This window comes from Leguminivora glycinivorella, chromosome 26 (assembly GCF_023078275.1).
Source record: "Leguminivora glycinivorella isolate SPB_JAAS2020 chromosome 26, LegGlyc_1.1, whole genome shotgun sequence".
NCBI lineage: Eukaryota > Metazoa > Arthropoda > Insecta > Lepidoptera > Tortricidae > Leguminivora > Leguminivora glycinivorella.
In genome coordinates, this window is record NC_062996.1 from 4,609,908 (window position 1) to 4,724,315 (window position 114,408).

The 114,408-nt window shown below is 40.1% G+C and overlaps 4 protein-coding genes and 1 non-coding gene across 7 annotated transcripts in view; 2 read left to right on the forward strand and 3 right to left on the reverse strand.

Moving 5' to 3' along the window:
* Window positions 1-16,542, forward strand: part of LOC125239824 (cysteine-rich with EGF-like domain protein 2) — a 25,173-nt gene extending 8,631 nt beyond the window's left edge. For 2 of the 3 annotated variants that reach the window (XM_048147536.1, XM_048147537.1), the window contains exons 4-8: window positions 3,197-3,371; window positions 4,745-4,850; window positions 7,032-7,170; window positions 8,847-8,965; window positions 16,353-16,542. In XM_048147536.1, coding sequence (XP_048003493.1) covers window positions 3,197-3,371; window positions 4,745-4,850; window positions 7,032-7,170; window positions 8,847-8,965; window positions 16,353-16,524 — 711 coding nt within the window. In that variant the 3' untranslated portion in view covers window positions 16,525-16,542. Of the gene's footprint in view, window positions 1-3,196; window positions 3,372-4,744; window positions 4,851-7,031; window positions 7,171-8,846; window positions 8,966-11,272; window positions 11,313-16,352 lie in introns of all 3 variants that reach the window. The other variant, XM_048147538.1, reaches the window with a different exon arrangement.
* Window positions 16,543-35,580: 19,038 nt separating this feature from the next.
* LOC125240106 lies at window positions 35,581-39,428 on the forward strand. The gene is made up of 3 exons (XM_048147952.1): window positions 35,581-36,300; window positions 36,985-38,759; window positions 39,362-39,428. Exons 1-3 carry the CDS (start codon window positions 35,581-35,583, stop codon window positions 39,426-39,428), a joined length of 2,562 nt encoding a protein of 853 aa, XP_048003909.1.
* Window positions 39,429-52,762: 13,334 nt separating this feature from the next.
* LOC125240107 (serine/arginine repetitive matrix protein 2-like) lies at window positions 52,763-84,870 on the reverse strand. Its single transcript, XM_048147953.1, has 10 exons — window positions 84,735-84,870; window positions 80,514-80,681; window positions 79,439-79,543; window positions 78,177-78,313; window positions 72,678-72,793; window positions 69,830-69,979; window positions 63,075-63,147; window positions 61,968-62,109; window positions 58,154-58,277; window positions 52,763-53,392 (listed from the first exon to the last, which is right to left on the reverse strand). The coding sequence occupies exons 1-9, from the start codon at window positions 84,868-84,870 to the stop codon at window positions 58,195-58,197; spliced, it is 1,110 nt and encodes a 369-aa protein (XP_048003910.1). The 3' UTR covers window positions 52,763-53,392; window positions 58,154-58,194.
* LOC125240109 (PH-interacting protein-like) lies at window positions 80,525-106,406 on the reverse strand. Its single transcript, XM_048147954.1, has 16 exons — window positions 106,278-106,406; window positions 105,108-105,268; window positions 103,546-103,572; window positions 102,659-102,748; window positions 100,633-100,828; window positions 99,816-99,905; window positions 98,416-98,642; window positions 95,828-96,046; window positions 95,318-95,459; window positions 94,640-94,765; window positions 93,299-93,432; window positions 92,069-92,165; window positions 90,522-90,651; window positions 88,989-89,139; window positions 84,735-85,048; window positions 80,525-80,681 (listed from the first exon to the last, which is right to left on the reverse strand). Exons 1-15 carry the CDS (start codon window positions 106,404-106,406, stop codon window positions 85,036-85,038), a joined length of 1,932 nt encoding a protein of 643 aa, XP_048003911.1. The 3' UTR covers window positions 80,525-80,681; window positions 84,735-85,035.
* On the reverse strand, window positions 94,823-94,894 carry Trnat-agu. The gene has a single exon. It is a non-coding gene; the product is annotated as a tRNA-Thr (tRNA).
* Window positions 106,407-114,408: the final 8,002 nt, after the last annotated feature.

A 114,408-nucleotide genomic window follows, 5' to 3' on the forward strand; every position in this document is an offset into this window, starting at 1 on the left:
ACTTATCATAACTAGTGAGCATTTGAAATTATTGCATAAAGGTCCTACACTGGTGCTTACCAATTTGAGTCAGCGATACTGGATCATAAATGGATTGAATGAAGTGAAAAAGATCACTCAAAAATGTATAACCTGTTTTAAGCAAAAGGCTATAGCTGCCAAACAACTGATGGGTTCCTTGCCGGCCGAGAGGGTAACTGCAACCACTCGTGCATTTATTAAGGTAGGAATGGATTTTGCAGGACCAATCAATGTTAAATTATCACGTATACGAAGATCTGTTGTTGGTAAAGGCTACATATGTGTTTTTGTATGTATGACAACTAAAGCGCTACATCTTGAGCTAGCCTCTGACCTCACAACAGATACATTTCTAGCATGCTTGAAACGCTTTATATCAAGGCGTGGTATACCAAGCGATATCTATTCTGACAATGCCAGTACGTTTAAATCTGCAAGGAACCATCTAATTGAACTGTATAAACTGCATTCTGACAAAGCCCATCAAGAGTTGGTACATAATTATACTGCCTCTAAAGGTATAAATTTCCATAACATTCCGTGTTACTCCCCAAACTACGGGGGCCTTTGGGAATCAAGTGTATCTCTTACCAAATACCATTTAAAAAGAGTATTACAAAAAAATGTATTAACCTATGAACAATTGAATAGCTTGATAGTGGAAATAGAAGCTATCTGTAATTCTAGGCCACTTATACCTATATCATCAGATATTAATGACTATTGTTATTTGACACCTGGACATTTCATTATAGGAACTGCCTTAACAATGTATCCTGAAACAGATGTACTTAATATACCACAAAATAGAATAAAATTTTGGCAACAATGTATTCAGTTAAAACAATCTTTTTGGAAAATGTGGTACAAACAGTATCTTAACACCTTACAAAACAGACCTAAATGGTATCAAACTAATAAAAATATTGATATAGGAGATCTTGTAATCTTAAGAGAAGATAATTGTCCGCCTATGTCATGGCCCATGGCCAGAGTTACTAAAACCTTTCCAGGGCATGATGGTTTAGTGAGAGCAGTTGAAGTTCGTATGGTTAATGGTAAAACACATACTCGCTCTATCACTAAAGTAAGCCTGCTCCCTTTAAATGATAATTAACTAATTATAATATTCTATAAGGTAATTTGCAATACTACTGTATTCATTAATGTATCATACTATGCCTTGTTGTATTAAATAATTATTGTCATTGACTTTGTTCAATACTTACTTATACTTAAGCAATAAAATTGGGATAAATACTCCAAATGATGATTGTTTTCAAAATAATTGTTTAAGTTATTATTAATAAGTGTAATTTCAACATTCGCCTGGCCGCGGAACATGTTGACGGCATTGCCAACATAAAAGTGTTATTCTGATTTGTTATCTGTATTATAAATGTAGCCAAGGATTGGTTACTTATTTTTATTATCTGTGTCTCTCTCTTCTCCAACTATGGCCGCCATGAGCGGGTGCTATTTTATATTGTAATTGTGAAAGTACAATAAACCAGTGAAAATAACCAGCCTCCTTTTTAATGATACAGTCCAACTAAGTAATAAACTCAACACTAACATTTAGTAAAAAATATGCCAACCTACCTCTAAATTTTAGATCACCTAGTTACGTATTTAATTTTTTACAAATAGTTTCTTATGCTCACTCAATCCTCACACTTTTGAAAAGCCGAATTTTGATGAAAAACATAAGATTTAGACCGCTATTATATGTGTATAGTTTAGTAAAAGTGAAATGGGAATTTGTAAAATACAAAACGAACCACTAACGTGTCAGGTTTTTTTATAATAAATTTTTGTAAGTGCTCACTCAGTCCACACGTTTTGAGAAAGTTGAAAATGTAAATATCTTAAGATTTGTAGCACCACAGACACTCGAAAGTACTTCAACATTTAGTAAATTTTTTTACTAAATATCCACCATCTAATATTTTATATTCGTTGTCTGGTTGTAAAGATATTCAGACATAACTTTTCTCATACAAATGTATCACGTAGGGTGACCACACTATGTCGGCTCCTGATTTTCCCCGCCTTCTCATTGTCATATTGAGATTGGGGAGTTTCGTTCAATTTTGATAATAGTTTATATTAAACTATTACCATATTAATTCTCCATCTGCAAACTGTTTTTAGGTTATGTTTTTGGCCTAGTGATGATGTGTATTGTGTAAATTTTATCGACGTCAGGATAATAACCATATCGACATTCATGCATTAAAAAGGACATGAATGATAATTGGTAAGAAACAAAGAATATAATACTTCACTAGTAAGAAACCAGAAATCAGGAGCCGACATAGTGTGGTCACCCTACATGATACATTTGTATGAGAAAAGTTATGTCTGAATATCTTTAAAACCAGACAACGAATATAAAATATTAGATGGTGGATATTTAGTAAAAATTTTTACTAAATGTTGAAGTACTTTCGAGTGTCTGTGGTGCTACAAATCTTTAGATATTTACATTTTTAACTTTCTCAAAACGTGTGGACTGAGTGAGCACTTGCAAAAATTTATTATAAAAAAACCTGACACGTTAGTGGTTCATTTTGTATTTTACAAATTTCCATTTCACTTTTACTAAACTATACACATATAATAGCGGTCTAAATCTTATGTTTTTCATCAAAATTCGGCTTTTCAAAAGTGTGAGGATTGAGTGAGCATAAGAAACTATTTGTAAAAAATTAAATACGCACCTAGGTGATCTAAAATTTATAGAGGTAGGTTGGCATATTTTTTACTAAATGTTAGTATATAAATATTATATGTTAAATGAATACATTCACTGTTTTCGTTGGTAGTTTGTGAGAACTGAGTGAGCACACGTTAATGACTGTATCTTTTGATTTATCTTTTTACAAATTCAGAGATCGTTTTACAATTGTTTTAGAACTTTTACTAAATGATCAGCATATTTTATTTTATTTTCGGAAGGTGCTCACTCAATCCACACGCACACTTCCCCGTTACAATTATTGCCACTTCTGGACATTTTCTCATATTTTGTTAGACCAACTAGAAAAAGTCCTATAATATGTTATATAAACTACTCGGAGAGCTCTTTAATATGATACCACACACGGTATGATTAAGCGCTCGGTTGCGATTATGAAAGCCCTCTTAACTCGATGAATCATTTCCTGGCCAGGTATGTTGTCCAAAGCACCACTATGGGCGGGCTTGCCAGCCGTGCTTGCGCGACGCTGGGGGTGCGGTGTGCGGAGCGCATGGACGCTGCCGGGGCGACGGCACGAGACTAGGCAACGGGACTTGCCACTGCGACGCTGGTTACAAGGGCGAGCTGTGTGAGGACTGTGTTACTGGTGAGTTTATAGCGTTCCGTACCAAAAAAGAACCCTATTTATTTCTTTTTATTTACATATTTACCCCCTTGGCCCTTATCCATAAACGTACTCTAGAGTTAGAAAGGAGCCGATAAAGTTCGTTTGTCCTTTTCTATCACACCAATACGTCGGAAAGGGACAAACGAACTTTATCGGCTTGATAACTTTAGACTAGAGTATGTTTTTATAGAGATGTGACAAGAAACACAAATCAAATTACCTATGTATCCAATAAAAGAAAATGTATTATTGTTTAAGGTAGGTAAATTTTACGTTTTTCCTACTTAGCCCTAAACCCTTTCGATCTAAGATAAAAAACAGGAGGCAAAAAATGGTCCTAAAATTTTCTATTATTTTGCATACTTTCCACTTTGTAATGGAACCGCTGTAAAAAGTGTTAAAAAAATGGTAACGGAGTGGAAAAATTATGGTCGCTTTTTTTTACCTACTGGGATCGTAAGGGCTCGTGATTCTGAGGAGGAAAAACGTAAAATTTACCTATTTTAGAAAAAAAAAAAACGTTTTTGAATCTTTTTTCGCGAAAATGCCCATCTCCTTTTTAACCCCCGACGCAAAAACGACGGGGTGTTATAAGTTTGACGTGTCTGTCTGTCTGTCTGTGTGTGTGTGTCTGTCTGTGGCATCGTAGCTCCCGAACAGATGAACCGATTTGATTCAGTTTTTTTTTGTCTGAAAGTTGAATAAGTCGGGAGTGTTCTTAGCCATGTTTCATGAAAATCGGTCTACTATGTCGCGGTCGGGGGTTTTTTCAAAATTTTAATTGGTCTGCTCGGCGTGCCCTGTCTATGGTGTTTTCGGGTCCCAGTCTGTAATCATATTGGCACACCTTTCCGAGTGCATGCGACACACACGCACGGCCGGTCTCCATCCTTACTTGGTAGATATTCCACGAATTCGCACGAAGCGCTTTGCTTTTTCTTTTCTTATGCGCACTGCCAAGGAGTGGAATTCCTTGCCGGCGGCTATATTTCCGAGCTTGTATAACCCGGCAACCTTCAAATCAAGAGTGAACAGGCATCTTCTGGGCGAGCTCACTCCATCGTAGGCCACGTCTTTGCCTTTGGCTAGTCTAGAGTAAACCCATTTATAATAATAATAATAAAAAAAAACATGTCCAGCCCAGTCCCACTTTCGCTTATGTATTACTATCTTTTGCCCGCGGCATCGCTCGCGTTAGAAAGAGACAAAGAGTAGCCTATGTCACACTCCATCCCTTCAACTATCTCCATTTAAAAAATCACGTCAATTCGTCGCTCCGTTTTGCCGTGAAAGATGGACAAACAAACAGACACACACAATTACCCATTTCTAATATTAGTATGGATTTGCAGGGTACTACAAGTCGTCAGAAGATTCTGGTCCGGAGTGCAAGCGCTGCCATTACTCGTGTACGGGCGGCTGCCGCGGCGGGGCGCCACTGGACTGCGTCGCTTGCCGGTAAGCCATCCAAAGAAGTGAAGGGTGTCGAAGTAAACTGTGTAATCACAGTGCAGACTGCCATCTCTTGACACAGGCTTAAAACTTTTGAACCTCAGTTTCGACAATTTGGCCCTTACTCTTAGCTTGATATGTGTTTAAATGTCAAATATTAATATTAGCGCCATCTAGCTGAGCGTATCCCAAAGGTGTAATGCCATTTAGGCCACCGTACCTTTTTCTGTATGGTACTGAGGTACGTTTTTAGGATTCCGTAGTCAACTAGGAACCCTTATAGTTTCGCCATGTCTGTCTGTCCGTCCGTCCGACCGCGGATAATCTCAGTAACTGTAAGCACTAGAAAGCTGAAATTTGGTACCAATATGTATATCAATCACGCCAACAAAGTGCAAAAATAAAAAATGGAAAAAAATGTTTTATTAAGGTAGCCCCCCTACATGTAAAGTGGGGGCTGATTTTTTTTTTCATTCCAGACCTAACGTGTGATATCTTGTTGGATAGGTATTTAAAAATGAATAAGGGTTTACTAAGATCGTTTTTTGATAATACTAATATTTTCGGAAATAATCGCTCCTAAAGGAAAAAAAAGTGCGTCCCCCCCTCTAACTTTTGAACCATATGTTTAAAAAATATGAAAAAAATCACAAAAGTAGAACTTTATAAAGACTTTCTAGGAAAATTGTTTTGAACTTGATAAGTTCAGTAGTTTTTGAGAAAAATACGGAAAACTACGTAACCCTACACTGAGCGTGGCCCGACACGCTCTTGGCCGGTTTTTTATCTTTAGACTTTATCTGTCTATAAGAAGTTATATATTGTCTTTACGTCCACTTACCCGATCACCAAGAAATTTTGAAGGTTCTTTGATATTGTTTACCATGACTATCGGTTTGTAGTGACCCTGCCTGCTGAGCAGTAGTCCTGGGTTCGAATCCCGGTAAGGGCATTTATTTGTGTGATGAGCACAGATATTTGTTCCTGAGTCATTGATGTTTTCTATGCATATAAGTATGTATTTTTCTATCTAAGTATGTATATCGTCACTTAGCACCCATAGTACAAGCTTTGCTTAGTTTGGGGCTAAGTTGATCTGTGTAAGGTGTCCCCAATATTAATACTAACCCACACTCAGGCGACGCATGTCTTAAGACGCGGATCGGACGTTACGTTACGGAATTAAACTCGGGCGGCGTGGCGCTGACGTCTGTTCCGCGTCCTAAGACATGCGTCGCCTCTGTGTGGATAGTCCCTAAAGGGAAATAAGCGTGACTATTGTCCCAGAGCTGTAAGAATCTCTTTTTGACACATGACAGCGTCCAGAAAACGTAAACTCGCGCAACCTAATGAAATTTTAAATAAAATCCTGTAATAATAAAAAAATCAAGTAGGTACTTAAAAACAATATTTCGCTTACTTTAAACATAATCTAACACATGTTACATTTTTGCGGATCTTCGTTAGTGAGTATTTTACGATATTAATTTATCACGCAGGATTTACTTATCATGTCATTTATCATTCATTTTTATTTTTAAACTAGTGCTGTGGCAGGGTCTGTCATTTCGATTCAAATTACATTTCAGTAAGTTGATAGAAATCGTATATTTGTTTTCAGTACAGATGGTCGTTTTTTTACGCACTAGTTCGAGAAGTGGTTCATTATATGCCAGGTCGAAACTTCGGAGGCTCATCTGTACTGAAAAACGTCGTACGATACACGTGCGAAAGGGAAATTCGTAACTCGTGTCGATTTAAAACACTCCCTTCGATCGTGTTTTAATTTATCGCCACTCGTTTCGAACTTCCTTTTTTACGCACTTGTATCGTAATGTACTATTAAACACCTCCTTGTACATAGGGCCTAATCGATTCAACCAATTCGAAATTAATCGTTAGATTTGGCAAACGATACGTCTTAGCCACATCGCTAACATACTTCAAAACAAATGTGTCAAAAATTTGAACTTACAGTTCCGGGACAATCCATACTAATATAATAAAGTGGAAAGTGTGTGCCTGTTTGTTTGTCCGTCTTTCACGGCAAAACGGAGCGACGAATTGACGTGATTTTTTAAGTGGAGATAGTTGAACGGATGGAGAGTGACATAGGCTACTTTTCGTCTTTTTCTAACGCGAGCGAAGCCGCGGCCAAAAGCTAGTAGGTATTTGTATGTATTTCAGACCGGGCTTCACGTTCGAGCCTGACGTCGGTTGCCATGACAACAATGAGTGCAACGACATCAATATTTGTGCCAAAAACGAGTTCTGTCTCAACTCGGCCGGATCCTACAAGTGTATGGCGTGCGACCGCGCGTGCAAGGTAAGTTAAAGAAACATTGCACAATTGAATAAAAAGTACAAATGGCGAACTTAATGCCTTAAGGTATTCTCTACCAGTCAACCATAACCAGGGGCGGCTCACTCCGCGATCCTTTCACCGCGCTACAAGTACATGCCGGCGGCCGCGAGTTCGCGGCCCATTCACTGGCGACGACCTTCGCGCGGCGAATTAGAATTCAATGTCGTCTGCACGCGTGCGGTCCGTTTGTTAATGTAGGTAAGAATTTAGAATGGCGGCGTTTTGTGAACATCAAAGGAGTGAGCCTTCTGTACTTGTACTATTATATATTCTGTGCCATAACCTCGTAAGGCCCACACATAGTCAGTTTTCTCATTTCGAATTTGAACCTTATTCTATAAATAACATGGTAAGATTTTCGTTTGGTTCAAAAATCAATGTAACAATGGCAATTCTACTTTATTCAGTTCATGGAAGGTTCAAATTAGATTACAACACTATGTACATTGTAATGTACATTGGGCCTTACGAGGATAGGGCAAGATAGAAATTCGCGAATGTGGGTGCAGTGATAAAAATAATTTGAAAGCATGACAACTATAAGCAACAGGGAACTTGACTGTACTTAAAATAATAGTACATTACGATACAAGTGCGTAAAAAAGGAAGTTCGAAACGAGTGGCGATACATTAAAACACGACCGAAGGGAGTGTTTTAAATCGACACGAGTTAAGAGTTCCCTTTGCGCACGTGTATCGAACGACGTTTTTCAGTACAGATGGACCTCCGAAGTTTCGACCTGACATATAATGAACCACTTCTCGCACTAGTGCCGTAAAAAAACATCATCTGTACTGAAAAATGTCGTACGATACACGTGCGAAAAGGAAATTCGTAACTCGTGTCGATTTAAAACACTCCATTCGGATTTTTCAAAATTCGCCTCCTAAGGGGCTCAAATGGGGGTTCAAAGTTTGTATGGGGGAAACAAGATTAGTTTGACTATTTATACGAAACTTCACAGGGAGGATTCCTAAAGACATATGACTATACATGTTTCAGGTTTTTGAAAATTTCGTCAATATGGGTATCGGTTTTAATTTATTCGTTTCGAACTTCCTTTTTTACGCACTTGTATCGTAATGTACTATTATACATACATACATACAATCACGCCTGTATCCCATAAAGGGGTAGGCAGAGCACATGAAACTACTAAAGCTTCAGGGCCGCTCTTGGCAAATAAGGGGTTAAAAGAAAACGAAACTGTGGCATTGCAGTGACAGGTTGCCAGCCTCTCGCCTACACCACAATTTAACCCATATCCCATAGTCGCCTTCTACGACACCCACGGGAAGAAAGGGGGTGGTGAAATTCTTAACCCGTCACCACACAGGCATGTACTATTATACCATGCACAAAATAAAGCATCAGATAAATATAAGAAAAACATGGATAGAAGTTATTTTTAAATTGAATTTCTATTTAATAAGTCAGGTACAAATATATAAAGTACCTAACTGAGTTGACCGTGACGTCACTCAATTCGATTTCATATTAATTCCATGTTAGTGCGATTTCACATTATCCGATCCGATATCGGACGTCGGACCGATATCCCATACATTTGTGAAAACGGTCTTAGAAAGACGTTGGAATTCGTTCTGACAGTTCCTAAAACGTTCGTTTGTTTCAGGGTTGCTATGGTGACAGCCCGGACATGTGTCGAAAATGCGCAAAAGGGTACTCTAAAAAGGGCGACATGTGCGTTCGCGAGCGAGAGGACGAGGAATTTGACCAGATGACCACCACCAGGTGAGGCTAGGGGCAAAATTGACCCACCATGTCAGATAAACTAAAGTGGCAATTACATAGCGTCACTACTTTTAAAAAAACTTGTATCTTCGTCTGTCAATGAAAAGAAAACTGTAGTAAGTATGTATGGAATGCATATAGACTTACTGCGTTTTAACTTTGAGAAGCAGCGTGAGATACGAGAATTTTTCAAAGTAGTGACGATAGGGGTCATACTTTCCATTAGATGACTGCATTAGCACAGTATAATAAAAGTAGTACTATCGTACAGTATGGCCACTCCCTGCTGCCCGCTGAAAGCGCTGCCCATCCGCTCTCGGTTACCGCACAGTCACCGCCTGTCAATAACGCGACCAGACGACCTGTCATATCTCACTCACACAAGCATGGTACGCGTTCACCTACACGAGCTTAGACTGTATGCGTTGGAACGCGCCTCTTTCATATATTTGATCGCCAGTGTCCGAGGTGTGGCATTAGGTACACGACGCAATGTTAAATAATAATAAATAAATATTGGGGACACCTTACACAGATAAACTTACCCCAAACTAAGCAAAGCTTGTACTATGGGTGCTAAGTGACGATATACATACTTAGAGAGATAAATACATACGTATATACATAGAAAACATCCATGACTCAGGAACAAATATCTGTGCTCATCACACAAATGAATGCCCTTACCGGGATTGAACCCAGGACCGCGGCTTAGCAGGCAGGGTCACTACCGACTGCGCCAGACCGGTCGGCTAATTGATACTTTAATGTTACATTTGTTCCTCTAGGTTAAAATATTGGGTTGGCACAAAAGTAATGACACACTCTACAAAACTCTATACATTTCCTTTCTTAAGTTAATTGTTTTCGATAATATTCTAGTATGTTGTAGAACATTCTAGGTACTTTTAATGTGAGGGTATATAAAGCCGGCCTCGTGATTGGTTTAGTTAGATTGAAATAAAATGGACGAGCGACAAGTTCGAACACTTATACGAGTACTTGTTAGGCCACAGTGCGCGGGCTGCGGCTGACAATATCAACACAGCATTGGGCGCTGGAAGTACAAGCCATGCCACGGTGTCCAGATGGTTTGACCGTTTTAAATCAGGAGACAGGAGCCTTGAAAGTCAGTCACGCTCAGGGCGACCACCTGCATTCAATGATGACGATTTACGCCGCGAACTACAGTCGAATCCTGATGCTACTACTCGTGAATTAGCGAAGTTACGGGAGATGAATCATGGATTTATTATGAGAACGATACACGTCGTGCTTTTTGGCTGCCTCGAGAAGAAACGCCACCAACTCAACCGAAGCTGAGTCAAAAGAACCGCTTAAAAGTTTAGCTTTGTCGTTTCTGGGACTCGCAAGGCATGCTGTTTCATGAACTATTACACAATGAAACTGTAAACGCTAACAAATATTCAACACAGCTCACCGAACTATCTTCTGCTATCGAAAGCTATCAAAAACGACGAAGACGAGCCACTGTAATTTTACTACATGATAATGCTCGACCTCATGTCGCATCTACCGTTCGCCAACAGCTGCAGAACTTGGGCTGGGAGACGATACCCCACCCACCTTATTCTCCAGACCTCGCACCATCAGACTTTCATTTGTTTAGAGCCCTGAAACGACATTTGCGGGGTAAACAATTCAATGATTTCCATGATGTACAGGTGGAGTTGAACAACTTTTTCGAGGCACAGTCATCAGAGTTCTGGGCGAAAGGCATCCAAACTTAGCCGGATCGTTGGCAAGAAGTCATAGATGCTAATGGTGATTACATCATCGACTAAGCTTTTTGTATTGTAATAATAATAAAAAATATAAAACGTAAACCAAGTGTCTCATTACTTTTGTGCCAACCCAATAATTAGGGGTAAAAATTTGACCCTTCAATTCAAATAGATTAAGGGCAAATAATAATGTCCTTATTTTCATTAAACCTGCATTGTAAAACTTGTTTTCTGCTTTTTAACCCCCGACGCAAAAACGACGGGGTGTTATAAGTTTGACGTGTCTGTCTGTTTGTCTGTCTGTCTGTGTGTCTGTCTGTGGCATAGTAGCTCCTGAACGGATGAACCGATTTAGATTTAGTTTTTTTTTTGTCTGAAAGCCGAGTTAGTCGGGAGTGTTTATAGGCATGTTTCATGAAAATCGGTCTACTATGTCGCGGTCGGGGCTTTTATTCCAAATTTTAATTTTGTGGTTAGGTAATTATATTCCAGTTTTATTTCTACAGAACAAAAATGTCAGTTCTTTATTTTTTTTTTGCATATATTTCGTTTTTATTTTCAGAGTAGATGATGTGAAACGTCTTGATAACGGATGAACTGCGGTAAATTAATTTATTATTATTGGTGATGGGATATTTTATTGGAATAACGATAATATTTATATGTTTACACAATTTACTCATGTATGTACTATATATATTGCAGTATGGGCAACTTTGTACGAGGTGCAGTCCAAATGTCTCCGGCTCGACAAATATGGCGGAAGAATTTAAAAAAAGTATGGATATCATTGTGTTCGTCATTTATTCCACTTTTTTGGTGTATAGTTTCTTTAGGTGTCTGTTGGCTGTAGGCTTTTTTTACGGTGTTTAGTTCTAGGTTAGTGCCCAAACTTTTACTCTTTTTGAGTGAAAAACCGTGAGTTCATGAAACTTGAGACCAGCATAGACACCGCGTAGCGAGTTTTATGAATGCAATTGCTACTGTAGATGAAACCATGGTTATGTAAGACGATACTCTATACAAAAGAAAATTAATGGAGTGACAACGTCATGGTGAAAAGGCGCCTAGAACAACCTCGGTCACAAAATGCACGAAAAAAGATAAAGGCTACGGTATTCTAGGGTTGTCAACTTGTCACGAAATTCTAACGATTTAAATAAAAGAAGGGTAGACTACGGTAAATAGCAGGTACTACGCAATATTTATTGTCCAGTTACGATAGCAGATTATGCAGAATAGTCTTTAAAAACTTAGCAGAGGCACAAAGGCATCTGCGCAACAATTTCCCCGTTCACGCTGCTTCATTTTACAAGGTTGCTATGACAAAATGTGTCTTCAAAAAAATTCGGCACCTACCTTATATTCGAAACGTGACCCCAAGTGATTATTATTTTTATATTAAAGGAAAAAATGGAAAAATGTACGCTTCCGGCGGGACTTGAACCCGCATCATTTGCAATCCGTGCAAGGCTCTTAACCAATTGAGCTACGGAAGCCGCGCCGGACATCGCAAATCTTTCCATGCCTTTCCTTATGTACACACGTCTTGGGGTGACGTCTAGCGCCATCTACCGACAGACTATTACATCTTGTAACGGCACTGGAGTCTCAAGTTATATTGAGAATTCACCAGTAACAATGTGCTAACCCATACTAAATTTATCTTTAACAAGCAGAAACGTCTGCTAACGATTGTCGTTGAAACGTTTTTATATTAAAGGAAAAAATGGAAAAATTTACGCTTCCGGCGGGACTTGAACCCGCATCATTTGCAATCCGTGCAAGGCTCTTAACCAATTGAGCTACGGAAGCCGCGCCGTTTTTCCATTTTTTCCTTTAATATAAAAATGTTTAGAATCGTTAACAGACGTTTCTGCTTGTTAAAGATAAATTTGATTATTATTTGTTCTAAAAACTTTAGGTAGACTGAAGTAGAAAAAAAAAATCTTCGGTTGACGAAGTGACCCGTGCGGTTTAGGCCGATTTTGAGGATAAAAATCTTTATTATTTTTTTTAGGTGATGGAGAAGCTTTTAAAGAGATTTGAAAAGTGCTTTGTGACAGAGGAAGACTATATTAAAAAATAAAAATAAAATTGTAAAGATATGTAAGCCCTTTCTTTGTTAGGCCGGAAACTTTTGGACCGCACCTCGTATGAACCCTTTGAGAGATATTTTATGTAAGAACATTTAACCCCTCGTATGCTTAGACACGGATCAAGTCACTATGTCAAGGTCACTATTTCGATAATCAAAATTGACAGGGCGCATACGAAGGGTTAATTCTATGGGTACCGTCATAAATTAAATATAACAAGATCATACCATCCCATACATTAAAATGGGACCGCCTACGAACGCGCCTTACACTCCACCACACATAGATGGCACCACGAAAAAAATGTCTTGTAGCTTTCGATTATACTTGTAGATGGCGTTAAGTGTCACTTTTGAATTAACACTTAATGCCAATCTACAAATAATCGGTGGCAACAAGGCATTTTTTGTGGCGCCATCTACATATGTGTGGTGGAGTGTAAGCGCGTTCGTAGGCGGTCGCATTTTAATGTATGGGATGGTATGATCTTGTTATATTTAATTTATGGTACCGTGCAGAACTTAGTCACAGTATAAAACCAGTAATAATTCTTCTAACAAATTTTGCGCCGCGCTGTTTGTCCTTGAGTAGTGCTCGCACGCAGCGAGGTGCAGCGAGTACATGCGGAACCGGAGGATGCCGGTCTAGGGTTGCAAAAAAACGGTTTTTTTCTGGCTTGAAAAAAAAAACGTTTTTTTTTCTGGCTTGAAAAAAAAAACATGAAAAAAAACCGTGAAAAAAAACAGTTTTTTTTCTGGAGTATGTTTTTTTTTCTAAAGTACGAAATTTCAAAATTTGCAAAGTAGTTAATACTTTTATACGGTTTTTTAGACTTAATGTTAACTATTAAACGAATTTAATCAAATAACTTTAATTTCTGGTCTTATAAAAGTAACATTTACGAAATCTGTAGTTGGTAGTTATCACTATTTACTGTTGGCAACACCACCGCCTCTCCACGCTACATGCAGCACCGGGGATTCCCCAATAAACGTTTGTATACTGAATGTTAATTAAATTAAAATGTACGTTATTGTTATTGAAACACGTTACAACTCACGAAAAACCGTATTGTCGTATTATTTGTTCACCTGAAAAAAAAAACATATTTAGAAAAAAACCATGGTGCTCGGTTTTTTCCTGTTTTTTTTTTCATAATTCTGAAAAAAAAACCATTTGGTTTTTTTGGCTATTTACAACCCTATGCCGGTCGGGTCAGTACAGTACGGGTCGCGAGAGAGCCAAGTACCGATCGCTTCGCCGCTGCCGGAGATTAACTACTGAGTCGTCTTTATACTGTGACTGAAATATAAACTTATAAATATTGAAGTCGAAATTTTATCATCCTTATTTATTAGTTTTCATTACACTTGCTCAGTTAGTGAACAATTGCACGCAGGAGTAGTGGAAGTTATGAAAAGTGTCTCGTTTTCCTCCTAATAAAAGTAAAATGTCTCCCTAGGAAGTTACGAAATTTCAATTTGTATTTTTTTTTCTCCTAAACATTTTTTTTTGCAAGTGTGATGAAACAATTGTACTAGGGGCGTAAAAGTATTGCAAACTCGAGTATTCGTATATCGCTCCGCTCAGCTTAACTTCCGAGCCATATTAAATAGAATATACTTTATTTAACATCAAATTGTACACTCCTTTTTGCTGTGTACTTAACATAGCAAAAGGGAGTATACAAGTTTCCCTTTATTCGGTTAAGGACAGATTCTGGTTTGGGCAGATTCTTTTTAGGACAGATTCGTGTTTGGGCAGAAATTGGGCAGTCGCGACCAAAAACTTTAAGTCGATCAGAACAATCACATTATGCAATTTTATTTTTCATTTTCGTACAAATTGTAAGGGGAAAGTTTTCTTCAATTTGTGGATTTTCTAACCGGAAATTTTTTTTGGTTCCATACTAGCTTTTGATCCTGGATGGAAATAGGATCGAATGGCATAAAAAAAGTTTGTCACAAATTATGTTTTTCTCGCACCCTGTATGTTTTTTCCAAAATCTGTTAGGCACTGGTCCCACCGCGAGCTAGTAAACTATGAGCTATCGGCTATTTCAAGGGACAAAAGATATATATAATACGTCAATTTAATTTTTTTTATTAATTATGTGCCAGAATCATAAGTTGTAGAAATTGTTGGTATACTCTGACCAGCCAAAGCTGCAGTAGATTTTTTTTTAATTTATGTGCGTCCCAGTTTTTCATTAAAAAAATCTCGATTCCGAGCTCTCGCTGATTTATTTATACCTATGTGTGCTTACCATGACTTGTATTCGATTGCGACTCTGGCACACACTGGTGGGAGCAAGACGAGCATACTTTCGATTGCCAGAGTCGTAATCGAATACAACTCATGGTAAGCTCCTTTTTTTTGGGCAGTCCTGTAAAAAGTTCTATTAGGGTTCTAGACACTTTTTTCGATGATTGTATTTCTGCCCAAACAAGAATCTGCCATAAAAAGAATCTGCCGTAACCAGAATCTGCCCAAACCAGAATCTGTCCTTAACCGAATAAAGGCAAGTTTCTAATGGGTTGACAACACGCATGTGACACTCCTTGAGTTGCAGGCGTCCATATGTTACGGTGACCTTCCATCAGGCGGACCGTATGCTTGTTTGCCACCGACGTAGTATAAAAAAATGGACATATACATTTATACAAGATAGATAGATACATATAACACAAACTAGAAGCTAAATGGGAGAAAATTGCGGGTCACAACTGGATGAGACTAGCTCAGGACCGGGACAAGTGTCGTATGATGATGATGAAAAATCAAAATGTAACATAATATATCATTAAACTGAAATAGATGTCATACACGAAAGAAAAAACTACAAGGCCCACTGGTGGCCGAGCCGGGAATCGAACCCGGGTCTTCAGCTTACGTGGCTAACCACCACCAGTGCCTTGTCGTTGTCGTTTTTTCTTTTGTGTATTATATTTATTTCAGTTTATAATTTATATATGTATATTATAGTAGTGTGACTACTTGAAAAACAACAAATCAAAAAAATATTTAATAAAATAATTTGATTTGTTCCCTAGTTGTATAATGTGTCATTGTTATTTAGGTATCATTATGATCGATCTCGGTAAGAGCGTTTTCTCATTATCCGATCTGAAATCAGATGTAAGAAGGATGTCAAAGATGGCGCCTCTAATATGTACCTATAGGACATCCGTCCTACATCAGGTATCGGATCGGTTAATGTGAAATTCACTAAGAATGTCTAATAAATAAATAAATATTATAGGACATTCTTACACAGATTGACTGAGGCCCACGGTAAGCTCAAGAAGCCTTGTGTTGTGGGTACTCAGACAACGATATATATAATATATAAATACTTATATACATAGGAAACATCCATGACTCGGGAACAAATATCTGTGCTCATCACACAAATAAATGCCCTTACCGGGATTCGAACCCAGGACCACGGCGTAGCAGGCAGGGTCACTACCGACTGCGCCAGACCGAAAAATAATAATTATAATAATTTCGATTTATTACAGCATCGCCATTTTTTTCCAGATACATGACATACTTAGGCTTGCTGGTAGCAGGCGGGGTCCTATGGGGCCGCGCGCCTGCGCTCGCGGCCGGAGTTGGAGCCCTAACGCTATCCTACATCGCGCTCGCTGAATATTACTGCAGGATCAGCGGACATGCCTCATTATTAGACTACCCGCTTTTTACTATTTAAATAAACTTAACACAACTAGTAATTGTTTTATTGACTGCCGCGACAGCGTAGGTCTGCAGTTTAAGTCGAGGCCGCAATTCAAATTGATTTAGTAATAGTGCGATTTAGCCGTTAATACCGATATTCCACTATCATATGTTTATCATAGAAATATGATCATAGGTGTGTATGCCACCCTTTTTCTCCAACGCGAAGAAAAAGGACGGCATGTTGCCTAGAGGTATGATCATATTTCTATGATAAACATATGATAGTGGACTATCACAGGGACTAGTATAGTATCAAACTAAACATCGTGCACACTCAGCGTTCTAAGAAGGCGCATCCAACGAGAATGAATCAGTTTAAATTATATGAATGCTATCTCTACTTTCAAATATTTGCAGGAAAAGCCTAATTTATTCATCAAGAAATAGGTTCACCAAATAATCAAAACAACCATTAGAGACATATATTTCAATGGCCATACATAAATGTTACAAAAAAAATCCGTACTGATACATAAAGCGAATTTGACACAGCTTATGTCTGCCACTAAAAGCTAGCTCCCTGTACGCAATACAATAAGCATGGCAAAAACGACGACGACGGACGATTGACGACCGGTCTGGCTCAGTCGGTAGTGACCCTGCCTGCTAAGCCGCGGTCCTGGGTTCGAATCCCGGTAAGGGCATTTATTTGTGTGATGAGCACAGATATTTGTTCCTGAGTCATGGATGTTTTCTATGTATATAAGTATGTATTTATCTATTTAAGTATGTATATCGTCGCCTAGCACCCATAGTACAAGCTTTGCTTAGTTTGGGGCTAAGTTAATCTGTGTAAGGTGTCCCCAATATATTTATTTATATTTATTTTTAAAACAATAAATAGTGAATATATCATGGCTCCTGGCAGCCTGAGCTTGATCTTTAGTTACCTTTCAGCATATCCAGAGCTTCTGAATATCTGAAAGAGTAAACAGTTGCGGCCGTGAGCTCAAACTCACGGTGTCTGACCTCTACAAGCCCCCCTCCCCCCATCAATATTACCATCTTCAAACGTTCATTGTCTAGTCTGCTGTACATATGAGCTTCCACATATATGTTTTCTCGAATACTTATTAAAATCGTCAACGGTTTTCATCATGAAGTCCTTCTTTTCTGCAGGACGTGCGAGTTTGACACACATTTCTAAATTTCTATGCCCCCTTGTATAACAAATAACAATTTCTATCTTTCTCTTTGACTTATTAAATAGAAAATACGTTTATAAATAACTACTGTGCATATTTTTCTATTAATTATGTGGAAGTATAGGAAACTAGCCAATTGTAAATGCTTCAAAATTATTAATTGATCACACTAATTATGTGAATTCTATCCCCGCTATCCCTACTTTTCAAATATATGCGTAAAAGGGTTATTATAATTATGTAATCAAGAAATAGGTTCACCAAATAATCAAAACAACCATCTAGTTATAGAAACGTGTATTTCAATGATTATACATAAATGTTACAAATAAAGTGATTTTGACATAGCTTGTCTGCCACCAAAAGTAATATGTTGAACATAAAAAAAATAAAAATTAGCTCGCTCTAAAGGCTCATGAGACGATACAAAAGCGTGATCAAAACTAAAGAAAAAGTCAATGTATCGTGGCACCGTGCAATTAAGTCTTTATTTACCATTCAGCTTCTCGAGAGCCTCTGAATATTTTAAAGAGTAGACAGCTTTTATAAGCTCAAGTTTATTCACAAGAGCGACGGACGCAGTCGTGAGCTCAAACTCACGGTTTCTGACCTCTACAAGCCCCCCCTTGATCAATATTTCCATCTTCAAACGCTCATCATCTAGTCTGCTGTACATATGAGCTTCCACATGTTTTCTCGAATACTTAATAAAATCGCCAACGGTTTTCATCATGAAGTCCTTCTTTTCTGCAGGCCGCGCGAGTTTGACACACATTTCCATGTTTAAAACCTCTGCCACTTCTCTCAACTTATAGATTTCGAAACGGGGAAGTAAGCCCGGGAAAACGTTGTGTTGCATCAACAGCGGAAGATCTTGTTGGAAAAAAGATGAATGTGGCAAAATACCCTGGAACTGTTCTTTCAATATCACTTTAGCAGCATGCGCGGGGAACGCTCGGGCAATCCTGGGTAACGACAAACCTTGGGCACCGGTTGTATCAGTGACGTCATATAAAGCGCACTTGTTTCTAATAATCTGAGCGGCAGTGGCGTCGACATCCATCAGCGCCTTCCCTATTTTACCATATTTATGGAATACGTGAATGAAGAATTCCAAATCTTGTTCCTGATTACACTTTTCATACAACTGCACAGTTTGGAATATAGTTACGGGCGTGTCTGATTTCGCTGCGGGCTGCAAGGATGCCTTCTCAAGAAACTTTGCTCTGATAGCCTCGAAATTACATCCCGGCTTTTCCATTGGTGGAAGATCGAAAATAATCCGCCGACCCGTAGCAATGCGGACCGTCATGGTTATTTCGATTTAATTATTTTTGGTATTCAATAACGAAACACAAGCACAAACAGGGTACTTGAACAGCGTCCACGTTTTTTAAGGCCGGCGTTCTTCAGCTTTGTTAAGCAGTTACTGGCGTCAGTGCAGAACAGTAGCAAAACAATAGCTGTTATTATAATTTCCGAGAAGATACTCCATAGACTTGGCGACGACCTTTCCAATAAGCAGCGTGTCTCTCTCTCTCTCGTTGTAAGTCATATGCATTTATTGCCTAACCTGTGAAACGCAAATACACATTGGACCATGATACATAGGATTTCTAGGAAATTACCGGAAGTATTACATAAGTGTTGCCAGCGTGTATACGCAACAAATAAAAAAGTAATCGATTTGTACAAATACTATGTAAACTCTACGAGTTAATACGTGCAGCTTAGACAGTGCGCACACGGGCGACAAAGTTGCTCGGCGACTTTCGTATTTGTATGAAAAGTTGCGTCGCCTCGTGTGCGCACCTTCATACTAGCCCATAGACCGAGTGACGGAGACAAAACAGTTTTGTCGCCCGTGTGCGCGGAGCCTTAGTGCCAAAGTTGGCAACATGCGATACTAGCGCCCCTAGCGGCATGAGTTGATCAAAATAGTTTCCGTTCATACAGTATAAAATTAAAAAAAGTCACATATTCTTATTTTTTTGTTTTATTCCGTCTAAAAATGTTAAAGTAGATCAAGTAATTGCATTTTCTATTTTAATTTACTAAAATAAAAGGCTGACAAACTACTTTGAACAACTCGTACCGCTAGATGGCGCTAGTAAAATTGTCGCCGCTCCATTGTATGGGAAACGTCAGAAGCTGCACGTATTAACTCTAGAGTTTATATAGTATTTGATTTGTATGTAAAGCCAAGGTACGTAGCCGAATGGCACAAACGCTCACGAAACGCAACGCTCGTAGATATCTATCTCTATCGCTCGTGCGGATTGGAGCGTCAGAGCCAGACTACCTTTCGCGGCGTTTCATTTTCGTTTCGCGTCGCTGAAATGCCATTCGGCTACCAACATAGTAATTATATTCTCTTTGCGGCTACCAGTCAGGCCTAACCAGAAATATATGACGTTACTATTGACAGGAGGGCGCTGTTCTCAGACGAAGGATACTATAGACTTGACGCAAGCGTACACCCGTAAGGGACAGATATAGAATAATGGAGCGAATTTAAGAATCACTTTAAAAATGGCTGACAGTTTACCATAAACAACCTACGTAATTTGGGCGGATAATAAGCTTGACAAGTCACGTCCTTATTGTTTGCCACAAACTCGTTTGTGGCAACGGCGGAAAAGTTAAACTATGACAAAGACAAAAAATAACATTTTGCTCTCTGTCACTCTTATTATAATTTGTATGTGACCATCTCGTTCGGTAGTGGTATTATTATTTGGCTGTCTAGTCTATAGTATCCTTTGTTTAAGGCGCTGTTATTCTGATGTTCTGATAATGGGGTGACAGTTAGTTTAGTAAGTAAGTACCTGTGATGAAAATAGTTCTTATGAAATTCCGCAAAATGATGCGTAGTCATATATTTCTGATCAGGTTTTATTGGTCCAGTCAAATCGATTCATTTATAAATCGCCATCAATCTCATTTACCTAGACACAGTACCCAACGTGTTAGTAGAAATAGGATGTTATGTGGGAAACCTAATCTTCACGCCCACATTTTTATAGTCAATCGACTGAGTCGCAGAATACGTAGTAAGTTTACAACTTCGCTTCTAGTTCCACGCTTTTGGTCGGTTTTTGGGCCCGCGTCAAAGAAGGAGCGAAGCGCGAAATTGCAAGGCACCACATTACGAGTACACACTATCATTGCTCATGTGTGCCTGTGTCATAAAAGTTTTCATTTGTATTCCGTTAGATGGCTATATTTTACAATTTCACAGTAAAATCAAATGTAATGATAGCAAAATCCAGTATCGTAACATAGAATTTACGTTGGTGCGGTGCGATAGTCTGTTAGCGCTTTATACGTACGCGGGCAACACTGTCACCGTTTTGGGGTAAATACCAATTAATTATCGCTAATTATGAGCTAACGTGAAGCTTACACCACTGACACATCAAAACAATTCTTAGAACATTCTTAGAAGTGCTTTTGTACGGTACGGTTGTAACAGAACAAGCGTCCATGACGAGGAAATGGACTCGTTATTACATATAAAACTTACGGCGAATCAACTTTTCCTTGACCAACTTTTTGGTGCATGTTTACTTTGGGATTTCATTGAATATTTTAACAAATATAATATCTGTGATGGTTTATCACATGTTTAGTCACGTCTTCACTCATAAAATTCACTATTATTTGGTGCAAAACAGGTTGGAAAAACGTATTTATCAACAAACTACATTCACATGGACGGAATACTGACACTGACAGTTGTCAGCTGCGTAACGTTCCGATATTATGTCTGGGTTTCATTTACAAGTCAAAGAAATAATAATGACTAATATTGGTTATTATGCTTCCTGAGTATATCATTCAATGTAACATTTAGTAACAGATAAAATATTTCATTGCGAAATTACTTACAAAATAAATAAGAATGTTCCACAAAATAATATTTACGTAAAAATATTTGCGAATCGCTCCACTATTGGACTCACAGACCAACCCCTATAGACATCTATTACAAGACGACTCGCGGTGGCCAGCCTTCCTAGTATTTGCACTGATATAAGCGCGGGCGCTCGCCGTGCCCGATCAGTATCGACCAAGTAACAGACCCGAAAGCAGCGCGTGTTTTTCGCACAAAAAAATTGGAAAAGGGTATTTTGATGCCTTAAAGATGTCCACCTGTAGTGTGAAATGATGTGGAAAGGTAACAAGAAGCTCAAATTTAAAAACAGACGGCATTACATTCCACAAATAAGTCATATTTATAATTTATTCAGAGCCGGCATAGGTCAACTTACATTGGCCACTTACGCGTCAGTAGAGGGACAGTCATACTTCTGTCCCTTTTCATCTGGCGCGACTGCCCGCCGTCCTTGAAACGGCCAATCACAGCGCGCTTAACACATTCCCCGCCCGCTCCTCGCACCCCAAACACTGGTGACTCGTATCGCGAACCAAATATACAAGACTGCCACTCTATAGGAGGTTCTCTGTGATTGGACTACATAGGTATCAATATCAATAGCTCTGTCTCTCTCTAAAACACGTGCACTCGGCACGTGTTGGTAAGCGAACGTCCGCGTGATGATCGTGAACTTTATTACGTAGGGCGTATGACTTAGTAAACAAAGCATTTATGATCTTTTTCTTATGTGCGCAATTTAATAGCCGCCTAGTCGGAGATAGGTCGGATGTCGGAGATACGTCGGAGATAGGTCGGATGTCGGAGATAGGTCGGAGATATGTCGGATGTCGGAGATAGGTCGGATTTAGGTCGGAGATATGTCGGATGTCGGAGATATGTCGGATTTAGGTCGGAGATATGTCGGATGTCGGATGTCGGATTTAAGTCGGAGATAGAGGCTATAAAAAGGTCGGAGCGAGCCGACGCGAGTCATTCTTAAAATATCTATAAGACTAACAGTGTCTCTGGCTTTCGTGTGTTATACTGGTGAGTGAAGTTGTTCTGCTATTATTTCTCTGTTTGTTTTTACTTGTAAATTATTCTAAGTGATTGTAAACTTTGAAATTGTGTCTCTGTTTGATTGTGCGGGGACAATATCGTCGTACAGTTGAACTTAGACCTATGGTGGAATTGCTTTACTGTCAGTTGTGGGGTTATTTTAGTGTTCTATTTATAGTGTAGTGTTACATTTAAATTGATGTGTATAGTGAAGTTTTCTGTGCTTTGTTTCATGAGTGCCGTTAAGCAATACAAAGACTGGGTCGATGTATGGCTGGTGCTTGAAGATAAGTCTGTGTTTGGTTTTGTAGGGAGTAATTCTTGCAAAACTAAGCTTAGATTATAGCACGTAAAGGAAACTTCACTCGTTTGTTTAGTTGGTCAGTAAAATTGAATTTAATAATTTTCTATGGGGTTATTTTGTGAAAAATATAAGCCAGATCATTGTTTGTGACAGACTGTTGTCCGGCTAGGCGCTTCTTCCCTTACGGTGTCAAATAAGAGGCGTTTAGGGGTCTTTTTGTTCCAAGTGGAGGGCTTGGGCGTCTTTATTTACTTACAAAAGGCGTACTTTCTCACCGGTCTCAAAGAGTCCAACTGTTAGATGGAAGTGAGGACTTTCACGATTGACGAAAGACATTAGGAGTAATCCTTGCTCACTGAAGTCGGCAGTATTTGAGGCTGGGGTCCTATATATATATATATATTTATTTACTCGGTGCTCTAGTCCATGCTGGCGTTGGTCGCTGGGGGTTTCGGTTGTGATCGATCCACATCTAAGTAAAGTTTGATCGCAGCTGGGTCTCCCATGTGGCTGGTACTGGTGTGTCCTGGAATACTGGATATATACACGGATAGGGCGATCTACTCTCTGCTACCCTAGCCTGCGGGCAAAAGCAGAGGGGGGGATCAGAACTCAAGCCTATAGGTTGCCTATCTCAGCTTCGCTGGCTGAATTGTCAGCTTATGGTAGGGATACACTTGTGCATATTTTGAACATTAGATCTATGGTAAGTGACGGTCTGTGTTTCAGATATGCTAGAGTAGGGAAAACGATAGGACTAGGGTAAAGTCACACACTATTTCTATGAAAGTAGAGTTCTTTTATGATTGGTCTTGGAATATAATTGGTCAACGTGTATTGTGGAGAAATAATTTAACTACTACTATTTATATGGTTTAAATGGTCTTTAAATGTAGTGTTTACTATCTTAAAATATGTGGTAAAACTGGTAATTATAAAAACTCTTATTACTTAATTTATCTGAGTGAAATAAATAATTGTGGTAGCAATTTCTGATTCTTCATGTAGCATCGAGCCAGTGAGTGTTGCTAACTAGTTTTCAAGGTAAATTCTATCAAGTTGGTTAGGGAAACAAACTATTCTTTGGAATAAAAAGCATAGGTTTGTTATAGGGCCCAGTGGCATGCGAGCGCCGTCCACTGATGACAAGTCAAAAGCTTCAAGGAGTTACTAGACTTACTTACTTCGTTCTCAGTGGTAGCAACTACTCGGAGCCTTGATGATACATTAGAAGGATCGAGAAGTTATGGTCTATTAGCAGTATTGGGGAACGGGGGGTTTAGCTAGGGAAAAAGGAACAAAACAAAAAAGGGTTTAGTTCGTAGATAGATAGCCCTTCAGGCTTACTTGCTTAGGATCCTGATAAAGTGGTTTGATCAGGTCAGGGGTCCCATACCGTATCGCAAGCCCTTGCCCAAGCCGGGACCACTAATAAGGCGTAGCGGATGATTACTAAAATATTTTTTAATATTTATTTCATGTATGTTTCACTCACTAACTTTTATTCTAAAATTTCTTCATCATGTCATTAATTTTCTCACATATAACTTTCTAGGCCTAAATCTGATAAAATACTCTTCTATAACACTATATTATTATGCTACAATAACCTTTATTCTTCTCCAAAATATAAATAAATAAAATTTTAAATATTAGTCAAAAATACAGCTGATACTCATTAAAGGATCTAAGTTATCGCGGTTCACATCGAAGGGTTCTACATACTCACACTGGACGATCACAAGGCCAAATTTACGGGGTATATTTAAAGGGGGGTTAGCTATACTGTTGATTAGTCAAGTAAGCAAGTAAGTAAGTAAGGTGAGCGGAGGTTTAGTTACACGGTACAAATTTCATCCACCTTTATTCAGTGAGTGCTCTGTTGATTCTCGCCATAATCATTTCTAACTTGATAAGAAAATTATCCAAGTTGTTAAAAAGGCGAAGGCATAGACCGCATGTGTGCGAGAAGGTAATATTGTATTTAAATTCCTGCATAGAATAATTATATAATAAAAATACACTATAGAATAGAAGAGCTAGTAGCAAGTTAGAAATACTAGTGAACATGGCTTCACTAAATGAGCTTACTGAAATGATTAAAAACTTTTAAAGCAAAGAACATGATATGATGTTAAACACTAGAATGCGGATGGGCCCTACAGGATTTAATGCGAAGCGTATAAGGAAACGATTTATTCATATGACTAAAACCCACCCTATAACTGAAAATGACAGACCAATAGCCTCTTCAATATTTCATATGAATACTGACTTTAAAGAAGATATGTGCTTCTTTGTATATTTATTCATCACACAAGGCGATAATATCCCACAGATGTGCAGAGAACTCGGCCCGTTTACGTCAGATATCATTATACTGAAATGTTATCTATATGGTATAGCAACTGAGTTTACAAATAGAAGAAGACTCAAGCGTGACCAGCTGAGTTTATCTAGAATAGCTCTTGCTTTCCCAGTGCATACAGCTATAGGAATATTAGAGTTAAAGTCACCAGGAATATTGCCATCTTCAAAATTATTTAATCAGGAGTTGCCGCTGATAATGCAGCATACCATATTTCCTAATTTAATACCTACTACATGGTTCACTGATGAACTAAAGGGAATAGCGTTGGTTTTGAATGTAGAAAAGTGTGTGACACTTACAAAATTTAACGACATCGGCTCAATAAACAAAACTCTGGGAGAAATGATTGAATCTATGGTTTAAGAAATTTATTCTCAATAAGAATTTACATAAATTCGCTTACTTGAGAACACAATAATTGTTTTAATATATCTTACAACTAACGTGCAGGCAGTGATAAATAAATGATCATAACAAAATATTAACAAAGTGGGTAGAAGTATGTTACTAGTCGGCTTGAGTAACTAAACTCTTGCAAGTAACTGTGGTGCATTCCCAACGCTTACCTAGCGCATACGAGTTTACGCTACCAATTATAATTAGGTCTTTCGGTTTAGCTCGGTCATTAAGAGTGAGGAGTCGCGTTATACTGGTGAGCTGAACATGCGTCCGTCAGCGGGTCTATGGGAACCCGTTGCCGTGCGAGTGTCGGCGAGCTACGAAGCGGTTAGCATGGATAAGTCAATTGGTTATATATTACAATGATGCTACTAAGTATATTAGAGATTATAAACATGCTGGGTAAGTATAGTTATTAATGTTAATGTTGTTTGTTTACTTATAAATAAATAAATATATATATATATAATCAAATAATAATAATTTGGTAATAATCAAATGAGTGGTATAGTTTTGTATTTATTTATTAATATTTATAATGGTATTTTCATATTTTGCTTATAGGTGGTATTTTGATTAAATTTGAGTACTTAGGAGATATAAGATAATTATTAATTAAAACATAAAATATTAATATTCATTTTCATGCGTACAATTTTTAGGATAGGTACCTACAAAAATATAATTAGTATTTTATAATTAGTATATAGTATTTGCCTAACAAATATATATGCAGATCATTTAGTAATTACATTATTTATTATATGAAATTTTAAATGCTTTTTAAACCTAGCCAAGGATTTAGATTCCTTGATATCTTTTGGCAACCTGTTATAAAGTTGTGCACCTTCGTAGATTATACTGCGCTTACCATATTTTGTTCTTGCTGGCCGTAAGATTAAGTGATCGGCATTTCGTAGTTTAATTCTTTGTACGTGATGTTTTTGTGTAAAGCTTATATGTGAGTGTATATTCTTATGAAGGATTTTACGTACCAAAAGACAAGTATAATATATATACGTTTGTGTAACATTCATAATCTTTAATTCTTTATAGATTTTCTGAGTTGGTGTTAAGAAATTATAGTTAAATAAACTTTTTAGTAGCTTGTTTTGTGCTCTTTGGAGGCCAGTAAGATTAGTGATAGCAGCTGTTCCCCATATTTCTACTAGGTAATCTATGTGTGGTTTTATCAACGAGTTATATATTAGATATCTCACTTTTTGCGGTAGGCATCGGGAGATGTTGCGAATAGCGCCCGCGAGAGAGGTGAGTTTTGATTTTATTTTTTCTATGTGGGGTTTCCAGGATAGGTGACTGTCCATGGTTAAGCCCAGATATTTTTCATTAGTTTTCAAGTTTATATTTTTATTGTTTATTGATGGTGGCGTGTGATTTTCAATTTTTTTATTTATTGCCGAAAATATTACGTAATTAGTTTTATCGATATTTATTGTTAACAAGTTTACTCGAAACCATGCGTTTAGAAGACTTAGGTCTTTTTGAATGTCTACGAGAATATGTTCCATTTTACGGCCGTAATAGAAGAGGCATGTATCGTCGGCATAAAGTGTGAGTTCGCCCTTGAGCCCTAAGTCATTAATATCGTTAATGTAAACGAGGAAAAGAAGCGGCCCAAGAATCGAACCTTGTGGTACGCCATAAGTGATCATTCTTTCATTACTCTGGAATTTATCAATTTTTACTACTTGGTGGCGGTTGCATAAGTAGGATTTTATCACTTCATGCGCTTTTCCCGTTATCCCTATATGTTGTAATTTACTTAGTAATTTCTCATGGCTGACAGTGTCGAACGCCTTTTTGAGATCAATAAAGAAAGAAAGAAGAATCTTCTGTAAAATATATAGATGCTGCTATTCACGATGACATAAAAGATGAACGAAAGCTGATGATATTGGAAAAGGCAGAGATTCTTGTTCAAATTGATGGAGAGTTTGAACTTGCAGAAGCAACTACAGTACTCGTGAATAAACTTGAAGCTATAAGGAGTCTCTACTCTTTGAAGTATTCAGTTGCAGTGTGTAAAGCAACAGAGATCAACACTAATGAAGCTGTAAATTCACAAAATTCAAATTCAGACTAATAGCAAGAGTTATTTACTTATATAGGATTTACAATCTTCATACTAATCATACCTCCATTTTTAGCGCCATCTATTAAATACTATCATGACGCCTACAATTTTTTTTTTCAAAATGTGTATTGACGTGTTATCATGATATTAAAATAAAGAAGCATGTCATTTGTTCATAAAAAAAAACTAAAAGGGAAAATATGCTTTTGGGCACGTACAGGCTGCGAAACAGCGCCATCTAGTTTTAAGCCTAAAAGGCCCATACATTTCAGGGGTACGCTTTTTTGTATCGGCTTTGTCTGTCCCGGTATTATATGGTTCTTGCTAATGGGTTCTTTAAAAAGTCATAGTTAAATATATCATGATTTTGTTAATGATGTCATGAGTCAAATGTATAATTTATGTAAATATTTGTAAATTAATTTTTAAGATATGCGTAAAAACTAGACTGCTGTATAGATAGGTACTATATAGTTATAGATGTATTATAGGATTTATAGGTAGAATAAGCATTTGTACGCCGAGAGGCATATCATGAAGGACTGTTACCCTGTATACAACATCTTAATTTTAATTTAAGTACTCATGTTAACAAATAAAGCATCTTATCTTATCGCAACTTACACTTTGCACTCAGTGCAGTTACAGTTACCTAATTGTTTCTTAATGAATCTACCGACCGACATGTCATTTTATTATAATCAAATTGTAGTTTTATATTATAGTAAATTAAAAACCTACGTGCCATAAACGCGAGTTTTTTTTTCTAAGCAAGCATATTAAATAGGTAATCATTAGTGATCGGATTCAGGGGTGGCATTTTGCGGGATCTCGGTGCGTAAGCTTAGTATGGATATAGCTCTTAGCCTCGGGATTCCATATGAAATGTTTAAGTTAATGTTGAGTTCAGAAATGTCATAAATGTATAATTTAACAATTTTCTAGCACAGAATATGGCATTGACGAAATATGAACAATGAATATGAAAAAGGTACACTAGTTTTGGCATTTATGCAAACAAAGACAACAAACATGTCGTATCTTTTATTATTATTATTTGTATCTCCGTTTAAAACTCTCGGGCCTTTCGAGCCCGGCCGTGTATAAGATAAGATAATCATTTATTGCGAACCATGGTTACAAAGTTGTTTGCATATAAGTACATAGGATCACATGGCACCCTGGTAGAGTATGGCAATTCATACTACGGCGTGCGTGGGTACGGTGGGTATATAGATCCAACACGTAGAGGCCGTTTGGAGATATTATTTGTCCACTTAAGCATTAATGTTACCGTTAAAATACTCAAACAAGGATTATCAAATAAGCATATTTTGAGAGAAATTTTACGAATCCTAGTATATATAACTTTGTAAATAACCTTGAAGTATTTATTTATTTAAACTTTATTGCACAGTAAAAATATACAGTTACAAAAGGCGGACTTAATGCTACATGGCATTCTCTACCAGTCAACCTTTAGGCCAAACAGAGGAGACCAAAAAAAGGTGCGGGATATGTAAAGCACACCAAGGACTTGATTTTATTGGACTACGTTATAGAAAAAAATAGGGACATATATATTTACCTATTTAAGACATTAATAAAGTAACTATAATAAATACATATATTATTAATAAATACATATAAATTACATATTATAGATTTACATAAATATAACATATATACATACATATACATTTATATATAGGTACCTATATGTCCTAGCAAAAAAATAGAACTAGTTATTAACGTATTAAAACATTACTTTAATAAATATAAATTGCTATGAAAAAAAAATGCTCTAAAAAAAATTTCTAAGTATATTATTGACATGTAAAATATTGTATTTTATGAATAAAGATCTGAATCTGAATCTGTCATGTAGAACGCCTGTTAGAACTGAGCCTGTGAATCGGTTTCAACACGCTTTGGAAACTATTGTAAATAATATGAATAGAATACCTACTGGGTGCGTAGCCGAATGGCACAAACGCTCACGAAACGAAACGCTCGTAGATATCTGTCTCTATCGCTCGTGCGTATTGGCGCGACAGAGCCAGACTGACATCTAGCGAACAACTTGGACTACGGCATATATTTGTTTTTCACGCCCTCTATCGTTAACATCCCTAAACATACATACATACATACAATCACGCCTGTATCCCATAAAAGGGTAGGCAGAGCACATGAAACTACCAAAGCTTCAGTGCCACTCTTCGCAAATAAAGGGGTCGAAAGGAAACGAAACTGTGACATTGTAGTGATAGGTTGCCAGCCTCTCGCCTACGCCACAATTTAACCCATATCCCACAGTGGCCTTCTACGACACCCACGGGAAGAAAGGGGGTGGTGAAATTCTTAACCCGTCACCACGCAAGTTAACATATCCTAAGTAAATAGGATTTACTATTTCCTTTGACTGAAAACACTGCTAATACTGCTATTCAAGATACTCTATGGGCACATCAATACCCTGGACCAAACTGTAGACGGTATATCCTCGTAATTAAATGAATTACTAATTCGTTACAAGGTGTATACCCTTGCCTCGATATAGTACAAAAATAATTTAAGAAGTTTATAAACTTAGTTATCATACAGGTAAAAATACTACTACTATAGTAATCTTTTAACACTGGTCACACGTGCGAGAGGGACACCAGCCCCAACTTTGACCCTCTCATGTGGACACACTTTTACTAGTCTGATAAGAACGCCTTTCTGCACCGGTGATAAAGTTCAATTTAGTATGGCAAAAAAAGTGTGAGCTCAGTCCTATTGAAAGTCCATGGAGTTGTGTGACCGAAGGTCTAGGACGTCCGTCTGTTACAGCGTATGATTTATAAAAATACGATGGCAACACTGCCACGGTTTTGTGGTAAATTCCAGCTGAAATGTCAAATATTGTTTTGTCTCTGTTCATTCGCTTCTCATAATTTTATATAACCAATCTCTTCCGTAGCTTAATTTTATTGTTTGTGGTTCGTGGTATTGTTGAGTGCTGTGTTGGGTTTCGCCATAAGTATTTTTTAATTAGACAACATAAAAGAAAAGCGCCTCGTTTTAGTTTAAACTAGTGAAAATGTCTGGTAACTTTAAAAATTTTTACCAAATAGTACAAGACGTCTTACGTTCTGGAAGTTCTCGATGGGATGAGGAGTTAAACCCCGCGGTTCGAATTCGAATGGGCCCTAAAGCATTTAATGCTAAGCTTATTAGGGAACATTTCCTTAAAAAGGCCCATTATTTTGCAGAGGGTCAGCCTATGCGAGACTTGACCATGTTTATTACTTTATTCATCAAATATGGCAATAACATACGGAAGGCATTGGCAGAAATCAACAGTGAAACTTCACTCAGAATTGATATAAAACGTATGCAGTATGATTTAAATCCTACTAGACGTGGACTCAAGCAGGACCAACTGAGTCTATCTAGGATTGCTCACGCTTTTCCAACAATCACAGCAAAAGCGATATTGGTGAATAAAACACGAGGGATATTGCATTATTCAACATTTTTTGGTCAAGAGTTGCCGTTGGTGATGCAACACACAATCTTCAATGGTTTGATACCTGCTGAACCATTTACTGATGAACTAAAGGGAATAGCTTTGGTTTTGAATGTAGAAAAGTCAGTGATACTTTCAGGATTGACAGCCATCGGCACAATAAAGGAGACTTTTGGAGAGATGATAGAATCTTCAATTGAACATGTAGATGCTGCTATTAATAATGGTATAAATGATGAACAAAAGGTGAACATATTGGAAGAGGCGGGGATTCTCGTTAAAGCCGATGGAGAATTGAAACTTGCAGAGGCAACTGAAGCTCTTGTAAATAAACTTGAAGCCATAAAGAGTCTCTACGCACTGAAGTATGCAGCCGCAGTGCGCAAGGCTAGAAGGATTTACAACGCTGAAGAGGTGAATGATTCTGATTCAGACTAAAATGATTCTTTAAATGAGTTTTGAATGATCTTTAGACTTATATTGACCGGGATATAGTTAGACCGTGATTGTGATTACCTTTTTGATTTTTGTCGAGCTCCCGATATTTCGACGCAGTTGCATGCATCAAGCTAGGAACATACTACGCGGACGTCTATATAAGTCGGATTCTTTAAATGTTATTTTATAAACCAAAAATATTATTATATACATCTATACCTACCTAAAGAAATATTTGTAGGTACTAGTGTTTCTTAGTAGTGATAAATTGATCTTGTTTTAATCCTAGTTATTAATAATACATATATTGAAGAGATTCTTGAAGTTAATATTGTTGTTATATTTACATTTTGTCACTGCCGAGGATACTCGTGGCGCCCAATGTACTTTCTAAAGTACATAATGGTTTCAATGGAATTTTAACTTTCATGTAAACAAATAAAATATAATTTCTTTTGTTTCTAAAATTTTTCGAACAAATGAAATTGATTCAATCTCAAGTACAATAAGAATCAAAATTCCCTAGCAAAAAAATTCTATGGTGGGCGCTACGAGAATATACATATATGAAACAGGGACAAACAAGAAAGTTTCATATAATCCTTTTCCCTTTTGTGTCCGGTAGAGATAAATGGGAATAACACTTTAATGTTTGCAATTGTATTCCATTGTACAGTCAGCAGCAGAAGTTGCGTAGCGGGCAAGGTCTTCACAATGACCCTAACACGCTCTTATTGTCTTAAAAATAAGATCGTGTCAAGTTCATTTTGAACACCTTGCCCGTTACGTAACTCATGCTGCTGACTGTACCTACTTAATATTTCTTCAACTGAATTTATTGCATTAGGTACATTCATCATCAATTCATCATGGAGATTGTAATTATAATTATAATTCATTACCAATAAGTAAAATTCCATTCCACTTAGTAATTATATAGGCAATTATGGATCCAAATAACATGTTCATTGGAGTGATTAAGATAGTTAAGTAAATAACTTAGTATATTAGACCACTAATTATATCTAAAGGTCAAGTACATTACTGACTGATTGATTTGTTTGTTTTATAAATAGATTATGGCAATATGTAAGATTTTTATATAAAAACTTTAGGTTATAAACATGGTTGCTATGTTGTTTCGTGTATTGAGGTGTGCAATAAAGAGTATTTGTATTGTACTGTATTGTATTGTTATAAACACAAGCATCAGTTAAATAGTCACCATGGAAGTCATAATCATGGTTTATCCCTTGTAAGTAATACCAGGGGCGGCTCACTCCGCGAAATATCGCCGCGCTACAGGCACATGCCGGGGGCCGCGAGTTCGCGGCCCATTCAGTTGTGACGACCTTCGCGCGGCGCAATAGAATTCGATGTCAGCTGCTCGCGTGCGGTCCGTTTGTTAATATAGGTAAGAATTTAGAATGGCGGCATTTTGTGAATATCAAAGGAGTGAGCCTTCTGTACTTGTACTATTATATATTCTGTGGTAATACACACGGCACCGTCGGTAACTAAAGGCAAATACGAAGTGCCAAGCCAAGAGTAACTAACTACTATGTTTAATGTCTGCTATTTGTAATCTGTTATCCTTGTGGTGAAATAAAAAATATTTACTTACTTACTATGGAGATATTGGAGATAGGTGTTTGACGAAACGTCTACCCTACATATTAAACTGTTTTCCTGCATATAACAGGACGGAGCGCTTTAGCAATGCTGAACCGAGCCTTTGAAGCTTTAATGGTCAAAAGGTATAAAATAACACGAAAGATGGTACAAAATAATCAATTTATTCGATTTGGTTTCAACATCAACACAACCACATCTTTGTCCAACTATTTACAAACATACAACACCACATTGCCCACAAGATATTCCAAGAATCAAAAACCTAATTATTAAGTAAGAATCGTAGAACACTAGACCACACATAGATGGCGCCACAAAAAAATGTCTTGTAGCTTTCGATTATACTTGCAGATGGCGTTATGTGTCACTTTTGACATAGATTTATGGCTCGAAAGTGTCACTTAACGCCGATCTACAAATAACTGTGGTGTAGTGTATGCGCGTTCTTAGGCGGTCGCTTTTTAATGTAAGGGATGGTATGATCTTATATTCGATCTATGACAGAGATGACAATAATAAAGCTGATAAAATAAAATTGAACAAAAATCGTTTTTTACCTCCAAATTGACATTAATGATATTATATACAGAATGACACCTCTGTATATTTTTACAAAACTATCAGTTCATAAACGTGAAAGACCAATAGGCTAGTTTCCTACTAGTCAAATCAGCTTCTTTTTATGAACTGTCAAAACGATTTGCTAATATGGAATTACTATGAAATACTGCGGAGTGACGTCACAGTCAATATTTTTCTCTTTGACTTATTAAATAGAAATTATGTTTAAACATAAATACTGTCCATGTTTTTCTGCTAATTATGTGGTGCTTTATTTCGTGCACTGCATAAAATATTTTATTTTAAGTATAGGAAACTAGCCTTTTGATCGTTTTCATTCTTAGGGTTCCGTACCAAAAAGGTACAAAAGGAACCGTTATGGTGCGACTCTGTCCGTCTGTCACATTATTCATTTATTTCAAAACTTATTTCTAAGGGCTTGTGCACATCCGATGCGAAGTCTCCTCACATCCTTATAGTCAGACCAAGGTAAGTTAGCAGCGATTTTGGCATTAACCGTTTGAGATATAACACAATGTATGGCGAAATTCTCTGTAATGTACAAAGACATGGATATGATGTGTATACTGCGCAATAGGAGCGTCCGTCTACAAGTGTGTGTGGGTTCATGAACTTGCGATAAATGTGGACCATTTTTTTCAAAGCTGTCCTCCGACTTTTTTTTGGATTTGGAATTTTTTATGTGGTTTCCACTCAGAATCGCGAGCTCTTTCTATCCTAATAGGAGAAAAAAAGTGTCCCAGGTTTTTATCCCATTCCATTACCAACTTACCATTTTTTCATACATTTTGTATGGCGGCAACGGAATATATGGTTTGAAAAATGTATGGAAATCTTAGGACATTTTTGTTCTTCTATCAGGGTCGATTCTAAGTATGAATCGCCTAAAAATATCCATGTTACAAAAAAAGTGGGGTGGACAATTTAAAAAAAAAATGGCCCATGTGTGTGTATTACCTCTACAAATTCAAAAACTTCGTACATTCCATTCGTGCCAGCTTCAGTAAATGTGCACCAGCCTTTACAGTATCGTTAACAGATGTCTTTTCAATATAAAATTATTACATTACACTCATACAAAATATTACACCTAATTTATACTAGACAAGCACACCGCTCAGTATCTATGTACATCTTCAAAAATACAATTGTGCTTATAAGGAAGCAATTACAAAACAAAACTATAGTTTTATTATTAGCTACTTAGCTTACTGTACATCATCAGATATATCTAAGGGGCCAAAGTCGTCATAAATACGTAGACACGCCTATATTTTCATAGTGATCAGACATATTGAGGACCTTGGCCGTTTCGATATATGATAGCTGTTGCCGACAAGTACCGATCGCCGCTCGGGGTGAGGGCGCGCGGGGCGGGATGACCCCACCAAACAGAGATCCGATTGCGAGTCATACCGACCGGACGCAATTTGCTTTTTTAATTATCTTTTTCGCTAATTTCCTATATATGTACTTACCATTGTGCTGTATAAGTTAAATAAATATTATAGTGCATAATTTGGCCATTTTCATTAAAAAGAACCACATTAAACTATAACAAAGTGGTCTTCGAAGCCGGATTCTATGATTCGTACACCAAAGATGGTCAACACACGTAGTACTACAAGACGTGAAAGGGAAAGAAAAGAAGAAGAATTGAAGCAAGCTACAGTGCAGCAGCCGCAAACACCTGTAAAAGATGAAGATTCGAAGAAATTGGTAGATAAGACTATTATTTTAGAAACGGGTAGTCAGATAAAACCAGAACATTCCGGACAAACAAAGGACGCGAAACCGTTAAGTCATTGTTCGCGTAAAACTAGCTACCACGGTTCGAAAAAGTCATCTTCGTCGTCTATTGTGGCACAAAGGAAGAAGCTGGAACTGGAAGCTGCTGAAGCAAAGGCTCGCATACAAATGGACTTGATAGAAAAAAAACTACAAGTAGATCTCGCCAACCTTGAAGAAGAATACAGTCCATCTGAAGAATCTGTACCGTCAGAACAAGACCATCAGTCAGTTAAAAGTGATGTCGCCAGGTGGGTCGAGCGCAGCCAGCTGGAACTGGAGTCACAGCACGTCCCCAAGACTGGAAATAACCCGGACGCGCTGTGTTCGTCGGCAGCAGTGGTCGCCGGCACCGAGTTGCCAGTTCAGCAGTTAGCCAGCGCACTAAAGGAATTGGCCACCGTATCTGCATCCAACAATACCCAAAACGCCAGGCTGCTGAGCCGCATCAGCACCCCGAAGGAACTGCCCTTGTTCTACGGTGAACCAATGGAGTGGTTGCAATTCAAACAAGCTTTCGAAGAATCGACCAGAGTGTGTAATTTCAGCGATATTGAAAATATGTGGCGTTTAAGAAAGTGCCTACGTGGGCCCGCCAAGGAATCCGTAAACGCGCTGCTTATTAGTGGTACGTCGACTGAAACCGTTATGTCAACACTTGAGTTACAATTCGGAAATCCGGAATTAATAATATCGCGCATGTTGATGGAGATTAAAAAACTACACACTCTGCCACCGGAATACCACAAAGAAATAGTTACGTTTTCCGTGAAGATTAAAAATTACGTCACAGCTGTTCGCGCCCTAGGTCGTGGAGAGTACCTGCAAGAAATTAGCATCGTCGGCGCTATTTTATCGAAGTTACCTACGGTGTTGCTACCCAAGTGGAATGACTACAGTTACGCGCTGATTAAAGAAGGAAATAAATCTAAACTCGATATTCTCTCCGAATTTCTCCACGAAGAAGCTATGAAAGTGTCAACCTGCAGTGCTTCTCTTATGCAAGTGCGATCAGACTTTAAACGTAAAAACTATAGTGAAAATAGTGACTATAAACCGCAGACTATTTTAGTTCAAAGTGCGCACACGAACAGTACCGATAATAAGTGCCGCCTTTGTCGCGTAGGTAAACACGATTTACCGGACTGCAAAAAGTTTAAAAAATCACTACGCAAGGATCGTTGGCAGTACGTAAAACGATTCGGTTTGTGTTATAAGTGTTTATTATCGCACCATGATAGACAATCGTGCACGGCCGCCGCGTGTGACGTGGAGGGGTGTGGGCAGGCCCATCACGGGCTCCTGCATTACGTACCGGGTCAAAGTTCGCGCTCGAACCATTATAACGTTGTGGAAGTGTCGGACACTAGTGCTCAGACTGAAACTGTGACGCATATAGACGTTGACCAGCGCGAATCGTTATTAAAAGTTGTGCCGATATACCTACATGGACCTAACGGTAAAATAAAAACGACTTGTATGCTTGACGATGGCAGTGGTGTGTCGTTCATAAGTACGGAACTCGCGGAGCGCGCGGGACTGCGCGGGCGCAAACAGTGCGTTAATGTGCGCGGCGCATGGCTCAATTCAGAACAACAGTGCGAAACACAGCTGATCGACTGCTCGATATCTAATAATGACGGGACAAAGTTCAATTTAACCGCGCGTATTGCACCCCATCTGGACTTACCTGTGCAAAACCCCGGACTTGTTAAGTGCGGTAAATATAAGTACCTAGACCGTATAATGAACTATGTGTGTGCTGAAAATCAGAAACCTGAAATTCTCATCGGACAAGATAACTATCATTTGCATGTACCACGCGAGATCATAGAGGGCAGCGAAAATGAGCCCTACGCGACGCGTACTCCGCTGGGCTGGTGCGTGCACGGCCCGTGCCAACGTGCAGCTGTAATGAAACAACGGAAGATACACACTTCATTACATCTCAGTTATACCTATGAGCAAGATATGGCAATTGAAAACAATGAAATACTACGTGAACTGCAAGAAGATATGCGTCGATCTTTCTCCATCGATTCTATGGGCGTATCTGCTAAACCTCGGCAGAACTCGGAGGACGTACTGGACCAGGAGCACCTGGAACAAACCTCTGAACTTATCGATGGCCAGTGGCAAGTCGGCTTACCTTGGAAGGATCCTCACTGTGTCACCGTCGACTCGTATCCAAATGCACTGTCACGACTGAAAGGAGTTGAGCTGAAAATGAAAAGGAGTGAAGAGTATGCACGAAGGTATAAAGAACGCATACAACATTTGTTAGAAAATAAATATGCTGAGAAGTTAGAAAATCAAGTCACATCTGCTAGAACATGGTACTTACCTACTCATGGCGTCGACAATCCAAATAAGAAGAGCCTTCGTCTGGTTTTCGATGGGTCAGCTAAAACAAAAGGGTTCAGTTTAAATAGCTACCTATATAAAGGCCCCGACCTACTGGTACCGTTAATAGGAATCATGTGGCGATTCCGCGAAAACAAAGTTGCGATCTCTGGCGATATCAAAGACATGTTTCTCAGAGTTAAAATAAAACCCGAGGATCAGCAAGCCCTACGATTTCTATACCGAGATAACCCCGAAGAACCTATAGATACCTACCTGATGACGTCACTCATATTTGGAGCGAATTGCGCGCCGTTCATAGCGCAATTCATTAAAAATAAAAATGTGAGACGTTTCGAGTCTACATATCCAGAGGCGGCTAACGCTATATACACGCAACACTACGTCGACGACTACATTGACAGCTTACCTGATGACCAATCTGCAATTAAGCTGGTTCGTGACGTCACATATGTTCATGCGCAAGGCGATTTTCATATACGCAATTGGAATAGCAACAGTCAAGCCGTCATCAACAGCATTCCAAAAGAGACTTTGGGAAGCAGCGCTGTAAGGTTCAAAGTCGGACAACAGTACGCGGGCGAGCGAACACTTGGTTTGCTGTGGAATCCAAGTGAAGACACGCTGGGGTTCGATGTATCGCTAAAAAAGTTATCTGAAAATATTATCAACGGAAAAGAAAGGCCTACGAAAAGAGATATTCTGCGAGTTGTAATGTCAATTTTTGACGTGTATGGATATTTGTCGCCTTTCACTATAAATGGAAGATTAATTGTTCAGTTAACGTGGCAATTGGCTGTAACTTGGGATGAACAAATACCTGATGTCATCTTCGAAAAATGGCTAAAATGGATTAATCAATTAGAATTGATGAGAGAGATACGTCTACCTAGACACTACCGTCGTCATGCTGCTACGAGTGAGAGCGAGACAGTCACAACGTCTACGAGCGCAAGCGAGATAGACACCGCGCCTACAAGTGTGAGCGACACAGCCACGGATACCGCGAGTGCAAGCGAGACGCGGCTAGTACCTGTTATCAGTGCGGCGGCCGGCGGTGATGCGCCCGCACAACAACAAGGCTCAGTAACTGTAAACAACTATAATGATCTACAACTTCACGTGTTTTGCGACTCATCAGTGCAAGTTATGTGCGCGGTGGCATATTGGCGTTGGCAAGAAAACAACGTAGTCCGCACGGCGTTCATATCTAGTAAATGTCGTGTTGCAGGACTGAAGAAAACGAGTGTTCCACGCTTAGAATTGAATTCGGCAGTTATGGCAGCTCGATTAGCTGACACGATAATTAAGGAACACAGAATAAAACCAAATAGTCGTATATTTTGGTGTGACGCCACAGTGGTCCTGTATTGGGTACGAAACAACGCGCGTACCTACAAACCTTATATCGCGAACCGGCTCGGTGAAATAGATGAGCTAACAAATGCGAGCGAGTGGAGATATGTACCTACGCACCTAAACGTCGCCGATATACCTACCAGGGAGTCATTCGACCGTTGTGTGTTACCTACCGAATGGATTCAAGGACCTGCATTTCTACAAAAAAGTGAGAACGAGTGGCCACAGAATATTTTGGACGCCGACGTAAACAATGACGATTTAGAATGTGTTGTGATGATGACGTCATGCAATAGGGTAAATGTGCCTATACCTGAACCGACAAAGTTTTCATCGTGGTTGCGATTACTCAGGGCCACTTTTATAATGCTAACGTTTATAAATAAATGTAGACACATAAATGAAGACGACGGCGCCGTAATGCAGAAAGCTGAAAACTTACTTATGAAATATTCTCAAGCACAGACGTTCTCTGAAGACATACTGAAACTGAAAAATGGATCATACTTACCTAAAACAAGTAGATTACTTACCTTATCGCCGTACCTCGACGAACACGGGGTCCTACGCCTCGGGGGCCGCATCGACGCCGCTGCTGAAGTTGGACCTGAAACAAAACGACCTTCGATCTTGGACGGACGAGACTACATAGCACGGCTGCTAGTGAAGCATCATCACGTTCGCGCAGCCCACGGGAACCAGGAAACTGTCGTGAATAACCTGAAACAAAGGCATTGGATATTAAGATTACGACCGACGGTTAAAAATGTTGCAAAAAAGTGCATGCTATGTAGAATAAGAAAATGTAAACAAGAAATCCCAAGAATGGGAGACTTACCGCCTGCCCGCGTAGCTCATCATCAGCGCGCCTTTACCTACACTGGCGTTGACCTCTTCGGCCCTCTAGAAGTAACTGTGGGAAGAGGAAGACAGAAAAGGTACGGAGTGTTGTTTACATGTATGACAGTGAGGGCAGTGCACATAGAGGTAGTTAACTCACTTACCTCCGACTCTTTGATTATGGCTCTCAGACGAATGGGGGCACGACGCGGCTGGCCGCAGTATCTATATTCTGACAACGGTACTAACCTTCGAGGAGCGGATGCAGAGCTGCGAAAGTCAATCCAGGAGTTGGACCAGGAGTATCTAAAGCGTGAATCGTTAAACTATGGGACTAAATGGACATTTATCCCACCTGGAAGTCCACATTGGGCTGGAGCTTGGGAGAGGCAAATAAGGACCGTAAAAGACTGCATGAAAGTCGTGCTGAAAGAGAGAGCCCCCCGCGAGGAGACTTTGTGTACATTTTTGGCAGAGGTCGAGAGCATAGTGAACAGCCGGCCGCTCACACACGTCTCCGTCGAACCTGGAAGCATAGAAACGTTAACTCCAAATCACTTTCTTCTTGGTTCCTCTTCCGTCTTACCTCACCTCGGCGCTTATAATGACTCCAAATATTTTTTGAAAAAACAGTGGAGAATAGCCCAACGACTGGCTGACCTATATTGGCGAAGATGGGTTAAGGAAATCCTCCCAGACCTGCTACCACGTAAAAAATGGACACAAGAAGTGAGGCCCTTACAAGTGGGAGACCTCGTCCTAATTGTAGACCCAGATGGCCCTCGCTGCGCCTGGCCAAAAGGCTTGATAGAACAGCTGTTTCCAGGCAAAGATGGCCGAATAAGGGCAGTCAAGGTTAAAACCAAGAGTGGTGTGTTTACCCGATCCGCTGCACGCGTCGCCCGCATACCAGTAGATGGTGAGTGCTGCTAAGCAGTACTGGGCTGGAGGATGTTGCCGACAAGTACCGATCGCCGCTCGGGGTGAGGGCGCGCGGGGCGGGATGACCCCACCAAACAGAGATCCGATTGCGAGTCATACCGACCGGACGCAATTTGCTTTTTTAATTATCTTTTTCGCTAATTTCCTATATATGTACTTACCATTGTGCTGTATAAGTTAAATAAATATTATAGTGCATAATTTGGCCATTTTCATTAAAAAGAACCACATTAAACTATAACAATAGCTTTACAATTAGTATCAAATCGATAATAATATAGCGATCAAACGGCTCAAATATAATAACATTTTTATTTCTGTGGTAAAAAAAAATGTTTTACAGCCTCACCATAAATATGACTATACTAGCCTTTGCCCGCGGTTTCGCTCGCGACAAGTTCGAAAATTGCGGAATGCTACAAACTTCCACCCCCCCTTTTAGGGAAGTGGGGGGGGGGGGGGGGGGGGGGGTCAGAAAGAGACCAAAAGTAGCCCATGTCACTCTCCATCCCTTCAACTATTTCCACATAAAAAATGACCAATGACCAATTCGTGGAAGGAGTGGAATTCCGAGCTCATATAACCCGTCAACCTTCAAATCAAGAGTGAACAGGCATCTTCTGGGCGAGCTCACTCCATCGTAGGCCACGTCTTTGCCTTTGGCTAGTCTGTGGCCAAGAGTAAGCCCATTTATAATTAAAAAAAAAAAAAAAGTCGCTCCGTTTTGCCGTGAAAGACGGACAAACAAACAGACACACACACTTTCCCATTTATAATATTAGTATGGATGGAGGGCGCTGATATACTGATGTATGGGGGTGCCAGCGACAATTCAGATTAGTCTGAAAAAAAAATAGTTGTAATGAAATTCCGAAACATGTTGCATACTCATATATTTCTGGTTAGGTTTTACCATATATTTGGCGATTTTGACCGTCTCTATCTATTCAATGCTGATTGTAGAGTCTCGTTCAATTACATCTACACAGTTACGGGATCAAAATTATCTGAACAGGTTTTTATACACGTAATATTAGGCACTGGTCCCTATAAAAGCGAGAGCTATGAACTATCGGCGATAGAATAGTTATTTTCCCCTCACTAGCTCGGAAACACGTGTTTTGTCCTTTAATACCAGCGGGAAAAAACGCATTTTATCCACTAGTAGGTAAAGTAATTTGACCTTGAATAAAGTCAAATTAACTGCTTTAAAATTGATAAAAGTAGGTGAATCTAGTAATAAAGATGATTTACCACCTATGGAACTACTGGAAGCAGTGATAAACGCATTTTTTGCTTTGTAGTTTCCTCGCTATAGTGAGGGGAAAAGTTTTGTGTTACACTCGGGTGCAAAATTCTATTTTAACGCCGAGTGTGGAAATGAAAGACTATGTAACTCCGTATAGACAGATAAAGTCTAAAAAAAACGTACCTCAAAACCATACAGAAAAAGGTACGATGAGCTAGATGACGATACACCTTTGGGGTACGCTCGGCTAGATGGCGCTAAAATTAATATTTGACATTTTAACACATATCAAGCTAAGAATATGGGCTAAATTGTCAAAACGGAGGTTCAAAAGTTTTAAGCCTGTGTCGAGAGATGGCAGTCTATGCACTGTGATTACACATTTTATTTTGACAGTAATTCTCTATAATACTCGATCCTCTTTGTCATAGCTCACTCGCTTTGGTGGTACCAGTGCCTTAGACTCTTGTTCAGATATATTTGTTTGCGTAACTGTATACTATTACATATTGCATAAATTTACTCAATTTCAATCTTATTTCATTAAAAATAAGTATAATAGCATAAACCAGATGCTGATAATGGTTACTTATTAATTGACTCATTATATTAAATAAATAAGTACTAATTCAGGCATTACTTAAGCTACGAAATTTCGCTAAATAAAATTACTTATTAAAATTATCGATACAAAAAAAAATAAGTCTATTGCATAAAACCTTAAACTTAAAAATAAAGATGTCCGTATTGACTAAAGAAAACTGTGCAGTTGCAATGTTTTATGAAGGGCGGAACATACGTAATGGGAATAAATGAAAAATTGATACAATTTTGATACTATTAAGCAATTTGATGTATACCATATGGCACTGGTCCCACCGCGAGCTAGTAGTCTATGAGCTATCGGCTATAAAAACGAACAAAAGATAAGCACTCCCGTGCAAATAAAAGAGACACGGCGATATTAATAGCTGAACGCTGAGCGAGTAACTATAAACATCGCCGTGTCTCTTTTATTTACACGGGCACTCCTCGGACACTGGCGATCAAATATAAGAAAGAGGCGCGTTCCTAGCACACAGTCTAAGCTCGTGTAGGTGAACGCGTACCATGCTTGTATGAGTGAGATATGACAGGTCGACTGTTCGCGTTTTTGACAGGCGGCAACTGTGAGCTAACCGAGAGGGGGCGGGCGGCACTTTCAGTGGGGAGAGGGAGTGCCCATACCGTACGATAGTACTTAAGGCTGCTTTCAAAAAAAACGTCAAAAGAATGTAAAATTGATAGTTTTAGTCGGTGAAATACTACACTTTCCGTTATCCAATAGATTTATTTAATTCAAGTTCCAGTTAGAGCATCTTATTATCTTGATTTTTATAAGACTGGATTTTTGAAAACTAACTCACTAAATTAATTATGAATTTTTCTCTAATGCACGTTTAGAAAAACGCACGTATAGAGCTGAATCAGTCGATCTTATTTGTAAAATTTGGACAATTTTGAATATTAAAACGGGTAAATTTATAATTCGTATATCCTGTACCACAATCATTTCAGACTAGATTTTTATTTTAAGTTTTTGAAAAAGAGTAAACTAGCCTAAGGCGAATTCAATTTTTTTCAGAAATTACCTAAAATTAAGTGACAATTTCTTTAAAAATCTACATCACATCGAAGTAAGTTTTGTACTAAATGAATCTGCAACGTTTAGTTAAATTGCTGTTATGCCTTAGTGATTATAAATTGCTATTATTTGTGCCGTTTGTATATCCGAGGTCTTTATAGAGAGAGAGTACGTCGTAGACGTCGCATCGGACCGATAGATGGCGCCATCGTTCGTTGTAAGTCGCTCCGGCGTCTCACCGCCGCGATGTTGGTAGTCCCGTTTTTCCCCACCTGCAACACAAGGCCCCCCGCGCCCCGACTCGCCACCAGCCACCCACATTGTTTCGTCGAACGCCGAAGTGACCGGTTGTCGCGTATTCCGTTCGAACATTTTTACAGCATGGTGTCTCGAAATTAATCTTTTAGTTTCTATTTCCTTGTTATTTCTGGTCAAACCAGAGTTATTCGTGTTTTTATTTAAAAAGTGGCTTATAACGTTTCGGAATTATGAAATTTTTCAATTTCATCCGTCAATTCTTTCTTCCCTTTTAATTTGCGCTCGTTCGTCTTGAATAATGAGATATATTATGCCTCGCTAGCGATCATTATTCGTCTTTCGGGGTTCTCACTATAGAAATGAACGAGCGGTGCTTTATGATTCTACCCACTTTTTTGTAAGAAAGTTCCATGCTGCAAAAATCGTTACCGTTAATCAGTTTTCTTTTTAAACTATTCGCATTTCCGAGACTAAAGTAGGAAGTGTTATCCGCGTATTAAAAGTTTCGCGCGAGAATATAAGCGGTAACGTAGGTAAGTTGCTCCGCCGGGGACCACGTGCTCCGGGGACCACGTGCTTCGCGACCGCGTGCTGCGCGACCTGCGGGCTGCGGCGGCGGCGGCGGGCGCGGTGGAGGAATACCGCGCTTCAAGGAGGTTTGAATTTCTCCGACGAATGGGTGAGCAGATTCATATTATTTTAGAAAGAATATGTTCGGTTTCCGATTCGGTGCGGAGGCCCCAAGCCACGTGTCGGCGCCGAAACTTACTGTAGCGCTGCGATAGCGCCGCTGACCGCGGCAGTGTTGTCCGCCGCGTCGGCGCCGCCGAGGTTGCGTAGAAGTTGCCTCCTCGGTAACGATGGCCATCTCTGCGGTGCCGCCGAACAACGTTGTGGCCGCCGCATAGGCGTCGCGTGCGACGCTGTAAGTATGTCTGCTGCTGCCCCGACGCGAGCGCCGTGCCGTTAGTGATCAGTCGTCAATACGCAGGCTACCAGCGCGGCCACCTTCTGCCCCCGCCACAACGCCGCGAGCCTGCTGAAGCTGTCCACCAGTATCGCTGGCCGCCACGCTTATGCTGGCGCCTCGATGGTGATGCAGAGCGTTCGTCTGCCGTGACAACGCCGCGATCCTGCTGAAGCTGTCCACCAGTATCGCTGGCCGCCACGCTTATGCTGGCGCCTCGATGGTGATGCAGAGCGTTCGTCTGCCGTGACAACGCCGCGATCCTGCTGAAGCTGTCCACCAGTATCGCTGGCCGCCACGCTTATGCTGGCGCCTCGATGGTGATGCAGAGCGTTCGTCTGCCGTGACAACGCCGCGATCCTGCTGAAGCTGTCCACCAGTATCGCTGGCCGCCACGCTTATGCTGGCGCCTCGATGGTGACGATGCAGAGCGTTCGTCTGCCGTGACAACGCCGCGATCCTGCTGAAGCTGTCCACCAGTATCGCTGGCCGCCACGCTTATGCTGGCGCCTCGATGGTGATGCAGAGCGTGCGTCTGCCTTGACAACGCCGCGAGCCTGCTGAAGCTGTCCACCAATATCGCTGGCCGCCACGCTTATGCTGGCGCCTCGATGGTGATGCAGAGCGTTCGTCTGCCGTGACAACGCCGCGATCCTGCTGACTGTCCACCTGCTGTAGCTGTCCACCAGTATCGCTGGCCGCCACGCTTATGCTGGCGCCTCGATGGTGATGCAGCGAGCTCATCTGCCGTGACAACGCCGCGATCCTGCTGAAGCTGTCCACCAGTATCGCTGGCCGCCACGCTTATGCTGGCGCCTCGATGGTGATGTAGAGCGTTCATATGCCGTGACAACGACGCGAGACGCGACCCTGCCGAAGCTGTCCACCAGTATTGCTGGCCGCCACGCTTATGCTGGCGCCTCAGTGGTGATGCGGAGCGTAATACTGTTAACCGCTGCACAGGCGTCGCAATCCTTCTGCTGCGTCTGCCGTGACAACGCCGCAAGCTACTTGAAGTTTTCCACCGGTGTCGTCGGCCGACACGCTCATGCTGGCGCCTTGATGTCGCCTCGATCGCACGAGGTAAGATTGCAGACGCGGCGACCTTCATCGCGCCACCGAGCGCAATACTGCGGCTGCCGCGAAGGCGTCGCTAATTTTCCTGCCGCGTTTGCCGTGACGACGCCGCGAACTCTGTTGATGCTGTTCACCGATGTAGCTGACTGCCACGCTGGCGCCGGTGCCTCCCGCGCTGACGGCGGCGACCTCGAGAGGGCCACCGAGCACGATACTGCGCGACGCGACAGGGCATCGAGACGCCTTTCGAGCTGACGACGGCCGTCTCAATCTCACCGCCGAACATAACAGCGTCTGCTGCAGTGACAAGCTGGTAAGATTGCTGATGTGGGCCCTTGGTGCTGCTAGCCGCCACGCTGATAACGCCCGTCGCGCCTAAGATGTCACGCTCACCGCGAACACTGTCTTCCCCTACAATGGTGCCACGACCACGACTATCCAGGCTCCGTCTGCTACGGTATCGTTGCAGACTCTGTTGCTGACCAGGCTGATACTACCCTCCAATGTGACGCCGGGCGCCGCTATCAGCTGACATCCCGTACACTATGGTATCCACTCTTCTCTTTCCAGTTCCCGTGAAGTACGACTGTATTTACACTCTATTTTGACCAAGGACTCCTCCGTCGCCGAAGTGAGAACAGATAAATTCTTAAGATGCTACGTCCTAACGTGGTTTGGAGACCCATAGTTGAACGAGGTAAGACGTCAATAACCGGACGAGGAGCCGCACTGCTGCGAGGGTGTCCTGACGATGTTCGCGAGCTATCTAATCGGAGAGGCGCCTCGCGAGAAGACCCTGTGATTCCTGTACATCGCTCATTGTGTAGGTCAAAGACATCGTAAAGGTTTGCGGAATTAAAAAAAAAAAAAATCCCTTTCAGAATGTCCAGATCTGAATTCGAGCCAGCGTCCTGCATCCTGAGCGTGCGTCTGTTTACCGGGCGGACACCAAAACCGATCGGCAATCTGGCCGCGGGGGTTCCAAGTACACGACGATTTCCCGGAGGCTTGTGGCGCCCCCTGTCCATTCGAGAGATTAACTTATTCGCCGAGCCTCTAATAAACAAATTGGGAAAAATAAACCTGCTTCGCCTTAGTGAACTTCAGATTCCAGCTCAAAGCGAAAGGGGCCAGGAACTCAGGAGTACTTCAGTAGTTATCATCTGGCTCGACTATACTCAATTAATATAGTGCTTGATTCGATCGTAGAACCTGATTTCATAAATTTCACAACTTTCGTGGTCTACAGAGGAAGGTTGCACCGCTGCAGTTTCCAGCATTACCTCGTACAGCTGCCGATAGCTGTAGGCCAATCGCCCCTGTTTTGCTTGCATCTGCAGCCCGATAAGACCTTCAATAATCGGAACATTGTACGAAGTAAAGCTCTTCCGATGGAGAATAATCTTCAACAGGCGGTGGCGCTGGCGACTGAAGTGACATACAGCCGGCTTAAGGTTCGCATAGCACTATATGCTATGCACAGTTCAGTTGTATGTTATGTTATGCTGTACGATGGCAGGACTACATCTCTTCTGTTACGAGTAACTACGACAGTAACTGCTGACTCCAACAGACTGTCGTACGAGGTCAGTATGCACCCCCTGGGAGCCAAGTAAGTGACCTTCGGTGACCTCGCCTTCTTCTGCTTCGCCCGTCATCGTACCTCTTCGTCTGCGAGAGCCCTGCATTACGCCGTACAACGGTACGTATTAAGCCTCCGCCACACATAAAGCGCATTCCGCTTCGCTATCAGCGCGCTGAATGCGCGTGCATTCCGCTCGCGTCCCGCGCGCGTTGCGCTCGCTATCAGCGCTCGTTCGTTCCCGCTAGCGCCCACTGGGCGCAACGCCAGCGTTAGTGCGGTGCACCGCCATTATTGCGCTCCGCCTACGCTCTTAAAGCGCGCATGTGTGGCGGTGTTAAATTCACCCCTTGACCTGCTACCACGACGTGTTCAGCAACCACCAGCGATGCGACACTGACGTCTCCACCTCTCAGTCTACTCTGTCGACCTTCATTGCACGAAGTAGAAATCCGTCGCATTGGGTTTTGGATTAGGTAATGGATTACCCTAAGAGTCAATGACTGACTTAAAGAAATCGACTGATACCTCCGTCCAGTGTAGTAGCAATCGACAGCGCTCGTACTTTTCATCTTCTAGGCTAGTCTTACCGAGCGATCGGTATCCTCAAATGCCCTCACTAAAAAGAGTTCAGAGTTCAGGAGTCTCGCTTGCAACCGCGCTCGCTTGACGCGAAATAGTCTGATCGAAAATACCAGTATTGTAACAAATAGCCCTTGGGCACGTGAGTGATGACCTTTTTCTGTGTTTGATATGGACGTAAGACGTTGGACTTTAAATAGTCATATCAAAGCTAATATTGATTTAGATAATTTTTACGAAGGGTTGACAAAAGCAGTATCAATTACGTTACCCTGCTACAGTACAGATAGTTACACTACTTTTACAGTTAATTTCCACACTTTGTGTCTGAAATTGGGTTTATAACCTGATAAAATAACGTGTCTGTTAATAATAATAGTGTATCTAAGGTTTTTGTATCTTGTTCAAGTCAGCCTCGCCTACATCTTTTTTTTTTGGTTTTGATCTGCGATGTATAATAATGTCATTTCTCTAACTATTCGCTGACTAAAGCTAAACGTCATCACGAAAATCTCTTTATGCGTTTCTGGCACCGAGATATTCGCGGATCGAAGGCTATTTCGACTGATACATCTAATCAAATCGGTTCAACTGATTCACTTATTCTTCTATGCTATGCCATGCCAATAGGGCTACCAAAGGCTTGCGCGCCAGCTGACTCGCCACCAGGAGATAATAAACAGGTCTCTATAAAGACCTCGGATATACAAACGGCACAAATAATATAAAAATTTTACCTTCCAATAAAATTTGTATTATTTTGCCTGGTATATCCGAGGTCTGAGTGATGCCTTCCTGGTAGGCTTAATATACCGTCGGCACTTCTCCTCAACAATGAGGGTGGCTGGTGGCGAGTCGGGGCGCGGGGGGGCCTTGTGTTGCAGGTGGGGAAAAACGGGACTACCAACATCGCGGCGGTGAGACGCCGGAGCGACTTACAACGAACGATGGCGCCATCTATCGGTCCGATGCGACGTCTACGACGTACTCTCTCTATAAAGACCTCGGATATACCAGGCAAAATAATACAAATTTTATTGGAAGGTAAAATTTTTATATTATTGATTTTTGCCAATTTTTTGAAAACGAGCCTTCACCGGTACAATTATTACCACTTTTGGACATTTTCTCATATTTTGTTAGACCAAGTAGAAAAAGTCCTATAATATGATATATATTTATAAACTACTCGCAAAGCCCTTTAATTTGATACCACACACGGTATGATCAAGCGCTCGGTTGCGATTTCACTATTTTTAACACGAAAGCCCTCTTAACTACTTTGTTATACTGTGACGGGAGTGATTATCTTTTGTTCGTTTTTATAGCCGATAGCTTATAGTTAATTAGCTCGCGGCGGGACCAGTGCCTAATGGGAATAAATGAGAAATTGATACAATTTTGGCACTATTATGCAATTTGATGTATACCAAACAGGGTGGAAAAATAAGGGTTGAAATACATTAATTTCTTCGATGACAGATTTTATATACACATGTTAGGCTCAGTACTTAATTGTGCGTAGATTAGTACAATGATAATAATTTAACAATATTGCAGTCACATTTGTAGCTAGAAGTAGCATAGCGTATTTTATCTCTGTATACCTACTTGGTTCAACTGAACTTATCGAAAGAAATTTATCTAGTTTTGTTCTTATTAATTATGTATAAATGTTTATTTAGATAAACTGAACCTTGGGCAGTACGATAATGTGAATAGAATTTAAACTAGCTTATGTTTACTTATTTTATCACACAGATTGGACGAGAGTTCTTAATATTAAGTATTATTACTTGTAAGGTACAGCAGGGCAAATCTCGACTGGGGGACAAATGTAACTGGTACATTTTTTCCATGTTTTACAATGTTTGCATTATTAAATAGTGTCCACCGGTTATATATGGTAGGCGTGTTCAGGATACATGTAGAACTCAACATCATAGTGTAATAATGGAAAAAATGGATCAGTTACATTACAATTGCCCCCCAGTCGAGATTTGCCCCGCTGTACCTTAGTTCAAAATTGATCGTAAAGCCCACCGTACTTGAATGTATATTGTTTTAATGAATGAAAGTCAAGCAAAAATGAAAAAAAAAAAATAATTATTTGGACTGGAATCAAACCTGCGGCCTTCTCGAACACAGGTCCAGCCGCTCTGATCAACTGAACCATTAAAATCTTATCTATATACACCATTTTTTTTGTTTTCCGATAAATTCGACAATTCGTTAGGTTCATTATCAGGAACTACATTGTATAACACTTTTAGTTAAATTCGCAAAAAAAAAACATCATTTTCATACATAACAAATGAATTAATTAGTGTGAGAGACCCTTAAGAATAACATTCAAGTTAGTGTCAAGTGATTGACGGCACATGTCAAAACAAATAACATTAGGAATTGGTAAAGGCTGTGACACGGGATACCCCCATTTGCCAGAATTTCATTTGCCATAATTTTATTTGCCATCCTATTCAACAATCATAATATTGTTTCTCATAACATCTTATGCCATAATCATTGTTTACTATATTAATCTAGTGCCAGAAACTTTGTTTCACATAAAGTCAGTTTCCATAATGTCATTTGTCAGAATCATCGAAATCCGTAATTACCACATTCCATACCATCATTTGTCATACAAATTAGCGTCCAGAAAAGTCAATTTCCATAATGTGCTTTGGCAGAATCGAAAACTACTATAATAGGTACTAGAAGGACTAGAGAATGAAACTGCTATCAGAAAGTAGGTTAGGTTAGGTTAGAACTGTGACCCCCTGGAAAATGAAACTGCTATCAGAAAGTAGGTTAGGTTGGGCGTCATCCATATATTACGTCACAGTGTAAGGGGGGGGGGTCATACTAAATGTGACAATCCCTGTTAAAGGGATACAAAAAAGCGTGACATAGGGGGGGGGGGGGGAGGGGTCCAAAAACCTAAAATTTGGTGTGACGTAATATGTGGATGATCCCAGGTTAGAACTGTGAACCTCTGGAAAAGGAAACTGCTTGAAAAGTAGGTTAGGTTAGGTTAGAACTGTGACCCCCCGGAAAATGAAAATACTATCAGACAGTAGGTTAGGTTAGGTTAGAACTGCGACCCCCTGGAAAATGAAACTGCTATCAGAAAGTAGGTTATGTTAGGTTAGAACCCCCTGGAGAATGAAACTGCTGGAAAAGTAGGTTAGGTTAGAACTGTGACCCCTGGAAAATGAAACTGCTATCAGAAAGTAGGTTAGGTTAGGTAATAATATGGGCAACAATTAATATGGCAATAATTGCTTATGGCGTTTGAATATTCTATGAAACCATATTATTGCACTTAATAATATGGCTAACAAATAGTATGGCATTGTATGATTATGGAAGGTAATATTCGGATAAACAACGAGTATGTCATATGATTTTTATGGTAAACAAATCATTCGGGCAAATGAAATTCAGGCAAGTTAGATTCGTGCAAATGAATATTATGTTAAATGACTGTCGGGCAAACAATAGACAACCGCTGTGACACACGTGTTCAGGAATTATATTTTCTTAATAACTCGATAACTGCAAGAGTTAAGGCTCTAGTTTCTTAGAGAAATTAATTGTATTTGATGTAATGAATCTTCCATTATCGGAATTCAATAAAAACAGGGTGTATATTACATTCTTCCTTTTTTTCTTATTTGTAAATGAAGGGTTTTTTATATCCCGTTTTGGTAGTTGTAGCAATAAAAAAATATTTATTAAACCTTAAAGTATAGTGGGCGTTACGAGGTACTCAAGATACTTGAGATCACATACATATACACCGTGTTTTTATCGAATTCCGTTAACTTAAAGGGAAGGTAATATTGTCTTCGGTTACCGCGATAGTTACTCATGAAATAAAACTATGGAAACGGATTAAATCGCGTATAATGAATTTAAAATACATCCCGACGTTTCGAACTCTTTACAGCGTTCGTGGTCAACGGGTGACTGAGGAAAAATTAAAATGTGCAAAAGCTACCCACTTACAAGAAATATTAACGAACCATGACCACAAATAATCTAGATTTCTAAGGCAGGTTAACACACTATTAATAAAGCTAGTTATACAATATTCAAAAAAATTTTACCAATTTTTTTTTTTTTTTAAGGGAAGGTTCTTTAGGTCAAATACAATTAATTTCTAGAAACTAGCATCTGAATTCTTACGGTTGTTTATCAAGTGATTAAGAAAATAAATTTAACTACTAAACACGTATGTGGCATTCCTTATCACTTCCTAATATTAGATTCCTTATGTTATTTGTTTTGACACATGCCATTAGACACTTGATACTGACTTTAATGTTATGATTATGATGTTGTACGGAAACCAAAATATTTTTTTTCGAGTTTAACAAAAAGCGGTATAATATAGTGGTTCCTGAGGACCTAACTGCGTACTTTTTTTATTCACATGATAAATTTCCATATTGTGACTAAGAAAACATAATTAAGTAAAATTATTCTGATTCGAAAGCCTTTCTAGCTCAATGATAAGGTTCAATTCAGTCCTATCAAATTTAACGGAAAACAAAAAACACAGTGTATAAAAGTTTAAGAATTCCAAAATGGAAATTTAATTTTATTTTTCTGACACTACCTTACACATCTATTTCTGTATCTTCAAAATGTTCTTACATACTGTGGCGTGTGATGTCTATTCCCTTAACAGGCCTCGAGCCTTGGCAGTGAGCTTTCGAACGCGGCCTCGCGACGATATGGACACCGCGGGAGCCTCCGATCGAGAGCTCGATGCTGCAAGAAAGTAATCACATAAATAAACCAAATACCATTATTACACTATGATGTTGAGTTCTACATGTGAGCAGTTCCCGAAAACTTTGTACATAGCCACGTCGGCAAAATTTTTATTGATCGTCCTATTTTGTTACCAAGTCGACTTTCGTAAGATATATACAGGATAATTAATAAATAAATAAATAAATATTATAGGACATTCTTACACAGATTGACTGAGGCCCACGGTAAGCTCAAGAAGGCGTGTGTGTGTGGATTAAGTGAGCACCTTCCGAAAATAAAAAAAAATATGCTGATCATTTAGTAAAAGTTCTAAAACAATTGTAAAACGAATCTCTGAATTTGTAAAAAGATAAATCAAAAGATACAGCCATTAACATGTGCTCACTCAGTTCTCACAAACTACCAACGAAAACAGTGAATGTATTCATTTAACATATAATATTTATATACTAACATTTAGTAAAAAATAGGCCGACCTACCTCTATAAATATTAGATCACCTAGTGACGTATTAAATTTTTTACAAATAGTTTCTTATGCTCACTCAATCCACACACTTTTGAAAAGCCGAATTTTGATGAAAAACATAAGATTTAGACCGCTATTATATGTGTATACCTAGTTTAGTAAAAGTGAAATGGGAATTTGTAAAATACAAAACGAACCACTAAAGTGTCAGGTTTTTTTATAATAAATTTTTGTAAGTGCTCACTCAGTCCACACGTTTTGAGAAAGTTAAAAATGTAAATATCTTACGATTTGTAGCACCTAAGACACTCGAAAGTACTTCAACATTTAGTAAAAATTTTTACTAAATATCCACCATCTAATATTTTATATTCGTTGTCTGGTTTTAAAGATATTCAGACATAACTTTTCTCATACAAATGTATCAAGTAGGGTGACCACACTATGTCGGCTCCTGATTTTCCCCACCTTCCCATTGTCATATTGAGATTGGGGAGTTTCGTTCAATTTTGATAATAGTTTACCGGATTTGTAAGTGGGAGCGAGAAAAGAATAACTATTTCTCGCTCCCACTTACAAATCCGGTACGCTCATCTGTTAGCGCGATTAGATTACCAGGTTCTGGTTTCTTACTAGTGAAGTATTATATTAATTGCCAGGTTCTGGCATTCGCCCGGTAAGCGAAGTACGCTGGTTCGATTCCAGCTCGGAGCACTGGAGGCTTTGGTCACTTTTTCTTTGTATATGACATTTATTTAATGTTTAGAACATAATAGTAGTGTTACTACTTAAAATAACAAGTTAAAATATTTTCTATGAAAGTAATTTAATTTGTTCTTAGAGGGAAGTATTATATTCTTTGTTTCTTACCAATTATTATTCATGTCCTTTTTAATGCATGCATGTCGATATGGTTATTATCCTGACGTCGATAAAAATTACACAATACACATCATCACTAGGCCAAGAACATAACCTAAAAACAGTTTGCAGATGGAGAATTAATATGGTATTAGTTTAATATTATCAAAATTGAACGAACGAAACTCCCCAATCTCAATATGACAATGGGAAGGTGGGGCAAATCAGGAGCCGACATAGTGTGGTCACCCTACTTGATACATTTGTATGAGAAAAGTTATGTCTGAATATCTTTAAAACCAGACAACGAATATAAAATATTAGATGGTGGATATTTAGTAAAAATTTTTACTAAATGTTGAAGTACTTTCGAGTGTCTTAGGTGCTACAAATCGTAAGATATTTACATTTTTAACTTTCTCAAAACGTGTGGACTGAGTGAGCACTTACAAAAATTTATTATAAAAAAACCTGACACGTTAGTGGTTCGTTTTGTATTTTACAAATTCCCATTTCACTTTTACTAAACTATACACATATAATAGCGGTCTAAATCTTATGTTTTTCATCAAAATTCGGCTTTTCAAAAGTGTGTGGATTGAGTGAGCATAAGAAACTATTTGTAAAAAAATTAATACGTCACTAGGTGATCTAATATTTATAGAGGTAGGTTGGCCTATTTTTTACTAAATGTTAGTATATAAATATTATATGTTAAATGAATATATTCACTGTTTTCGTTGGTAGTTTGTGAGAACTGAGTGAGCACATGTTAATGGCTGTATCTTTTGATTTATCTTTTTACAAATTCAGAGATTCGTTTTACAATTGTTTTAGAACTTTTACTAAATGATCAGCATATTTTTTTTTATTTTCGGAAGGTGCTCACTCAATCCACACACACACCAAGAAGGCTTGTGTTGTGGGTACTCAGACAACGATATATTTAATATATAAATACTTATATACATAGAAAACATCCATGACTCAGGAACAAATATCTGTGCTCATCACACAAATAAATGCCCTTACCGGGATTCGAACCCGGGACCGCGGCGCAGCAGGCAGGGTCACTACCGACTGCGCCAGACCGGTCGTCATAATGGTGGTGTGGTGTTATAATTAAGAAAATATAGATACTAGAGAACCTTAATGATGAAATAAAACTTACTAAAATCTCAATTCGTCAAAAAAATCTCGGTAACAAAATAGGAATAATAAAAACAAATTTAACTGTTTCCTTAATAATGTACAAACTTTTCAACAAGTGCTGATGTATCCACTGAACACGGTGGACACTATTTAATGATGCAAACATGGAAAAAATGGACCAGTAACATTAGCCCCCAGTTTAGATTTGCCCCGTTGTACCTTATACTCGTTTCCTTTTTGCTGCTACCAAATACATATGTAGGTAACTCCGTATAGACAGATAGTCTAAGAAAAAAACGTACCTCAAAACCATACAGAAAAAGGTACGGTGGCCTAGATGGTTTTATACCTTTGGGGTATGCTCAGCTAGATGGCGCTAATATTAATATTTGACATTTTAACACATATCAAGCTAAGAATATGGACCAAATTGTCAAAACAAAGGTTCAAAAGTTTTAAGCCTGTGTCGAGAGATGCACTGTGATTACAAATTACTAAAATTTTTACTGTGACAGTAACTCTCTATTATCACAGTATAAATAAAGAGTACTATCGTACAGTATGGTCACTCCCGCTCCCCGCTGAAAGTGCCGCCCACCCCCTCTCGGTTACCCCACAGTTACCTCCTGTCAAAAACGCGAACAGTCGACCTGTCATATGTCACTCATACAAGCATAGTACGCGTTCACCTACACGAGCTTAGAATGTGTGCTAGGAACACGCCTCTTTCATATAAGTATTTGATCGCCAGTGTCCGAGGTGTGCTATAAGAGCATTTCTTTTTTTTTGCCACTTTAATGAAATCTGATATTTTTGAAAAAAAATATGCTATTTCTACTCAGAATCACTACCTTTTTCAATCCTAGTGGTTAAAAAAATTGTCCCATACGAGTGTTGTATGGGGTAACAAAAGAGGAAAGTATCAAAAATGTATGGAAATTCTGGGACACTTTTTGTCTCCCAGCATAAATTAAATATAACAAGATCATACCATCCCATACATTAAAATGCGACCGCCTAAGACCGCGCTTACACTCCACCACACATAGATGGCGCCACAAAAAAAATGTCTTGTAGCTTTCGATTATACTTGTAGATGGCGTTAAGTGTCACTTTTGACATAGATTTACTGCTCGGAATTGACACTTAATGCCAATCTACAAATAATCGGTGGCAACAAGGCATTTTTTTGTGGCGCCATCTATGTGTGGTAGAGTGTAAGCGCGTTCGAAGGCGGTCGCATTTTAATGTATGGGATGGTATGATCTTGTTATATTTAATTTATGCTCCCAGTGAGATTGAAAGTACTCGTGATTCTGAGTAAAATTGACCTAAAATTCATTTCATTCAATTCACATTAAAATTCAATTCACACCTTCAAAAAAATCGAAATAAAAAATGGGGGAAAAAAAAGAAATGCTCATATAATACTTGATCCTCTTTGCTGCTAATAATAATCATCATTTATTCAAAAAACGAGGTGAAGTAATGAACAGACAGACTAGACCAAATATTATGAACCTACTGTATAAACCACGTGCTTATAAAATGATTTATAATAAAAATGTATTTAACATGTGTATAGTGATATATAATGGATTACCTAATGACATGAAATTACTACAAGGGAATAGCTTTAAGAAAAAATTGACTGACTGGCTTCTAGAAAACTGTTTCTATAGCCTAAAAAAATATTTGAATCTCGACTGTTAGATTTTGTTTTCTTTATATTTTAATTATTTTATAAATTGTTAAATTGGAAATTTTATCTTATACACACATGAAATTGTTTAATGTATTTTTAGTTTAGGTTTAAGTCTACAAGTACTGACTCTCGATTTTTTAATTATTAGTTTGACATGTGTTAACGCCTCGTCTTTGTTCGGGCATCTTCGGGAGCCGTCGCCGGCGCAACGCATGGTGCGGGGCGCGGTGAAGTGGGGGCGGTACTTCAATTCGCTCAGCAATCTTGCGACGGACGGCCGCGCCCGTCCGCTTAAAATCAGTGATATTCAACACCTATGTATCACACTTAATCATCATTATACGTGCATGTACTGGACTACGAGTGTCATTTAACTCACCTCATCCACGACCCCAAGATATTCTGTCCACCCCTACATGCGTGGACAACATGATTTTGTAAATATTTTGCCTGTTTTTAAATATTTGCACGCCTGCATGCAGACTGAATGCACGGATTTATTTATTTTGTAACACCTTATAACTGTGTTCTATGCAAATAAATTCTTTGAATCTTTGAATGCTACGTACCGTGTCCGTTGTGCTCGTGTGTGGAGTACAGGTAGTCGTGGTCAGCGATGGCGGGCGCGCTGCTCCCGGCCGAGTGGCGCAGGAGCATGGCGCCTGCTTCCATAGCGGCCTCTGTCGCTGCGCTCTGGAATTATTGTTCTTGACCACAGACTAGCCAAAGGCAAAGACGTGGCCTACGATGGAGTGAGCTCGCCCAGAAGATGCCCGTTAACTCTTGATTTGAATTTGTGTGTTAGAAAACTTTATATTCTTAGAACAAATTAATTTACACATACAATCACGCCTGTATCCCATAAAGGGGTAGGCAGAGCACATGAACTACTCAAGTTTCAGTGCCACTCTTGGCAAAAAGAGGTTGAACATACATACATACATACAATTACGCCTGTATCCCATAAAGGGGTAGGCAGAGCACATGAACTACTCAAGTTTCAGTGCCACTCTTGGCAAAAAGAGGTTTTAAGATAAAAGATAAGATAAAATTTATTTCATAGAAAAATATCTAAAATTAAAACAATCACAATTCTCTTAAATAATGCTTAAAAACTATAAATATAGGTACAAACATGGTTTAGAAAGACATAAATAACAAAAAAGTCTTATATGCAAAAATTTTAAGCAGGTCAACATAATATTATTTTACGCCAATACCTAAACTAAGTAACTTAATACTTGTATCTTAGGCATTTCGTGTTAGTAGGTCAGTATAATGTAGTTAGGTGCTTATTGAGCAAAACAATAAAGGTTATAAATTGAAAGTTAGTAGGTTTACATTAAACTGTTGAAATAGAACTAAAACTGTGACATTGCAGTGACAGATTGCCAGCCTCTCGCCTACGCCACAATTTAACCCATATCCCACAGTCGCCTTCTACGACACACACGGGAAGAAAGGGGGTGGTGAAATTCTAAACCCGGCACCACACGGGCAAATTAATTTATTCTCATAGAAAATAATTTAATTTGTATTTTTTAGTACACACACTACTATTTTATCCATACTAATATTATAAATGGGAAAGTGTGTGTGTCTGTTTGTTTGTCCGTGTTTCACGGCAAAACGGAGCGGCGAATTGACGTGATCTTTTAAGTGGAGATAGTTGAAGGGATGGAGAGTGACAGGAGGCTACTTTTGTCTCTTTCTAACGCGAGCGAAGCCGCGGGCAAAAGCTAGTCTATAAACTGAAATAAATGTCATGTACAAAGAAAAAGTGACCAAGGCCTCCAAGTGTTCAAAGCTGGATTCGAACCAGCGTCCTCGCGAATTAAAAGCTATAATCGCTCTTTAAAAGCGATAACGAAGTAAGCTGGTTCGAATCAGTCACTTTTCCTTTGTATATGACATTTATTTCAGTTAACTTTATATTTACAGTCAATTTCGAGGGTTTACTGGTGAAACCCGATAAATCGAGATAATTTGTCATTGAAATAACAACATTGTGGAAATTTCACATAGTTCGAATTTCAAAAACCAGCTTGCTCAACTTATCGGGTTGAAATGAAATGAAATATTTATTTCGCTTCTTCTTTAGTCGTTCCCTCAATGCTGAGGATCGTGACATCATGTCATTCTGTTGAAGACTAGGTCTCTCCATAGGCGTCTGTTCCTCGCCAAGCGCATGGCCTCGTGCAGTTTTAATCGCGTGGGTGCAGTAATTTGAGCACACCATCTAGTAGGGGGAGGTGCCTGAGGTCTCCAGGCTATCTGGCGGGCGACGTGAAATGTGACCGAAATAACTAAGAGTATGGTCCTGGCATATTGTTGACAGCCGGCGCTTTATGCGTAGCTCCTCAAGAATGGACTGGTTAGTACGCATTGCCGTCCATGGAATCCGTAAAAGCCGGCGCCAGCACCACATCTCAAACGCATCGATACGTTTATTCATATTTGCTCGGATGGTCCATGTTTCCGAACCATGCATAAAGACCGGGAACACCAGGGAACGCACCAGTCTAACCTTGGTCTGTTGCAGTATAGCACGGTCCTTCCAGATCTTATCAAGCCGAGCCATGGCACCCTTTGCTATCTGGATCCTCCGAATAACATCCGCGTCACAGCTACCATTGCTAGATATTAGCGAGCCGAGGTAGATAAAGGTGCTGACACAATCGAGATCTTTTAGCTCAAGGCTTCGCGGAGGTGGGTCTTTCCTGTATACAAACATCAGCTTGGTTTTAGCATGGTTGACGTGAAGTCCTAATTTGATGCTTTCAGCTTCTATTCGCCTAAATAGACGACTCATCTCCTCCTCATCGGAAGCCAAGAGCGTTGTGTCATCAGCATAGCGCAGGTTGCATATTGTCTTTCCGCCGATCGATATGCCACCATCCCAGTTCTCGGTGGACTTGCGTACAATATATTCGCCGTAGATATTGAAGAGCTTGGGAGACAATATACAGCCTTGTCTCACTCCTCTTTCCGGCTTGAATTGGTCTGACAACGTATTCTCAATGCGGACTCTGGCAGTACTTTCGGCATATAGGTTTTCTATGAGATGCGCTAAATGGGCAGGAACACCCATCTCAGACATCACTTTGAGCATATTTTTCCATCTAACGCAGTCAAATGCCTTTGCATAGTCAATAAAGCACAGAACCAACGGCTTGTTCCATTCGCGGCATCTCTCTATGATTCGCTAGAGACATGGTTTCACGAGTAAACCCTCGATTTATTGAATAGCGACATTAGGTGCAACTGCTCGATTTTTTCCATATTTTACAATGTTTACATTATTAATCTGAGTGTTCACTGGTTATATGGCACGCGTGATAACATTGCAAGTATCAGAGAACTTCTGAGGCCAAAAGAAGTAGTATATTTTGAGTAAGAGAACCAGTCTTAGTCATTACCAGGGTTCGAGGATATATATCAAGATATATATCCGATATATATCCAGCGGGGTTCGATGATATATATCAATGGATATAAATATCCGAAATTTATCAAATATTGCAATACAAAACGGTTTAAAAAAATGTAACATTGTTAAAAATAAGAGTTTTTTGTGTTTGTTACTGTTTTTCTACTAAATGTTATGTTTTTCAGTAGAATTTTCCTTATCTGAAATTGTATTCATAAATAATGCAACAAAATAATACTATGCCTTCCATACAAAATGGATATATATCCGATATATATCATAAATTACCGATATTTTGATGATATTTACTATAAACATAGGATATTTTTGAACCCTGGTCATTACTCATTAGTGACAATCTATAGGGAAATAAATTTACAAACTACAAGCCGTGCCAAAAAAAAAAGGTGAAACTAAAGCACAGTCATAGACTCTGTTAGTAAGGTCACCTTGGAAAGGATAGATAGATCGGGCAGTCAAAAGGGCCCACTTGGAGAGATAGAATGGACGCCGTCCTGCTGGACACCCAAAATACTCCGGTTGGTTCACGACCGGTCTGGCTCGGTAGTGACCCTGCCTGTTAAGCCGCGGTCCTGGGTTCGAATCCCGGTAAGGGCATTTATTTGTGTGATGAGCACAGATATTTGTTCCTGAGTCATGGATGTTTTCTATGTATATAAGTATGTATTTATTTGTTTAAGTATGTATATCGTCTCTTAGCGCTCATAGTAAAAGCTTTGCTTAGTTTGGGGCTAAGTTGATTTGTGTAAGGTGTCCCCAATATTTTATTTATTTATTTAAATATCGTTGGGATAGAGTGGAGGTTGACCTTCGTGAGCTCGGCGTCGGCGAAAGCTGGCGCGATACCGCTCAAGACCGTGCAAGGTGGCGTGCTCTTGTGTTGGAGGCCAAGTAAATAAGTTTCCAGGTTCGAGTCCCGGTGAGTACACTACCTGAGCGGCGTGCTGGCTGCGACGGTGGTGGTGAGTGGCGCGCGCGTGGTGCGGCGCGCGCTTGCTGATGGCGGCCGCTGTCTTCCTCACTGTCCTCGTTATATCGAGCGGGTCTACGGACTCGGAGCTTCACGCCGCCTCTCTGAAAATGTTATAAATGATTCTATAATCTTATGTCACATCTTCCTTGGCGAAGCATCAAGATCTGGCCTAGTCGGTGTCCCTGCCTGCTAAGCCGCGGTCCTGGTTTCGAATCGCGGTAAGGGCATTTATTTACGTAATGAGAACAGCTATTTGTACCTGAGTCATGGATGTTGTCTCAATGGAACGTCTTGCTTTACTATAGCAGGAAACAGCTTTGAATCAGCTTTCAAATAAAATCACGGATAAGTAATATTAGTTCAGACAAAATTAAACGTGAAAAAACATCCGGTCACACTCGATCGACTGACGTGAATTTTGTGAAAGCAAAGCGGTAACCAAAGACATATGTAACTCCGTATAGACGGATAAAGTTACGGTAGAGAAAAAGTTACGGTAGCCTAGATGGCGTTACACATTTGGGGAACGCTCGGCTAGATGGCGCTAATATTAATATTTGACATTTTAACACATAACAAGCTAAGGATATGGGCCAAATTGTCAAAACTGAAGTTCAAAAGTTTTAAGCTTGTGTCTCGACTGCACTGTGATTACACATTTTACTTTGACAGTAACTCTCTCTATAATACTCGATCCTCTTTGGTAAAATTCAGAAGAATAGTTAGGTACGTGCCACGCGACTACACAGGCGGGCGCGTGGCGCCCTCAGCCACTTGTTACCTCGAGGCAACTGCTATTAGCTAATACTTAACGCGCAACCGCGAGCGAGTGACGTAGGCCTGATTACGTGATTACGCGCTACATCGGGCAGCCAATATTGGTCGCGCGCTAAATGATAAAACAACGGGACGTGTCGCAATTACAAATACTGCCTGCCAGGGCAATCATGGTCGCGCAATAAATGATAATCTCAGGCCGTCCTTTTCCCACCATTTGTAAGTGCGATAGGAACGCACCGATGCGATAAAAATCGAACTAGTACTAGTTTTAGTAGATGTGACTTACTCGACTGTGTGAAGGCCTCGGTCTACTAGTTCCAGAATATTCTCCCTGTGATGCGTCGTTTTCTTGTCTTTCCCTGTAACAAATATCAGCAATTGGTTCTTTTCCATGTATTGTACAATGCCTGGGTCCTGGGTTCGAATCCCGGTAAGGATATTTATTTGTGTGATGAGCACAGATATTATTTGTGCCGTTTGTATATCCGAGGTCTTTATAGAGAGAGTACGTCGTAGACGTCGCATCGGACCGGTAGATGGCGCCATCGTTCGTTGTAAGTCGCTCCGGCGTCACACCGCCGCGATGTTGGTAGTCCCGTTTTTCCCCACCTGCAACACAAGGCTCCCCGCGCCCCGACCCGCCACCAGCCACCCTCATTGTTTCGTCGAACGCCGAAGTGACCGGTTGTCGCGTATTCCGTTCGAACATTTTTACAGCATGGTGTCTCGAAATTAATCCTTTAGTTTCTATTTCCTTGTTATTTCTGGTCAAACCAGAGTTATTCGTGTTTTTATTTAAAAAAGTGGCTTATAACGTTTCGGAATTATTTTTCAATTTCATCCGTCAATTCTTTCTTCCCTTTTAATTTACGCTCGTTCGTCTTGAATAATGAGATATATTATGTGAGATCATTATTCGTCTTTCGAGGTTCTCACTATAGAAATGAACGAGCGGTGCTTTATGATTCTACCCACTTTTTTGTAAGAAAGTTCCATGCTGCAAAAATCGTTACCGTTAATCAGTTTTCTTTTTAAACTATTCGCATTTCCGAGACTAAAGTAGGAAGTGTTATCCGCGTATTAAAAGTTTCGCGCTAGAATATAAGCGGTAACGTAGGTAAGTTGCTCCGCCGGGGACCACGTGCTCCGGGGACCGCGTGCTTCGCGACCGCGGGCTGCGGCGGCGGCGGCGGCGGAGGGCGCGGTGGAGGAATACCGCGCTCCAAGGAGGTTTGAATTTCTCCGACGAATGGGTGAGCAGATTCATATTATTTTAGAAAGAACATGTTCGGTTTCCGATTCGGTGCGGAGGCCCCAAGCCACGTGTCGGCGCCGAAACTTACTGTAGCGTTGCGATAGCGCCGCTGACCGCGGCAGTGTTGTCCGCCGCGTCGGCGCCGCCGAGGTTGCGTAGAAGTTGCCTCCTCGTTAACGATGGCCATCTCTGCGGTGCCGCCGAACAACGTTGTGGCCGCCGCATAGGCGCCGCGTGCGACGCTGTAAGTATGTCTGCTGCTGCCCCGACGCGAGCGCCGTGCCGTTAGTGATCAGTCGTCAATACGCAGGCTACCAGCGCGGCCACCTTCTGCCCCCGCCACAACGCCGCGAGCCTGCTGAAGCTGTCCACCAATATCGCTGGCCGCCACGCTTATGCTGGCGCCTCGATGGTGATGCAGCGCGCTCATCTGCCGTGACAACGCCGCGATCCTGCTGAAGCCGTCCACCAGTATCGCTGGCCGCCACGCTTATGCTGACGCCTCGATGGTGATGCAGAGCGTTCGTCTGCCGTGACAACGCCGCGATCCTGCTGAAGCTGTCCACCAGTATCGCTGGCCGCCACGCTTATGCTGACGCCTCGATGGTGATGCAGAGCGTTCGTCTGCCGTGACAACGCCGCGATCCTGCTGAAGCTGTCCACCAGTATCGCTGGCCGCCACGCTTATGCTGGCGCCTCGATGGTGATGCAGAGCGTTCGTCTGCCGTGACAACGCCGCGATCCTGCTGAAGCTGTCCACCAGTATCGCTGGCCGCCACGCTTATGCTGGCGCCTCGATGGTGATGCAGAGCGTGCGTCTGCCTTGACAACGTCGCGAGCCTGCTGAAGCTGTCCACCAATATCGCTGGCCGCCACGCTTATGCTGGCGCCTCGATGGTGATGCAGAGCGTTCGTCTGCCGTGACAACGCCGCGATCCTGCTGACTGTCCACCTGCTGTAGCTGTCCACCAGTATCGCTGGCCGCCACGCTTATGCTGGCGCCTCGATGGTGATGCAGAGCGTTCGTCTGCCGTTACAACGCCGCGATCCTGCTGACTGTCCACCTGCTGTAGCTGTCCACCAGTATCGCTGGCCGCCACGCTTATGCTGGCGCCTCGATGGTGATGCAGAGCGTTCGTCTGCCGTGACAACGCCGCGATCCTGCTGACTGTCCACCTGCTGTAGCTGTCCACCAGTATCGCTGGCCGCCACGCTTATGCTGGCGCCTCGATGGTGATGCAGCGAGCTCATCTGCCATGACAACGCCGCGATCCTGCTGAAGCTGTCCACCAGTATTGCTGGGCGCCACGCTTATGCTGGCGCTTCAGTGGTGATGCGGAGCGTAATACTGTTAACCGCTGCACAGGCGTCGCAATCCTTCTGCTGCGTCTGCCGTGACAACGCCGCAAGCTACTTGAAGTTTTCCACCGGTGTCGACGGCCGACACGCTGATGCTGGCGCCTTGATGTCGCCTCGATCGCACGAGGTAAGATTGCAGACGCGGCGACCTTCATCGCGCCACCGAGCGCAATACTGCGGCTGCCGCGAAGGCGTCGCTAATTTTCCTGCCGCGTTTGCCGTGACGACGCCGCGAACTCTGTTGATGCTGTTCACCGATGTAGCTGACTGCCACGCTGGCGCCGGTGCCTCCCGCGCTGACGGCGGCGACCTCGAGAGGGCCACTGAGCACGATACTGCGTGACGCGACAGGGCATCGAGACGCCTTTCGAGCTGACGACGGCCGTCTCAATCTCACCGCCGAACATAACAGCGTCTGCTGCAGTGACAAGCTGGTAAGATTGCTGATGTGGGCCCTTGGTGCTGCTAGCCGCCACGCTGATAACGCCCGTCGCGCCTAAGATGTCACGCTCACCGCGAACACTGTCTTCCCCTACAATGGTGCTACGACCACGACTATCCAGGCTCCGTCTGCTACGGTATCGCTGCTGACCAGGCTGATACTACCCTCCAATGTGACGCCGGGCGCCGCTATCAGCTGACATCCCGTACACTATGGTATCCACTCTTCTCTTTCCAGTTCCCGTGAAGTACGACAGTATTTACACTCTATTTTGACCAAGGACTCCTCCGTCGCCGAAGTGAGAACAGATAAATTCTAAAGATGCTACGTCCTAACGTGGTTTGGACACCCATAGTGGAACGAGGTAAGACGTCAATAACCGGACGAGGAGCCGCACTGCTGCGAGGGTGTCCTGACGATGTTCGCGAGCTATCTAATCGGAGAAGCGCCTCGCGAGACGACCCTGTGATTCCTGTACATCGCTCATTGTGTAGGTCAAAGACATCGTAAAGGTTTGCGGAATTAAAAAAAAAAAATCTCTTTCAGAATGTCCAGATCTGAATTCGAGCCAGCGTCCTGCATCCTGAGCGTGCGTCTGTTTACCGGGTGGACACCAAAACCGATCGGTAATCTGGCCGCGGGGGTTCCAAGTACACGACGATTTCCCGGAGGCTTGTGGCGCCCACTGTCCATTCGAGAGATTAACTTATTCGCCGAGCCTCTAATAAACAAATTGGGAAAAATAAACCCGCTTCGCCTTAGTGAACTTGAGATTCCAGCTCAAAGCGAAAGGGGCCAGGAACTCAGGAGGACTTCAGTAGTTATCATCTGGCTCGACTATACTGAATTAATATAGTGCTTGATTCGATCGTTGAACCTGATTTCATCAATTTCACAACTTTCGTAGTCTACAGAGAGAGAAGGTTGCACCGCTGCAGTTTCCAGCATTACCTCGTACAGCTGCCGATAGCTGTAGGCCAATCGCCCCTGTTTTGCTTGCATCTGCAGCCCGATAAGACCTTCAATAATCGGAACATTGTACGAAGTAAAGCTCTTCCGATGGAAAATAATCTTCAACAGGCGGTGGCGCTAGCGACTGAAGTGACATGCAGCCGGATTAAGGTTCGCATAGCACTATATGCTATGCACAGTTCGGTTGTATGTTATGTTATGCTGTACGATGGCAGGATTACATCTCTTCTGTTACGAGTAACTACGACAGTAACTGCTGACTCCAACAGACTGTCGTACGAGGTCAGTATGCACCCCCTGGGAGCCAAGTAAGTGACCTTCGGTGACCTCGCCTTCTTCTGCTTCGCCCGTCATCGTACCTCTTCGTCTGCGAGAGCCCTGCATTACGTCGTACAACGGTACGTATTAAGCCTCCGCCACACATAGCGCTAACGCTACGCTATCAGCGCGCTGAATGCGCGTGCATTCCGCTCGCGTCCCGCGCGCGTTGCGCTCGCAATCAGCGCTCGTTAGTTCCCGCTAGCGCCCACTGGGCGCAACGCCAGCGTTTGTGCGGTGCACCGCCATTATTGCGCTCCGCCTACGCTCTTAAAGCGCGCATGTGTGGCGGTGTTTTAATTCACCCCTTGACCTGCTACCACGACGTGTTCAGCAACCACCAGCGATGCGACACGGACGTCTCCACCTCTCAGTCTACTCTGTCGACCTTCATTGCACGAAGTAGAAATCCGTCGCATCGGGTTTGGATTAGGTAATGGATTACCCTAAGAGTCAATGACTGACTTGAAGAAATCGACTGATACCTCCGTCCAGTGTAGTAGCAATCGACAGCGCTCGTACTTTTCATCTTCTAGGCTAGTTTTACCGAGCGATCGGTATCCTCAAATGCCCTCACTAAAAAGAGTTCAGAGTTCAGGAGTCTCGCTTGCAACCGCGCTCGCTTGACGCGAAATAGTCTGATCGAAAATACCAGTATTGTAACAAATAGCCCTTGGGCGCGTGAGTGATGACCTTTTTCTGTGTTTGATATGGACGTAAGACGTTGGACTTTAAATAGTCATATCAAAGCTAATATTGATTTAGATAATTTTTACGAAGGGTTGACAAAAGCAGTATCAATTACGTTACCCTGCTACAGTACAGATAGTTACACTACTTTTACAGTTAATTTCCACACTCTGTGTCTGAAATTGGGTTTATAACCTGATAAAATAACGTGTCTGTTAATAATAATAGTGTATCTAAGGTTTTTGTATCTTGTTCAAGTCAGCCTCGCCTACATCTTTTTTTTTGGTTTTGATCTGCGATGTATAATAATGTCATTTCTCTAACTATTCGCTGACTAAAGCTAAACGTCATCACGAAAATCTCTTTAGGCGTTTCTGGCACCGAGATATTCGCGGATCGAAGGCTATTTCGACTGATACATCTGTCAAATCGGTTCAACAACTGATTCACTTATTCTTCTATGCTATGCCAATAGGGCTACCAAAGGCTTGCGCGCCAGCTGACTCGCCACCAGGAGATAATAAACAGGTCTCTATAAAGACCTCGGATATACAAACGGCACAAATAATATAATAATTTTACCTTCCAATAAAATTGTTATTATTTTGCCTGGTATATCCGAGGTCTGAGTGATGCCTTCCTGGTAGGCTTAATATACCGTCGGCACTTCTCCTCAACAATGAGGGTGGCTGGTGGCGGGTCGGGGCGCGGGGAGCCTTGTGTTGCAGGTGGGGAAAAACGGGACTACCAACATCGCGGCGGTGTGACGCCGGAGCGACTTACAACGAACGATGGCGCCATCTACCGGTCCGATGCGACGTCTACGACGTACTCTCTCTATAAAGACCTCGGATATACCAGGCAAAATAATAACAATTTTATTGGAAGGTAAAATTATTATATTTGTTCCTGAGTCATGGATGTTTTCTATGTATATAAGTATGTATTTATCTATTTAAATATGTATATCGTCGCTTAGCACCCATAGTACAAGCTATGCTTAGTTTGGGGCTAAGGTGATCTGTGTAAGATGTCCCCAAAACTTATTTATTTTTATTTATTTAATTTGCAGCTGAAGTTCTAATAAACACTCAATGAATGGATGGTGGATTTGTGGCGACAGGTGTATTAAATATATTGGTAATAAATAATGAATATTTGAACAATAATTGTTTTAAAATGCTGTTACGCTTCGCGCGACGCAAGCGCGGCGTTGAGGTACTGCCTTATCGCTCGGGCCGCTCCGCCGCAGATCGGCGGGCGAGCGCGCTTTCGTGTGCGCTCGGAAATCCCAGCCAGTCGGCAATTTATCACTCTCGAGGCTGGACGCATGCGCTCGCGCCGCCCGAGCTAACGGTTGATGCTTACGCGCCGACTCGCTTGCATTATAATATTCGGTTTGCTTGTGCGCCGCTTAATGCTTTAAGCTTACGCTTTTAATATGTACTTTTCCTATCTTCTGTGCTATTTCTGACTTCCTCTTTTTCTATGCTATGCTGTGCTTTGTACTCTTACTTTCTCTACTTGTGCTTGTGACTCTTGTGTGCCGTTATTTGACAATACAACTTATTAATGTGGAAACTAGCTTGTTTTACTTATCTCGCTAGGCTAGTTCACCACAGATTCATCTGCATGTTATTCTATGCTCGGTTACCTGTATCTCTGTAGAGGTTCATCATCGCTAGAGCATCTCGGGTGGTACGAGTGGTCAGACTCGTAGCGACGCTGGCCGTCTCTTTCTATACGTGAGTATGTATGCATGTATGATTACCTGTATCTCTGTAGAGGTTCATCATCGCTAGAGCATCTCGGGTGGTACGAGTGGTCAGACTCGTAGCGACGCTGGCCGTCTCTTTCTATACGTGAGTATGTATGTATGTATGATTACCTGTATCTCTGTAGAGGTTCATCATCGCTAGAGCATCTCGGGTGGTACGAGTGGTCAGACTCGTAGCGACGCTGGCCGTCTCTTTCTATACGTGAGTATGTATGTATGTATGATTACCTGTATCTCTGTAGAGGTTCATCATCGCTAGAGCATCTCGGGTGGTACGAGTGGTCAGACTCGTAGCGACGTTGTCCGTCTCTTTCTGGCGAGTGTTCTGAATTTGATGAGCTGGATTGCGAAGATCCGTCTGTGAACCTCTCTCGTGTTCTGTAAGAGAAAGTTATGTTTTGTTTTTATGTGTAATGTTTTATTTTAAAATTGAACATGAGTGAAATGAAATGAAATATTTTTTATTTTACTTGAAGTATGGTACAAAAGTTGTTCAGACAATATTATAAATAGGTAACACAGTATATTTCACCATCATCGGGCATGCAAAAATATCTTAACCTACAAATTAAAACAGTAAAAAAGTGAGTGGGAGTTGTGTGAAAGCAGTAGGTATTTAATATTAAACTAAAGGCCAGTTGCATCAACCACATTTGACATTCGCCCATGTACTAATCTGCTGTGTGTGTTTGTTTGTCTGGCCTTCACGGCAAAACAGAGCAACGAATTGTCGTGATTTTTTAAGTGGAGATAGTTGAAGGGATGGAGAGTGACATAGGCTACTTTTTGTCTCTTTCTAACGCGAGCGAAGCCGCGGGCAAAAGCTAGTATTATATATGTGTAAGAAGTTATTTAAAAAATGGTAGGTTGACGGTATCAAAGTCATTGTCGCCGACAGACAGTCCGTATACTTAGTCAGTTCTAAAGTTCTGTCACAAAGGTTTTAAGTGATAAAAACTTTATTGACAGATATTTCTTACTATGCATATGCATGGTTTGAAAGCTCGTTTCATACTGAATAAATTGCAATATTACTTAAAGTACTTTGCTGTCGCAGTTTCGCGTGGTTCCTTGTAACATCTGAAAATTTGGTAAAAAAAACAAGTCAAGAAACACGCGACCTCTTCCGGACGTTTTTATTTTTTATTTATTTTTGGTTGGCTTAATATGCTTTAATGATACTTATTATAAACGCTGGGTCTTTTATCTTTAAGTTTGTATATGATTTTTGTGAATTAAATGGACAATATTGCTACTGTACAACGTTTTGTTGCACATTCCCGTTGATGATTGTGAAATCTAAGCGTTTTACTGAAAAGTACCCAAGTTCTAAAGGTTACTAGCAGACTTAAAGATTTCTAGGAAAATGAAATACCAGTAATTCAATATGCCCAAATTCAGAGAACTCATACTAAAAAAATAATTATTTTATTTGGCTAATGTAACAATGTTTTTTTCTTCCTTTTGCGAAGTCTATTTTTCCGCGTGCTGACGTCTATCGACAAACTCAAAGTAACCAAGGATTCTTAAAAATCACGATCTACATTTTCGATCGTTTATATCACATTTTAATAAGTATAAAACAGGTTTTGATATCATGTATTTTTTATTGAATATACAATTACCTTTATATACAATTTTATCAGTTAAAGCATTTGTGACAGAACTTTAGGACCGACTAAGTAGAATAGGCTACTTGACCCTTTTTTAGGGTTCCGTAGCCAAAATGGCAAAAACGGAACCCTTATAGTTTCGTCATGTCCGTCTGTCCGTCTGTCCGTCTGTCCGTCTGTCCGTCTGTCACAGCCGATTTACTCGGAAACTATAAGTACTACAGTGATGAAATTTGATGGGAATATGTGTTGTATGAACCGCTACAAAATTATGACACTAAATAGTAAAAAAAAGAATTGGGGGTGGGGCCCCCCATACATGTAACTGAGGGATGAAAATTTTTTTTCGATGTACATACCCGTGTGGGGTATCAATGGAAAGGTCTTTTAAAATGATATAAAGTTTTCTAAAAAACATTTTTCTTAAAGTGAACGGTTTTTGAGATATCAGCTCTCAAAGTCGTAAAAAGTATGTCCCCCCCCCTCTATTTTTATAACTACGGGGTATAAAATTCTAAAAAAAATAGAGGTGATGCATGCTAATTAACTCTTTCAACGATTTTTGGTTTGATCAAAGTATCTCTTATAGTTTTTGAGATAATTGACATAATAAGTTTATTATATTTGCTGCTACGGAACCCTTTGTGCGCGAGCCCGACTCGCACTTGGCCGGTTTTTTTTTAAAGTTTGTCTTGTTAACTCACTGTCTAATTAACCGAAAAAAAAATATCACTATATTTTATTACGATTTATAAACCGCATAAAATATTCTTTTACGTAATCAGGCAAAAACAACATTAGCCATGTCATCTATAGATTTTTTGTAAATGAAGTCATTCAGTGCGAAAACAACACTTTCTGACACTTTCAGTACGAGGCATAAAGGTCATGTCAGTGATTGCTTTGACATGAATTCTATGACGTCACTACACGGCCGACAGCGTTTTCGGTGACCAAAATTAAAAAAAAAATTACTCACATTTTTGAATTAAAAATACGAAGTCATCGTACCCGTTGAATACCCAAAACCATTAAATATTGGTTTCTTATGATATTACAGAAGACAATCATTTATTGTGCCAAATTAGATATGAGTCTAGTAGCCTATTATAAGAACGATTTATTCGTAAGCATACAGACGATAACCAATTTTTAGACAAAGTTAAAATAATGTCATGTTGCCTGTGTGGTGACGGGTTAAGAATTTCACCACCCCCTTTCTTCCCGTGGGTGTCGTAGAAGGCAACTATGGGATATGGGTTAAATTGTGGCGTAGGCGAGAGGCTGGCAACCTGTCACTGCAATGTCACAGTTTTCGTTTTCTTTCAACCCCTTATTTGCCAAGAGTGGCACTGAAGCTGTAGTAGTTTCATGTGTTCTGCCTACCCCTTTATGGGATACAGGCGTGATTGTATGTATGTATGTATGTATGTTAAAATAATGTAGTGTCACGAAATACGTACCGTTTGGGGAGCTTCTGCCGATGCCTGTGGCGGTGGCGGTCCCTGTGACGCCGCCGCGGCGGGGACGGCGCGCTGTCCGAGTCTCGAGCTCGCTTTCTACGTGCGCGCGGCTGGAACTGTGAACGTCATTCAAATCTGTACTCGATATCAATACTCAATATATTCTTTTCATCACATTTGCTGTTTAAAGGTCTCATTGCATTTACGTGTACTGAATAATAATGTACTATTTTATCTTATACTATTAAACGAGCAATTCTTGTATATTTATTTATTTATTTATTTATATATACCGACGATCTCGGAAACCGCTCTAACGATTTCGCTGAAATTTGTTATGTGGGGGTTTTCGGGGGTGAAAAATCGATCTAGCGTAGCCTTAGATCCCGGAAAACGCGAATTATCGAGTTTTCATGAGTTTTTCTTTCGCGTTTGTAAACGTAAAATATGGTCCTTAATTTCGCCGCGCGCGCATCGATTCCGCTTAGCTCAGTCGTACGAGGTCGGTCTAATGTACGCAGATAGATCGTAGGTGTCAGGGTTTCGAATCCCGGCCAGAAATTAAGTTTTTGTTTTTTGGCTTTTTTTTTTTGTTTTTGTATTTATAAGAGTTTTTTTTAATCTAAAGACGTGATATATTAAAATAGAACCGAGCGAAGCTCGGTCGCCCAGATATTTATTCCCAAAGAGAGTTATGGATTTAGTTTTAAAAATTAATACTATCCGTACACTATTTCAGGCAAAGGAAGTTTCAGTCAGCCAAGGATTTTTGTTGCACTACCAGAGTCGAATTAATTTAAAAATTGCGTTTTATTTGGTTTTATTTATGTTTCACAATTATTTCAATGTAATATAACACTTTAAGTTCTCGCGCTTTGTACACATATTTAAAGTCACACACAGGTCGAACGCGATTAATTAACATTATTTTTACCTTTTTTCCCAACGTTTCGGCCAGGTTGCACTGGCCGTGGTCGCGGAAGACTGACGTCCCAGCAAAGTGTCACCGGAGATGTAAACAACACAAAACTACCCGATATTAATTTATATAAATGTTCGGGGTAGACAAATAAATATAATCTACCCGCTTTTAGTTATTGTTTATTTCCCACCGCACGACACACAGCACTCACAACATCCGCGCACTGGTCCGAAGATAGATCTTTTGGTTTGAACATTTGAATCACTGGTCCCCATGTTGGCGATAATCTATACCCATCTTCCCTGTTAAAGTTTTTAGGATATTTTTTAATTTCGATCGCCTCCCTCACAATCCGGGGATAATAGTGTCGCTCGGTGGAAAGAACTTTGGGTTTGTGTAGCTGCGGAAACGAATCACTGAAATGTTCAAACCAAAAGATCTATCTTCGGACCAGTGCGCGGATGTTGTGAGTGCTGTGTGTCGTGCGGTGGGAAATAAACAATAACTAAAAGCGGGTAGATTATATTTATTTGTCTACCCCGAACATTTATATAAATTAATATCGGGTAGTTTTGTGTTGTTTACATCTCCGGTGACACTTTGCTGGGACGTCAGTCCTCCGCGACCACGGCCACTGCAACCTGGCCGAAACGTAGGGAAAAAAGGTAAAAATAATGTTAATTAATCGCGTTCGACCTGTGTGTGACTTTAAATATTTCAATGTACTTTACATTTATTTTGTAAATTTCACGCAGATAAATCGTTATAATTTACAATCTGACAGGAAATTTTGACGGCCATCTCGATTTGAGCTTGACCGCGTTGCCATAGCAACGGGCAGTACAACAGAAACTTCAATAAGAAAATGCTTTGTCTTATATTTTTTTCCTGTGTTTTCCTCTCAAATTTGCTCAAATGTGATGAAAAACATAGTGTGTAACTCAGGAAGTAAAGACATTGTAAACTCGTGTCTATAACTCTCTCCAGCCTGCGGCTGTCGCGAGTTATTAACATTCGTCGACAAAATCCCCCTTACCTCCCTTGTTGCACAATATACTATTATTAGCCTGGTCCACACTGATCGAGCAGCCTCGTGAGGCATTGCGTTTACAATCACGTTTGAATTTGCTCGATAAGATCAAAGATTTATATAACTCCGTATAGACAGATAAAGTCTAAGAAAAAAACGTAGCTCAGTTCCATACAGAAAAAGGTACGGTGGCCTAGATGGCATTACACCTTTGGGGTACGCTCAGCTAGATGGCGCTAATATTAATATTTGACATTTTAAAACATATCAAGCTAAGAATATGGGCCAAATTGTCAAAACTGAGGTTCAAAATTTTTAAGTCTGTGTCAAGAGATGGCAGTCTATTCACTGTGATTACACATTTTACTTCGACAGTAACTCTTTATAATACTCGATCCTCTTTGATAAGATGGTGACCAAAATAGTTTGCAACACCAAGAACGATTAATACTGGACTGGCAAAACCCATACAAAAGCGTAAGCGTAGAAATATATGGGCCTTTTAGGCTTAAAACTAAATGGCGCCGTTCGTAGCTTGGAAGTGGCCATAATCATATCTTCCCAAAATATTTTTGCGTGTTTTTATTTTTTATAAGAACACTAGCCCATAGTGGATACCCCCCTCCCAACTGAGGGGGGACTGAAATCTTCTCGAGGCTGAGGCGTAGGGTTAGAGCCGGCGTAGCTTTATTTGACGTGCATATGCGCATTCTAATATGCCTACTTGAAAAATAAATATTTGATTTTCATTTTCATAGTATTTTCCCGCGGCTTCGCTCGGGTAGTAATCTATTTTCCCGTACAAACTTTGGACCCCCATTTCACCCCCTTAGGAGGTGAATTTTGAAAAATCCTTTCTTAGTGCTCCTCTACACCTTTTAAGGAACTTACGTGCCAAATTTAGAATCTCTAGGACCCGCGGTTTCGGCTATGCGTTGATACGTCAGTCAGTCAGTTTCTTCTTTTATATACTTAAAAAAAAATAACATATTTCTTTATTTTAAAATAATGCTATCACGTCAATACACATTTTGAAAAAAAAAAAATATGTTTGTATCATCAGTGTGGTGACGGGTTAAGAATTTCACCACCCCCTTTCTTCCCGTGGGTGTTGTAGAAGTCGACTATATATGGGTTAAATTGTGGCGTAGACGAGAGGCTGGCAACCTGTCACTGCAATGTCACAATTTGGATTTCTTTCAACCCCCTTTTGCCAAGAGTGGCAATGAAACTTAGTAGTTCATGTGCTCTGCCTACATCTTTATGGGATACAGGCGTGAATCCATGTATCTATGTATTATGTATCATCAGTGTAGTTATTATAGTATTTAATAGATGGCGCTAAAAATCGAGGTACGATTCTTAGTATGAAGTATTTAAATCCTAAATAAATCCTTGGCCATACTGTTTTTAATTTTTATGTTCTCTAACCATATAGCGAAGTACTACAGTTCATAGAGCCACTATTATGTTTATTTTTCTACACCCGAACTGTTATTCGTCATTTGGGTGAATCAACTTTTTCTTGCTTTTTGCAAGAATTACCCTTACTTATTATTAGGTCTACTTTTGTGATTTTTAACCTTACCATCGTGAATAAAGATCCTTATTTCACGTATACCAATTACGGAAAAATTTAAAAACGATTCATTTTTAATTAAAACAATATGTGACCCAGTGGAAGAGACACTTTTTTCATACAAAAGTGAGGGACAGCTATGTCCACTGGGTCACTGCTCGAAACAAAGTTACAAAATAGGAAATCCTATAATTACATGTTGTGTTGCGTAGCTAGTATATTTGTCTTTAAGAGGGCTTTCGTGTTAAAAATAGTGAAATCGCAACCGAGCGCTCGATCATACTGTGTGTGGTATCAAATTAAAGGGCTTTGCGAGTAGTTTATAAATATATATCACATTATAGGAGTTTTTCTACTTGGTCTAACAAAATATGAGAAAATGTCCAAAAGTGGTAATAATTGTACCGGTGAAGGCTCGTTTTCAAAAAATTGGCAAAAATCAATAATAGCAATTTATAATCACTAAGGTATAACAGCAATTTAAGTAAACATTGCAGATTAATTTAGTGCAAAACTTACTTCGATGTGATGTAGATTTTCAATGAAATTGTCACTTAATTTTAGGTAATTTCTGAAAAAAAATGAATTCGCCTTAGGCTAGTTTACTCTTTTTCAAAAACTTAAAATAAAAATCTAGTCTGAAATGATTGTGGTACAGGATATACGAATTATAAATTTACCCGTTTTAATATTCAAAATTGTCCAAATTTTACAAATAAGATCGACTGATTCAGCTCTATACGTGCGTTTTTCTAAACGTGCATTAGAGAAAAATTCATAATTAATTTAGTGAGTTAGTTTTCAAAAATCCAGTCTTATAAAAATCAAGATAATAAGATGCTCTAACTGGAACTTGAATTAAATAAATCTATTGGATAACGGAAAGTGTAGTATTTCACCGACTAAAACTATCAATTTTACATTCTTTTGACGTTTTTTTTGAAAGCACATTTACAAAGTCGTGCATAGATCTTTAAAACCCTACATAAAAGTCTATTCCCTAAAGCCAGCATCCGCCGTCTTTCCGCGCATGCGCGCAATAACGAAAAAATTGAAAACGCATTGTTTGGCTCTATAACCATGGCAACGCATTGTTATAACGATACTGCGCACGTGCGCGGGATGGCTTTGGGCAGCTACGCTGGGAAACCGTGAATTTCACGAAATGTATTCTAGAGAACTATTGAAAGCTAATGCATGGTCGTAGAAAAAGTATTGTACTGAGTCAAAAAATACTCGTGGCGTCTTTTGGCTTCGCCTCAAATTGTTACACCACTCGTCTTTTTTGACCTCCTTTAAACGCCTGTTGCCAAAAATACTATTATTACAGACTTTATTTAGGGACTTTCAAAATGGCGGCGTCTTGGAAGCATAGATTTAGAATTATTAAACTAGATTGTTTAGTTAGGTCAAAAAGTGTGTCCACATGAGAGGTAATTGTTTGGGCTGGTGTCCCTCTCGCACTTGCTGACAATATCAACATTATTCATTGACGTCATCACTGTCATAAATTGGGGATACCAGTCAATTTTCAAAGTTACTACTAAATCTACTAACACCCAATTGAAAGTATTTTTTAATTATACAAATCTTTGATTTACTGGCATCAAAATAATTACATTATAATTATTTTCAAATTTTTTGAAATACATCGAAACCCTAGTTTGAATATAACATTAAAATAAAATAAGAAGTTATAAAGTCAGGTAATATACAGATAAAAATACTACTAATATGGGAACCTCATTAACACTGGCAACACGTGCGAGAGGGACACCAGTCCAAACAATGCCCTCTCATGTGGACCGTTTTCGCTAGTCTGATACGATCGACTTTCTGTTTCAGTAAATAAGGTTTAATTTCGTATGGCCAAAAATGTGATTGAGCTGTCCCCTGTAAAGGTCTTTGCTTGGAAGTACCCAAGGTTTTAATAGTCTAGATATAAACTTTGACTGAAACAATAATTACCTCCGGACTGGGTTCATGAGCGGGCGAATCTTCATCGTAAGTTAAGGACGCATCATCAGCAGGTATTGACAGCTGTTCCACTTCTATTTGTTCCGTTGACGATGAAGATAACCCGTTGGGGGATGGTATGTAGGTGTCTGAAAACAATTTATACATACATACAACATACATACAATCACGCCTGTATCCCATAAAGGGGTAGGCAGAGCACATGAAATTACTAAAGCTTCAGGGCCACTCTTGGCAAATAAGGGGTTAAAAGAAAACGAAACTGTGGCATTGCAGTGACAGGTTGCCAGCCTCTCGCCTACACCACAATTTAACCCATATCCCATAGTCGCCTTCTACGACACCCACGGGAAGAAAGGGGGTGGTGAAATTCTTAACCCGTCACCACACAGGAAAACAACACACAAGGAACAATTTATACATATAGATAAAAATTCTCAGGAATATGCAACAATATAAGTGCTAGGCTGGTTTTAGTGTCACGCCACAGTATAATAAAGAGTACTATCTGACAGTTACCGCCTGTCAAAAACGCGAACAGTCGACTTGTCATATCTCACTCATACAAGCATGGTACGCGTTTACCTACACGAGCTTAGAATGTGTGTTAGGAACGCGTCTCTTTCATACATTTGATCACCAGTGTGCCGAGGGTGTCGTAGAAGTCAACAGCGGGACCAGCGGGACATGGGTTCCATTGTAGTGTGGCCGATAGGCTGGCAAACTCTCCTATCACAATTTCGTTTTATTTTAACCCTTTAAAATTTCAAAGAGTGGCACTGAAACTTACAGTTTCGTGTGCTCAGCCGACCCCGTCTGGGAATAAAGGTGTGAGTTTATGTATTCATGTATAAGAGATGAGGAATTCGAAGGGGAGGAAGAGGAAGAGAAGTAGCCTATGTCACTCTCCATCCCTTCAATTATCTCCACTTAAAATCACGTCAATTGGTCGCTCCGTTTAGCCGTGAAAGACGGACAAACAAACAGACGCACATTTTAACTATAAAACTCCCGTGAGACTCATACATATTTAAAAATATTATAAGCGGGTTACTCACGTATTAAGTCGATATAGTCGAGTATGCGTCGCGCTCTCGACATGTAAAGGCGGGGTCGCTACTCTTGACAAAGGTCCTCGAAATTGGACCGAAACATGTCGAACGCTATATCGACTTAATACGTGAGTAACCCGCTTAAAATATTTTTAAATATAGACGCACATTTTCCCATTTATAATATTAGTATGGATGTACCTCTCTGATACGCGGGCCCGGGTTCTGGCGAGGCGGTGGGCACATGACCGTTTGCTATCTTTGTCTTCTTGCCCAGTATAATAAAGAGTACTATCGTTCCTTTACCTGCAAAGATATTAATACTGTCAAAAACACGAACAGTCGACATATCATATTTCACTCATACAAGCATAGTACGCGTTCACCTACACGAGCTAAGACTGTGTGCTAGGAATGCGCCTCTTTCAATATATTTGATCGCCAGTGTCCGAGGTGTGATATTATGCTACTCAAAGCACATCAGTGGGAGTTGTGGAAATAAAGGGGAGAGGCCTTTGCCCAGCAGTGGAACACTAAACATGGACTAATGTGCATGCTTGCATAATTTCAATAGCATTTTGCATAAAACCAGCGTGAATAAGGGCAATAACAGGCAAAAAGTTGATTCACCCATATACGAATAGCTCGCCCGAAACAATTTGCTCGGCAAGATGGCGAACCACAGAAAAATATTTCAAAAATATTTTATCAAAAATTTTAATACAAGTCTGTCTAAGGGTCGGTTGCACCAAACCATCTGTCACAGTTAAAGCCTTCGTAAAATTTTATTGTATGGGAAGATCCATAGACGACCGGTCTGGCGCAGTCGGTAGTGACCCTGCCTGGTACGCCGCGGTCCCGGGTTTGAATCCCGGTAAGGGCATTTATTTGTGTGATGAGCACAGATATTTGTCCCTGAGTCATGGATGTTTTCTATGTATATAAGTATTTATAAATTATATACATCGTTGTCTGAGTACCCACAACACAAGCCTTCTTGAGCTTACCGTGGGCCTCAGTCAATCTATGTAAGAATGTCCTATAATATTAATAATATTAATAGACGTCTACTGCATGACGATGTGTCTGTCAAATGTGATTGTTGCAACTGACCCTGTGCGTTTTCACATTATCCGATCCGATATCGGATGTCGGACCGATATCCCATACATTACAGGCGCCATCTTGGATTTTTTCTATTGAAATCCTTCCGACATCCGATATCGGATCGGATAATGTGAAAACGGCCTAAGTTGGGTAATAGCTAATAGCTCACCTTTCCTGTGTGCTCTTAGAGGCACATCGCTGTCAGAAGAGTCTGGATGCTGGAGCCTTGCTTGTGCTAAAGCTGCCAATGGCTCTGATGAGGAACTGTCTGAGTTCAGTTCAAGGTCGGGCCGGTCGGGCGAAGGCGGTTGGGAGACGATGTCGCCGTTCATACTTTCTGTAAATAAGAATAAGAATATCAAAAATATGAAAAAGTTATTGAGAAACTTATTGAAATGGTTACATTTATGCATACCAATATTGCGTATTATAAAATCTGTAAATATTATGTTTGTATGTATTATGTTGTTATGTTTTCTATGTATATAAGTATGTATTTATCTATTTGAGTATGTATATCGTCGCTTAACACTCATAGTACAAGCTTTGCTTAGTTTGGGGCTAAGTTGATCTGTGTGAGGTGTCTCCAATATTTATTATTTATTTTTATTATGTAACCCATGACAATGCATGACCGTGACAAAGATTTATTCAAATTTGTCACGTAAAGTGGCCGTCAATGGAACTTCTAAACAATGTAAAAAAACCGGCCAAGAGCGTGTCGGGCCACGCTCAGTGTAGGGTTCCGTAGTTTTCCGTGTTTTTCTCAAAAACTACTGAACCTATCGAGTTCAAAACAATTTTCCTAAAAAGTCTTTGTAAAGTTCTACTTTTGTGATTTTTTTCATATTTTTTAAACCTATGGTTCAAAAGTTAGAGGGGGGGGACGCACTTTTTTTTCCTTTAGAAGCGATTATTTCCGAAAATATAAATATTATCAAAAAACGATCTTAGTAAACCCTTATTGATTTTTAAATACCTATCCAACAATATATCACACGTTGGGGTTGGAATGAAAAAAGAGATGTGACATTCTTGTATAAATTGTTAAATAATATAATAGATTCTCAGCAACTTGTAGGAAAAATATCATTTCGTTGTCCTAGCTCTCGAACTAGATCGACTAAGCTGTTTTGTATTCCTTTTAGTCGTAAAAGATATGTTCAAAATAAATTCCTAATAAGAGCGTGCAATATTTATAACAATAAATATTCATCTCTGGATATCTTTCATTTAAAGTTCCGGCAATTTGTTACTGCAATGAAAGCATCAGCTAAATGATGACATTACATCTCCTTTAAATGTATACAATAAATAGATAGGATCCTTCATTTGGTTAATGTCAAACTAGTGTAAGTTATTCTAGAATTAGCAGTTATAGCGCACAAACTACTTAATACTGGTTTGTAATTCATTGTTTAATTTCATTGTTTAGTACTATTTCTTTTCTACTTTTTTGTTTACATCCTTATGTTACATTTATGTAATGTAAACTTAAAGATACCTAATCGCATGTTTGTCTCTCAGAGCAAAATTGTATGTACTAACTTTCAGTGGAAACTGTTTTGGCTAATGTGTTAACATATCGTTGTAAACTATAAGAAATTATGTATGCTGTTTGTTTCCCTAATCAATAAAATAAAAAAAATAAAATAAAATAAAATAAATAAAAAAATATCAGCCCCCACTTTACATGTAGGGGGGGTACCCTAATAAAACATTTTTTTCCATTTTTTATTTTTGCACTTTGTTGGCGTGATTGATATACATATTGGTACTAAATTTCAGCTTTCTAGTGCAAACGGTTACTGAGATTATCCGCGGACGGACGGACGGACGGACGGACAGACAGACATGGCGAAACTATAAGGGTTCCTAGTTGACTACGGAACCCTAAAAACCGCCATTGGGCATTTCTATTTAAACTTGTACCATGACTCATTTGAGAAGTTGAAAATAAAATTGGCATTATTTGGTATTTTGTCGTGTTATTCTGTTAGAAAATATATTCTAGTTTACGAAACACTGAAGAGAATCGCAATATTTTTAGGATAAACTAGTTAAAATGAATTTTTATTATGATGGGAGAGGTTTTTTGTGGTCCGTTTGGTTACAAATGTTTTTTAGTGTAGGAAATAAAAGACATACTTGAACCAAAGGTTTTAATGTTTAATAGATATAATTCGTATTTAACAAAGTAAAAACAATCATCATTTAATAATACTAATGAAACTTTTTTTATAAAACCGTATTTTAGGTGGTTTGGTTACGGCATGGTCCCAAACCGTACCTTATTTTTAGTTTTATTAAGTAACTACGGGCATTATTGACATATAATGAATAACAATCAATAGAATTAACGAAACTTGTAATTATTAGCATTAAAACATAAGATTTATAGCTTCTATACTTTAATTAAACAATAAAAAACACTTTTTTAACAAGGGGACAATTTCCAAATGGACACCTATGTAACTTAACGGACAAAGTAAGGACGAGATCACAATAAGCAAACATTTCACTCAAATGCTTATGCTCAGTAAAAAACACAGTACGTCTACGTACTTGAAATATCAGAACTTATAATATCAATACTTATTAAAAATATATATCACTATTATAATGGCTTTTTATGAAATATACCTAATATCTAATCTCACTTTGGGTAGAGTTTAGTTCTACTAAACATCTGTGGTATCAAATGCGTATTAATCACAGTTAGAAATAATAATATTAAAATTAATATTTCTTATCAAAATGAATTTAAGTAATAGTATATTTTAGTCTTAACTCTCTTAGTAAGTAGAAAACACATTAAACGGAGTATTTTCTTAAGTAATGGGAAATATCTTCTATTTAGTAACAAAAATTATCTTATTATTATATAAGGTCATATTTTGTGTCCATGAAATCTGCAAACTAGTATGAATATTACCAAAAAAATAAGCATGGACAAAGTCACGGCAAAAAACTAGCTATTCTCAATGTGCACGCAACTTTACCGTGTCAGTTTGGTTACATTTGACTGTCCGGCAATATGTTACGCTGCAAATTGTTTCCAAACGGACGTAACGATTTGTCTAGACCAGAATTAAATCGATTGAAAATAATACAAAACTAACAGCAATATTTAACTTATTTACTTGAGAAATAACTGTATGAGGCATTGATTCATTTAACATCAACAGTTCTTTACTTACCTAACAGTTTAGTTACGTAAAAATTAGAACAAAACGGACCAAACATAGTGGTAAACTTACCTGTCACATGCCAGCACTCCTTGTCGGTCGCGGTTTGGCTGTTTTATTAACCAAAGTGAAGTTAGACAAGGTTTGTCTATGGTCACAGGTTTGCCAGGATTAAAATAAACCTTAAATGTTGGTAAAAAATATTTCGCTACTTAGTTAAAACTGCGTAACCAAACGGACGATCTCGAAACTGGACATTTCGAGGGGACAACGTTTTTATCGACATTATACCCTGTTACTGTTGATTTTAAAGTTCTTTTTCGTCAAAAATACGTTTTCTACTACTTAAACTATGGTAGAAATGCTTACTTAATGTTACTATCATAGAAAAAAATTGTGTAAAAGTCCAACAAAACTTCGAATCGTGGAAGGGGACAGTACTACAGCCACATTTTACCATATTTTAAAACTTAATTGTAAGTATAAAAAATTGATTTATTATGCATTTTACTTGATAAATGATACGTCTACTTAATATATTTCAATAAAAACCAACATTTAGCCAGTTAAAACTTCAATCTTAAGAGTAAATCGTAAAAAATGTAAGGGGACATGCGAAAACTCGGGGGTACAACTTTAAATAGAAATGCCCCATTTTGAAATAGTCTCTGAATGATGAATTTCTTAGTGATGCGAAAATACTCGCGCACACGCAGAAAGAGTCCACACTCGCGTTCGAGGCATCGGCATGCGTACATGCCAAGAAAAGCAGTTAACGAGTAAAATAATATTGAAACCGTCAGTACCGTCATATTTTTTTATTTTTTTACCTACCTAAATAATGATGGTTGGTACAAAGAGTATGGAATTACTACGTGGTTGGTATAGGGCGTGAGTTGGGTAGTGTGTAGCTGGCTTTACAATATCGGCAACTTTAGTCCCATCCCTATCCATCATAGACAGTTGTAGAACTTAAAAGAAACAAAAACGTCATTTTGCTTCGTCATAATAACCTAACTTTTAAACCATTGTACCTGTATGTGACTCGATACGTTTGCGGCGTGCGTGGCGCGTGACGCGCGTAGCGGAGCCAGAGGCGGACGCGGAAACGGTAGCGGGCACGTGGGCTTCCCATAGCGCGGTGAACAGTGCTGACAGGCGGACTGCATTGAGTAGATCTATAATGTCATAGGCAACAGTACCTGCATGTGACTCGATGCGTTTGCATCGAGCGTGGCGCGTGACGCGAGTAGCGGAGCCAGAGGCGGAGGCGGAAGCGGTAGCGGGCACGTGAGCTTCCCATAGCGCGGTGAACAGTGCTGACAGGCGGACTGTCATTAAGTAGATCTATAATGTCATAGGCAACAGTACCTGCATGTGACTCGATGCGTTTGCATCGAGCGTGGCGCGTGACGCGAGTAGCGGAGCCAGAGGCGGAGGCGGAAGCGGTAGCGGGCACGTGAGCTTCCCATAGCGCGGTGAACAGTGCCGACAGGCGGACTGTCATTGAGTAGATCTGCACAATAAATAGTTAATTAATAATGTTTTATTTTATCACCAGAAAATGTTTTGCAATATTAGACATTTTGCGTCAGCATTAAATACGCTTTCGACTAATTTATACAACTGCAACTAAAGCATAATTACAACGTTTGTTCAGAAGATGATCTTGTGATTGTGATCTGAGGAGCCAGCAAGTCTCGAAATATTCATAAAATGTGACAAAAAAGGGTACAGCCTTTTACAGCTAGCAATCTCGAAAAAAGTTACAGTAAAAATACTCTATGCTGAAGAGACTAGATCAAAATCCATGTATACATAAATGCGTACACAAAAATTCATATATAAATACTTTGACGACCGGTCTGGCTCAGTCGGTAGTGACCCTGCCTGCTAAGCCGCGGTCCTGGGTTCGAATCCCGGTAAGGGCATTTATTTGTGTGATGAGCACAGATATTTGTTCCTGAGACATGGATGTTTTCTATGTATATAAGTATGTATTTATCTATTTAAGTATTGTATAATTATCGTCGCTTAGCACCCATAGTACAAGCTTTGCTTAGTTTGGGGCTAAGTTGATCTGTGTAAGGTGTCCCCAATATTTATATATTTATATTTATATTATACTTAAACAAAATAAAGCAGGTAAGTACAAAAAGTCATGCAAGCAAAGCCAAAAAGGCAAGCAACGTGCGTGACAGAATAGTGCTGACTATCACAAATACACAGGGTATGTCAAACATTAATAATAGCGGCCGCCGTTGCAAACTAATATGACACCATACAACTTAGCACCGGTTGCACCAAACCGTCTGTCACCGTTGAAGCGTTCGTTAAATTTTATTGTATGGGAAGTTCCATAGACGTCTGCTGCGTGACGATGATGTGTCTGTCAAATGTGGTTGATGCAACTGGCCCTTAATATGGAAAAGCAGTCGTGCACGTAGCTAACCTTTACAGTCAGCAACAGAATCAGCGAAGGAACACAAGTCAAATTATCTTCACAACATATTTTTGACCACGGTGTTTTCGGTCAAAGGAAATAGTAAATCCGATGTACTTAGTATAGGATATGTTTAGGAAACTCAACGATAGAGGACGTGAAAACCAATTATATTGAGATGGACGTGTGGAGTGACCAGAATTGATCGGATCAGCAGGGCAATCATGGTCGCGCGGTCGCATTTACAAATAGTGCGATAGGGACGGCCTGTGGCCCGTTTCTCGAAAGGTACAAGACTTGTATTACAAGTGCGCGAACTGTCAAATCGTATGGGTTGTCATGGAAACACACTTGTAATACAAGGCTTGTACCTTTCGAGAAACGGGCCCCAGATGTTTTATCATTTATCGTGTGACCATAATTGCCTGCCAGGAATGAGTGAACTAGGGGAAGTTTGAAAGTTGGCGTGGTACGGTCACGTGATGAGGAGGGATGAGAGTGTCATATAGGCAAAAGAATGTTGAAGATGAATATTGATGGATGGAGAGGAAGGGGTAAACCCAAACAACGATGGATGGATTGTGTGAAGAGGATATGAGAAAGAAAGATCTGATGTGAGTGTTGAGATGACGAAAGATAGAGGAGAATGAAAGAGGAAGATGTGTTGTACCGACCCCATATAACGTGGTCTTATCCCACGGAGGAAGAAGAAGAGCTATAACTTCTCTTGATTGTAAGTAGCGTAGCGATTGTAGAGGCAATGAGCTCACGAGGCAAACTCAATATCGACGATAAGGATCGAGCAACCTGCCGCGGGCGAGGCATGTCTATTGAGCATTTGCTGCACGAAGTCATTGCCTCGCTGTCTGAACCCGGCTATACTCGCCGCAATACTAACTAGCCAAGTCATATAGCGCCATCCAGCCGAGCGTTCCCCAAAGGTGTAACGCCATCTAGGCCACCGTACCTTTTTCTCTAGGGCTTTGAGGTACGTTTTTTTCTTAGACTTTATCCGTCTATACGGAGTCTAAAGTTTTTTTTGCATTACCTGACTCGTGTCCTGGACGAGCAAGCGGTGCAACACACAAACACATCAACGTGCAATATTTACACACAATATGTAGTTATAACGTAATGAGAAGTCACACTGAAAGTCAAGTCACCGCTGCCACTGTGTTTTCAATCAAAGGAAATAGTAAATCCGATGTACTTAGGATATGTTTAGGAAACTCGGCGATAGAGGGCGTGAAAACAAATATATGCCGTAGTGCAAGTTGTTCGCTAGATGTCACTGTTACCCCTCGGAGGAAATGTTACCCCCGCAAGCTGGCTAACGACTTGTTGTCGTAAAATGTATAAGTATTTTTTGATGTCCAAATATATCTCTAGATGTCGCTGTACCACCTGCAAACTAGCGAATGAAATTCTATGGTAAATTATTATGTAATTAAATTGTAAATTTTATTGAAATCTTTCTTGACGATGAAGACCGTGTAGAAAGTTATTTTTCTCAAACATGGTATGAAATATTGATGTTATGTGCCTTATAATTGCGAAGTATGACGTTGCAGGTGCGGCTAGGACGATTGATAGATAATGGAATTTCATACAAACCTTGCAGGCCAAGGCCGGCAAAGTCCTCTTTTTTAATTTCCAAACACAGGTAATTGTGACATAACATCCAGGTATTTAGCCAATTAAAAAAAAAACTATAAGGGGCTTTATAGACGTGCCGACTGCAACTGGTACGGGCCCTAGACAATATTTGATTTTGGGTGCGATTTCATACAAAATAGAATTTTTTTTTAACTTTTTGTTTTTTTATAAGCGTATACGTGGTTTCAAAGGGGAACGAAAATTCGATTATTTTTGCGCTACGACGCACCGTTTAGGAGATACAGCCATCCAAAGTTACTATTTTCAGTAGACTTTATTTATTTCATACCATGTTTGAGAAAAGCACTATACATACCTCGGCGGGAAATGGGGTTGCCCGCCTCAGACCTATCCGGCCTCGCTTCGCACGGCCGTCTATGTCTTCGGCCGGCAACCCCCTTTGTCCCGGCCTCTGTAGTAATGTACTATAATTCAATATACTCTATGACCACTGCAACCGCTGTACGGTCAGCTACATAAATCTCTATACACCTATATTCAATTTTGAATTCCCCAGTAATACGTTTCGATATGTATAGACCTGACGTGACGGCAAGTCTTGATAATTCAGAAAAAAAAACTTCGATAAAATGTTTGTTTATTAGTGTCTTCTGACGTGGTCAATTTGCCTCCTCATTACGGAAACATGCGTACCCTCAGAATGAAAAAACTTATGTAGTATGTTGTCTGAAAACAGTTTTTTTTTTGCTGGGCTTTTAACAGTTATTTGTTATACAAAGGGGCAAAGTTGTTGTTTAACCGCACGTGCCAATATTGATACCCGAACAAGCGAAAGATTCCAATATTGAATCAAGTTCAAAAAGTGGAATCTAGAGCGTTGCGAGGGTTTCAAGGCACGAAGGTTAAACAAACTTTGCCACCGAGTGAAACACAATTTTTTTCACCACACCAACACGAACAAAATACAGAATGTAAAACATGAAACTAAATCAAATCTATCAATTTATTCAATATTTATGATTCAAAATCATCATTTGTAGGTAAATTCTACCAGCCAGCTCAAGATATCAAGTTAAAATTTGTATGAAATTACTTTGCACTCTTGTGGATAAAATGCAATTTTGCTATCTGTTTTAAGGAAGCCTTTACCAGTTGGTGTGGTGAAAAGAAAATTTTTTTTATATTCATGTACACAGACAAGACAAATTACACTTCATAACAAAAACAAAAGGAATGAAGTGCCACGAAATAGTGACTTCCAGCACTGATCTTCCGAAACCATCAAGTACCATCATTGAGAATCATATTCTAGAAACATAATAGAGTTACTACCCGTTATGGACTATGGTTATGGATTGGGAACCATAGTTTCCTAAGTAGAGTACATGTTACTGACCCGGCTCCGCTTGTTGGTGTTGTAGAGCCGACTGTTGTGGAACACGAGTGCGAGGTCGCGCCGCACTTGTGCTGGCGCGAGTAGCGGCCCGAGGCTAGCTTCTGCGATATCGTGCCCAGGTCCATAGGGCTCTTCACTATTGTTAAGTAATCTGGAATAATACAAGGATATTGTATAAAGTTATAAAGTTATATCCTCGTAAGTAATTTGAATCTTTCATGAACGAAATAAAGTAGAATTTCCATTGATACATTGATTTTTGAAACAAACGAAATTCGTACCAATTTTTGTCCAATTCGTAGAATTTCCTTTGCAAATTATCACCAATTTACTTGTAGAACAAGGTTCAAATTAGGGATGTCACGAATGTCGCATGTGTCACATTCGCGAATGCGAATGCGAATATTCAGAATGCGAATGTGCGAATGCGAATATCGCTGAATTTCATAAAAAACCAAAATAAAAACCAAGCAATCACCAACAGCCCGCTAGGTAAAAAATTTAAAATGCTTACTATTGGTCAAAATGCCGAGTACGAACTTCACGCCGTACGAATTTGACCTATCTGCGCATGCGCGAGTCGACAGTCGACAAGTAGCAATTGGACCGGCCGGCGCGGGCGAGGAACAAGCTGCGACTTGCACACATTCGCATTCGCAAAACATTCGCATCGTTTGAAGCGAATGCGAATGTCAATGCAAATGTTTAAAAGAATGCGAATCATTCGCATATGCGAATGCGAATGCAAATATTCGTAACATCCCTAGTTCAAATTCAAAATGGGAAAACTAACTATGGTGGACCTTACGAGGCTATAGCGAAAAACATGAGCATTTACTATAGTTCAAAACGACATTTCTGTTTATGATTACATGCAATTTTAAGGTACAGCCTCGTAAGGCCCACCATAGTTAGTTTTCCCATTTTTAATTTGAACCTTGTTCTATAAGTAAATTATTCTTGCTCCTCCACCATCTACTTCTAAATTCTATAGCAACTCTTTTACCTTCCGGGCTGTACGGTTGTGGAATTCCTTACCAGTAGAATTAAGACAAGCAAAATCTCTTCCAATCAGCTTAAATTATACTATCTATCTCTATCTTAAGTTGCCATTTTTATTTATTGTATTTATGTATGTATGTATGTATGTATTATGTGTATGTAAGGTATATTTATTTATGTATTCGGTATATATGTATGTGTGTTTGTGTTGGTTTTCTCTATATTTTTTCTTTTTGTTCTTGCATTGCCTGTTAACTTTTGTTTCTGTTCCGTTTTTCCAGCTATCCTAAGGTTGTCTGGAAGAGATCGCTTTTTAGCGATAAGACCGCCTGTTGTTACCTAGTTATACTCTCACTCAACATTCTGTATATTTATAACATGTAAAATGGTGCAATAAAGAATATTTACTTACTTACTTACTTAAATTGGTGATAATTTGCAAAGGAAATTCTAACTATAAAACTTTTTGAGCGTTTCGCTCTCGACATGTAAAGGTCTACGACATTCTATCGGTCTATGTAGTACACTCACCAGGGACTTGATCGAGTGACACTGGCTCCCTGAAGGGCCCCGCGTCAGAGGAACTCATCAACTCTTGAAGAACCCTCGTGCAAGCCGCCCGCCATGATATGGAGCCTGCGCGACCACGGGCTCGGCGAGACTGTTCATACAAAAATAGATTAAGATATTTGGTTAATTTTTTTTTAAGAAAAACGGTAAAGAGTTTTATGTACTGTGCTACATAGTGTTGGAACAACACACCTCCATCACTCTATAAAAAAATATAAACAGTATGTATATTGACATGTAGATTATGGTGGAATAAAGAATTTCATCAATTTATGAATAAAAGATTTCTGTTCGGTTAAATATGATGAGTAACTAATATTAATTAATTAATTATAATTGTATCCGATCGTAGTAAAGAAAATGTATTTAGTCTAATGACTGTAAAATATCTTCATCATCATGATCATCATTATCATTTCAGCCATTAATCGCCCACTGCTGAGCATAGGCCTCCCTTCGTGTACGCCACTTATCCCGGTCCCGGGCTAATCTCATCCAGAAGTGCCCCGCAGTTTTTCGAATGTTGTCCACTCAACAAGCCAACAGATGCCAGGCGCTTCTTACATCCGATAGCGGCCACCATTCGGTCAACATTTTGGTCCACCTGCCATCACTCTGCCTGGCAACATGCCCCGCCCAATTCCATTTGAGTTTGGAAATGACGTCACCCACGTTCCGCACCTTTTTTTTTATACTACGTCAGTGGCAAACAAGCATACGGTCCGCCTGATGGAAAGCGGTCACCGTAACCTATGAACGCCTGCAACTCAACCTTGGTGCGGCGTCGGATCTCGACATTCCTCACTCGATCTTTTCGACCCTAAGTATTACCTACTGCTCATGTTTTCTTTTGCTTACCTATTAGCTTACACATTTTTGTTAGTATGTTAACAATCTTTATATTCAGTAATGAACCTCCAGGTCTTTTTTTAACCCTAATTACTTAGTACCCACATTGTAGTACACCAACTCATTTGTTTATGTGACTGTTTGTATTCATATAACCCGGCAACCTTCAAATCAGGAGTGAACAGGCATCTTCTGGGCGAGCTCACTCCATCGTAGGCCACGTCTTTGCCTTTGGCTAGTCTGTGGCCAAGAGTAAGCCCATTTATAATTAAAAAAAAAGTTCTAAACAAAAAAAAAATGTTACAATTCCATGCCAATTGCAATGCATGCAATGGCCTGTGGGGTGACGGGTGCCTGTGTGGTGACAGGTTAAGAATTTCACCACCCCCTTTCTTCCCGTGGGTGTCGTAGAAGGCGACTGTGAGATATGGGTTAAATTGTGGCGTAGGCGAGACGCTAGCAACCTGTCACTGCAATGTCAGTTTCGTTTTCTTTCAACCCCTTATTTGCCAAGAGTGGCACTGAAGCTTTAGTAGTTTCATGTGATCTGCTTACCCCTTTATGGGATACAGGCGTGATTGTATGTATGTATATACAATTCCATGAAAGTTCAGCAAAAATCAAGAGATTTTTGTTTATTTTTTCTTGTTGAATATTACCTTAGTGGGTTGGCTGGGCGCTGGCTCGTCGTCCTCAGAACGGTAGGAGGCGGCTAGCTCGTGATACTTTGCCACCACATCTACTTCGCGCCAGTGACTGTTGGAGCAGTAAACACAAGGATCATTAAACTAATTACGTCATGGCAAGGTTTTGAGAATTAATAGATGTGCGTGTTTAGGCATAGATTATAGTATTTTATGCAACAGGCGTTTAAAGGAGGTCGAGGAAGGATTTAAGAGCCCAGAAACTCACAACAACGACAACCCAGGATAGAATATCCTGGCGCCGATGCACAAGGAGGCCCGACCCCAGATAAACTGGGATAATGGGCATGAAGAAGAAGGCGTTTAAAGGAGGTCAAAAAAGACGAGTGGCGTGGGTAACAATTTGAGGCGAAGCCGAAAATTGTTATTGAGACGCCACGAGTGTTTTTTGACTCAGTTAAACACCGTTGCATACAATACTTTTTCTACGACCATGCACTTAGTTTTTAATAGTTTTCTTGAATAACTTTCGTGAAATTCACATTGCTTCCTGTATGCACTGTCAGCTCGGCTGCCCAGCCTTTCCGCGCACTCGTGCAGTGTCGTTATAAGGCGTTGCCATGGTTACAGACCCAAACAATGCGTTTTCAGTTTTTTCGATACTGCGCGCATGCGCGGAAAGCCGGCGGACGCTGGCTTTGGGGAATAGACCTTTATGTAGGGTTTTAAAGATCTATGCACGACCCTGTAAATGACGAATAACAGTTCGGGAGTAGAAAAAATAAAAAAAAAATCATACCATCCCATTAAAACGCGACCGCCTAAGAACGCGCATACATTACACCACACTAAAGACATATGTAACTCCGTATAGACGGAGAAAGTCTAAGAAAAAAACGTACCCCAAAGCCATAGAGAAATAGATACGGTGGCCTAGATGGCGTTACACCTTTGGGGAACGCTCGGCTAGATGGCCCTAATATTAATATTTGACATTTTAACACATATCAAAAGCTAACAATATGGGCCAAATTGTCAAAACTGAGGTTTCAAAGTTTAAAGCTTGTGTCCAGAAATGGCATTATATGCACTGTGATTACAGTTTACTTTGACAGTAACTCTCTATAATGAGGTGTATCGCCATCTAGCTCACCGTACCTTTTTCTGTATGGTTTTGAGGTACGTTTTTTTCTTTATCGGTCTATACGGAGTTACATAAGTCTTTGGTTCAAATGAATAATTTACCTGATGATATATAGTAGTAGATCGGTGATAAGTCTCGCCTGCCGGACGATGGGTGAATGTGGTTCGTTGAAGCGCTCCGCGTTACTCGCTAGGTAGCGCACGTCGAATTGTGCTGCCGCCGCTCGACGGTAGAACTGTCAAGAAATTGCGTAAGGAAATTGATAACCTAACCACAAAATTAAAATTTTGAATAAACCCCCGACCGCGACATAGTGGACCGATTTTCATGAAACATGGCTAAGAACACTCCCGACTAACTCAGCTTCTAAGCTCAGCAGCAAACTAAATCTAAATCGGTTCATCCGTTCGGGAGCTACGATGCCACAGACAGACACACACACAGACAGACAGACAGACAGACAGACATACACACAGACAGACACGTCAAACTTATAACACCCCGTCGTTTTTGCGTCGGGGGTTAAAAACAGATTCAATTGGCCCCGTATGGTGACGAGTTAAGAATTTCACCAGCCCCTTTTTCCCGTGTGTAGAAGTCGACTGTGGGACATGGGTTAAATTGTGGCGTAGGCGAGACGCTGGCAACCTGTCACTGCAATGGCACTATTTGGATTTCTTTAACCCTTAACTTTTGGTAAGAGTGGCACTGAAACTTAGTAGTTCATGTGCTCCGTCTACCTTTATGGTATACAGACGTGATTATATGTATGTATGTATTCAATTGACAAAGTGACAAATACGAGTAATTCTAGGCAAAAGCGAAACATACATATTTTTTAAATTAAAGGAAAACTTGAAAAATTCGCGTAGAACTCGAACCTGCGACCTGCGGCTTTGCCGGAGCTGTCGCTATGACCAACTTAGCCACGGTGGCCTGCTGGATAGGTGCGATTTTTTCCATGCCTTCCCTCAACTTTCAAACGCCTTACGGCCCAGCCACGACATTGGTCTAAGCGCGACAGCGGTGAGCGGCAGCCATACGTGCGAATGAAGTCCCATTGCTGTGTCTCGCTCCAATGTACCGCTGTCGCGCTTAGATCAATGTCGTGGCTGTCAGCACCGGTACCAGTCGTGCACTGAGAGAAAATACAACCAGTTTTCATGTTCGTTCAACAAGTTTTTTGGTTAAAATAGCGCCTACGTGCTCTTTGGTTCAAACAACAAGCTACTTATCATTTGAATCGGCAATATATTTGAATCAACAAGTCGATTTTATAAAAACAACCTGACACATATTGTTTTAAACATACGTTTGGCTGATTCAAACGGATAAACCGCAACAAGTCGAACTTGTTAAATTCACAATGCAAATTTTTCTCAGTGTGCGGCTAGCAAATTAGAAGCCGATTTTTTTTCGATAAGCGTCAAAGAGATACTCACCAGGTGGTCGAACCTCGATCGAATGGTGCTGAGATCGATAGGGTAGGGCACTACTAGAGCGTATGTTGGGTACAGCTGCAGATCTACGGGCGCTACGAACGGCTCCGCCGCTGATAAGGACATAACCTGCGAAAAACAAAATTTTTGTTAGAAATTTAAAGAAAAAACGACAAGGCCCACTGATGGCCGAGCCGGGAATCGAACTCAGGTCTTCAGCTTACTCGGCTAACGTCATTACCACTAGACCACCCGCCCGCCCGCCTAGTTGTATTTTTGTTAGATTTAATAATAATAACATTGATCTCATTATAAGATTTAGTGTAACTGTCCGATTTAAACATTGCTTATAAGGGCCGGTTGTAGCAAACCGTCTGTCACTGCTAAAGCGTTCGTTAAATTTTATTGTATGGAAATTTCCATAGACGTCTGCTGCGTGACGATGATGTGTCTGTCAAATATGGTTGATGCAACTGGCTGATGGCGCAAAATAAAAGCGCTTCGCCGTAGCATTCATAAACCGAATCAGTATCGGTTGCGCGTACGATATGCTACGAACAGCAAGTCGTAGCACAATAACGCGCTACGCCGTAACGCTTACGTCTTTTAAAGCGTATTGCGTCTTGTCGCTTGTCTTGCTCGCACCAGTACCGATTCTATCGCTCTGTCTCTTTCGCTTACCAGGTTGAGATGATGAGCTATAGCGCGGCACGCGGCCGCTCTATCGCCTCGTGGAGGCCACTCGCTGGCTTCAGCCTTGTACAGGACAGCTTCTAGCTCGTGAGGCAATACTGGCACGGCACCGCCCGGCGCTGATGGTAATCTGTAAGAGAAATAATGGTTAAGTCTCTTCCAATTTTCAAAAATCAGCTTAAATTATACTATCTATCTCTATCTTAAGTTGCAATTTTTATTTATTGTATTTAAATGTATGTATTATGTGTATGTAAGGTATATTTATCTATGTATTCGGTATATATGTATGTGTGTTTGTGTTGGTTTTCTCTATCCAAAGTCCAAAGTGTTTTATTTGTAAGTGTACGTCAAACTGACTGTCTATATTTTTTGTTCTTGCACTGCCTGTTAACTTTTGTTTTTGTTTTCTTTTTTTTATTATAATCTGGCCAGTGATTGACCTTAGTCGCATCTGATGGAAAGTATTATTCATTGTCTTCTTTGATATCAACTTACCTCTCCGGGTCCATAGGTTCCAAGTCCCACGGGGACAGTCTCTCCACCTCCCCGTTGTCCCAGCGCACTTTGAGCGACAGGAAGTTGGCGGCCGCGGCGCGCGCCCAGCGCCCCGCCGCGTCCGGCTCGTCCGGCGCCGGCCCGCCCGAGCCCGGCGAGCCGGACGTGTTCTCCAGCACCACGCCCGTCCACCAGGAGTCGTCGATCATGCAGCGGAAGCTGGGGGAGGAATGTAAAAGTGAAAATTGCTATCTACGATGACTTATGATGGTGTACTCGGTCAAACTGTGGAATACTTTACCACCTCCTCTTCGACAGTGTCAATCGGTCGCATCGCTGAAGGCGAATCTAAAGAAACTGTGGCTATCGGACGAAAACTGAGACAGGGATTGTATGCGGTTTTGTAAGTAGTATATATATATTTTATATATATTAAATATTTATTGATTATTTATATATTTATTAATATATACTGCGTGTTAGACTAAGGAATGAAAAATGTATTGTTATTATTTTGTAGTTTTTGTATTATATGGATGTCTACCGTCTCAAACTCTCCCTCAAATGCTCAAAGGTTAACTGGAAGAGATCCCTTAAAGGGATAAGTTCGCCTTTGTACTGAAACTTTTTATTTTAAATATTATGTGCTGTATTATTTTTCTGTACAATAAAGTGTTTACTTACTTACTTACTTATAGTACATTGTGCAACAAGTTGAATATTAAGAGTTTTGAATGATTCACGGTTATTTTCATTAGACTTATATTGACCGGGATATAGACCGTGATTACCTTTTTGATTTTTGTCGAGCTCCCGATATTTCGACGCAGTTGCATGCATCATGATCACGAAAACAAATAACAAACAATCGGGAGCTCGACAAAAATCAAAAAGGTAATCACGGTCTATATCCCGGTCAATATAAGTCTAAGTTGAATATTACTAACGAGAGTTAAAGACTCGAGTTTGTAATGTTCATACTCCCCGAAGTAGTTTTTCATCACACTCGCAATGTAAAAAATATGTAAATAGATGTAAAAAAAATAATTAAGGTACTAGAAATTTCATTATTCCCTTGGGAGAACGATTTTTCTATAACTCACGCTCCGCCTGCGTGCAATAGCACATTTAGTTTGCAGGTGTGGTGAAAAATTCATTACTCTTCCAGTGACATGTAGTTTTGAGTAAGGTACAGCGGGGCAAATCTCGACTGGAGGGGCAAATTTACATTTGGTCCATTTTTTTTAAGTTTTACTATATTTGCATTATTAAATAGAGTGTCCACCGGTTATATAGCAGGCGTGTTCAGTGGATACATGTAGAACTCAACATCATAGTGTAATAATGGAAAAAATTAACTAGTTACAATTGCCCCCAGTCGAGATTTGCCCCGTTGTACCTTAGTTAGGATTTTTACGTTCTTTCATTCAATATTTCTAATTTGATTGACGAGATCGGTCGGAAGTTGACGACCGACACTCCATGGGCGACTAATGCGACTATACGTATGCACATAGAGGTTAAGACGGTTTGATAGCGTGATATCAAATCAAGACATTCGTGAGCGATTCCCGAAAAGTTTGTACATTTGGATCATGTCTTTGATTTTGATAAAAATTGATAGGCTGATAGAGTCCATGATGCTAAGATCCACTAGGTTTCCCAAAATGTCCTAGGTAGTTTTTATGAAACCTTCCTTTTTTTGTTACCTTTCTATACATTTTCGGTAATTGCTGTCAGTACAGATGCGCTATAAGTGCTATAACATTCGATGCACCGGTCAATGTGCTACGACCATTAAACCCCTAGCAAAAATTCTGTGCTACACCGTAGTAGACTAATATTCTACATACCGATCGCCCTGAGTCCACCTGCGCCCGCAGCGCGCACTATACTGCTGACATAGCAACAACATCAACAACAACAAGACAACACAATAACAACAACATCAATACATAACAAGTCAATAACATCGGGCACATCACGATACACTACTATACTCGCGCCGCCTTGCGTCGTAGAACTACTAACTTATCAAAGAACACGCTCGTAGGCGATGCGTCGTCTGATGTGCTACGAATGTGCGTAGCATACATCACTGTGCTACGCCGTAGTAAAATACGCTACATACCGATCGACCTGAGTCCATCCACGACCGCACCCAGCACTATACTGCTGACGTAGCACTAGGAAGTCAATAACATCAAGCATACACTACTATACTCCCGCCGCCTTGCGTCGTTGAACTGCCAGCTTACCAAAGAACACGCTCGTAGCCGATGCATCGTGTGTTATGCTACGAATGTGCGTAGCATACATCACTGTGCTACACCGTAGTAAACAAATACGCGACATACCGATCGCCCTGAGTCCATCCGCGCCCACACCCAGCACTATACTGCTGACGTAGCACTAAGAAGTCAATAACATCAGGCATATCACGATACACTACTATACTCATGCCGCCTTGCGTCGTAGAACTACCCAGTGGCCAAAGAACACGCTCGTAGGCAATGCATCGTGTGTTATGCTACGAATGTGCGTAGCATACATCACTGTGCTACGCCGTAGTCAAATACGCTACATACCGATCGCCCTGTGTCCATCCGCGCCCGCAGCCCGCACTATACTGCTGACGTAGCACTAAGAAGTCAATAACATCAGGCATATCGTGATAGACGACGACTATGCTCCCGCCATTCTGTGACGTAGAACTACCGGCTGGCCGAGGTAGGGAGCACGCTAGCCGCACGCACGCTACACGCGGCGGTTTGATCGCGTATTTGATGCCTACGACTTTAGCCGCTTCGCAGTCCTGAAAGAAGGTTTAATAATTAAATCAAAGTTACAAAAAATATAGTAAGGTACAGCGGGGCAAATCTAGACTGGGGGGCAAATATAACTGGTCCATTTTTTCCATGTTTTACAATGTTTGCATTATTAAATAGTGTCCACCGGTTATGTATGGTAGCCTTGTTCAGTTGATACATGTAGAACTCAACATCATAGTGTAATAATGGAAAAAATGGATTAGATTCAGATTCAGATTCAATAATTTATTCAATGGTAAACACAGTTAATATACATAAGTAAGTATTATATAAAATTCTAATAAGTGATAAGTGATGGGATTAGTTACAATTGCCCCCCAGTCGAGATTTGCCCCGATGTACCTTACATTTGTGTTGCTTAACTTCAAACTTGGGTAAATCATTTTTTTTTTATTTAGCTATAATGTCACTTTGCTACAAGGTTGATTCTATTCAGGGCGTCTCTATCGCACTATTTGTAAGTGCGATAGGGACGGCCAGATATTTTATCATTTATCGCTCGACCATATTTGCCTGCCAGGTTATATATTTTATACACATAATCAACCTTAAAGCAGAATGGATTTACCCAAGTTTGAAGTTAAGCTACCACAGTAAGCGACACACTTGTAGGGGCTCACGTAATTTTAAAAATTTTAATCTTTTTTTAATGTACATACAACAATAACAACATACAATCACGCCTGTATCCCATAAAGGGGTAGGCAGAACACATGAAACTACTAAGGCTTCAGTGCCACTCTTGGCAAATAAGGGGTTGAAAGAAAACGAAACTGTGACATTGCAGTGACAGGTTGCTAGCGTCTCGCCTACGCCACAATTTAACCCATATCCCACAGTCGCCTTCTACGACACCCACGGGAAGAAAGGGGGTGGTGAAATTCTTAACCCGTCACCACACAGGCTAATGCACAGCCACAGGCTAATAGCAGGCAGGCACAGGCACAGGTTTTTTAAATGTGATATGCAAAAATATAGTTGCTTCAAATATCATTAAGGTGTATTCGGGAAATGCCGTTAATCGGATAATTCCGAAATTCAAATGATAATCACCCGTGATTCCATAATAATAACGGTCCATTTTTGGAATTTATCGACTGTTTTTGACGTTCGGCATTACCCGAGTTCACCTTAAATGAAATAAACAATAGACTTACGTAAACATGCGCGTTCTCCCACGGCCTGTCTCGTGGTAAGACTGGATATAGATCTTTTTCAGACACAGCTTCCAAGTATTTTTGATGGCCCTGAAATATATGAAACTCATTGACTATTGCAAATCAGTTATTAGTCTAACATCGATGCCACTTATTTCCGCCAAGGTACCAGAAATAAAATAGTATTTTATGCAACAGGCGTTAAAGGAGGTCAAAAAAGACGAGTTTCGTGGGTAAATTGGGTTGTTAATAAAGACGCCACGAGTATTTTTTGACTCAGTTAAACACCGTTGCATACAATACTTTTTCTACGACCATGCACTTAGTTTTTACTAGTTTTCTAGAATAACTTTCGTGAAATTCACACTGTTTCCTGATTTCCTGCCCAAAGCCGTCCAGCGCACGCGCGTTGTATCGTTATAACAACGCGTCGCCATGGTTACAGAGCCAAACAAGGCGTTTTCAATTTTTTCGTCACTGCGCGCATGCGCGGAAAGCCTACGGACACTGGCTTTGGGGAATAGACTTTTCAGTACAGATGGTGTTTTTTACGCACTAGTGCGAGAAGTGGTACATTATATGCCAGGTCGAAATTTCGCAGGGTCATCTGTATTGAAAAAACGTCGTACGATACACGTCAGAAAAGGAAATTCGTAACTCGTCCCTCCCTTCGGTCGTGTTTTAATTTATGCCACTCGTTTCGAACTTTCTTTTTTTCGCACTAGTATCGTAATGTACTATTATGTAGGGTTTTAAAGATCTATGCACGACCCTGTAAATGATGAATAACAGTTCGGGAGTAGTAAAACTATCTTACCACTCGGAAGTACATGACTGCGTCGCCCATCTGTGGGTGATAGGGCGCCTTGCGTGGCGACACGGCTGTAAGCCACTCCCCGGGCCGGTACAGTTCCGGCAGATCTGCCGGCGCCGCGCCGGATCCGGAACCGGACGGAGCGGTTCCGTTGGTGGCTGCTGCCGGACGCTTCGGAGCTGACGCGCTGGGACTGTATCTGTATGAAAAGTGATGATTAGGTATTGACAAAGACATATGTAACTCCTAACTGTATGGGTTAAGAATTTCACCACCCCCTTTCTTCCCGTGGGTGTCGATGTCGTAGAAGTCGACTGTGGGATATGGGTTAAATTGTGGCGTAGGCGAGAGGCTGGCAACCTGTCACTGCAATGGCACAATTTCGATTTTTCCTTCAACCCCTTTTTGCCAAGAGTGGCACTGAAACTTTAGTAGTTTATGTGCTCTGCCAAACTCTTTATGAGATACAGGCGTGATTGTATGTATGTATGTATACATATATAACTCCGTATAGACGGATAATGTCTAAGAAAAAAAACGTACCTCAAAGCCATAGAGAAAAAGGTACGATGGTCTAGATGGCGTTACAGCTTTGGGGAAGGCTCGGCTAGATGGCGCTAATATTAATATTTGACATTTTAACACATATCAAGCTAAGAATATGGGCCAAGTTGTCAAAACTGAGGTTCAAAAGTTTTAAGCCTTGGTCAAGAGATGGCAGTCTATGCACTGTGATTACACATTTTACTTTGACGGTGACTCTCTATAATACTCGATCCTCTTTGGTATTGATTACATTGACATTGTTAAATCATCGAGTTATTGAACGCAGAGGTCGTCATATTACACAAAGAAAAGTATTATCTAATTAATACAGGAGGAGTATTGCACAGAAATCTTGCTTAGGGCCACTTGCACCAACAAAAATGGAGGGTTAACCCACCATTTTATATGGAATTTGACAGGTGACATCCCACAAACCTGAGTTAAGAGACCCCACGTTGGGCGGCATTCAACAAGTTGGCGGACATCCTCAAACCTGTTAGCATTCCACAATGCCTGAAGACTCGCCTCTTTAACCAATGTGTCCTGCCCACCATGACCTACGGTGCCGAAACATGGACGCTTACTAAGAAGGCTGTGCATAAGATCCGAGTTGCACAGAGAGCCATGGAGCGCGCCATGCTCGGTATCAAGATTCAAGATCGGGTGAGGAATGCCGAGATCCGTCGTCGCACCAAGGTGCTAGACGTGGGTTACGTCATTACCAAACTAAAATGGAGTTGGGCGGGACATGTTGCTAGGCAGAGTGATGGCAGATGGACTAAAATGTTAACAAAGTGGTGGCCGCTCACAGATGTAAGAAGCGCTTGGCATCCGTTAGCTAGTTGGTTGGACGACATCCGGAAAATTGCGGGTCACAACTGGATGAGACTAGCTCAGGACCGGGACAAGTGGCGTACTAGAAGAGAGGCCTATGCTCAGCAGTGGGCGATAAAGGGCTGATATGATGAAGAGACCCCACACAAAAAATGCACTTGAAATAATTGACTTCATATTGACAGAAAGTCTAAATAAAATGACAATTTTTATGGGTTAGATCCTTTTTCCTTTAAAAATGTCCAAGTGTATTCTAATTTAAAGGATTTCACTACTGGCTTTCATCCGAAACTTTGATTCCTATCAGTATCTTAATTTATTGTAAAATATCATAATTAACAAATAAGTATCTTTCGAATTAAATTGTAGTTAAAAAGCAAAAGGATTATCATTATTTTGGCGAGAAATTGGGTATATAGAGACAAAGAACGTGCAAGTTGTGGATTGAGTTACCTTCTGAGGTGTTTCCCTTGCGCTATGACATGGGGTTCTTCAAGAAGCAGGTATTTAGGGTTCTCAAAGGTCGGCAACGTATAAGTGGCTCCCCTGATGTTGCTTATGTCCATGGGCGGCGATGACTGCTTACCATCAGGCGGCTCGTCTTCTCGTTTGCTGCCTATTTCATAAAAAAAAAAGTAACAGAGCATACCTTCTCGCAGCCACGGGGCGTCGCCTAGCGCGAGTGGGAGGGGCCAGCGCAGCGCCCGCCTCCCAGTCGGAATATGCTGATGATGATGAACTGTGGACAATACATGACAATGATCATCATCCTTCTTGCGTTATCCCGGTATTTGCCACGGCTCATAGGAGCCTGGGGTCCGCTTTGACAACTAATTCCAAGATTTGGCGTACGGCACTAGTTTTTACGAAAGCGACTGCCATCTGACCTTCCAATTCCTTAACTAAGCCTTATTGGAATTAGTCCGGTTTCCTCACGATGTTTTCCTTCACCGAAAAGCGACTGGCAAATATCAAATGACATTTCGCACATTAGTTCAGAAAAACTCATTGGTTCAAGCCGGGTTCGAACCCGCGACCTCCGGATCGAAAGTCGCACGCTCTTACCGCTAGGCCACCAGCGCTTACAATAATGACAATGATAATATATGTAAAAAACTACGTTTTTATAGTCCTAGTAAAGGAAGGAATGTTTAACTTTAATTAGTACTGAATAGGCTAGTTTCCAACTAGTCAAATCAGCTTCTTTTTATGAACTGTGAAAACGATTTGCTAATATGGAATTACTATGAAATACTGAGGAGTGACGTCACGGTCAATTACTTTATATAGTTTATATCTTTCTCTTTGACTTATTAAATAGAAATTATGTTTAAAAATAACTACTGTGCATATTTTTCTACTAATTATGTGGTGCTTTATTTCGTGTACTGCCTAAAATATTTTATTTTAAGTATAGGAAACTAGCCAATTAACTCAGCATTTTAGTATGCTTTAGGAGGTAATTAATTCATGATGGTTTAACAAATAATTATCAATGTAATTTTAATGCGAAAATGACAACTTGATTGTACTTACTTGCCACTTTTGCTTCCTGAATGCGAACTGAAAAGAATTAGAAAAAAAACCTTAGTTAATATATTAAGGTAACGATTTTTTAACCCCCGACGCAAAAACGAATGGGTGTTATCAGTTTGACGTGTATGTCTGTCTGTGTGTGTGTGTCTGTCTGTGGCATCGTAGCTCCCGAACGGATGAACCGATTGATTTAGTTTTTTTTTTTTGTCTGAAAGCTGAGTTAGTCGGGAGTGTTCTTAGCCATGTTTCATGAAAATCGGTCCACTATGTCGCGGTCGGAGTTTTTTCAAAATTTTAATTTTGTGGTTATTACCACATTAAGACAATCAGAACTATTACTATTTTGAAAAGACGTTAACATTTTGACCAACCATTCCCATTTTTTTTAAATAAATGAAAAATGGGAAAATTCACACCTCCGGCACACCTTGGACAATGGCGATCAAATATATGAAAGAGGCGCGTCCCTAGCACACATTCTAAGCTCGTGTAGGTGAACGCGTACCATGCTTGTATGAGTGAGATATGACAGGTCGACTGTTCGCGTTTTTGACAGACGGTAACTGAGGTAACCGAGAGTGGATGGGCGGCGCTTTTAGCGGGGAGCGGGACTGTATATACTCTTTATTATACTGTGCCTTCGGCATGACTCGACTCTGCGACCTTTTAGGAACACAATCCAATCATTAACCAAATGAGCCACAGATGCCTACTAGATATGTGCAAAAATAGGCTAGTTTCCTAGTAGTCAAATCAGCTTCTTTTTAAGAACTGTCAAAACGATTTGCTAATATGGAAATACTATGAAATACTGAGGTGTGACGTCACGGTCAATTCATTTACTTTTTTTTTTGGGATAGGAGGCAAACGAGCGTAGGTCGCCTGATGGTAAGCGATCACCGCCGCCCATGGACACCCGAAACACCAGAGGTGTTGGAGGTGCGTTGCCAGCCTTTAAGATGGGTGTACGCTCTTTTCTTGAAGGTCTTAATATCTTTCTCTTTGACTTATTAAATATAAATTATGTTTAAACATAACTACTGTCCATATGTTTCTTCTAATTAGGTGGTGGTTTATTTCGTGCACTGCATAAAATATTTTATTTTGACTATAGGAAACTAGCCTATTGCCATACCTTTCCTCATGACTTGCAAGCCTTAAGCCGAGTCTACTACCATATGTTCATCATAGAAATATGATCATAACATGTCGTCCTTTTTCTTCACGTTGGTGTAAAAGGGAGGCATACAGACCTATGATGATATTTCTATGGTAAACATATACTGCGCCGCGGTCCCGGGTTCGAATCCCGGTAAGGGCATTTATTTGTGTGATGAGCACAAATATTTGTACCTGAGTCATGGATGTTTTCTATGTATATAAGTATTCATATATTATATATATCGTTGTCTGAGTACCCACAACACAAGCCTTCTTGAGCTTACCGTGGGCCTCAGTCAATCTGTGTAAGAATGTCCTATAATATTTATATGATAGTGGACTATCGGCCTTATAGAGACGTATAGCGACATCTACATATACAAATAGTCAACTATACATACCTAGAGTCAGTGAGGTCCAAGGAAGACCGGCTGGAGCGAGAGTGAGACCGCGAGCGAGACGAGCGCGAGTGCGAGCGAGACAGCCGCACTGACTCGTCAGATGTATCGTTGTCTGAGCTGACCACTTCTAGCGCTGATGGTTCTTCTACTACTCGCCGCACCTGATAAAAACACATTTCATAATTGTTTTTTTTTTTTTTTATTATTATAAATGGGCTTACTCTTGGCCACTGACTAGCCAAAGGCAAAGACGTGGCCTACGATGGAGTGAGCTCGCCCAGAAGATGCATGTTCACTCTTTATTTTAAGCCCCGACGCAAAAACGACGGGGTGTTATAAGTTTGACGTGTCTGTCTGTCTGTCTGTGGCATCGTAGCTCCCGCACGGATGAACCGATGTAGATATAGTTTTTTTTGTCTGAAAGCTGAGGTTGTCGGGAGTGATCTTAGCCATGTTTCATGAAAATCGGTCTACTATGTCGCGGTCGGGGTTTTTTTTTTCAAAATTTTAATTTTGTTAGAAGTATAGACTCAATGTAATAGACATTTCATGCATTGGAAAGGAACAGGGGCGTAGTGTAATGCCTTGATCACACGTACCGAGTACATTGAGTCACATCTTGGACACTGGCGATCAAATATATGAAAGAGGCGCGTTCCTAGCACACAGTCTAAGCTCGTGTAGGTGAACGCGTACCATGCTTGTATGAGTGAGATATGACAGGTAGACTGGTAGCGTTTTTGACAGGCGGTAACTGTGAGGTAGCGGGGAGCGGGAGTGGCCATACTGTACGATAGTACTCTTTACTGATACGATAGTACTATTATGTATGTATGTATGTATAAACTCTTTATTGTACAAAACACAAAACACAAATATGACACAGGATAGACAGTACAAAGGCGAACTTATCCCTTTAAGGGATTTCTTCCAGCTAACCTTTGAGTAGGTGAAATGTGATGAAGAATGGTAGACAAATATAGCACTTAGTACAACAGTTTATAGGACTTGGCGGGGGCGCCACAAGCGGTCGCGAAGAGGGCGGGACGGGGACATCGCGTTGCCAGGAGCCGGCCGTGTGTCTGACGCCCTCGTTCCGCCACACGCCGCCGCCGCCGAAGCCGAGACTATTATACTGTGGTCGTGTTGTTTTGGGTGCATAGTACTTACTGGCTGAGCCTGTGGTGTCGGACGCGGCTTGGGGCGCGCGCGACGCCTTACTGGCTCGGGAGCTGTGCTGATCATGATGGGACGCCGCCGCATTTCGCGTCGGTACCAAGCCAGTTCGAATGCGTTCATCTCCGCTCTGTAATTTAAAAAAAAAATGTTACTATAACGATTGATATATCAGATGATGAAGGGTGAATCAACTTTTTCTTGCCTGGGTAAGTAGCCGAATGGCAGAAACGCTCACGACACGCTCTCGAAACGAAACGCTCATAGACATTTATCTCTATGGCTCGTGCGTATTGGCGCGACAGAGCTAGACTACCTTTCGCGGCGTTCCGTTTTCGTTTCGCGTCGCAGAAATGCCATTCGGCTACGGCACCTGTTATTGCCATGGCACAGAACACCCCACTAGAAGCCAAATGCAAGCGATATTGTTCGAGACGCAAATCACCAATCCTTGCGGGGTGAGGCGGGCGCGCACGGTGCTGCCATTGGTCGTTTCAAATAATGGCGCGCCTTTATGATTAGCAGTAGGGATGGGAATGGGACATGTCTATTATAGACAATGGTAGCGGTACCAGTACTGTGGTGAATTTGTTTTGCAACAAATTATAATATTATAATTAAATTATAATAATAGTTACCCTTCGGGTTGGAAGGTCAGATGGCAGTCGCTTTCATAAAACTAGTGCCTACGCCAAATCTTGGTAGTAGTTTCCAAAGCGGACCCCAGGCTCCCATGACCCGTGGCGAATGCCGATGCCGGGATAACGCAAGGAGGACGATAATTGTGATAGCATCTCAATAAAAATCATTCTAGTAACTAATAACTAAACTGTGCATTTTTACTTACGTTTACTAAGTTAAATAACCAACTAAATATTCTAAACTAATCAATGAACTAAATACCACTACAGACTCTACAGATTCTAGATAATTATTCACTATTACAAATCTGCTTTCTTTTATATTTCATAAAATGGTAGCACATGGTACGAACGGCAGTACGAAGTTCCCGCAACAGACATAAACTAACATGGCCCCATGCCTAGTCGTTTACGTGAAAGGGATAGCATATCACATTGTTAACTCGGTAAAGAGGGATGGACGCGCCTCGGCGCCGCTCAGCACAACCATATTGACCAGTATAAATGAACTCCGCGGACAATAAACAATATTCAACAAAATAATTAATTTGACAACTGTGGAATGTTGTTCCATCTTTTTTACATGTAGAAGTGTTAGAAGACTTGCCACACCACTTTATGCTGTAAGAGACCATTGTTTGCAACCAAAATTGATTATTTAAGATTTTTTCCCGAGCGGACACGGACACTGTTAGCGGGTCGTATACTTGGGCGCTACTGATCGGTGTCGCACGCGTTCAAACTTTTATAAACCTGATTTGTCGTATGCTTGGTGACCGCGAGTCGCCCTGTAAGGGCCATCTTGTTGTATTGATCTGTGTGCCATGGTTACGGTCCCCTGAGTCACGTTGGTTTTATGCCAAATTATGCTACTTAAACTATGCATTTTTCTGGTGTCTTTTCCTTAATTTGCCACCTACAAAGATGGACTACATACATGCTTGCATAATTTTGCATAAAACCAGCGTGACTCAGGGGACCGTAACTATGGCAATAACAGGCAAGAAAAAGTTGATTCACCCTGAAGATAGTTTAGAGGTGTTGGGGTACTGATATAGCCTACATCATTAGGTATCAAAGTGAAAGTGTGTGAAGCGAAAGTGGTTTGTCAGGATCGCAGTAAATGGAAATCTGTGATTTCTGCCTATCCCTTTGGGAAACAGGCGTGATTGTATGTATGTATGTATTAGGTATCATTAAACTACGCAGGTGAAATCGCCAGTATCCTTTATATTTTATAGGCTGTTTTTAGGGTTCCGTAGTCAACTAGGAACCCTTATAGTTTCGCCATGTCTGTCTGTCCGTCCGTCCGTCCGTCCGTTCGTCCGTCCGTCCGTCCGCGGATAATCTCAGTATCCGTTAGCACTAGAAAGATGAAATTTGGTACCAATATGTATATCAATCATGCCAACAAAGTGCAAAAATAAAAAATGGAAAAACATGTTTTATTAGGGTACTCCCCCTACATGTAAAGTGGGGGCTGATTTTTTTTTTCATTCCAACCCCAACGTGTGATATATTGTTGGATAATAATAATAATAATAAGCCCGCGGGGGCAGCTTGTGGCGAGCTGACGGTGAGTGGCGACACCGCGGACCCCTATTCCAGAGGGCACTTCCATCTAGCCCTCGCCTCTGCGCTTGCCTTAACCGGCTGGCCAGAGTGGATTCGCAAGAGCGGGGCCTATGCTCCAGGTTGGAAGTGTAAAATGTCATAACGCCGGCGGCCTGCTGAATGGAACACCAGGAACCAAGCTACCGCAGACTCACCTCTCGACAACCTTTTAGCCACTCTCAAGTGTTGCTCTGTTGTCGCACCGTGCGTGCGGCCGTTTTGCAGGGCCCACTCAGTCGAGTTGGCGAGTCACCGCCTGCCTTTTACAATTGTGAGACTAATTGTCACGGCAGGTGTCCGATAGTCTCCTCCCATAGCCCTTTAACCAGTTCATCCAACTTTCAAAACAATAACCCATGACCTTAGCTCCCATCGCAGCACAAAAGTGCTGCACTGCAATAGTCTTTGCACCTGGCGGGGACCATCTCCGGTTGTATCATATTGTGCGCTCGGGGATGGTATCCGCCACGTGTATCCCTTGCCTTTAGATTAAAATGTCTAAAAGGGCCTCTGTGATGTTGGCTTTGGCCCCACGCATGCCTCCCAAAGGTCCGGGACCCCATGGTCCCGAGATATGGAAAAGACAAACAAATAATAATAATATATACTTTATTGTGCACCACTTATCAAAAGTAGGTATTTAAAAATGAATAAGGGTTTACTAAGATCATTTTTTGATAATATTAATATTTTCGGAAATAATCGCTCCTAAAGGAAAAAAAAGTGTTAGCATTCATAATTTATTATTTAGATTTTAGTCATATTTAAAGATCCAAATATGTAATTTAAATTGCGGTATATTTTGATAAACAATGTCTGTGGTTTATCAAAATATACTAAATTAATAAGTAACGGAAGTTAGGATTTGACATCTCGTGCTGGCTCCCGACTGGTTCCGCCATCTTGGTTCGTGACTCGTGGGGAGGGCAAGATGGCGCCAACGGACTGACAGTTGTGAGGTAGAACGAGATAGAACAGGAATAAGTGCAAATCATGTAAATGAGATCATTACGTTTTGATGTAACTTCTTGTGCATTATCGGAGTGTTCGTGAATAAACGCCCTGCAGAATCATCGGATCGTTTTATTGAATTGTCTGGTTTACAAATCAGACGGTGGGATTAATCGAGGTTATCGTATAAACCTTGGTGAAAAAAACTTACGCCCTTGAAGGTATGTAAAAATAGTGATCACTTACCATATTTTAATAACATTGATTAAAGCGATAGCCATAGAAATTGCTTATTATTCCATGATCATTATGAAAACAGTTTTGACAAAATTAACTAAGTTTTTTTTGTCTAGTAATTACATTTAGTTATTCTCAGTGAGTACGTTTGAAATATTTATGTTTACAATGTTTTCTACAAAAATTACGAACTTAAATTGTCTATATAAGAGTTGAAATTATAGTTAACTTTTCAAGTGGTATGTCAATTAAAGCGTAGTTAACGCTTATGTGTCGACATTTCTATAGACGTCGCTCGCCCGAAAGGATAAAATATATTGAACGCAGTTTTACATTTTTTTTAATAATAAGTTTTAAAGATTAACAGTAGGTCACAGTTTATTTGCAGTAAGTTTACAAAGCCTTATGAAATTAAATATGTTTAGTAGTTTTAAAAATCAATAAAATATAGTATTTATAGTAAGTGTTTAAACTTAAATGAAATATTCACATTAATTTACAGCTGCTAAAAAAAAATAACTTCACAATGTTGAAAATTATTTGAAAGTGTTAAATTATGTTATAGCGAACTTACAAAATATTTAAATTACGTAACAAAATGAGGAAAATGTCTCGATAGAATGCAAATTAAATTTCATTAACGTATGACAGGATTCATAACAGTTTACAACGATTGTACCTATCGAAGGTTGCTATCCTTCAGTGTTGTAAATTGCGAAAACAATGGTAGATAAAGTGTCGCCCGATTTTTAACCAATTTCAATTCCAAGTCTATCTCAAACCTTGTCTTATTGACAACGTGTAATATTTTGTCATAGCAGTCATTTCGACAGTTACTATGAAAATGCTTAACCGTTTATTATAAGACCATAAAGTTGCTATTGTTTATTATAGTATAGAGGCACCTTATTGCAAGTGATTATTTCGATGTTTACAAGCGATTTATAAGTTCTTAAACACTCAGTAAACTTTCAATCATGTGCATCTAAAGTATAATTGAAGAACATTCACTTTTGGTGACATTTTGCAGTTACAATCATGGCAAGTGGAAAAGAGACGAGCCCAGGACCCTCTCGTAGGCGGAAAAGAGATGAGTCCTATGAAGATGATGACATTGATGACAACCGTAGCCCAGAGCGCCAGAGACGTCGGCACTCCGGGCACCGCAGCAGCCGCAGTCGACATAGGAAGAGCAAGAAGGTGAGGCGGTCTAGGTCTCATCGGCGAAGGTCACGCAGTTCTTCACATCGTCGGCACCAGCGCAATAGGTTGCAATCACGTGAACGTAAATCTGTCACCCCAGCTAGAACACCCCAGCAGATGGCACCGGCAGTTGCTGATACGATTTCTTCAGAAACATCCAATTCATCTGTTAGTAATAAGGAAATGACAGATTTCGCCACACAATTTAAAGAACTCATTCAGACTATGAAAGCAGGAGGTAATAATGAAAGATTTCCGACTATGAATGTGATACCTGAATATGACCCTGCTAAACGGACGCAGACTATTAGTACATGGTTGTTGAAAGTTAATGAATGTGCGCAAATTTATAGCTGGACAGAACGACAAACTATCCATTACGCTTTACCTAAATTAGTTGGTCTTGCGCAACAATGGTATCAAGGATTACCGAGTCTCCTGTTTTCATGGTCTGAGTGGCAGGAGAAGCTGAAGTCAGCTTTTCCCAGTGATGAAAATTATGGGCGACTATTGACTGAAATGTTGGCCTGTAAAGCACGATTTGGTGAATCGCTAGAAGAATACTATTATAGGAAAATGATTTTGTTAAATCGATGCAATATATCGGGTAAAAATGCAATAGACTGTCTGTTATTTGGCATTGAGGACAGGTCTGTAAGAACAAGCGCTGAGGCTGCTCAATTCACAGAGCCTGATAAATTATTAGTATACTTACGAGTAGCTATATATTGGGAGTTCTGGCCCACTCCTAATGCTCCAGCTTCGCTTCGCTCGCTGTCGCAGTCGTGGTCCAGACACTCCCAATATATAGCTACGTGCGTGGTTCAGAAACTCTCAGTATATAACCATCATTTGCAACGTTGGGATAAAATATATACTCTAAAGCTTATTAAAATATACTACTGGCATATTGTCTTTCAAGTTAGTTGCACGTGTCTATTGATAATATGAAGTTTGTAAAACAGTCTCAGAAATTGCAGTTGGATGCTGTTTGTTCTTTGTCCAAGAAACGCTATTTTCGACATGGCTCACTTTTACCTGACACCATACGCTGTATAATATGCGGCCCATCCAACTGTGGAAAAACAAATTTAATTGTTGGTTTGCTGCTACATGAACAAGGTCTACGCTTTGAAAATGTTTATGTATACTCTAAAACCTTATTTCAACCAATGTACCAATTTCTTGAGCAAGTTTTAAAACTAGTTCCATCAGTTTCATTTAAAAAATATAGTGTAAATGATGAAATCTTAAGTCCTCATATAGCAAACATGAATTCCATTATAATATTTGATGATGTTGCGTGTGAAAATCAAAATAATATACGAGATTACTTCGCAATGGGAAGACATAAAAATATAGATAGCTTTTATCTGAATCAAACGTATAGTAAAATACCTAAACAATTAATAAGAGATAATGCTAACTTAATCATTCTTTTTAAACAGGATGATATTAATTTAAAGCATGTTTATGATGAACATGTAGGAAGTGATATGTCATGGTCTCAATTTCGTGAAATGTGTGCACAAGTATGGAAGATACCGTTTGATTACTTAGTCATAAATAAAGATTGTAATAGAAATTCAGGATGTTATAGAAAAGGATTTGATACATTTATAATTCTAGATTAACTTGATATATAAAGGATAGTATTACATTAAAAACTTATTGTTGAAAATGAAACCATCCAGTTCAGACATGGAACATAAAATTAACGAAGAAAAAATATTTAAACATAAAGTACTCAAATCTGCTGAAGCAGTAAGAAAAAAAGTTAAACGCATTCGTGATGTTAAAACAAACGATAATATGATGTTGGAAGCAATGTTAAAACCAATCACAGACCCACTTGGTGAAATGGTAAAAAAACATAGTAGTAATGATAACAATCTTAATATTAGTGCCTCAGATTTCGATAACGATAGGTTTAAATGGAATAAGTCGGTAAAAACTTTGAAATATAGTCCTTCAGAAGATGGGATGAAAGAAAGTTTGGATAATAAAACAATGCTGAGAAAGTCATTTGAATCTGAACCAAATTATAGTGAAAATGAATTAAATGATAGTGAATATAGTGATTCTTCATCTCAAAGAAGTGGGAACCAAAGTGATTCTGATACAACAAATAATGTATCATTTAGAACGTCAGACTCGTTTTATTCTCCTCGCGATGATCCTGCTTGGCAAAAACAATATTTTATCATGAATATTCCATTCGGTGTACGAAATGAGCGCGGAAAGCTAATGCTTGGATCTTACCCAATTTCTGTTAATGATGACAAACTCGTAATAGGTGGAGAAAGCTATTTTTTAACACGAGGCTTAAATGATTTGTTGTTTAAGAAAGTACCTGACTTAAAACTAGTAACTGAAGATGATAAACGATTGTATAAAACATTGTTATTGAAAACGAATGCACATAGACGTGACTTTGATCCAAATAAACCCATAAAAAGCAACAAGGGTATGAAATATTTAAACGTTATAAAACCCCTTTTCAAATTATCCAAACAACGCACAGTAAGTGAAGAATTATGTGTATCCGGTGAAGGTTTACCATCAATGAAAAAAGTAAAAAGAGATATTTCATATGTATATTGGGATGATCCAAACGAATTAGTAGACAGATTAAAACTGCTTATGGCATCGCGAGACGCTGGTAATACTGGGTTAGATAACGAAATCATATCCATAATTGAAGAATTACGTGAAGCAGGCTTGATAAATAATATATAAGTGAATACTCTTACCTTTCTAATCAGTCGAAGTTTGACTTTCAAGTAAAAAATGAATATAGACAAATTCGGACACCATGTTCATAAACGTTTGCGTACTGATGAAATCTCTGAGCTCAAGTACAAAGCTTTGCTTCGAACAGAAGCAGGAAATTTTGATCTAAAAACTGTTAGATTAAAAGGAGTTGTTAAACCATTATCTTCCGATGATGCAGTTAACAAACAGTACGTTGATGAATACATTCAAAACATGTACGAAAAGAAGTATATAGACTCTTTGTTTAACACAATAAATAATCAAATTCACCAACTCGTAACTCAGTTAAAACTGAACTTTTACACGAAGAAGGAGGTAGATGATATTTTAAAAAAAATAAATAATGGCAAAACAACAAATAGTGAACGAGATCCACCGGTCAGCGCGAAGAAATTTTAAGCGACGATCGGTTGTACTAAAAGAAATTGATGATTTATGGCAAGCTGATTTGATAGATTTACAAAAGCTTCATACTGTTAACAGAGGATATAAATATATTTTAGTCGTTATTGACACATTTTCAAAGTATGCATGGTGTACACCTATTAAGTCTAAAACTAAAACAGTAGTCAAAAATGCATTCGAACTAATAATCAAAACATCTAAACGGAGACCTAATAACTTACAAACTGATCTAGGAAAAGAATTCTACAATCATGAATTTGATTTCTATTTAAAATCATTAAACGTAAATCATTACTCAA

What these genes read in the sequence shown, in the direction of transcription:
- LOC125240106 (XM_048147952.1), top strand. Translation starts at nt 35,581, where the DNA reads ATGGTCAACACACGTAGTACTACAAGACGTGAAAGGGAAAGAAAAGAA. An exon ending in CTTTCGAAGAATCGACCAGA is followed by an intron (nt 36,301 to 36,984) that starts GTGTGTAATTTC and finishes TTGTGTTATAAG; the next exon opens with TGTTTATTATCGCACCATGA. An exon ending in CCAAGTGAAGACACGCTGGG is followed by an intron (nt 38,760 to 39,361) that starts GTTCGATGTATC and finishes GTCGTGTTGCAG; the next exon opens with GACTGAAGAAAACGAGTGTT.
- LOC125240107 (XM_048147953.1), bottom strand. Translation starts at nt 84,870, where the DNA reads ATGACAGTCCGCCTGTCAGCACTGTTCACCGCGCTATGGGAAGCTCAC. An exon ending in CGGGCCCGCGTATCAGAGAG is followed by an intron (nt 78,314 to 79,438) that starts GTACATCCATAC and finishes AATTGTTTTCAG; the next exon opens with ACACCTACATACCATCCCCC. An exon ending in CGGCAGAAGCTCCCCAAACG is followed by an intron (nt 69,980 to 72,677) that starts GTACGTATTTCG and finishes TTTCTCTTACAG; the next exon opens with AACACGAGAGAGGTTCACAG.
- LOC125240109 (XM_048147954.1), bottom strand. Translation starts at nt 106,406, where the DNA reads ATGAACGCATTCGAACTGGCTTGGTACCGACGCGAAATGCGGCGGCGT. An exon ending in CGCCCCGTGGCTGCGAGAAG is followed by an intron (nt 100,829 to 102,658) that starts GTATGCTCTGTT and finishes CTTTTCATACAG; the next exon opens with ATACAGTCCCAGCGCGTCAG. An exon ending in CAGTCATGTACTTCCGAGTG is followed by an intron (nt 99,906 to 100,632) that starts GTAAGATAGTTT and finishes CATATATTTCAG; the next exon opens with GGCCATCAAAAATACTTGGA.